The sequence below is a fragment of the Rutilus rutilus genome (assembly GCF_951802725.1).
Source record: "Rutilus rutilus genome assembly, chromosome: 18".
Taxonomy (NCBI): domain Eukaryota; kingdom Metazoa; phylum Chordata; class Actinopteri; order Cypriniformes; family Leuciscidae; genus Rutilus; species Rutilus rutilus.
The window spans coordinates 28,415,524-28,559,702 of record NC_140231.1 but is presented as its reverse complement, the minus strand read 5'-3'; the positions used below and the strand labels follow the sequence as shown (position 1 = coordinate 28,559,702).

At 37.4% G+C, this 144,179-nt stretch overlaps 5 protein-coding genes across 11 annotated transcripts; 3 read left to right on the top strand and 2 right to left on the bottom strand.

Moving 5' to 3' along the window:
- Positions 1–4,450: 4,450 nt before the first annotated feature.
- On the top strand, positions 4,451–9,121 carry otpa (orthopedia homeobox a; the record flags this gene model as incomplete). 2 transcript variants are annotated; one of them, XM_084387751.1, is made up of 3 exons in its annotated part: positions 4,451–4,487; positions 4,943–5,349; positions 7,880–9,121. In XM_084387751.1, the coding sequence occupies 3 exons, from the start codon at positions 4,451–4,453 to the stop codon at positions 8,402–8,404; spliced, it is 969 nt and encodes a 322-aa protein (XP_084243877.1). In that variant the 3' UTR covers positions 8,405–9,121. The 2 variants fall into 2 exon arrangements, with proteins under 2 accessions (XP_084243877.1, XP_084243876.1); XM_084387750.1 differs by having other exon boundaries at positions 4,451–4,526.
- Positions 9,122–15,683: 6,562 nt separating this feature from the next.
- On the top strand, positions 15,684–26,541 carry wdr41 (WD repeat domain 41). The gene is made up of 13 exons (XM_084387567.1): positions 15,684–16,208; positions 17,895–18,010; positions 18,863–18,911; positions 19,845–19,973; positions 20,056–20,118; positions 20,250–20,361; positions 21,057–21,119; positions 21,235–21,336; positions 21,450–21,634; positions 21,722–21,843; positions 21,921–22,006; positions 22,813–22,949; positions 25,053–26,541. The coding sequence occupies exons 1-13, from the start codon at positions 16,161–16,163 to the stop codon at positions 25,191–25,193; spliced, it is 1,353 nt and encodes a 450-aa protein (XP_084243693.1). The 5' UTR covers positions 15,684–16,160; the 3' UTR covers positions 25,194–26,541.
- A 3,288-nt stretch (positions 26,542–29,829) lies between these two features.
- On the bottom strand, positions 29,830–88,261 carry pde8b (phosphodiesterase 8B). Of its 4 annotated transcripts, none has more exons than XM_084387629.1 (23): positions 87,464–88,261; positions 67,790–67,846; positions 60,840–61,030; positions 59,680–59,739; positions 59,514–59,571; positions 54,850–54,938; positions 54,688–54,766; positions 53,900–54,040; positions 53,664–53,752; positions 53,175–53,229; positions 49,381–49,432; positions 48,451–48,474; positions 47,983–48,060; positions 47,548–47,624; positions 45,841–46,005; positions 40,981–41,038; positions 38,773–38,902; positions 38,463–38,661; positions 35,234–35,451; positions 35,013–35,151; positions 34,763–34,930; positions 33,814–33,943; positions 29,830–31,416 (listed from the first exon to the last, which is right to left on the bottom strand). In XM_084387629.1, exons 1-23 carry the CDS (start codon positions 87,743–87,745, stop codon positions 31,307–31,309), a joined length of 2,649 nt encoding a protein of 882 aa, XP_084243755.1. In that variant the 5' UTR covers positions 87,746–88,261; the 3' UTR covers positions 29,830–31,306. The 4 variants fall into 4 exon arrangements, with proteins under 4 accessions (XP_084243755.1, XP_084243757.1, XP_084243756.1 ...); XM_084387631.1 differs by lacking the exon at positions 87,464–88,261 and adding an exon at positions 67,931–68,382; XM_084387630.1 differs by lacking the exon at positions 48,451–48,474 and having other exon boundaries at positions 87,464–88,188.
- A 4,365-nt stretch (positions 88,262–92,626) lies between these two features.
- On the bottom strand, positions 92,627–106,404 carry aggf1 (angiogenic factor with G patch and FHA domains 1). Of its 3 annotated transcripts, none has more exons than XM_084387635.1 (16): positions 106,308–106,404; positions 106,165–106,221; positions 105,408–105,628; positions 105,149–105,248; positions 102,472–102,659; positions 100,513–100,650; positions 100,208–100,408; positions 99,805–99,871; positions 97,766–97,868; positions 97,637–97,688; positions 96,305–96,406; positions 96,046–96,211; positions 95,843–95,922; positions 93,353–93,480; positions 93,114–93,213; positions 92,627–93,019 (listed from the first exon to the last, which is right to left on the bottom strand). In XM_084387635.1, exons 3-16 carry the CDS (start codon positions 105,609–105,611, stop codon positions 92,813–92,815), a joined length of 1,836 nt encoding a protein of 611 aa, XP_084243761.1. In that variant the 5' UTR covers positions 105,612–105,628; positions 106,165–106,221; positions 106,308–106,404; the 3' UTR covers positions 92,627–92,812. The 3 variants fall into 3 exon arrangements, with proteins under 3 accessions (XP_084243761.1, XP_084243759.1, XP_084243760.1); XM_084387633.1 differs by lacking the exon at positions 99,805–99,871 and adding an exon at positions 98,047–98,557; XM_084387634.1 differs by lacking the exon at positions 99,805–99,871 and adding an exon at positions 98,047–98,557 and having other exon boundaries at positions 106,165–106,393.
- Positions 106,405–126,340: 19,936 nt separating this feature from the next.
- crhbp (corticotropin releasing hormone binding protein) lies at positions 126,341–129,768 on the top strand. The gene is made up of 7 exons (XM_084387320.1): positions 126,341–126,592; positions 127,270–127,363; positions 127,573–127,730; positions 128,560–128,770; positions 128,937–129,079; positions 129,196–129,313; positions 129,413–129,768. The coding sequence occupies exons 1-7, from the start codon at positions 126,506–126,508 to the stop codon at positions 129,565–129,567; spliced, it is 966 nt and encodes a 321-aa protein (XP_084243446.1). The 5' UTR covers positions 126,341–126,505; the 3' UTR covers positions 129,568–129,768.
- The last annotated feature ends 14,411 nt before the right edge of the window (positions 129,769–144,179 follow it).

Genomic DNA, 144,179 nt, shown 5'->3' with positions numbered 1-144,179 from the left:
TATTGGTGCACATAACAACTTTTCTTCACGCACCACTTAATTTTTAACGCGACAAGTTGACTGTGAATTGGGTGATTTTATATTTTATCATAAACAAAGTTGGCCTAAATCATTCCTTTATTATAATTTAATCATTCTTAGTTATAATGTGTTTTAATATCATTCTTTTTTTATTATAAAATTGTTTGCTTATGGTCGAGTAATTGATTATTAATCTGTAATTTTGTCCTCAAATTGACACCTAACGAGTTTCTTTGTGTTGGTGTAGAAGGAAAATGATGTGTGGAAATGTGTAAGGCATGTCAGTGGACCTTGTGGGACAGATGTGATGGTGGATATGAAGGCCATATAAGATGGTGACAGTCTAACAAAAGCCTAGTTGAAAATCACTCCACAATGAGGAGTGAGGGAGCACAATCCTCTCAGCTCCAGACCGCGTTCAGAATTACATTTGTTTTTCTTGTGATTTTATTAAAAGTCACTCCTCATCTCCAGAGCGCGTGAAAATGTCTACTTTCCACTCAGATGCGCCGCATTAACTTGCGGGGCGCGAGTTTGTTTGTTTGTCTATTTTTATTTATATGCAGTGTAAGATTGATGCGAGCTTGTTAACGCTATCTGGTGGGAGAGAGAGATGCAACTCAGCTTTGCTTCTGAATCACCTCCCAAATTACCCTCTCTCTCTCTCTCTCTCTCTCTCTCTCTCTCCTCTCTCTCTCCAACCCCCCCCCCCCCCCCCACACACACACACACACACACACAGACAATATCATCCATGCATAACTTTTGTAATCCCTGTGAGCAAAGGACTAATAAAGTAGTTTATAATATGAATAAATATACATTTATTATTATTATAAATATATATTTTATAATAATGTATTGTTTTAAAGTTATAAAAATGATTGCTGTTGTAACCGTTAAATGTGTTTGTTTTAAGTTTACACTGATTTATCAATCCCAACATGTGCCAACTGTTTTGTGAGTCTTTGAATTTATTATAAAATGTTATAGTTTTTAATGCATCAAATCAGATTTGAAGGGGACACACAATTTGTACACACAACACTCCAATTTGTATTTTGTTGGTTTAACTTAAAGTAACATGATTGCCTTAAAATGTTGAGTTCATTGAATTTTTTAGTTAATACAATAAAGGAGATTGGTTTAATCAACAGAAACTCAAAATATTTTGTTATCTGAACCACATAAATTATTGATTTGATTTGACAAAAGAAAGAATGTTGTGATAAATCATGAATATATATATATATATTTTACAGTGTGGAATTACTTGGCGAAAAAAAAAAAAAAACAACTATAAGGAGCTCTGTCTGTTGGCCTTATTTTTGATTAATGCAATTATTAATATTATTAGTGGTGGTGGTTTTATATTACATATTTACATTATTTTTAGTGTTTTGTGTGCATACAAATCATAATAACAATGTAAATGTATATTATTAGTGTACACATAATAAATATAAAATAGTATTAATATAGATTATATCAGTGTGCTCGTCTGCTATAGCTTATGGCTTTTTGTTCGATAGGTTTTTATAGTGTTGATTCTTGAACTTTAGTTGTAATCGCCACCTTTAGCTGTAGCTCAGAGGACCTAGAGACTTTTTTTTTTTTTTTTTTTCATTACTGGTGAGGTCAGGAAACAGTTGTGTATCCCCCTCAAATGCATTTAATAAAATGTTTTGCTTCGCTTCGCGTTTCACAAATAAAGCTTGAAATCCCCTTGCTGGCTGCAGGCCGGGTATTGGTGTACAGAAATTCAATCTGTACATTTTACGAGGTAAACAGACGGAATGAATTGCATTAGAGCAAGCCAAGGTGTTTTCAGCCAGACAGTTTTCAGCCCTTGCTCTGTTTGTGTGCAACAATCTAAAACTTATTTATTAGGGAAAAAACACTTGATCCGAGGCTCAAAACCCCTCTTACAGCCGAATAAAGACAAAACCAAGCAATGTGGGAATTTTAATTGAGGGTCTCAGCCTGCACACTATACGTGTGTTTATATTTCATGAAGTTCAGGCAGCCCTTCATTCACTCATAAGCATCGTTAGGCGTCTGTCGCACTTTTAGTCGGTTAAATATGACCGTGCTTCTCCAGAAGAGTGATTCACTTCTGTTTGTACAGCTATAAAAGGATCGAGCCATTGAAAAGTCGTAAAATGAAGCGCGCTATCAATCACGCGGCAACTGTGTTTCGGGCCAAACAATGTAATGATTTCAAATGATCGTTATTGTTGAGGTAATGCATTTGTTTGGTTTTGTCTTGCTATGATACGCGAGGAAAAATACACATGTGAGCAGCGATGACAAAAGTGTTAGTTCATGCATGCGCATCATTTTAGATATCTTAAACATACTCTTAAAAATAAAGGTTCCACTTAGAACCAGAAATGATCCGTAAACGAATAATTTGATCTTGACGTTTTTTATCCATATATAAACAACTCAAGCTGGCACTTGAAAATAAGATGGTTCTTTGAATAGAAGAAATGAGGAACCTTTATTTTTTAAGGGTGTAGTAGAATGAAAATTAGTACAACTCCAACAGGATTAAATAACAAGAACCGTGTTCTATTTATATTTACGTCTCTGGTATAAAGCCATATCCACATCCCAATTAAAAAAAAAGAAATAGAAAGAAGCCCCGTACAAAGAACAGTCTATTTCCTGGACAAAAGGAAAGTGTGAGATGAACACAAACCCGAGATCTTCCATTACTCGCCCGGTGCCTCGTTCGCCTTCTCTGACATTTCGGATATCAAAACGCAGCGCAAGAACAATTGTTTCCAAATTGAATCCGCACTCTCTTCCTTTCCTCATTTTCAGCGAGGCATATACATTTCCCCGGCGAGTCAAGAGTCGCGTCTGACCCGGCGACTGGAGGCGCGCACTCTTGTTCTTAACACCAGATTGGTGGCTTGTCAAAAAAAAAAAAAAAAAAAGAGTCGAAAGTTTCTCGCTCGGACGCGTCCTTTGTGCGCAGTGAAAAGACACCATTCACTCTTGCAAATAAAAGAGTAGCCTTCTTCAAACCATCCCACTGACATCTGCTTAGAGCCCGTTTGCACTGGTTGTCCGATATTTTTCATCGGTTCCATGTGTGACAAAAGCTATTGTGTTAATTGGAGTAAATGCATGTTCGTTTATTGGTTAAACGGGCTGCTCTGGCAGTTGAGTGTTCTTTGCATGAAATAAATCAAGTTAATTTGGGGCAATTGGATGAAAAATCAATGCAACGAATACAATTTGTCAGCGTAGAGTGTTTAAAGTCTAAATGTATCTATTTTGGTGCGAAAGTCCTCGCACTCCCCACCCCCCCCTTTCTCTTCGCGGGGGTATCCCTGTTTCTGGAAGCACATTTCTGACTTTGACTTTCCACCGAATTATGCACCTAATTTGCTCACATATCATTTACTCCAAGTTCCTCCCGCCGTGACAGTCGGGCCTAAACACTACTAAATCAGCCCTAATTTATACTGATCCCGCTAATAATCGTAATAAAAAGCTTATAGATTTGGCACTAATTACATAAAAGCCTAATGATGTTGAAAATTACCCTGGTTTGAGATATATGGCTAATCTAAACTTTGTTGTTGGCTGCCCCGGGCTACTAGAAACATTAGAAGAGGTTCACTTCGTCTCCAAAAGGCGCGAGTTGGACATGCCACGACACGAAGGCCTTTTTTTTTTTTTTTTTTTTTACGAGGAAACGTGAAATTATCATTTACGATTAAGTGACAAAAGTGTAAAATCTCAGGACTGCAAAATTAAGAATAACCTTATAATTAAAACGCGACGGGGTCATTTGGAAACCTGCTCGGTTTTTTATATATATATATATATTTTTTTTTTTATCTAATATAAGCGCATAAAAACCAAGCAAATGAGTTCATATAATAAAGAGAGCATGGTTTAATCGTTTAGTCCAGTAATAAACTTTGGGAAGCCATTACTAAACCATATGGATTTGATAAGGATGACACGTTTATATAACAATAGTTTAATTCGATGTTTCTCCTCAAATAATCAGGGGCCCCTCAATGATTCTGGCATCACGCTCAATTAAACCAATTCTGAGGGAATGAGGGAGTTTCTCGAAGAGCTTTCTGAAAGAGGTCATTTTAAAGGTTATCATTTGGGAGTCGGGATCAAAAACGAGGAGAGATGAACTTGGGAGGGCAGCGAGAGAGGCTTCGCGCATCTGACACTGCAGGCTTCAACGCTGATTGGCTCTTATTTGAAGGAGCTCATGGGTTCATTCAACTATTAAGCGCCTCCCAGTTCCTCTAAAGGACATTATAATGCAAGGAACCTCCTTTTTAACCACAAACCGAATTTGCTTTCATTTAGGCCATATATATTTTTTAAATAGTTTAAAGTCATAGAGATTTTTTTGGGAAAGCATTTCGCCCTGGAGCGGTGCGCGATGCTTTCGCACGCCGACCTGCTGGATGCTCGCCTCGGTGAGTTATCAACGCCAAACTCCGGTCTGCAACTCTACTGTAAGCTGGAGGACTCTTTTCATCTAAATCAAGCAGTGAAAATTGACAATTTGTCTCTTATTTTATCTTAATTCGATTTAAGCGAGCTAATTCATTGGAGAAGTAATCATTATTATTATATTACGCAGTAATTTGATTTAGTCGTTTTCCAAGATATTGAGGAGATTTAAATGGAATTAGTTATTTTAAAAGATGTCATTCTGCTGTGTTGTTGCTCTGAGCTAGTCTTAAAATGTTTTTACCATTATTTGCACGTTATGTATGTAATGCTAGTTTCAATTGCTAGATGCATAAGAATAATGCTTGCCTGTGACTGTCAAGAAAAATGATATTCTGCACTAACACTCCTTTCTTTTTCAGCAATGTTTGGTGTTAGTTTTGAGCTCACTCGGTTTTGTCCAATTTCTCTGTTTCAGGGATGAAGGATGCCGCGGCCGAGCTTCTGGGTCACAGGGAGGCATTGAAATGCAGGCTGGGCGGCGGCGGGACTGACTCGGGACACCCCGGAGAACTTGCCCCGGTCTCCGATGCAGTGGAAGGGGCCACCCTTCTTCCCGGAGACGATATCAACAGTGCTGGATCCAATCCGTCGGGTGTAGCGGTGAACAGTAAGGAACAGGAGAAGCAACAGCAGCAGCAACAGAACCCCAGCCAGTCCGGCGGGCAGCAGAGTCAGAGTCAGAAACAGAAACGGCACCGGACTCGCTTTACTCCGGCTCAGCTTAACGAGCTGGAACGCAGCTTCGCCAAAACCCACTATCCGGACATCTTCATGCGGGAGGAGCTCGCGCTCCGGATCGGCTTGACGGAATCACGCGTGCAGGTGAGTGGAGACGGATCATCGCAGGTTTCGGATTGTTGTATTCATATGATTGTCGTTGTTGAATCGACAGTAACATTGTATTAACTCAGATATTTCAATACAACAGAGAAGGTGTTATTGTAAGCTACCTGCAATTATTATGTTTGAAATGAAAAAAAAAGACAAATCTAAAGCAAGATATTCGAGAGAGAAAAAAAAAAGTGATTTTGGTCGAGTTTTTATTTTTTAAACTATTTTAGTCTGATTATATTTATTATAAATGGCATATACCAAGTATTGTCTATCGTGGACATTATAATGCATGCTAAATATTTATCATATATGTTATTCAAATACCAATCTTATATTCTTAAAAATACGAAGGCTAAAACAGCAGGAAATGATAACGCGTTGTAACTTATTTCCAAAAATGCAGCCTTTTTGTAAATTTGATTTTTTTTAAATATAATTTCTCTATATTAAATTTTAAATATAGAGTAATGAGAATTTGCATTTCTGTTTGTCTACTCTACACGATGAGCCGAGATTTAAAGTTTGTCGACAGAACTTGCAAAAACAATTAGCTTACATGAAAATTGTTATAAAACACCCTTCAAATCTCCGAATGAGCTTTATCATCAAGATGAATGCATGAAAAAAATCTAAAATAATTAAAAAGGAACTGTCGTAACTGTTAAATTCATATTAAGCGTAAATATCTTTTTTTAAATGCGACAGTAGTAGCCTATGTCCTATTTATTTATTTTGCTTATCAATAGCATATTTTCTCTTTTTATTTTATATTTTAAAATAAACATTATTTTAAACAAAATAATAACACAAACATTATTTTAATCCCATTCACACGAGTATCCAATTATGATTATGAATCGTGTTTATCACCTCCACAGCCCAAAATACCACCATCATAAAGGTTTAAATTATTGTTGTTTTTGTATTATAAAAATTAATATTGCTGTTACATATTTAGTAGGCCTATTTGTATTTGATTCAGATTACGTTTCCATATCAACATTTCCTTGGCTTTTGAATGTGAACCCATTTAAAACATGCGGCGATTCTCATTATTTTGTCGTTCGGGTCGTTTTCCTTTTACAATACCATTATTGTTATCGCAGCCATCGGAGCAGACCGATATCTTAATCACTTTGATAAGATTATGACTCGTGCTGCTCCTGTGATTGGTGGTCAGTCGCAAATGCAGCGGTAAATGAACCCGCGAGATAAATGTAAGAATCAACGAGCGCGCGCGGCATTCCAGCGCGCTCTCTCTGATGTACAGAGGCTCATTATATATGTATAGCTTTTCAAGTTGATAGTGCAATAAAATCAAGACCATTATTATCAACCAATTTCAGAATTATTTATAACTTAACAGGCATATTAAGCTCAATGCGTAAGACTGTTCTGCGTAAAATAATAATCATCATAATTAGCAGGCCTGAGCTCGGATGCAACTATTTTACTTGCATAAAAAATAAATGAGTGCCACTATGACCGCGCGGTGATCTTCCGTAAGCACATCTGAAACAGCACACTAGGTTTGTTTTGCGGTCTCGTGAAATAGGTCTGTCAGCGTGCACGTCTTAATGGCCTGCGCGCGGATGCTGCTCTGTCTTTTTTTAATGGTATGAGAAATTGCATTTTCTTTTATCCTCTGAAGTGTAATGCATTTGAGTCCGGATTTCACGGCTGGCTGCGTGGAGTGGGATTCGGGGGATCTAATATGAACCCCTTCACATTTTTTTTCTTCCCCTTTCGTTGGGTCAGAATCTGCTCGTTAATCATTGTGAGCGCGCATGAGATCTCTATAAACCCGAAGGACCTCGGGAAATAAACACCGTGTGAGCCATTTACCGTGGGCCTTTTTACGCACTGGTGTTTTAAAATCGAGCACATAATAATGGAGTGTCTAAATATTATGATTCCTTATCGTTTCGGTCAGCGTTTATAGCGCAATTGTGTGATGTCGAGACGTTTATCAAGCAGAGAAGCAAAAGACAAACAAACAAACAAAAATGTCATTTTTGGCTATATTTTTTTCTTCATTTTGATATTACTAATAACATACAAACAAATAAACTATTGCATAAGTGCCATAAGAATGCAAAATAATCATATTTTTTGGGTGTGTAAAGTGTAGATAGGCTAATTGTTTTGCGCATTTTTTAAAAAACAATTCGTTTTATTTTATGCGTTTTATTCTCTATATTTTTAAGAACTCAAAAGCTATTGCTATTAAGTAATCTACAATGCGACATTATAACGACTTTTGGTTCTTGTTTTAAACACACACAATATCTTGTGTTTTAAGATGTAGGCCTGTTGTCTTCTTATTTTATAGTGAACATAAGGATGAATTTGTCTTTTTGTTACTGTATATTCTTGTCACAGTCACAAAATTTCTCACTGGGAGATCTTGGAGGCCATGTTAAACGAATGTTTTGTTAAACTTGCTTATTAAATGCATTTCTAATGGAATGTAAGCAGCGTTTTGAGAGCTCTTTTTTTTTGTTCCCTCTTCCTGCAGGTTTGGTTTCAGAACAGACGCGCCAAATGGAAGAAGCGCAAGAAGACCACGAACGTGTTCCGCGCTCCGGGCACTTTGCTGCCCAATCACCACCACGGCCTACCGCAGTTCCCCTCCGCCGCGGCGGCCGCGGCAGCCATGGGCGACAGCCTGTGCTCTTTTCACGCTAATGACACGCGCTGGGCGGCGGCTGGGATGCCGGGAGTCTCACAGCTGCAGTTACCAACTTCCCTAGGCCGACAACAAGCCATGGCACAGTCTCTATCCCAGTGCAGCCTTGGCGCGGGACCGCCGCACAACTCCATGAGCCTGTCCAACATGTCCTCCAATGGTTCCGGTCTCCAGTCCCACCTCTACCAACCCACCTTCCCCGGTATGGTGCCCGCGTCGCTCTCTAGCCCCAACAATGTGACCGGCTCGCCTCAGCTGTGTAGCTCCCCGGACTCTGACGTCTGGAGAGGAACGAGCATCGCGTCCCTGCGCCGCAAAGCGCTCGAGCACACAGTGTCCATGAGTTTCACCTAATATTTTGACGTGCTGTTCACCCCCTGTTTCTCGTCCACCCTTCATTTCTGGCTAAGTGACGCACAAGGAAGTGTACGGATACGACTGTCCTCTAGTAAACACACCACACATGAACTGTGCGCTCCTGATGGAAATAAAACCTAAAGCGTCATAGGCAAAAAAAAAAAAAAAAGCATATTTATTTATTTATTTATTTATTTATTTATTTATTTATTTAATTTATTTTTATTAGCACTTTCTTTTTGCAAATGTAACTGTGCGCAAATGTCTTCTCCCTGGACAGAAAACAATCTGCACTTTTGCAATGTATTTATTTGCATTTGATCTCAGAGAAACAAGCCGAGCGACGGTGCACTCGTTTTTAGTATTATTCTTATTATCATCCTTATTATTGTTATTATGGGAGAACTCGTTTAAATTTTAAGACGGTGGATGAAAGAAAGGAAAATATCTCCAAAAGAATTAAGAAACTTGACTGCATGTGTCGACCAAGGTAAACAACATCAACAACAAAAACAACAACAACAACAACAACAACAATGGGGAAATGTCATTTAAAAGAAAAGTATGACTTTGTTATATGCTGTTATATAGGATGTTTTGTGTAGATAAAGCATTCTTAACCTGTTCCCATTCGGTCAGTTTGTGATATGTTCTAAGTTAATGTATGTGCTTATACCAATATAAATTTCTTAAATGTTTGATCTTCTTCTTAACGGCTGTTTTGTTTCCTGAACATGTTTATAACGATTGAATGTAAATTAACGAATAAAATCATTTTCAATATGTCATTATTGACAGCTCGCATCTTCTGTTGTTCTTGGGGACACTGTGGGGGAAAACACTGTGTTTGTTTGTTTAGGATTGGGTAAAACTTCATACACCTTTAAAGTAGTAATATTGTATCAGCTACCCGACCTATGCCTAATGCACGTTCAAATTAGTTAGAAATGTCGCAAACCTTTATGTTAATATTTACAATAATATTTGAATGAATTAACTATTGATCTGCATTATATAACGTCAGCTAATGGCTTATTATTGAAAGTTATTAAGTGTTTCAAATCGAGTCATTATCTATCCCAACACTACGTTTTCCTCTATTTGGCGACGTTGCAGGGGTTGACATTAACTCGTCCTCTGATTGGCTGTTGGGCTCTCGGCATTATGACCTCATAGATGAGAAATCAGGACTCAGCCAAATACAATATCAAGAGCGCGCCATCACTGTCTGTCTAACAGAGCAATGCGATAACAATAGGCTACAATCATGTATATGGCGCAAAATGACTGCTGTACGAGAGCTCCTGAAATAATTCATACATCCAGACCAGAACGCCAAAATAAGAAATTTTACGTATAGGCCGATATTCTCACGTGAATATATTTAGGCTGATGCTGAAATGATCAGCATGAAATTAATTAAATTTGCATACATTTATAGCTATGACACAATTGTCAAATCTTCAGTTATAGCCATAGCCTACATTGTGGCCCGCGTGAGGTTAAAAGCAATTATAGCCTTTGTGATGAGAGCTTCGAAATCAACCAACCTGCAGTGGAACTGGTCATGTTAGTGTTTGAAAATCAGGAATCATGTTGATAAAATATAAGAGGTTCTCCTGCATGTTTGAACGCGTTATAGTGAGGAGGCAGGTTGTATTTATGACCGCGTGCATGCGTCTAAAAGAGAGATCAGGTGATACGGATGTGCTCCTTGCAAACAGATGCGAGATGATATTACATAAATATTATAATTTGTTTCAGTACCCGCCGGGTTAATTAGTTTGTGGAAATGCGAAGGCCGTTCCTCGTTAGCTAATTTGTCACACGCTGACGAGAGAGGCGAACACTGACCCGCCACAATGCATTGCGCGAGAGAGCCGAGCGCAGAATGTGGCCTGCTTACCTCCAATCCATCTCTGGTAAATAAATGAAATCAGTCAATAAAGCATCGGAGGGTGAATATAGCTTTCTCTGTCTGGGTTATGAATGAAAACTCATTAATTTTCCAGGCCTTAAGAGTGTGTGTGTCAGTGTCTGCGCGCGCGCATGTGGACGTATGTGAGAGACTACAGGCATGCAGTTAAGAGAGAGAGAGAGAGAACATAAAGCTGAGGTTACAAGGTTACATGCTGTAAAATTACTTTAAGGCATAATTAAAAAAAACATACAGTTTTTTCAGCGCAATTTTACATAACTTGGGGAATGAATGTAGGTGTACACATAGACCTATAAGTCAGCAAACATTCGGTAAAACAGGATTAGGCCTACATATGCATACAGTAAATACACTAAATAAATTATTAAGTACAGTCAACTTGAATATTTTAATCATGATAAAGTTAAAGCAATGTAAATACATGTTGTCATACTTATTGATCATATAATTTTTTTTGATGCAACGCTGTCAACTTGAATTAGGCTGCGTCTGAAATTGCATACTGACTTGAGTAGGTAGGCTACTTATTTAGTAATCAGGCCTACTTCACGACCACTAAAAAAGTATGTTCTATATAGTAAGAGTGTGTGTGGGATGAATGTAACCTGGATGTACTAGATTCGCCATGTTGTCATTATCATGTGACCTACCAGCATCAGTTATGTTGCTTCACTGTCATTCATAAATCATCTCCCGTGGCCTCATGGGATAGTAAAGTGTCCATCGTATGCATACTTCAGAATCTCATCGGAAGTAGTAGGTCAACCGGGTACTTTTTGCCTACTCTTTAAAGGGGTGGTATAAATAATGCCCTTTTCACAAGATGTAAAATAAGTCTCTGATGTCCCCAGAGTGTGTATGTGAAGTTTCAGCTCAAAATACCCCACAGATATTTTTATATAGCATGTTAAAGTTGTCACTTTTTGAGGGTGAGCAAAAACGCACGGTTTCGTGTCTGTTCCTTTAAATGCAAATGAGCTGCTTCAAGAGCACTCACATGGACATGCACTGAAAATTTCAAACACTTTTAGCCTTTTATGTTCAAACCGGAGTCAGACAAAGATGAAGAGACTCAAGAAGAAGTGACAACATGTAGATCGCAACAGGACATTTCGGAAGAATGTATGTAGCTTATGTGTAGTTATCTTCTAGTCATTGATTAGCATATTCTGTCATGATAATCTATAAATCGCGTTCCCCGGGGGCGGGGTTTATGTAAATGTTAGGGTTCGTGATGTCACTGGGAGGAAGCTTGTGTAGTCCCTACCAGTCGTTTGTTGTAGTCCTTAAAAAGCGATTTCTGTAAAAGAAAAGATCTCCCTTTGCTTTGAACTTTGAGCGTAGTAACTTTGCAGATGTTGTTTATGCTCAAACAGCAACATTACACACTAACTAAAGTTAGAAAAGTGAAATCATAATCAACCACCCCTTTAATGAGGACTGTGAATTCAGACATACTTCTTTTGTCACATACTTTTGCCTATAGGGAAGTAGGCCTATGTGATTTCGATGCAACCAAATCACCTTTTTCCAGGATGATGAATTAATCTGATGTAATACAGCCTAATTGATTGCTGCCATGATGAGAAGCAACAAAAATACAGTTGTTTTACAACAACAGTCATAAAAGGAATCTTCCTGACATGTTTAATTGCAGGCGGCATGTTTGATTTAGTATCTAAGACAAAATTATTAGTGCTGTCAAATCAATTAATTGCAATTTATCGCACCTAACATAAAAGTTTAGATATATATATAGTTGCTAAGGGATTGCTTGGTGCTTTCAGGAAGTTAATATATACACACACACACACACACACACACATACTCGCACACCTTATATATTTAAAAAAACTAATAATTAGCCGATTTGACAGCACAAAAAATATCACTTTGATGTTTCAGAAGGCATAAAAACAAAATTGTACAACCCTGATTTTGACCTTTTCTGAAGATTTGTCATCATCATGATGCTAGAATGTTGTGGGTGGTTGCCCAGGCGTTGCTATGTGTTTGCTATTTTGTTCATGGTTGCTAGGGGACTGCTTGGTGCTTTCAGGAAGTTAAACTGATTCTGATTCTTTTCAAAAATGCATGTGCAATAGTGATTTACTGGCTATATTTCCACCTGTATTTGCTTGGTAGGCGAAAAACATACACACTACACACAGATCCCCCAAAGTGTTGCTGTTGTTTGTATGTGTGTGTGTGTGTGTAAAGCAGAATTTAGTGTGTGGGTAATACAGGAGGACAGGGTTGTGTGTTGCTCATAAACGAGTTCGTCTTCTCTACTCCGTCTCTGTATGGGAAAGCCTTATTGAACATCACACGCATTCCCCCTACAGTTTATAGCTGAAATCAGCACCTTTTAGAATATCCATCTATTCTGCTCTCGCTGGATGGACAGACCCAGAGAGAGGAGAGGAGAAGGCATGAGAGTGAGAGAGAGAGAGAGAGAGAGTAGGATCTTCCTTATTTTCTGTTATCTATCTGAACTGAGAACAGTAAATTGATTGAGTCTGACATGATACTGCTACTGCTATAGTGACCAGGTGTTAATATAGGCCTATTTTGAGCACAAAATTACATTTTCAAAGCACTCAATTGAAATTGCTTTTTTAAATGATTATTTACCCTACATTTTTCTGCAATTCATTCTGCCTATCCAAATGCATGTTTTGTAGATGAAAACACATTTTTTGAGATAAAAATTTGAACATTTCAAATTTAAAACAAAAAAAATCTGACAGACAGTGCGATGCCATTGTCATATTTGCATATTTAATTAAGGCTCACACACCAATAACGAAAACTATAACGATAACTATAGGGTCCACACCATAGACTGTGGTCCACACCAGTGGACAATATTGTTCTGTTTATTCTAAGCGCATGCTTGTCTGTTGCTTTAAATGCACGAGCTCGTTACAGCAGGATGAATTCTGATTGGCTGTTAACGTTTTTATCTGACCAGTATCAACTGGATAAAATCGTTCTGAAAGTGATTCTAACCATATCTTTTCTCTGTGCCGTTATCGTTATAGCTGTGATGTGAACTCTGCTATTCTTTAATATTCAGAATGTTTTTTTTAGAACATTTATCGTTATCTTTTTAGTTATCGTCCATGGTGTGAACCCGTTTATAAAGGCTACTGTCTATGTGTGAATCGACCTTTGTCGGGTGGATTCTGATTGGCTGTCAGTGTTTTTATCGTTCATCAGCTGGAAAAATCGTTCTGAAAGTGATTCCAACGATATTGTTGCTCTATTGTCGTTGTAACTTTGGCGTAGACCTTAAAGTCCCGTTCAATGACGATAACTAGCCTACTATAGGCTAGTAAGTTTTAAATGTAAATTTAAAAAAATAGCAGAGTCCACACCACAACTATGATAATGGTATGGCACATACAGAGGAACGACAATCCTTAAAATCCCTTTTTGTGTGATTTTTTTTTTCAGCTGATGAACTATAAAAATATTGACAGCCAACCAGAATCCTCCAGACTTTACTTTACAGAGCTAGAGCATTTAAAGTGGCCGATTAAAATAAACAGAACGTCATATTGCCTTGTTATGGACACTAATATAGTTTATTACTAATATAGTTTATTAGGACAAGTAGGCTACTGCTTGGTGTGGATGGGCCTCAAGAGCGATAACTATAAAGAAAACTATATTAGGGTCCACAAGGCTGTCAATGTTTAATGGTTCATAGAAAAAAATCTACAGAAAGTGATTCCAAGTTTCCAACGATGTCCTTCCCGTGTCGTTATCGTTATAACAGTTGTTTGGGCTTCCCTGTTAGCACAGAATAAGAACAATTATTAAACCTCAAAGTTATAGTTATGGTCCTCCTTGGCATAGGCGGATTAACCATTCGCAATTGGGCAAGTGCCCAGGGGCACCACGTCCAGGTGGGAACCACGCAAATATTTCCCAATATTTAGAACAAAGGGTCCTTGGTGTAACCGGCTACAGTTGATCTCTCTCTTACATGTGTGGAATGGATTCTATATATTTGCGCATATAGGCCTTATGCATTTTTATTGCTTTCTTTTTCAGGAAATGTAGCCTAAACGAACTTTTAATTGCCAACATTTCTTTCCATCCCTACTTTAATTTCTTGTGCATTTTGACATTCCTGTATTTTCGTGGCCCTTGTTCAGATAACCAACACAGTTACATCTCCCTCCATCTCCTCCCCTCCCCTAGCTCTCTCTCTGCCCTTGAGTTTTTCTATTACCTTGTGGAAAGCACCTCGCCTGGCATGACAAGCGCAGCGGATTGACACTAAATCAGAAATCAACGCTAGAGCTCAGCATGAAGGTCACACTCGCTCACACACTCGTCTCTATCTGAGAACACATGCGATTCGCTCATCTGTAAGTGTGTGGGCCTGTATTCTCTCTCTCTCTCTCTCTCTCGAAGGGTCACACGAGCCCTGTGGGATTTTGAGAGGGGCCACATCTCTGTAAGGTGAGGTGATGGTAATCCTCAAATAATTACTCAGCATACACACAGAGTCCATCACTCTCACTCGTTTGAAGACCTGAGGCAGAATGTCGCGAGAGAAAGGCTTAGGCCTACTTTAATCAATTTACTTGATCATTCAGTAGGTGCGATACTGTAGCCAAATGCCATACTGTTGCCTTTATGCGTGTGAATAATACATTTGGGAAGAGATCATAGACATTTATGCTAGAATATACTGAATTTAATCCCTGAAGCTGTGGATAACCTCGTTAGATTCTCAGTTCACAGGCGTGTACGGCCTCCACAACAGGGTTTTCGAGTTGGTTGGTTCATACTGCCATCTAGCGGTTCCGTGATGAACCACAAGAACAGCTATATTTAAAATAATAAACATAATAATACAGGGCTAAAACATATTTAGGTTCAATTACCTGCAGCAATTTTCTTACAGAAAAACATACACATAATATTGCAGATAATGTTTTGCTTTGTATAAGCCAGTAATAGCCTACATTTTAAAATACTACTACTACTACTACTACTAATAACAATAATAATATCGTTTACATAAAATGTTCTGTTTTTGTAATAAACCATAATACCAGCAATGCAATTCAAAATAATGATGATGATTATTATGATGATGATAAAAATACAATAAATAATAATTTAAAGCCTAATAAATGATCTACAAAAGTTTAGTTAGCAGGAAAAAAAAATACATAAACACAATATCACAGATTGCTGCTTAATTTGTTTTAGATTGAGACTGTTTCATCAAGAAACTAACTGGCAGCGTATGATCAAATGTGGACCTTTGGTGTTTTTCACTTCGAAAACACTGTGGGTCACGTGTGTCCCCTTGAAGCTTCCGTAGTTAGTCACATGAGTTCGCAGATTGTTTATAGTCAGACAGCAGCTGATATGTCGCTGTCATAGATCAGAGACTAATCTGGTCGAAAATGCTCTCAGAGTGATAAAAGATGATTTTATATGAACGTTTCCGAACATCGACAGTGATTTGACTCCTTTATCCGGTGTAACTGAAGTGTTTTTTTGGATCGAAAGCAGAACCGGAGCAGAACTAACACACTGTATCAGACGCGTCCTGTCAATCAAAAATCGCTACAGTGTTTCGATGTGTCACAGTTGTAAATACATTCCAGTAGAGATTCAGTTAACGCGACTGATTTTATGTTTTAATAAAGAGTATCAACTCGGAGCGCGCGTCTCCGCCAGGCGGTTTCGCAACATGCAGAGACACTGATTTGTCTTATTATTTATTTTCATTCAAAATCCGTTAGTTTGCATGTATAATCAGTTGGCTTTTTAAAGGCCAGCATGCTGCGATGGATTCTGGGGGGTCGAGAGGCGCAGGGGACAGTGGAGGTGAGTAAGAACACACCATAAACCACAGATACAGTGGATAGATGGGTCATTCTGTGAAACTGCTGTCTGTTTCATTTCTCTTTAAGATTATATTACATAATGCCATTAAGTGTTTATAAAGTGCATTGTACCATCTATCAATATATGTAGAGAAACAACTATGCCAGGATTGACAGTTCAGACTTGCTAGTTACTTGCATACATAAAGTCCATAAAGTCATGCAAGATGTTTATTGAAAAAAAAAAAAAAAAAAAATAATAATAATATATATATATATATATATATATATATATATATATATATATATATGAAGACTTCAGATGCAAAAGCCTCTAAGTGCCATCTGAAATTTTCTTCTAAAATGATAATTTTTATCAAGTTTTTATGTTTATGTTCAGTTATTTCACTTTAATGGCAATGAAAAATACCTATTAATTGTCATTAAAGTGAAATTACTGAACTTAAATATTGCATCTGAACTCTTCATATATACACAAACACACACACACACACACACATACATATATATATATATATATATATATATATATATATATATATATATATATATATACACACACACACATACACATACATACATATATATATTTATATTTGTGTATATATATATATATATATATATATATATATATATATATAAAATACATATACAGTACCGGTCAAAAGTTTGGAAACATTAAGTCTCTTAATCTCCCCAAGGCTGAATTTATTTGATAAAAAATACAGTAAAAACAGTAATATTGTGAAATATTATTGCAATTTAAATGAACTGGTTCCTGTTTTAATCCTGTGATCAAAGCTGAATTTTCAGTGTCACATGATCCTTCAGAAATCACTCTAATATGATGATGTGATGCTCAAGAAACATTTATTATTATTATCAATGTTGAAATCAGTTGTGCTGCTTAATATTTTGGTGGAAACTGTGATTTTTTTTTCTGCCTCTTTAATGAATGGAAAGTTCAAAAGAACAACATTTATTATAAATATAACTGTTTATAATATATATTCATTTCATAAATTTCTTTACTGTCTTTTTAAATCAATTTAATGTGCCTTTGCTAAATAAAAGTATAAATTTCTTTTATTTTATAAATAAAATCTTACTTACCCCAAACTTATTTATGTCTGTGTACAGTGATTTAAAAAAAAGCAGCTAAAACTGTTTTCAACATTGATAATAATAAGAAATGCTCTTAGAATGAATTCTGAAGGATCATGTGACACTGAGACTAAAATAATGGCTTTTGAAAGTTCAGCTTTGATATTTTAAAATATATTACAACAGAAACCAGTTATTAAAATTTGAATAATATTTCACAATCATACTGCTTTTACTGTAGACTACTTTCAAAAACATGAATGTTTCCAAACTTTTGACCAAAATGTGTTTTATTTAATAAGACAGCACAGAAAAGTTAGGCTGGAGTAAAGGTAAAAAAAAAAAAGGCTGTTCTAAAAGTCACAAAAACTCCAGTTTAGCATAACCCATGCCCATTTTGTTGTCATTATTTACCAATAAGCAGAAGATAAGAAGCAAGTTTCAGTGTCCAGTTCTCTTAAAGACAGGCCGACGCAGTCCAGCAAACAGCAGTCATTTCAGCACATTCTGTGCTAGATTGAAGCAATGATTCGTTTGTCTATTATATTCTCTCCGTGGGCAGAAGAGCGCGGCGCTGTTCATTGGGGAGGAACAGCCCAAAAACTGTTTCACGGAGATGCAGGTGCTGAAAGGACACTTTGACATTGTTCGATTTCTGGTGCAGATTGATGACTTAAGGTGAGCAATCCTCTTCTTCTGCCCCTGACCAGTGATTGACAGCTAAGACCGAGTCAGATAATCTCCAAAAGCAAACTTACAGAGCGTGACAAGAGCTTAATCATCACAGCTTCAGGGAGTTTGGCGTGTGTGCACTTCAACACACACTTGATGGTGTCCATCGGCTCCGGGCCCGTCCGCATTAACCGCTTTTAAAAAGCTCATGTATATACAAACACACGGCGCAGGGCAGGGGTTATTGTTCTTGAAGAGTGTGTGTGTGTGTGTGTGTGTTCCGGCTGGCTGCTCCTGGTGATCTGGGTTCAGTATAGGAGTGTTTCAGGTGAGGGCAGTGTGCAGAACGTCACTGATTGCTTTTAGAGTCCCGAGTCCTGTTTCTCTTCTCCAAAGCCTTTCATACTTCCTCTGTCTCATCCCTTTATCATAGTTTCATTCTCCTGTTCTTCCTGCAGACCATTCGTTTCTGAGCTCGAGAGGTCAAAGGTGACCGCAGCATTTGTTAAGATCCAATCAGAAGAGAGGAACTGTCCTAGTGCATGCTTTTTATTTCAAGCAGGCGATGTTGGTTGCACTTTATTTTACAGTACTGTTTCACATGTACTTATTGTAGTAGTGACACTTACTGAGTAATAACTAGGTTCTAACCCTGAACCTAACCTTAACCCATGTAGTTCGTTACCTTACATTATTCAGTACTTTGGTAGGATAGTACATCGAAAGTGCGTGTACTGTAAAATAAAGTGCTACCGTGATGTTTGATATATTTTGTGCTTTGCGGTTTGCTTTATTTAACCACTCAACTAGTTAATGCAGATAAAGTAGCATGGCCTCTGTGTGTTTTGTGGTTGTCAGGTTTGCCTCTGCCGGAGACGATGGTCTGGTGCTGATCTGGAATGTTGAGGTGAGCAGAACTGAACTTCTGGAATATGCTAATCGTATGTAAATGATATGTTAATGATATGGTAAATACATGAAATAGGTTAGAAGTCAGCCTGGTGCTGGCTGATTGTATTTTGGCATAAATAGTATTAAAAAAATAATATTAATAATAATATTGCCAATAATAAAACTATTTAATATTAGTACTAATAATAATTAGGGCTGTCAAATTGATTCATTGCTATTAATCACCTCTAACAAAGTTTTTATTTACATTAGTATATATGTGTGTGTGTGTATATATATTTATATATGTCTGTGTGCGTGTCACAGACATATATATATATATATATAAATATATATATACACAATAATAATATATATTATAGTAATATAATATATACACACACACATATAATGTAAATAAAAACTTTTTTGTTAGATGCGATTAATCATGATTAATCGATTTGACAGCCTTAATAATTTATTGTTATTAAAAAAGCCTAATTTTAAGACCTTTGCATTGTGACACCACAGTTCTAAAAAGCCTTCTGTAATGAAAATTATTTTATTTTAAATAAATATATATTATTTTATTTCATTTCATATATATATATGTGTGTGTGTGTATGTATGTTAGATGCTATTAATCGCATATAATCGATTTGACAGCACTCATTTATATATATTTTTTTATTTATATTTATATATATCTTTTCACAATATTGACAATATTGAGCTTGATGTATTCATATTTTGCAACAGTTTGTTGAGGGTGTTTTTCTTTGTTCACGCTTTTATAAAATAAATAAAAATTTAAGTTTTAATTGTCCACGGTCATATTACTATATTACATTTACTCTCTGACCTCAAGCTCAATATAAGTGAAAAACCAGCAGAATTTGTTTGTGTGTGTGTGTGTGTGTGTGTGTGTGTGTGTGTGTGTGTGTTTCAGACTGGTGATTGTTTGTTGGAGTTGCGCGGCCATACGCAGCAGATCACTGCGATGACATCATACACCATCATCAGAGGTGGAAACACACACACAGCGCTCATTACAGCATCATCAGACCGAACACTCAGTGTATCCTTTTACACACACACGTTCTGCTGAAGTGAGTGTGAGTGTGTGTGTTTGTTGATGGTTGTCCTTAATTCTACAGCAGTTATGGGATCCAGATTCAGGAAACCGAGTGCAGAATATATCTGATCTCCAGTCCTCTGTGAAGGTACACGTGAACTGTGTGTGTGGCCAACTTCCTGTTTCAGTGTGCAGATGGTTTGGATTGTGTGTTCCTCTTTCAGTGTGTGTAGGTGGACTCTGTGTGTTTACACACTGATTGATGTGTGTGTTTTTCAGTGTTTGCTGGTGTTGGATCGCTTGGACGTCTGGCTCTCGGGTGGAAATGAACTGTGTGTTTGGAACAGAGACTTTGAGCTGCAGTGTAAAACAGTTCATCACAGTGATGAAGGTACACACACACACACACACACACACACACACACACACACACACACACACACACACACACACACAGATAAATAAATGTATGAATAAAGTTCCTGAAGAGCAAATTCTACACAGGAACTTCTGCCAAAGATCAGAAACTGTCTATAAAACACAATAGAATTGCCAAAATAATTGTTTTCAAACTACTTTCAAATGTCTCTTATGCTCACCAAGGCTACATTTTTTAAATCTAAAATACAGTAAAAAAGTCTATTTTATTATATTTTAAAATGTAATTTATTCCTGTGATCAAAGCTGAATTTTCAGCATCATTACTCCAGTCTTCAGTGTTACATGATCCTTCAGAAATCATTCAAATATGATGATTTGCTGCTCAAGAAACATTTCTTATTGTTGAAAAGAGCTATGCTGCTTAATATTGGTAGAAATATTTTATAAATAAATATATATATTTTTTTAAAACAATGAGAGATTCAGATTTTCAGGATTCTTTGATGAATAGAAAGATCTTTTGAATAGAAATATGAATAGAAATAGAATAGAATTATTTTGTAGCACTATGTCTTTAATGTCATCCTTGCTGATGCTTTAATTTCTTTAAAAAAAAAAATCTTACTGGCCCCAAACTTTTGAACAGTATATGTACAGTGTATTTAAATAAAATTATTTTAATACATTTTCTGCTTCATTCTGAAGGAATCTCAGCTATGCTGGAGCTACCGAAGAACTTCATTGCAGCTGCCATGGATAAAGAGATTGGTAACTGAAAAATAATTTTTCAAGATGTTGAATACCTAAAAAAAATGAATAGTGCTTGTAGTGCTTCTTTGCTTGTAGTTAAATGAATGATTTGAAGTGATTTCTGATGTTTCAGTGATTTTTAAGTTGAACCTGTCCGGCTCAGACATTGTGGTCATGGCCATGCGTCATCTAGCTGACCATCGGGACACCATCCATTCTCTCATCACCATCAACGGTGAGACGTTTAATGGAAATCAATCCTATATTCATTCCCCATACACACATTAAGATAGTTTTGTATCTACTACCAGCTTGTGTTGAGTATTGTTGCGTTTTTGTTCATCTCAGACGGCTTGTTTGCGAGTGGCTCTCATATCGGTGAGCTCATCATCTGGGATTCAGTGGATTGGACGATCCAGGCTTATGAGCACATTGTGTGGGAGGAGCCAGCAGTAGACAGCCAATCAGAGGTCAGACTGACTCAACAGAAACCGATCGAGAAGTCCATTCGACACATGAGCTCAGACGGAGAGGTAAAGGAGCGTAGAAGCTGAAATTCCATTATAAATAGAGAAAATGCATTTATGTATGATAATTGCATCATGTGAATGTTGCCTCAGTTTATAGTGGCGGCTGTAGGCAGTGGTCTGTATGTTTATAATGTGCCGATGAAGAGCGTGGTGGCGTACAGGAAGATCGCCCATGACTCCAATGTCTTGCACACCATGCTGCAGAAGGACGGGTATGAAAGGCATCCGTATCTACGTTCTCCGAAACATCTTTTGTGAAGCATTTGACTAAAGCAAAGTGTGTTTTTAGGCAGTTGATGTCGTGCTCTGAGGACGGCAGTGTGAGGATGTGGGAGTTACAGGACCTCCCCCTTCCCGCTGAACCCGCCTCCTCAGGTGAGCAGGACACGCCCCCTTTCACAGCTCAGGCATCCATCCGTTTGATCTTTTAAATGCCCTCTCACCCCTTTCCTCTTTCCATCACAACCCACATCCTTCCTTCCCTTTTTCTGAAATTGATCCAGATGTTCTCATGTCATCATTCATCTGGCCATCCTGTGCAGAGTGGTTCAGTCCAGCTGCTGTAAAATGATAAACCGAGAGACGTCCTGAACGACCACCAATATTTAAATCGAACAGCTTTGATGTTCTTCAATTAATTTGCTATTAATAATAAACTATGATAATAAATGTTATTATAATAACATAAGAAAAGATAGTATATAATGTTATCCTATTTATAATTATTACTCAGGGATACTTGATTCTGATTGGCCTATTGCAGCAATTGTAATTTTGGGATAATGTCTAGATGACTATATCCCTCGCTTGTATAACTTAAATACATCTTTAATATCATAATTATTTAGTTATAATGGTAACAATTTACAATAAGATTAGTTAACACGAACTAACAATGAGCAATACGTCTACAGCATTTATTCATTTTAGTTCAACATAATATTTTTTTTTAAAGCAAAAGTTGTGAAGTTGTGAACTAACATGAACATGAATGTATTTATTAAATAACGTTAACAAAGTTTAATAAATGTTGCAAATTTTTTTCTAACAAATATGACTGAAAGCAGAAGCTTATAGGTTTCTTTTAAAGTCTAAATGAATCATAATGATTTTACATTATCATGAGTGCAGTGTATTTTTCGAGTGGTTTGGCCAAATGAGATGTTTGCTCTCTCTTTCAGGGTTTTTTGGCATGTTTGGCACTTTTGGCCGGTCCAGTAAGCAGTCATGCCCTCCTGTCATGAAACTCCCAGAAGTCCCTGGTCTGCGCTCGCTGGAACTGAACGGTGATCTGATTGGTCACTCTGGAGCTGTGCAGGTACAGTATACATGTGGGTAATGTGGCACGGGTGATTTTTCTAGTGATCGACCTAGTTTCACGAACTAGTTTTAGATGAAAGCTTTTGATTATGAGTGTAGAAACAGTGTCTTATTAGGAGTCATTGATCCTGGATGGAGCAGAGAATCGTTTTGACCTGCAGTTTAATTAAACTTTCTGACAGAGTGAAGGATGCGATCTACATACAAGTCAACTTTCGCATTGATCACCTGACATGTAGTCTGTTTCACCAGCACACCCATCACATTAGCATTATGTTATCGAGTCATATTGCATGTTTCAATAAACTTCAGCAAGTTTGACTATTTGCTTGTCTTAAAGTGATTTAGGCATGCATATAAAACAAGAGGGATGAGTAATTGATGACTGTTCTTTTAAGGTATGTTCAATGTCTTATTACACTATCTGAGCTTGGCAGGATTTTTTTTTTAAAACTTTAAATATACATATATATATTTTAAACCCGTCTCTGACTATGAAAATGTTAGTTTGGCCAAGGCAGTGGAGGCTAACAGGAGCGGATTTGACTTACAGTAGCATTTTTAACCCTGAAACAGAAACGTCAGAAGAGGATGAGAGGGGTGGAGGACAGGAAAAGAGGCGAATTGAGACTTCATCTAATGACCTACACTTCTATTATTAGTTCTGTGTATAAAGTTTAAGAATGTTCTAGTTCCTGTAGCTGCTAGAGATTTGGCTCCAGCAACGCCAAGGTCACGGGTTCGACTCCCAGGGAACTCGCATAAAATGTTAAAAACCGATAAAATGTTTGCCTTGAATCTACTACGGCATCATATGAATGCAGACACTTTTAGTTACGTAAGCTGGATTTCATGCACGTTGGGTAATTTTTTTGTCATGTTATTTTGTCTTTAGATTAAAATATCCTTTATTTTATTGTCATTTGTTTTAGTTCGGGTTAAGGATTTCTTACTCAGTATTTTTGTCTTGCTTTCCAGTACAAATTAACTTTCTTAAATAAAGATATATTTACTTGAGAAGCAAAATGACTGAAAAATGGATCAAGATTAAGTGAGTTTATACTTAAAACAAGAGCAAATATCTGCCAAGAGGGTCCGAAAAATAATCTTGTTTTTCCTTAGAAGTACCTTTTTTTTGTTGTTGTAGATATTTGTTCTTGTTTAATCATTAACTCACTTCATTTTAATCAATTTGACAAAGTCATTTTGCTTCTCAAGTAAATTTCTTCATTTCGAATTTTTAGAAAGATTTCGAAAGATAATTTATCAACAAAAACATTTTAGTTGTCGTGAAATGTCAAACCAAATATTCAAACGTGCCAATTCTTTCTGCTTTAGTTATGCTCACTGTAATTATGTGAAAACATAAGTATTTTACGAAGTGACGATTTTGTATGAATTACGGCGTGATTTGTGTGGATTTTTAGAAAGCACATAAGCATGAAGGTCCAGCCCTAAACCTAACCATCAGTGGGAATATTCAAATCATATTGAATTCACCAATTAGCCACTAAAACATAAAATAGTGTGTTGGACAGAACTTATACAACATGATGAATTTTTGTACCTTTAACCCAAAATATGTCACTCAGTTTATGGCTTATCTTAATGGCATTTGACTTACGAATAACAAAAACGTATTTATCCACCTACTTTTTTTCCAACGCGGAAGCTATCTGTGAATGTGTGCAAGCCAGTGTTTATAACTATGACAATACATTCAGGTAATATGGTAAGAAATACAAGTTTGCAATATCAAGCAGCATAACACAAGCTGTTTTGTAGGCTATTGCTAAAAATAACTGAAAGCGGAAGCCAGGCGGTCACTGTGATTTTGCCAAGACATGTTCCTGGATCAACAAACTTTGTTGAGCTGGAACAACTTTCCTGTCATAAAATTTAGTCCTAACCCTATCCCTACCCATAAGTCATCCCGAACACTGATGTAGAAGCACCTAACCCTGCTTTTAAGCCTAAACTTGACAAAATTGTAAACCTGTCCCTCAAATCTGATTGGTTGATTGGAATGTTGATCCAGGAACTTACGTTAAAAGTGACGTGGATACGTTATGTGACTAAAGGAATGTGGCTTGTGTTCCAGATGTTCCTGAGTTTTAAGGAGAAGGGTCTGGTCACCTGCTCCACGGATCACCTGCTCATCGTGTGGAAGGATGGAGAGATGCAGTCTCAACTCCGCAGTCTCGCCGTCTTCCAGAAACTGGAGGAAAACCAGGAACTGTGACCTAACCTGCAAACATTTCCCCCCATCATCTTCAGGTCGTGTTTTAAATATGAACACCTTTCTTTGCCTTACTAACATCTGCATCACATCAGTGTTTTAACTTCAAATTGTTTCAGTATGATACAATGCTTACAATGTTGTGATTTTTAATTTGTTGGTTTTATGAGTGGGTTTTAAATAAGTGTCTTATAGTAAACTTCTGTTGATTTGTATATATTGTGTGATTGATGCGAGTGTAATTTTAAAACTGATTTTTTAAAAGTGCAATGGTAACACTTTACAATAGTTTATAGGCTGCATTAGCTAATATGAACTAAGAATGAGCATGATCATTTTGTTACAGCATGTATTAACCTTTGTTAATGTTACTTTATACAGTTGTTCATGTTAGTTCACAGTGATGCACACAACTTTTGATTTGAATGTATTAGTATATGTTGAAATGACCAATATATATGTAGAAGTATTGCTCATTTCTGGCTGACCTGATCTGGTTAAATGAAACCAAAATAGTGATTTTGAATACCTCTTGAATGTATGCTTCTGTATTTCTGACGAAAGTGCAGTTGATTAAAGCTTGGTGTGTCCATGTAAAATCAGATCACAAACACGTTATTGCAAATTTTTATTTTTGTGTGTGTGTCACAAACACAATGGTTTCAGAGTTGGAGTGAAATCTCGAAACGACAGCAGATGTAGAGACAGAATCAAACAGAAACAAAGCAAACAGACGTTTTATGCATTTCTTTTGTACAACTGACAATACAACAACAAAAAAAAAATCCTTCGACAAAGCAACCTGTTGAATGACATGTGACCACTTTTACTTTTAGTGATCGATTTGTTCAGTAAAAAATAGTTAATATACATTTGCGCAAGAAAAATGCTAGTGTGCATTCCCAGTACTTCAAAAATACAGTAATTGGCACAGAATCTGCACCCATCGATCGATACAGTTCACGCTCGCTAATCGACCAGGCTGCGTCTCATCCGGTTCTCAGAGCAAGACCCGCCCCTGGCTATGATGTCACTGTGAGGTCATAATGGTGTGCCAATAAGAGAGCCCTTTGATTGTGAGGGTGAAGTGTGACGGATGAGACTTTGAAAAGATTCACGACAACGTTCAATACATGACCGTGGACTAATCCGTCATGAATTATTTCACCTTTTTTTTAATACTTTAGGTAGTTAGGTAAAGTTAGTAAGGTAGTAAAGTATGCTGTACTGACAGTAGCTATGTTTCCATCCAGTTGTAAATTTAACATGCCCAAAATTGGAATATCGCATAAAACATCTGCGAATAAAGCACCGTTTCCATCCCACGTGTTCAAGAGAACAAAATTGTAAATTGGCGAAAAAAAAAAAAAAGTAAGGTGTTACAATCGGGGAAGCCACTGTGGCATAAATTAACGCAATAAACGCTGTCATGATATCTTTCGTTCATTTGCTGGTTTTTGGGAACGCAATCATGTGAGATCCTTCTGAGAGGGAATTAAACCAAATCATTCGGACGACAGGATGGCGTTTCAGAACGACCGAACCAACATTTGAGCTGCTGTGCGATGCAATTGGTCCACTGGTTATTTCAGTTATCCAATCACATCATCTGTTGAAGCAAAGTCACGTGAGTTTGTTGTTGCACATCGAAGGATTTATTTGGTAAATCTCTTTCCATCATAGTCTTCTTATTGGATAAAAATGTACCCACCTCAATTGGGTATTTTATGCACATTTTCAGAATTTTTATGCATAAAAATAGGTGGATGGAAACACAGCTAGTTAGTGATAATGGACGGAGCATGAGGGCTTCCCATGAGCCTGAGCGTTGAGATTCTCTGAATCTGAAATAAGACGCAGCTAAAATTAAAAATGAGCCTTTTGGGTGAACCTATAACATAACAGTAACCATCTCTAATTAAAGAAATATTTAGGCTCAAGTTGTCAACAGCACTGATGTCATAATATTGACCTCAAAGCTAAAATAATTGTGACTCTTGAAAATAAAGGAAGGATCGTTAAATTATGCACAAGGAGTCCAGAAATCAACCGCAGAAATGACATCAGTAATGCTTAAATAGAAGTTCATCCACCTTAGAAATGAGTTCCAGCTTTAAAATCATGACTTTAATATTACAACAATAATATTATAAATTATAATAAATGTATTTTTTCATAAATATGAGCTTTATGTCTCTGATTTTAAACCCTCTGGAACTTTTAAGTACACTACTGTAACTGCGACATTTGCTTTGCTTTTTAAAAAATAAAAGAAGATAAAAAAAAAAATGTACAGAGGGATGAGTCAAAATGATTTTCTATTGTGTTCGAAATTATGCCCCCAAATATTGATAAATCTTGTACTGAATCCAGACTGTTTCTTTACGCACACCATCACTAAACATTCAACAACAAAGCCACCAGTAACTAAATGATCCAACAACCTCCGGAACAACTAATAATCCTCATGTTTATATCACATAAACTCCTGAAAAGAAACAATCACATGGTCACGTCATATTTTAAATCTGCTGTAGAATCTCATCATCAGTGTTGCGTGAATGAGGACCGGTTTAACCCACCACGTGTCTATAACGGAGATTAAGGCATCAGCTTCAGTTTGCTCTCTACACTCTACATATTCATATTAATATCTTTAAAAGAGTCCATATAAATTCATAGTCAAAACACCTGACTTTCCCTGGTTACGTTTTGTACTTCAAATTACCTATAAAGCCTGAGTGTGACAATGCAATGAAATGTTTTGCCACTGAGCAGGATAATGCAGGTCTACAGAAGACAGGAAGAGAGAGGATGAGCGGGGTGGAGGACAGGAAAAGAGGGAATAGACACATCATCTTCTGACCTACACTTCCATTATTAGTTCTAGTGTGTTCTATGGCTTATCTCTGTCGGCTCCAAGGCTCAAGGCTCGTCTGAGAATCTCCACTGGAATTTGTTCCATCGTGCAAATTTCATTTTGACCATGTCATTTGATTGTCGTTTGATAACGGATCAAATTCACCATCACGCAATAAATGAGAGCACGTCCTGTCCGTAAATTGGGCACATTTGTGTACTCGACCAGTCAAAAGTTAGGACACACCTACTTATTCTTAATTTGTACAATTTAAAAGAATGTTTTTCAAGTGTGTCCAAGCGTTTGACTGGTAGAAACTTTGTTTGTTGTACTTTCCTTGATTACTGATCATAAGGACTTTAGGTAACATGATTAAACAGCTATAAAAAAATGAACAAAACATTTTTTTTCCTAAGAAATAAACAAACACAAGCTCATTGATACTTGTTAATTCATATTTATGTGAAATGCAACTACGTAACACCATCAATAGAGTTAAAATTATAGTCCAAGTTGTTCCCTATTTGAATTGCTTTCTTCTGCTGAACACAAAATATATTTTGAAGAATGTGTGTAACGAACAGTTGATAGTCCCCATTGACTTCCATAGAATGGAAAAAATATATATAATATGGAAGTGAATGGGGTCCATCAACTGTTCTGGTTACACACATTTTGCAAAATATATTTTGTGTTCAGCAGAAGAAGGAAATTCATACAGGTTTGGAACAGGTTTTTTGGTGGTGAACTATCCCTTTATAATGCATATAGTTCTTTAGATTTACCACTAGATGGTGACAAGAGCATCCGCCATAATTTGTACTGCAGCATTTGTATCTGTAGAGCTCAAAAAAAAATATATATATTGGCATGCTTATATAGTATATTATAAAATAATTCTTAATGCATTTATATAATAAATCAGTTCTTGTACAAAATTGTGACCACAGTTATAGCTTTAAAAAACACAATACCTTTAAAATTCATAAATCATTACCAAATTTCATGTGTTAAATCATAGTGTATACCAGTGGTTACACTGAAACACTTTACACATACAAATTTTATTTTTTTTTAATTGGAAAAAATAATCCCTGACATCATCTGGTAAAAAATATTGTCTGAATCAAAAGTAATGATTTAAAAATGTTAATATTGGCCAAAACCCACTGATATAGCATGCATTAAGAATTATACTTTATATAATACTTTATATAACACATTACATATAGAGGCTTCAAAAGTGCACTGTTCTACCCTTATGACCACATTAAAGCAACAAGAAAAAAGGGAGGGAAACAGATAGAATCAGGAAGGATGAGAGAACAGGAAAGAGGAAAATCAAAACCCTGCGAGCTGCTGAATGTGCACCACATGCCTTTAACTGCACAATGCTTAAAAACACAGTCGCTGAGATGCACTGCCAACCGAAGAACAACAAAAACAGCTGCTGCCATCTTACAAGGGCATTGTAGAATCAGACCCGTTTACGTCATTATGATGTCATCGCGCTCGCGGTGGTGTCGTGCTGGTGAGTTCGAGAACGGTCGCTGTGAAGTCATCGTAAAGATGAAGCTCCTTTCCAATCGCGTCCACACAATGTATTAATAGTAAAAGGCTGAACGTCAACCGAGTTATAAACATTTAACAAATTCTTACTCAGCCTGTCTTGCGAGCCAATGCAATTCAGCTACGCGTCCAACTGTAATCCGGAAAGTGCCCAAATAACAAATGACACTAACAGCTACACTTAAAAAAAAAACGATTAGGTTTTTTTTTCGTAAAAACTTCTCACCAATCGGTCAGCGTGACAGATTTCAAGAAATCTAAATTTGTTCTTTTTTTTCAGTCGCAACGGCTTCAGCCAAACATCTGTTTAAAACTCATCATCGTGTTTGATTATAAACGTACTTTGGCACTGGATGCTTTTTGGCCTACAAAAGGTGAACGTTTGAAGCTTGTCGGCGATGTGTGTCTATGGTAAAAGCAGAACCGAGATTACGAACGCGATATACAGCTGAGCTCATTTTGTAAATAAATAATACTTAAAAATGGTGTAACACTAATAATACGTGCGAGTTCTCCAGTCAGCATGAGCAAATGTCAATGTGTCAGTGGTCTCGTTATGGGGCTGTGCTGGAGTTCAGGTTTACACACAGATTAGGGAATGTTGCATCCGTACGGACCATTGCGTGAAGTAGGAATGTTGACCGCCATGTGAAAAATGTTCTCATATGCTTCATATTTATCACTAAGCACATCATAACATACACTCGTTCTCTCGCTCACACACACGCATCATCAAGCTTCACGTTATTACAGTATGTGTCTGGATATACAGTGTTTCTGAGAAATATATTCTTTGTTATTATTGGCTATTTATATCAAAATTATTGATTATTACACACCAGTCCTTGGAGTCTGAGAAAGGCTTGAGTCGTTCTGATACAGAAAATGCTGGAATAATGATAGCCCGCAGCAGGCTGATCCGTTGCAGTTTTTACATTCTCACACACTGAATCGTGTTCAGTGCTGATCAATACCAAATTCATCGTCCGAATACAAGCAAGTCTTCAGTTCTTCCGGTTTGGCAACTTGACATTTGCTTCTTCTCGACAATATTCTGTCAAAATATTCCATCTGCATTGAATTTGATCAAATTAATAAGGGGGAACATGTGGTAGGACTGAAGGGAGTGCCCCATGGCTCTCTACTGGGTCCTTTGTGGTTTCCAAAGTAGTTTAGTCCCACTGACACAGTTTTCCTCCTTATAACTGCTTCAGAGTCCAAATAAAGCCCTTTTGGCGTCTGGATCTATGACCCCACATACCTGTAAATATTATATGTGCATGTGTATAGTTACAGACCTCTCTGAGCATACACATTTCAGTCCCAGTGTACATCCCATAGTTTAGCGCATATAGTATATACAGTCCTCTGCTGCACTAAGATCAGTCTTTATCTTCTTGCGTCAGACATTAAAAAATATCATTAAAAATAGCTGAAAGAACACAGAGGATAAAAAAAAGAGAAGTGAAGAAAGTAAAAAGATGCTGGAAGAGGACTGTATGCTGATAAAGTGCATTCATTTTGTCGTTTGTTTGTGTTTTACCCTTGTTACCGGGCGATTGTCGCTAGGGGTGGAGCGTTGTAGGGAAAACAGGGCTGTTGCAGTGGGTGGAATCTTTGAGGCCCGGCAGAGATGCTACATTCAACCTCTGACCTTTGACCTCGAGTGTAAGGGAGTCATGAGGGTTCACGGAGGAGGTGGAGGCCGCAGGCTTTTACATTTCATCTCATCCAAGTTCTTCCAGTATTTGTAGTTCTCCGCCAAATGCTCCATCAGACCTGGCAAACTGGCAAATGCTTGAGAGAGAGAGAGAGAGAGAGAGAGAGAGAGAGAGAGAGATAGAGAATTAGGTCTGGCCAGTTAACAATAGTTGACAGCCTGATAACTGTAATTACCTTTTATTCAACTTGAAAAAGTGAAAGTAATGAAAGTAAAGACATGGTACAGAATATTTATATTTCAAATAAATGCTGTTCTTTTGAACTTTCCATTCTTTAAAGAATCCTGAAAAAATTAAGGTTTTCACAATTTTTTTTATTCAAAACTGAATAAAATTCATATATGGTTTTAACATTGATAATAATAAGAAATGTTTCTTGAGCATCAATTCAGCATATTAGTATGATTTCTGAAGGATCACGTGATACTGAAGACTGGAGGAATGATGCTGAAAATTCAGCTTTACATCAAAGGAATAAATTACATTTTAAAAATATTAAAATAGAAAAGAGTTGTTTTAAATTATAATAATATTCCACATCATTACTGTTTTTACTGTATTTTTTATCACATAAATGTAGCCCTGGTGAGGATAAGAGTCTTTTTTCATAACAGTAAGCAAACGTTGTTGATTCTAATGTTTTTCTTTTTCCTCATATTACCATCTGTTCGGTTGCATTGGTTTCTGGCAGACGGACTACAGACGGTAGACTGTGCATGTTTTTGTTTGCATGAGTGTAAATATGGCAATTTGTATGTTCACACATATGGATGCACTTTCAGATCCTCCTCAGTATGTTTTCAGTGCCCCCCCCGCTGAATCTGTCAAACACACACACACACACACACACACACACACACACACACACACACACACACACACACACACACACACACACACACACACACACACAGCTCTATGATAAATTGACCTGATCGTGACCTTGGGAACTAAATCTGCGGAGAGCTCAAGAGATTCTGCTTCACTGCATCCTGACCCCAGACTACGGAAATCAAAGAAACACACACAGATGCACATTCTTTCTCTCTCTCTCTCTTTCTCACACACATACACACACACACACACACACACACACACACACACACACACACACACACACACACACACACACACACACACACACAGTCACCCCTGTCCCTCTCCACGATTTTTAAAGTTTCCGTGACATCACGGCTGTTGCGTGTTGACAGTACGCAGGTTTATTCTCTGGAGTTCAGCTCAGTGGGAAACACTGAACCTAAAGTTTCCAAAGCTCACCACCACAATCATCTCAACCTCTGGATAACATTATCACAACCTTTCAGCAACCATCTAATAGACCCTCGTGCTTCACCCCTCCGGTCCAACATCTTCTGCTGCTAATGGACCATTTCATCTCTTTTAGGAGAACCAGATGAGTCAAAAGATGCCTGGGAAAGCATTCTCTCACTCTCTCTCTCTCTCTCTCTCTCTCTCTTACTCTCACACAAACATACTGTACATAATGCTTCCACAATATTTTGTACCAGAATGATAATTTTCAACTCAATATATGGTGAATTTTCTCCATATTTGTAGAGCCTGGATTTTTTTTCATAGAGCTGAGTGAAATATTTATGTTATATGGACAAAGGAAATATAAAATTCATCACAAACAGTTCAAATCATCACAGTGATCTTAAGGCAAGATCTATTACACCAGTTCAAGATCATTTTTTTAGTCACAAAAAAAAACAAAAAAACCCCTGAGTGGGATTTTACCAGTCTTGTGTAAACTATACAGTATGAAGATAAACATTGATGTTTATTTAAGTCTGTGTACATATGAATAAAAATGACTATTTTCTTTCTTTTGTTCAGAATTCTGTAATTTTTGTTGTTGTTGCTTTTTTACTGTATTTTAGTTTGACAACATTTCTAATCTTTCAATCTTGGCAACTGTGGCTGTGAGGAAGGTTTATTATAGTTAACTAAAACTAAAACCATAAAAAAATAAACATTTAATAAAACAAACATAAAAAAAAATAATAAAAAAATCCTGTAAGGTATATTATTTCAGCTAGTTGCCAAGGAAACATTTTTTCTTTTCATTTAGTTTACCTTGATATATTAAAACAACTAAAACTAAAACTGAAATGAAAATTGATAAAAACAATATAGTCATAAAAAAAACAACACCAACGAATAAAAATGACAAAAACACAGCAAAATTATTAAAACTTAAACTAAAGTGAAAATGAAAGTGAAAAAATAAAAAAAACAATTCAAAATATTAATAAAAACCATAAGAGTATCTCTGTGATACTAAAATAACACTACTATGAGGCTGAAAGCAAATTTCAAAGCAAAATACATACATTTTGAGATAAATATCAAAATACTGTAAAAATGATGATCTATGTGGCACAACCCTAATTGCTAGAATGGGCAGAAATCACCAATGTATTGCATATGTGAGTATGTGTATATTTACCATCCCAGGCATCAAACATGTCCGAGATGAAATAGTCGATAAATGAGATCTGGGATTTAGGAATGCTGCAGGTATTCCGGTCAAACACTGGCATGACAACCGGCAAACCTTGTCTTTTCTCCTCATCGGTCTAGGGACAGAGGGAGAGTCCAAACACAGAAAGCAAATGATTAGAGAGTGGAGACATGCTATTGTAAAAAAAACAAAAACAAACATGGTATTGTACAAATACTTCAACATAATTTAATATATACTGTATATATATACACACACTACTGTTCAAAAAAGTTTTTTTTTTTTAAATGTAAAAAGAGATTTAAATGTTTTTTTTCAAAATGTGCTCACCAAGGCTGCATTGATTTGATCAAAAATAGAGTAAAAACAGTAACGTTATTACAATGTAACAGTAATATTATTACATTTAAAACAACTGTTTTCTATATTCATACATTTATTCCCGTAATGCAAAACTTTTCATTTATCAAAGAATCCTGAAAAGAAAAAAACATATCACAGTTTCCAAAAAAATATTATGCAGCACAAATGTTTTCAACATTGATAATAATTTCTTAAGCAGCAAATCAGCATATTAGAATAATTTCTGAAGGATCATGTGACACTGAAGACTAAGAGTAATAATGCTGTTAAAAAATTCAGTAAAAAAAAAAAAAAATTTATTCGAAACAGAAACAAAGCAAACGAAGAAATATAGTGACAAACGTCTGAAAGATATTGTATAAATATATATTTTTTCACCTTAATTTTTCATTAAAATGCAGTAACATCTTAACACTTCTCATGGTCCAATCAAATCCCGATGAATAAAAGCAAGTCTTGCCCTACATTATTTACTACTGAATACTCGGATGTTACCGTTTCAATCGGATATACATTGTGTTATGAAAGTTAAATGACAACATAAATTCGACATGTGACTGACTGTGTTTACCTGAGCAAAGTACTCCTCTGAAATGCGACCAGCCCATTCGATGCAGTTCTCCAGAGGTCTGCAGGGATTGGCCACATCGGCACATTTAATCAGCATCCGTTTAATTAACAGACGATTCTCAGGAGAGTTGCGAATACTGGCCTGTCCCTCACAATCACTGCCTTCACTCTGTTTCACATGCAGATCAGCAGCGGTTAGATTTCACTCTTACATAATGTACAGTATGGAAACACAGTAACACGTGTCTTACATTGGAGCTCGTCTCCTCAATGGCACTCATGGGTTTGTTGATGCTGTTTACGAACTTATTGACGTGTTCAAAGTGTCGAGTCATTTCTGTTGCCAACACCATGTCAATTATGGCTTGCCGTAGGGTCCGAAACTGAGTCCTGAATATTGAGAGGTTGAGAGAGTTTAGTACTGGACCAATGTGAGTCATGTAAAATGTATGATTAAAGCAGACACTGATACCTTTCCATGTTTTTGAAGATGTTGCACTTGCTGTCTCGTACAGTAAGCTGGAATGCGAGAGCGGCGTGGTGACTCTCCAGGACGGCTGTGTCGTTGTACAGAATCGCCAGCTCACTCCCCGCATTGCACAGGAATGAGTTGGTACGGCCCGGGTGATCAACATCATGGACCGTGGCAGCCAATAGCGCTGCAACTTCATCTAACTGGTCAAGACTGCCCTGCAAACACAGCAGAGACACCGTTGGTGTAGGCAAGGTCTAAAAGTAACCCCACATTTTTTAGGTTGACTGACTGATTAAACACTCTGATATTAACAGCATCAGTCAATAACTGTGGAAACGTAACTTGCTTCGTCAATTAATAATGCACAATTTCGGTTTCAAATGTTTTAGAGTGAATTTGGAATAACTATTAAGATTTAATTAAAAAGAAATATTAAAAATGAATGTTAAATATTAATATTTAAATTATTATTTAAATGTTTAGCACTTGTATTCGAATAATCAATGAATATTATTTTTTGTATGTTATATAAAATATAAAATACTAATATAATATAACAAAATATAATATAGTATAATATATTTATAATATTTAATAAAATAATATTGCAATTTTGATAAAATTCTGATTCAATCCAGTTTACATTTTGATTTTACTTGACAACTGTAACAGTTAATTGAACATTTATTTATATAAATTGTATTTTATATTAATTTCATATTATTTTAATACTTAATATAATTTACAAAAAAAAAGAAAAGAAATGTAAACAATGTATTTGTGTATCTGAATAATCAATCAATACATATTTTTTATAATATAATATAAAAATTATGTTTACATTATTTAGAAAAAATATGATGATTAGTTATTGAGAAATATAAGTCAACCACTATTTGACATAATTCAAGTCTGGATAATTTTGATAAAATTCAGATTCAATCCAGTTATTATTTAGATTTTATTTGGCAACTTAACAGTATGGCACAACTTTATTTTTATATTTAATTTGTAGAATTATATATTTATTTATTTATAAATAATTATTTACAAATATTTTTGTACTTTTTATAATAAAAAAAAACATTTATGTATTTATTTAGAAATTTATAGCAATCTGCAATATACTCATAAATAATTTATCAAACCCAATGCTGCGATTAAACAAAAAAAAGCCTTGCTAAATCGCCAGTTAACCCTTTCGCACGTACGATCACACCGGCGTGATCAGTCTAGGCTGGTCCCTGGGGCGTACGATCACACCGGCGTGATCAGTCTTGGCTGGTCCCTGGGGCGTACGATCACACCGGCGTGATCAGTCTAGGCTGGTCCCTGGGGCGTACGATCACACCGGCGTGATCAGTCTTGGCTGGTCCCTGGGGCGTACGATCACACCGGCGTGATCAGTCTAGGCTGGTCCCTGGGGCGTACGATCACACCGGCGTGATCAGTCTAGGCTGGTCCCTGGGGCGTACGATCACACCGGTGTGATCAGTCTAGGCTGGTCCCTGGGGCGTACGATCACACCGGCGTGATCAGTCTTGGCTGGTCCCTGGGGCGTACGATCACACCGGCGTGATCAGTCTTGGCTGGTCCCTGGGGCGTACGATCACACCGGCGTGATCAGTCTTGGCTGGTCCCTGGGGCGTACGATCACACAGGTGTGATTAGAGAAGTCAGTGCATCACGTGATCAACTGCTAAATTCAAACGTGCTTTCGCTGAGCTAGAGACGGACGCGCTCAGCGCTGTCATATATCACAACTATTCAGTGTTTTGAACCACATAATGTATGTGTTTGAATTTGAGTTTGTAAAATACACACTGATATCTATGAAAGCGGAATAATAATCCTTTCCATTATAAGTAGACGACATGTTTTATTCATATCAGATACACATTGTGTAAGTAGCTTTAAAGTTTACTCTATTCTTCTCCCAGTTCACCAGCCACTTACTTTCATGTATTTCGGGAGAAGTGGATGAATTGACGTTTTTGTAAATCCAACAGATCTGATTCTCTACATCGCGCATACAGCACAACTAACGCGATCGTTATAAAGGTGTTTAAACAACAAAACACATCCACTTGCACATATATGACAATCGGAATATCAGATATTTCATGCTACAGCTAATACATTTGTGAATATTTTTAATAAAAAAGGAAAAATGACATAAAAGCAGATCATCATTCATTCAGTGCTGGGGCACGTTCAAGTTCAAAACGGTGCGCAACGTTTTGCTACGGTTTCCGGGTTGAACGCCATGTTTCCTGGAAACGGCGTGCACCGGTGTGCACCGGGGTTTGAGATACGTTTTCTCTTGTTTGGTGGGTTTGTCAGAACTGCAGTCCAATCAGCAGCAACATGTATATAAAGCACGCGGTATTAAAGTGAACTCGCACAATGGGTTCAAGGAAAGTAATTTACAAATGTGTTCGATGCAGCTCGGTATACGCAACAACTGAGGATATTAGAAGACATGTTTGTCGTAAGTTTTATTGTAAAAATATAGGATATCAACATAATGATGTAGTTGTTTATATTTTTAGCTTCATTGCAAGTGTATTGGTATAGAAATAAACAATGGTTATTAAGTGCTTTTCCTAAAAATGAGAAAGAAAATACAGGGTATTAAAACAGTATGAACTACAAATAAAGTCAGTATGTGAGGCTAAATAGATGTGTTTTAGTCTGAATTAGGTAAGATGTGTGCTTCCATTTCAGTTTCAGCAATCCCTTCACTCGATTGGGATGTTCTCTTTTGTTCTGGGCGGCATGTGCAGTAACTGTAACATCGAGCATATTTTGTAGTATTAAACACATATTTATACCGACTTCATCAGGCTCAGAAAATTCTTCACAAAGAACACAAAGAATGGCCTTCTCAGCTGCCATAGTTGCAACTCTTTGCGTCATCAGAACAGTGTGTTCAACGCATCACCGTTTCTGTTTAAAAAACGGTGTGCAACGTTTTGTCGGGGCTGAATGCAGCCCTGTTGTGGTTACGGTGTGTCACGTGACAAGCAATGACGCGTCACCATGGAAACAATAAAGTGACAGGTTCTAAATAACGGTCACCTTGAAAAACTCACGCTGGGGGGGTCAGCCAGAATATTTTAAACTTACGTGTGAAAAGGCTAAGGCACTTCTTTGACCTTACCTTTAACCAAAGTATAAATTGAGACATTTCTGTTTCTGTATTCTGATTGGTTGTCAGGGTTACCTTGACTCGGTCCTTGCGCAGGAAGTAGGCTGTGGCGTGCAGAACGTCTGCGGCGTGTGTAGAATTGTGGTAGGAGTTGGAGGCGTGGTAATTAGCCTCGATCACCTGCAGCCACGAACGCAATGTGGCCTCTGTGCAGTTCAGGAACTCACACACACCAAAAGCAGAGAAGATCTTCAGACCCAGGTATGAGAGCGGCCTGTGTACACACACACACACACACACACACTATAGCACTCAGAACTTTTCCCAACAAAAATAAAGTTTTATACCACGAAGTGAACAGAATAATGATCTAAATTTATGGTACCTTTTGTGTGTAGCTGCTTCCAGCTCCAGGATATTGAATTCCCAGCATTCCTCCTCATTGAGCAGCTCTGCGATGGATGGCGGGATGTCGTTTAACGGCACAGGTACTGCCAGCTGACTCTGACTCATATCTGAGGGGGTCAAAGGTTCAGGGTCAAGATGGAATATGGCAGAAAGAAACAAAAACATAATTCAGACACCCAAATTATCATCAATCAAAAATGTACAACAAACACCCTGAGTGGAATTGTACATGTCTTGAGTAAAACAGACATTTAACATTAATTTGTAATACTTAATAGTAATACCTTAATATACAGTAAAAATATTTTTGAGTATATTTTGAATAAATTACTATTAAATAATACGCATTATATTTTAAATTTCAACACTATTATGTATTTTAAAATATATATTTTTTGTATATCAAATAATATAAGCTTTCCATTTTCTTTGTTCGACATTTCCTAGCCATTTTCTGCATAATCTAATTGTAATTAATAATGTTTAAGTGAATACTATGATATAATCATGGTATGATCCTGTATTGTTTGATATCATTTGAAATGTCTCAGTGCGGCTGGTACAAAAGTCCCATTCCCACAGAAGTAAACCAAAAGCTAAAAAATGCTTTAAGAGTTTAGAGATATTTAACTTACTGTGGTGGGTGTGCTCTAAAGCAAATTTCCTTCTGTCCCTCAGTAAGGTGTAAACTACCCCGGTCTGGAGACTTGAGTAATGCAAATTCCCATTGTTATCTCATGTTTCCATTTGAAAGAGGTTTCTGTCTTGGTCTGAGTATTTAAAGAGATGTTGCCGGAGGCTCAAGGCGAGATTTGTAGTCAGATCAACCCGTAAAGCTGAATGTCCTCAGACACTCAGCATTCTGTATTTTTTTCTAATGTCAGGTATGCATCTAACACCACAAATCTATGCTCAGGTTAGTAACGGACTAAAATACAGCTTAGGTGGAGCATTGTGGCATGCCGACTGACATTTTAGAGCTCAGACTAACACATTGGCATTAGTCAATGTATACTTAAACTGCAGAGGCTAATAATGGGTTTTCCGTTTAGAGCAATAGAGTGTTGTTAGACCAATCTAAATAGGGTGAACCTCAACCTCTGATTATTGTAATACTATTCTAACTAAGTGTACGTGGGAAAGGGAAACCACGGCATGATTATACAAAGTTACCATTAGAAGAAGATAAGTTGGTCAGCTTGGTTCTATGGTAATAATGGTCATGACCTCTGGTTAGATATAATCTTGCCTTACAGTTTTTCTCCGTCGCTTTGGTGCATTTCTCAGATCAGAACTACTTGTTCAACCTCCACATCATCTAGTCACTAGTGCACATCATAAAAGCAGTTTCTCATTCTTTTAAACAAGTTGCGATTGCTTTGGTACATTCATGCAATCGATTATATACAATTGTCTGCGGTTTCCTACATTATCAGTTGCTAATACCATGTTGCTCAAAATGTATTAAATAGTTCTCTGTGCAATAGTCTTACCCCTCAAAACATCTAGTCATTAGTTCATCGTATAAGTGGTTGATATAGTTGTCATAAACTGTCAAGCGTATTTTCTACACATTTCTATTAGACTTTTTGTAAATGTGCCATAAATTGATGAATAGTGCAGGTGAATCTTGACTTTCACTGGAGAAATGCACCAAAGCGACTGAGAAAAACTGTAATTAAGTGTGTTCAGATCTATTTCCACATTCTAGAATGAGCAAGTAGAGTACGGCCATATCGAATATTAGTCAATCACCTTTGTCTAATGACCAAGACTGACGAGTTCGTGATTATAAGATCGTATACTCTTGCCAGTGCGAGACTCGAAGTGTTATACTGTAGGAATCTGGATGAACAAGTGCAATTTCAATAAAGAGTTAAATAGAATAATCAAATGCGTAAAAATAAAATATATACTATTGACAAATAACCAATTGGCATTCAACCTAACTTCGAATGGAGTCAGATAAAAGTTTAATTGGAATTAAATTACTTTACCGAATTCAGAAACCTTCACTTGCTTATAGGAAACTGTCGTTGGGTTGGGCCTTACAATCCAAGAAGGTAAATAGGGCAAATGTTTTATTCATTCTGTCTTTATTAACAGTTTATTCAAAGCTAGTTTACAACATCCAACTTTTCATCCAACCTGTATTATAATAATAATTTTCAGGGCGAGAACTTACTTTGTAATGCACTTTTGGAGAAGACGTACTCGTTCCCAGAGAGCCTTCTGAGTCCATCCTGAATTGAAGAAAAATACACATCAATATATCTGACTGAAATAAAAGAAAAAGACTTGAGGAAGCCAAAATATCGTTTCCAGCCAACATAATCATAACAACACACTTAAGCACAGCACTACCACGCAACCCATAACTCACTCGCGCTTGCACGCTCTCATGAGAAAAGCCATTTATCAGGCCTGGAGGATATTAAACACACAGAAAACAGATCCAGATTCAAATAGACTCATCCAGCACTTAAAACAAACTCTGTCTGAGATGTTGCAGGCGTAGGATAATAGAACTCTACATGCATAAATATGACACACACACATCCCGTCTGTAATGATCACAGGCTTCCAGCTGCACTATCTCAACCCGGATATTTCGCTGTGTAATTGACCTCTGACCTCTCCCTCAAAAGGTCACCCACCAAAAAGGTCATTAAAACTCTTGGGATTTGTGCATCGCATCCGCTTGACCTTCATGTAACAGAAAAAAAGTGACAATTATGAAAGGAAGCGACCTGAATCTGGCTTGTAGTTATTTAGCATTTTTAGGATTCAGAGCTACACTACCGTTTCAAAGTTTGGGGTCAGTAAGATATTTAAATGTTTTTCAAAAAAAGTCTCTTAGGCATTTATTTGCTCAAAAATACAGAAAAAATAGTAATATTCAGCTATAGACACACAACTGTTCTGTATATTCAGCTAAAGACACAAATACACTAATGAAAAAACATATTTTTCGTTAATTTCTTCAATGAGGAGTTTTGTTTTATACGTTTTTCCGTCCCAAGCGAACGCTCCACTCGTGTACCGCTGCTAAACCGGTGTTCGCTAAAATCCAGCTCTGACATGAAATTTCCCTGTCCTATACGTCTTTCTGTTTGTAATAAATTTCTTCAGTAAATGTCTCAAATTACAGTAGGCCTGTAATAGTCATGATATTTGTGGCTTTACAGTTTTTTTTAAATTGCTTACACACAATTTCTGAAACTATAGCTCCATTTCTCAAAACCACAAAATACACACACAAGATGTTTTGCAAAAGCAAACACTTCGTTCAAAACTATTTTAACTCTTCTAAAAAATGTGTTTTTGCATAGTAACTCTACGCACAAACCATTAAATGATAAGCCACACAAACACAAAACTAAAATGTAAAACACTACTCTATTGTGTCTTTTGCTTGTTCAGTGTACAGGAGCTTGTCACACATACATGTATGAGCATAAATACACTGTATATACAGTCTGTATGCACAATTGATAAACTTTACATTTATTGAACTGAACTGAACTGACTCGATCTGAATAATGACACTATTGCTTTACAGCAGAATTTGAATTTGTTTCTATTGTGAAGCTGCTTTGAAACAATCTGTATTGTGTAAAGCGCTATAGAAATAAAGGTGACTTGACTTGTTGCATATTCAGTATATATTTATTATTTACAAAATAAACAGAAATGCAAGGGGGAAAAATTATTTATTTCTTTCTGAAAAATTGAGTTTTGATTTTTAAGTGATCAATTTATGTATAAGTGTTTTCACACGAGCGTTTGATGTAGGTAATCGGAAAATAAATGTGTCATTTAAATGGCAGTGTTTTATGAATGAAACACAAGAGCTGTTAGTTTTGAATGATGTGTCTAATGTAAATAATAAGTAAAAAAGTATGTTTTACAAATGCAAACTAAGAGTGTGAAGCATATAATGTGCTTGCAGTTTTGCAGACTTGATCTGAGGATTAGATATATGAGTGAATGGTTTCACTGAGTGAGCCTCAAGTAACACTTTTAGTGTCTAAGCATTTTTTAAAAACTGTTAAGCAATATTGTAAAGTGGTATAAATAAACGTGACGTGACTTGATTGGATAGTGCTGAATTGCAGAGCTGGTCTAAATCTAAATCGCTATGATCAGATGTTTTCTCACCGCTGTTATTTTTCTTGTATGTTTATTTTGTTATTGAGAGGAAAGTGCGCAGCACTTACAAATTCACTTAAACGGCGCTCTCATCAGTGTGAACGGTGTTGGGATGTTACCACAGCAAAAGGTATTTAAAACTTCCTTTTACCTCTAAGCAAAGAATGCCATAGTAACACTTTGGATCTGGTTTCTGGTTTCTCTCAAGAAGAGGCCATGATTTATTACATGGTCAATTAGGGTGACTCCCATTTCATTTGAAAGTCTATACCTTCTGTGTCTCTTCACTCCTCTTTCATCCTGCTATTCTCTTCCTTTCTGTTCATGTCTTCTTTCAATTTCTCCTCTTATACTTTCCACTATCTGCTCCCTCTCCTTTTCCCTATTCTACTCTTCCTATCCACCGTATTCCTGACGACCTTGCTGTGTTTTGAATTATGGGTGGCACTTCCGGTTTGGGGAACTTCCATTCAAAAAGGCTGAAACGAATAATTTCAAATCATATGGTTGCCCTACAAATAAAGCTGATCTGTCAGTTTGACTGGATAAGCTGTCAATTTGGGGGTTTTGGGGTTATTTGGTCTGTTGAAATTACCTTGTTGATGCTTTTACACTTTTAAGTTTCCTTTTAATGTTCGATGGTTGAAGGATGAGTAGATTAATGTCATCTCATTGTGACACTTTTTTAATGTATTGCGTTCATAGAGCGAGCCTTTTCACTGATTGTTTACAGCTTAACGGAAGTTACACCCATAATTTGCGCAAAGCGTTATGGAGCGTAGGAATAAGGTGGATACCCTCTCCTTTCTTAAAGGAGATGTTTCACTTTTTCGACTTTAGTTAGTGTGTAATGTTGCTGTTTGAGCATGAAAAATATCTGCGAGATTACAAAGCTCAAAGTCCACTCCAAAGGGAGATATTTTATTTAACAGAATCCACTTTTTAAGAACTACAACGAACAGCTTGTTTGGACTACAACGCACTTTTTCCAGATCTTATGAAGTCAAAATGTTCCTCATTTAAATAATCCCCGCCCACGGAATAAGCAAAAATGTTGGCGAGGCCAGGTTGAGCTTATTCTTATTCATATTTTTTTATTTGTATAACAATATTTGTTACTTTTGAAAATAGTTTTTAGGTAACACTTTATTTTAAGGTGAAGTAGTTACACGTTACTACATGTACTTACTATAGTAATAACAGTAAATTATGCATAATTACAAGTAACTAACCCTAAACCAAACCCTAACCCTAACCGTAACTCTACAGTAATGTAGTTAATTAATATTACTTAGTACTTATTTGAGCAAGTACAATGTAACTACGTCACCTTAAAATAAAGTGTAACCAGTTTTTATAGTTAGTTTTTATATCGATAGCTGTGCAAACCATTTTAAAAATGGCATTTCCTGTGAACTGAAATAATTTAATGTGCAATTGAGAATGTGACAAATGATAGTTTTGTTTGTTGTGTTTGGAAATTTTGTATAAATGTTTGTGATTTTTGTAAAATCAATAAAAAGAGCTGTAAGTGTTTTTTCCTGATATTTAAAAATATCGTTTGGCTGTGTCAGCTATTATAAAAACTACTGTCAGGACTTACTAAAGACACGCAGTGAAAAATTAGCACTTCAAAGGCGTGAACAGTTATTTTTTGCAGCAGCTGACCTTATTGCATATGCATTTGTAGGAGTTTCTCTTTCAGATGCAAAATTTATGGAGGCGAGTACTTAAATGAATCATGCAAGGTGATTTACTAAGGTTTGCGCTCGTCAATTGACTGGCTTTTGCGCTCTCGTGCTATTTTGCCCTGTCTAGTAAATCTGGTCCTAACAATTAAGCAGTTTTAAAAGTATAAACAAAAATGAATTTTTTAAAAGTACATATATTCAATGTCATAATTTTAGAAAGAAATATTTCGAAATATTTTAAATTCAAATGCTAATGAAATGTTTTATAACTGAGTATAATTAGAAATTTCAATAACCTTTGTCCTGGCCTGATATTACCAAGCTTTCAAGGACCGTGGGAACCCTGCCAACTAACAATCTTCCAACTCGTGTCTGCAGCCAAAAAGTAAACCGTTAAAACTCCTTAGTATTTGTATCCAGCTATATCAGGAAGCTGATAATTTGAGCTTCACTGTTAATCACTGCATCACTGTGCATTGACATGATGTTCAACTAGTATCATGCTTCCTGAAATCACCACCTCTCAAATCAGTGACTTCTGTGCTGCGTGTCCCTGCAAACCTCTGTCTATGTGAAGACTCCTTCAGTCTAACAACTCTTGGTAAAGTGGAATACTTTCAAAGCGGGAGACATGGGGATGTCATACAGATAGACTAATGTGTAAACAAGCGCGGCACTGTCATCACAGACTGCTGGCTAACTGTGAAACACCCTGTGCCAATGTATCTGTGCCACAAAAATAAGAGCATTCACATCTACTGACTGCCATTGACATACAGTCACACACTCTAAGAACTTTTTCCTGGCAGAGCAAGTCTGAATATCTCCCGTAAGGATGATTCTCTGCTAAAAAAATCTGCTCTAGTTTTTATTTGCGTAGATGAAATCAGTCTGTGGAATTTCTCGGCTGTCTAATATTGATCTGTACTGTTTATGATGTTTTTGTACTGTATGTGTTTGAAGAGGATTTTAAGGCTATTTCTGTGTATCATGTGGTTTGAGATGACTTGTAGTCTGTTGTGTCATTTAGTTCCAAACAAGAGTCATATGATGGAAACAAGATTGATCTTGCTCTTTTGAAATAAAGATATAAAATAATAAATAGGTTAGTAATAAAATATAATAGCTTTAAGAATAAAAGGTGAATGCTTGTAATAGAGTCAGTATTAGACATGCTAGATGACCCATGAACCTCCACTTACACTCATGAGCCCTCCCACCAGGTCATTGGTGTGGGGGTCGTCTTCTTTTGAGGCCAGTTGGGGTGAGTAGAGTTCGGTGGTCCGCAAAATCTCCAGAACACGATCCAGAGCTTCCGCTACTGTCACGGGACTGCTCTCCTGTGCTGCGTTAATGATATTTATCACCTATAAAGGCAACAAAACACAGGCAGACTGAAGACAGAGGGTGAGAGACAACTACAAACCACTTATCAAAGGTTTAGATCCATAAATATCTCTGTAAAGAATTTCCCCTTTTGACACTTCCATTGCTTCCATTGTCACAAACAAATCCTGAGTCATGTTCAAGTAATCGTAAATATACCACAGCAGACAAAGGTGTTCAGCGCGTGTCTCCGGGTTTTGTGTCAGCTGAACTGAATTAGAATTGAAGTGACAGAGAGGATTCAAAGTTAGCATTTAAATTTGAATGGATGGATATAAAATGTAAAATGAATTAAAATTCAAATAAATCCACATTACTGCTATTTTTTTGCTAGAAAAATCTAAGTTTGTAAAGACTGAGTTTTAGCTTGACAAAGGCTTGTTGGAAAGTTTGAAAAGTTTAAAAAGCCTTGAAACGATATATAGATGATAGATAGATAGATAGATAGATAGATAGATAGATAGATAGATAGATAGATAGATAGATAGATAGATAGATAGATAGATAGATAGATAGATAGATAGATAGATAGATAGATAGATAGATAGATAGATAGATAGATAGATAGATGGATAGATGGACAGACAGATAGACAGATCGATACACCGACAGACAGATATATATATATAGACAGATAGACAGAACGACAGATAGTTAAATAGACAGACAAATGGACAGAATGATATATATATAGATAGATAGATAGACAGACAGACAGACAGATAAGAGAGATAGAGAGAGACACAGACAGATAGATAGACAGAGATAGATACTGTAGATAGATAGATAGATAGATAGATAGATAGATAGATAGATAGATAGATAGATAGATAGATGGACAGATAGACAGATCGATACACCGACAGACAGATAGAAAGAGATAGATACTGTAGATAGATAGGTACTATAGATAGATAGATAGATAGATAGATAGATAGATAGATAGATAGATAGATAGATAGATAGATAGATAGATAGATAGATAGATAGATAGATAGACAGATCGATACACCGACAGACAGATATATATATATAGACAGATAGACAGAACGACAGATAGTTAGATAGACAGACAAATGGACAGAATGATATATATATATAGATAGATAGATAGATAGATAGATAGATAGATAGATAGATATATAGATAGACAGACAGACAGATAGAGAGAGAGAGAGACAGACAGACAGATAGAGAGAGAGAGACAGACAGATAGATAGACACATAATTTTCCAGAATTTCTGTGAATTGCAATTCAGTAAATTCCTCTTCCTGTCATCCAGAGTCAAATTTAACAGCTTATTGTTTACTATAGATTTTGATGTACTACTTCTTGTCAGATGATTATGTATTGATGCAGGTAGTTATAATGGTCTTTAAAGGTCTGAGTGTAGAAGTGGTTGTAGTTCTCTTTAGTGATGTGTGTGTGTGTGTGTGTGTGTGGGTGTGTAGGTGGGTGGGTGGGGGGGTTATAAAGGTTTATGGCTTTTTGTATTTAGGTGTGTATAATAATGCAGGTGTACCTTAGTGATCGGAGCCTCAATAGTCATGGAGTGGATTCGGGCCATAGAAGAATATCTGCGATTCTGTAGACTGGGAGCTGAAAGAGAGAAAGAGAGAGAGAGAGAGAAGAAAAGAGCTCTTTAAATAGCTCCATCTGCGTCAGAGTGCACTGAGACTGTGGGTGTGCTGATGTCATCAAACTACGTCACAAAAAGCCCCTCTTAGCCAGAGCTAACACACACACACACACACACACACACATGCACACCCTGACTCATAAAACAGAAATACATTAAACACACATGTGCACAGTCTGCACACATAAGCACAAATCTCTCGTTTTCCCTTGCTTTTTTTTCCCGTTTCTCTTCATAATTACTTCAAAACTGTTAAAGGGATTTGCTTTCCCTTATTTATGGCGTATTCTGATGAAACGCATCCTCTCTTTCTCTTACCATCGCTGCTGTGAGAGCTGATAGATCTGATGTCCACAGACTCTTTCCTCCGGTCCTTGTGACGTAAGGAATTGCACTCTGGATAAACACAAAAGAGGAATGAGTGCACACGTACACAAAGAAGCAACTACATTAATCATCTCTTACACAGCCAACCAGCATCACTATTTTTTACCTTCATCATCATCATCATCATTACTATGATCAACATCATCACAAGCACAGCAGTGATTTCATGAAGTAACTGACACTAAAAACGACTAGATGCTCAAATTTGTTTAATGAAAAAGCTGCTGATGCATGTATTGGGTGGCTACCAGGGCAATGCTACGCAGTTGCTAAGGTCTATTAGGTGATTGTTTGGGTTTTATTGCATTGCTATACAGTTGATAAGGTCTTCTAGAAGGCTGCAGGGTGTCACCAAGTGGTTGCTATGGTGCTCTGGGTGGTTGCTAGGTAATTGCTTACTCTGATATTTTGGTATGTTGAAATCTGCAAAACAAAAATTGTAAGTCTGATTGCTTAGAAAAGTGATAACACACCTTTCCTCAAAAAGTTGCTAGGTTTGAGGTATAATTCATATCACATCAACTAGTTAAACACCACAATTAAATATTAAAGGGTTAGTGGTTGCTCAAACCATTACTATATTATTATAATAATAATTATTATTATTATTAATGCATTACAGCCTTATAAGACTTTAAAAATAAAAAGTATTAATAAAAATGTATATATATATATATATATATAGAGAGAGAGAGAGAGAGAGAGAGAGAGAGAGAAAGAGAGAGAAAGAGAGAGAGAGATTTATATACATTTATATAAATACTTTTTACAGTTAATTTATACAGTTAATTTTTATTTGAATTAAATTACTTAAATGAACCCATTAGTATAAGGACCACTCTGTAAGAAAATAGGACCACTCTTTAATAAAAAAAATTCTCTTTTTCATTTTACACCATTTTTTTATTTATTTATTGTAGTATAAACAATAATAACAGTGATTCTTGCCCTAGAAAACAGCACAAATGATGTGAAATGGTAACCGTTGTTACTTTTATTGTGTCATGTAACATATGCACATGCATGCAAATATATTGGCAGGCAAATTATTATGGCTAATTTTACCAGTCTGACAGTCCCAGGGTGCACTGCAGCCATCTGTCTATTCTGCACCATGACCTATCTCTCTATCTTTTCTCTCTACTTCTCAATGCAGCATTGATCTGTGCATTTTCAATCATGCTTTTGTTTGCTTCACAGCATGTCACACAAACCAAATCTATAAAGACCTGTTATGGGTTCCAGTGTGCTAATTAAGCAATCGTGCATGAGGGATTCAAACACAAATAATAAACAAATACAATAAAGTGAGACGGTCTGGTATTGTACCTGATTGTGAGTTTTCACCACAGCTTTTGTCTTCTTTGTTCAACTTATGAACCTGCAAAAACAGATCTCTAATCAGCTCTCTCTCTCTCACACACACACACACACACACACACACACGCACACACACACAATATGCCATGTGGTTGTCACACTACCAACATTTTAGTAGCCCATACCAATCCCAGTCTTGATACTAATTTCAATACCATCGCAAAAATAGAAATGCTTTTGAACTCTTTTATTTAAAAAGTGAAATATTAACATAAATATGAATACATTAAATATGATTAAATATAATATTAAATATAAACATTGTTAAGTTTAATTAAATATAAATACCATTAAAAAGTTTTAAGTCAGTACGATTTTTTTATTAATACTTTTATTAAGCAAAGATGCCTTAAATTGACTAAAAGTGACAGTAACGACATTTATACTGTTAACAATTAATTCTATTCATCAAAGAATCCTGAAAAATTTTTTTGTCCCAGTTTCCACAAAAATATGAAGCAGCACAACTCTTTCCAGCATTCATAATAATGTTTTTTGAGCATCAAATCATCATATTAGAATGATTTCTGAAGGATCATGTGACACTAAAGACTGCTGAAAATTCAGCTGTCATTGCAATAATAAATAATTTTAACTTGCAATTCATGTTTAATCACACATTGTGACTGAAAACCAAGCATCTAACAAAATGTCTTGTTGCCCGTCGTTTGTTGTGGCTAGTTAAGATAGACATTTAGATAAACATTGAACAGAGGATTTATCACAATGTCTGGTTTGTGCCTGATCAGAACTTGGGTTAAGCAATTGTTGAGTTCACCTAGGTGGAAATCCTGCCCGCTGCAATCCATTTAATCCTTTTAACATGATCAACTTTTGAATGAAAGAAACAGGATTTTCAGTCTTAGGTTAGAGATTAGAGAGCACTGCCAAAAATGAATCTATGCAGTGTGACGGTTGCGCTTTAGTAAAAGTTACATGCTACTGGCAGGAATAGAACATGGCTGTATTACATATACTTTCACACTCATATACGTGCACAAACACACACTCAAAAATAGATGCCATGTAGGTAAGAGGATTAAAGAGCCTAGTTACATCGTCCTGAAGGATGAGGTCACACAATCTGATAAACCGAGACCACAGGTTACACGACAAACACCCTCACTGCACCACAGGAGAAGATTTACTACATGCCCTCTGCTCTGATAATTACTGCATTACTTTCATCTCGGTTAATCCAGAGGAACTTTGTAATGCGCATTTAATTTCATACATTTCTTAATATCTCTGTCATGTTTTCCAGTTAAATTATCTAAGAAAAATATCGGAGAAAACTTGCAGATATTAAAAATCAAGCGTAGCGTCAGTTCTGGCAGGTCACGTTAGTCAAGCTCGCATCAGCTGACTCTCAGCTGATCCACGTCTACTTATAGGAATACGACGCCTATCACTGTATTCATATATAAGCTCCTTCAGTATTATCAGCAGCTATCGTGTTTCTCAGGATCTAATTACCCTCCTCCATTCCCAGCTCCTCCTCTCGCCCAGTCAGGATTTGGCATTCTGATTCCCCTTGAAATTCTCGAATTATGTTGTAAAATATATTTGGTTTATATTTGCATACATTCATTGGTGCTCTCCCTGCTCTTATCCATGCTAGGCTGCAGGGATGCACAGGGAGTTCTAGCCCTTAACAGAACCATACCGCCAGTCCTAACTGTATGCTAATTGTCAGTCGTATTTGACGATAGTGGTCCTGACAGAACTTGTTTTCTGAGAATACCATTAAAAAATGTGGTGTCAGTAAGATTTTTTATATTTTTTATATTTTTGAAAGAAGTCTCTTATGCTCACCGAAGACGCATTTATTTGATTAAAAATACAGTAATAGTGTTACCTGTTTTCTATTTGAATATATTTAAAAATGTAATATATTCCTATGATGTTAAGGTGAATTTTCAGCATCATTACTCCAGTCTTCAGTGTCACATGATCTTTCAGAAATCGTTTTAATATGCTGATTTGCTGCTTAAAAAAAAGCATTTCTTATTATTATTAATGTTGAAAACAGTTATGTACTGTTGTACTGTAACAATGTACTGACCCCAAACTTTTGAACGGTGGTGTAGATATTGTTTTTCCTTGTTTTAAATATCCTTTTAACAAAATTGTGTGGGGTTTATGCTTACGATAAGAAAAAAAGTATTTGCTAATAAGGTAAGAAAAATAAATTCTAATTATATTCTCTGAAGACAAGCCATATTATTTTTGCTTTTTAAATAAATGTATCTTGTGTTAAGGAAGTTACGGTATTTTTGTTGAATAACAAGACAAAAACACTTGCTAAATGCCTCATGAAAGCTACTTAACAAAAGCTTCCACTGACCCAGTTGGACGGCAATAAAGATTTGATTCTAGTCTAGTCTACTATCCACTGCATTCTGACAGAAACTAGGGTTAGTTACCATGGTAGATTTTTGTAAGGCTTGTAACAGACACAGATGCGAGTGAGTGTGTGAATGGTAATACTAACACCAGTGAGTAAAGCTACAGCTATTTCACACACGCGTCAGTGTGTCTGTTTCTCACGGGCCTTTCTGATCAGCAGCTCCACCTAATGCTAGAACTAACAGCAGGGTTTAGACTTGAGCCTGTGGAGGGTTATTAATAACTCTGACGCCCGTCTGGCTCTCTGACACTGGTCTGTCAGGATGGATGGTTTAGCGTAGCTAACATTTCTGCCCACTGCCGTTCCCATGAGCCTTGCACACTTAGGGCCCTATCTTGCACCCAGCGCAATTGACTTTGTACACCGACGCATGTATCATTCCTATTTTGCACCCGCGCAAAGCGGACTTTTCCCTCCACAGAAGCACGTCGGTTAACTAAGAAATACACTTGCGCTCCCCGGGGCGGTTCAGCGCAAAGAGGAGGCGTGTTCCGATGCAAACGTTCCCTCATGCTATTTTACAGGTTTAGAAAACAATTCCGGCACTGACCGAAAAAAAAAAACAGTTTAAAGTCAGTGGCGCGTTGCGCATGTTATTCATGTGCTATTTTAAGGGCGCATGCTTGGCCTTAATCAATGTAGCCTGTGCACAACGCGCATACTTTGATTCTCTCATCTACACACAGATGCAGCAGTTATTTTTGCAAATCATACATTATTACGATAGATAGATAGATAGATAGATAGATAGATAGATAGATAGATAGATAGATAGATAGATAGATAGACATTTTATTATAAAAGCATACGTCTAGCTTACACATTTACCCAAATTATCATACGCCTGTTTAACCAAAGTTAATTTGGGTGTGTTTCTCCATCCCCAACGTCCCTGACGAGAACGTCGGTCTCCTCGGCCTTGAACCGCTCCTGTCGTGTGCCTGGCAAATCCGCCGTTATAATAGGAATCCGCTTTAGAACAAGCGCGCCTGCTCTTAAAGGGAATGTGAGATGTCGCTCTGATTGGTTTATTTCACGTTACGCCCAAACCACACCTATGAATAATGAAGCTTCTTCCGACCAACCCCTTTTAGATTTGCGCCAGGCGCAAGAGTCATTTATCCCGCCGAGAAAATAGCAACAGTGCCAAGACCCGCCCACAAAGTTACTTGCGCTTTGACACTTGCGTTTCAGATCGTTAAAATAGGACCCTTAAAGTTTTGATGCTAATTTGGGAGCTCAATTAATAGCTTGGTCAATATTAATTGGATACTCACTGATTAATAGGAATCTTAATGAAAATATCACATGGGAAAGTAGATAAGAAATGTACCTGTCTGTGGTTGTCACTGTAAGGCCTCTTGATGGACACAAAATGGCGAATTTTTCTAGAAGATAAGGAAACAATTGACTTATTTATTGTAATTGATTTGTACATACCTTTATTGCTGCCATCTACCATTTATTTAGAATATAAAAATAATATATAATTTATAATATTACATATTTAATTTATAAAAACAAAAACTAAAATATTTAAATAATTTCATTAATAAATACTAAATAATTGATTTAATATATATATATATATATATATATATATATATATATATATATATATATATATATATATACATACAGTATATATTCTTTTACTATCATTATTTTGTTAAATAAAAATATTTTTTATATTCATTTATTACCAAATATAAATTTTCAATTAAATTACAAAATATAACATTTCATTTTTTATGATTTAATTTAATTTAATTTAATTTAATTTAATTTAATTTATTGACTTTTTTATGATCATGTGACTTACCCTCCCTGGCCAATCACAGGAGTGATTCTGACATATTGCTGAATACTGTCCCCTGACTTCCTCCGTGAGAAATAGATCCCCTGCCATTCCTAAGCAAACAAACACAAACATACTTAAAAAAAACAGCTAATAATTGAATAAATGATAAGTATTGTAAGGGTTATAAAAAGTTGCTAAAGTCAAATATGATCTAATATTATGACCCTCAAAAAATCAATGTGCTATGGCCGGCTGACCTTTCCTTTCTTGATGCAGGTGTTGATGGTGTCCAGCAGGTCGGCGCTGTTCTTGTCACTCTTAGGTAGTTCAGTCAACTCTTTACCAATCACTTCACCTCTGTGATAGCCCATCATCTTTTCAAACGCTGGATTTACATACTAAAAATACACAGAACAATAAAAAAAACCTGCATATCAACAAGTACACATTAGAGAAAGGGGAAAACATTATGTGTATTATATTGTATTCTTATTTTAGAAAATATTATACTTTAGACTATACTTTTACTATTTATACTTCAGACTATACTTAGACTAGAAATACTTAAGATGCTTTAATATTTATAATATTAATATTCATTTATTTTACCCTGTTAATATTTGTTTGTTTACAAAAGAAAATAATATATTTGAATTATGTTTCAAAGTTGAATAAAAGTCTTCTTCTTAAGGTAAAAGTGTATTAATCTGGCACTGTAAGTGACATAAACAACAAATACAAATTATTATTAATTCTGTTAATTAATAAATGTTATGACAATAAATCAGAAGCAACATTTTATGATTGTTTACAACCTTACACTAAATCATTTTGGATTTACAAAACATCAAAATCAAATACATGAAAATCTTGCTGTCAAAAATGACGCGGGTTCACTTTAGTTTTAGGCCATTCACTGTTCTCTCACTCTACTGGATTTGCTCTAGAGGGCGGTCCTTGTAAGGATGTTGATTTTAAAAAAAAAGGGCCTGCTTAAATGTGACCAAAGCCCTGTGGGAAGATCTGTTTGGATACCAAAACTCACTTGAATGACATGATCTTCACTGCTGATCTCCACGGCTTCCTGACACTGTTCTAACGCGGTAAACACAGAGTTACAAGCCCTGCAAGAACAGAAACACAAACAAATATTATATATATTTTACACCAGCTTCTTTAGTTCTGGAAGCTCATGCTTGAGACTTACCTCAGTTTGAACTGAGCTCGAACCTCTCCATGTTCTAACTGGATTAACTCATTATAACAGGCCGACACACTGCTGTTCTCCAGGTACCTCTGAAAGAGAGAGGCATATAGTTCATAGTCTCATACAGCACTGCAGTATGCATGCTGTCCTATTTTCTACTGCCTGATAAAGCTGAGTCAAGTTTTTCCGGCTGGGATCAGTAAACAAACTTATCTGTTCTGGGTATTTATATTGAGGAACATCTGGGAAGTCTATGGGACACGACATTGAACTGAGATGAGTGTTGAAATGCATTGCTACTTGTGAGTGTAGTGTAATAGAATCACTTAAAGTTCACCCAATAATAAAAAGTCTGTCATTAATTACTCACCCTCATGACGTTCCAAACCGTAAGACTTCCGTTCATCTTCAGAACACAAATGAAGATCTTTTTGATTAAATCTGAGAGATTTCAGTCTCTCCATTGACAGCTACACAACTACCAATTTGACCACTTCAAAAAGTTCATAAAGAGATCGTAAAAAACTAATCCATATGAATTTAGCGGTTTTGTCCAAATTTTCTGAAGAGACTTGATCGCTTTATACAATGAACAGATTGAATTTAGGCATTTATTCACATATAGACATTGATCAGTGAACATAAACAGAAGCTCAACTGAATCTGCTTGACGCACGAGAACAAATCTCTTGCTGAAGCTCAAACGTGCTGCGTAACACAAGAATGAACCTCATTGGTTCTTGCTGAAGCTCAAACGTGCTGCGTAACACAAGAATGAACCTCATTGGTTCTTGCTGAAGCTCAAAGTGTTGCGTAACACGAGAATGAACCTCATTGGTTCTTGCTGAAGCTCAACATGTTGCGTAACACGAGAATTAACCTCATTGGTTCTTGCTGAAGCTCAAACGTGCTGCGTAACACGAGAATGAACCTCATTGGTTCTTGCTGAAGCTCAAACGTGCTGCGTAACACGAGAAGAACCTTATTGGTTCTTGCTGAAGCTCAAACGTGCTGCGTAACACGAGAAGAACCTCATTGGTTCTTGCTGAAGTTCAAACGTGTTGCGTAACACGAGAATGAACCTCATTGGTTCTTGCTGAAGCTCAAACGTGCTGCGTAACACGAGAATGAACCTCATTGGTTCTTGCTGAAGCTCAAACGTGCTGCGTAACACGAGAATGAACCTCATTGGTTCTTGCTGAAGCTCAAACGTGCTGCGTAACACGAGAATGAACCTCACTGGTTCTTGCTGAAGCTCAAACGTGCTGCGTAACACGAGAATGAACCTCATTGGTTCTTGCTGAAGCTCAAACGTGCTGCGTAACACGAGAATGAACCTCATTGGTTCTTGCTGAAGCTCAAACGTGCTGCGTAACACGAGAATGAACCTCATTGTTTCTTGCTGAAGCTCAAACGTGTTGCGTAACACGAGAATGAACCTCAATGGTTCTTGCTGAAGCTCAAACGTTTTGCGTAACACGAGAATGAACCTCAATGGTTCTTGCTGAAGTTCAAACGTGTTGCGTAACACGAGAATGAACCTCAATGGTTCTTGCTGAAGCTCAAACGTGTTGCGTAACACGAGAATGAACCTCACTGGTTCTTGCTGAAGCTCAAACGTGCTGCGTAACACGAGAATGAACCTCATTGGTTCTTGCTGAAGCTCAAACGTGCTGCGTAACACGAGAATGAACCTCATTGGTTCTTGCTGAAGCTCAAACGTGTTGCGTAACACGAGAATGAACCTCAATGGTTCTTGCTGAAGCTCAAACGTGCTGCGTAACACGAGAATGAACCTCATTGGTTCTTGCTGAAGCTCAAACGTGCTGCGTAACACGAGAATGAACCTCATTGGTTCTTGCTGAAGCTCAAACGTGCTGCGTAACACGAGAATGAACCTCATTGGTTCTTGCTGAAGCTCAAACGTGCTGCGTAACACGAGAATGAACCTCACTGGTTCTTGCTGAAGCTCAAACGTGCTGCGTAACACGAGAATGAACCTCATTGGTTCTTGCTGAAGCTCAAACGTGCTGCGTAACACGAGAATGAACCTCATTGGTTCTTGCTGGAGCTCAAACGTGCTGCGTAACACGAGAATGAACCTCATTGGTTCTTGCTGAAGCTCAAACGTGCTGCGTAACACGAGAATGAACCTCATTGGTTCTTGCTGAAGCTCAAACCTGCAGCGTAACACGAGAATGAACCTCATTGGTTCTTGCTGAAGCTCAAACGTGTTGCGTAACACGAGAATGATCCTCATTGGTTCTTGCTGAAGCTCAAACGTGCTGCGTAACACGAGAATGATCCTCATTGGTTCTTACAGAAACTCAAACGTGCTGCGTAACACGAGAATGATCCTCATTGGTTCTTGCTGAAGCTCAAACATGTTGCGTAACACAAGAATGAACCTCATTGGTTCTTGCTGAAGCTCAAACGTGCTGCGTAACACGAGAATTAACCTCATTGGTTCTTGCTGAAGTTCAAACGTGTTGCGTAACACGAGAATGAACCTCATTGGTTCTTGCTGAAGCTCAAACGTGCTGCATAACACGAGAATTAACCTCATTGGTTCTTGCTGAAGCTCAAACGTGCTGTGTAACACGAGAATGATCCTCATTGGTTCTTGCTGAAGCTCAAACATGTTGCGTAACACAAGAATGATCCTCATTGGTTCTTGCTGAAGCTCAAACATGTTGCGTAACACAAGAATGAACCTCATTGGTTCTTGCTGAAGCTCAAACGTGCTGCATAACACGAGAATTAACCTCATTGGTTCTTGCTGAAGCTCAAACGTGTTGCGTAACACGAGAATGATCCTCATTGGTTCTTGCTGAAGCTCAAACGTGTTGCGTAACACGAGAATGATCCTCATTGGTTCTTGCTGAAGCTCAAAGTGTTGCGTAACACGAGAATGAACCTCATTGGTTCTTGCTGAAGCTCAAACGTGTTGCGTAACACGAGAATGAACCTCATTGGTTCTTGCTGAAGCTCAAAGTGTTGCGTAACACGAGAACGATCCTCATTGGTTCTTGCTGAAGCTCAAACGTGTTGCGTAACACGAGAATGAACCTCATTGGTTCTTGCTGAAGCTCAAACGTGTTGCGTAACACGAGAACGATCCTCATTGGTTCTTGCTGAAGCTCAAACGTGTTGCGTAACACGAGAATGATCCTCATTGGTTCTTGCTGAAGCTCAAACATGCAGCGTAACACGAGAATGATCCTCATTGGTTCTTGCTGAAGCTCAAACCTGCAGCGTAACAGAAGAATGAACCTCATTGGTTCGCGCACGCCGAGCAACATGCTTGAGCTTCCGTTTACCACACCTGATGTGTGTTGATGAATGTTTATATGTGATTAAAAGTTAAATCTGTATATAAATTAAATCTGTTCATCATATGAAGTGATTGTGTCTCTTCAGAAAATTTGGATTAAACCACTAAATTCATATGGATTAGTTTTACGATCTCTTTATGAACTTTATGAAGCATCAAAGTGGTAGTTGAATAGCTTTCAATGGAGGGACAGAAATCTCTTAGATTCCATCAGAAAGATCTTCATCTGTGTTCCAAAGATGAACGAAAGTCTTACGGGTTTGGAACGACATGATGGTGAGTAATTAATGACAGAATTTTATTTCTTTTGGTGAACTATCCCTTTAATAACTTTGTCTGAGCAAAATTATATCTAAATTATGACCATGAGCAAGGATATACAAGAAAGGAATGTTATGTACATGGAGCAAACTACAATTACAATTACTAAAATGTTTACAGTTCAATTAATTAATTTTAATATAAAACAAAACAAAACAAAAAACCCTGTGGTAATCAACAGTAAAAATGCTGCCGATAAAATGTAACTGATATTAAAGGGATACTCCACTTTTTTTGGAAATAGGCTCATTTTACAACTCCCCCAGAGTTAAACAGTTGAGTTTTACCGTTTTCGAATCCATTCAGCCGATCTCCGGGTCTGGTGGTACCACATTTAGCATAGCTTAGCATAGATCATTGAATCGGACAAGACCATTAGCATCTCTCTCAAAAAAATTACCAAAGAGTTTCGATATTTTTCCTATTTAAAACTTGACTCTTCTGTAGTTACATCGTGTACTAAGACAGACGGAAAATGTAAAGTTGCGATTTTCTAGGCTGATATGGCTAGGAACTATACTCTCATTCCTGCGTAATAATCAAGAAACTTTGAGTACCATGAGTGCAGCAGGCATAATGATATGACGCAGCGCCTGAAAATAGGTCTAATAGGTTAGATAAACTTAGTCCCGGTCACGTTGGGAGTTACCGAGGTGGGGACTATTTTCAGGCGCTGCGTCATACCATATCAAACTCAACTGTTTAACTCTGGGGGAGTTGTAAAATGAGCCTAATATTTCCAAAAAAAGTGGAGTATCCCTTTAAAACTCATGACAGTACTTTAAGACCATATTAGCCTGAACAGGACATACCCGAGTCATGAATGTTCATGCGCAATTTCGAACAAAATTAAGTTAGTTTCGAGAGTTCAAAACAGCTTGCCAAAGTGAACTTTCCGTAAAAGTTTGCTCCAGCCAGTTAACACCTTTGAAATAACATTTGTCCATGGCGATTATGTAATAGGTAGATGTGCTCTGAGGCTCCACCTTCTTTAGAGTAAAATACTCACTCTGGAGAAGCCAGCAGAGAGAAGAGGAAGGACAGATGGTTCCTCCTGATCTGAGGGACTGTGTGAGAGAGAGAGAGAGAGAGAGAGAAAGATCAGTAGGAGGAACATGATGGACATCTGTAACACATGGATAATAGATCCAAAAGTGTTCTGAGGTAAACCTTACATTTGTGGCATCACTGCCAAAATAACAGTGTGTTCAGAATGCTTAGCCGCTCGGATCATCCTGTTTAAAAACACACACAATAATAAAAAAAGTAGGTTTTTATATTTTCTGATTCCATCATGACTAATACAACAGTGAAATCAAGCATCTTGTACATATTTCCCTCTCTCTTGCACACACACAACTCCAAAAGACTCCCTCACACACTCAGACGTCCACTGGGAAAAAAAGTGATCTGGCAACAACTAGATTTGGTAGAGAGTTGCCAGCTTTGAATACGTGAGTGTGTGCGTGCAGATGCATTTAAACCTCTGTGCAGGAATTAACAGCCGCCACCAATCAAATTCAGACCATTTCCTTGCCTTATTTACCTGCCAGACACTGTGGTGGGCAACCTTTAACTGGTCTTAAAGAGTTCTTAAAGATTCACAAATAATTAAATCGAATAAACAGATTTTTTGCAGCCCAATTTTTTCACACACAACGGTTAAAAAATGTGGGGCCTGTAAGATTTTTTATGAAAGACGTTTATTTATGCTTATCAAGGCTGCATTTATTTGATCAAAAATACAGTAAAAACAGTAATATTGTGAAATATTATTACAATTGAAAAGAGCTATTTTCTATTTAAATATATTTTAAAATGCCATTTATTCCCGTGATGGAAAAGCTGAATTTTCAGCATCATTACTCCAGTCTTCAGAGTCACATGATCCTTCAGAAATCATTCTAATATGATGATTTGCTGCTCAATACATTTTTATCAATGTTGTTTATTATTATCAATAATTATTATAAAAATATTTTTAAAAAAAATCATCAACAGTTGTGCTGCTTAATATTTTTGTGGCAACAAGGATACATTGTTTCAGCATTATTTGATGGACAGAAAGTTCAAAATAACAGCATTTGAAATAAATCTTTTCTAACATTATAAATGTCTTTACTGTAACTTTTGATCAATTCAATGCAATCTTGCTGAATAAAAGTATTAATTTCTTTGAAAAAAAAATCATATTGACCCAAACTTTTGAACAGGCAAAATGTACATTGTAACTGAAATATACTCAAATTAATCATAATCAATGTCCATGCAAACGTGTAAAAGATATGAACAGAACTGAGCGAGAGACAGATGATGGATGGTTTGTTGGACCCACCTGCAGACGGCATCAGCCTCAAAGTACCGTGAGTGCCGCCCATCAATGATGACGATCTCGTGGTGTTTATCCAAGAAACACTCCACCGCAGACTCAGGTGTTCGTGCGATGTTACACCTGAACCCCGCACGCTCACACGCCCAGCAGAAAGCATCGCTCTGACTGTCCTCTTTAGCGAAGACCAGTAACACCTGAGCGAGAGAGAGACGGAGAGAAAGAGAGAGAGAGAGGTGCTGTTGTTGGTTGCATGTGAAAGGTCAACAGTCTTTCATCCTGTTGAGCGTTGTGTAACCATGGAGCTGCGATGTGAAATTCCACATGGCCCAGGTCGTTCAGGACGCCTCTGTCGCCGCTACCTCACTCTGGAGGCCCACCGTGCAGCGGCGCATGTGCACCTACAGGGGGCGAACTGACCTCACCCGCTCACACACACTATTGCCGCGTCCCAATTCACCTACTTATGCTCTGCTCTAAAAGTATGTACTCTTATTGAGAAGAAAAAGTGTGTAGTAAAAGAATAGCCAAGCTTTGGGACATATTACCATGTCAAAAAATTGCATTCTGTCACAATGTTTACATGCTTTCTGTCACCATAAATTGGCCTGTCAATCAACCTGTCACAGTTAAAAATCTAAATTCTGTCATCATTTACTCATCCTTATGTCGTTCCAAACCTGCATGAGTTTCTTTGTTCTGCTGAACACAAAAGAAGATATTTTAGAGAATGCTGGTAATCAAAGTTGACTATTGACTTCCATAGTATTTTTTGTTTCCTACTATGGAAGTCAATGGTTATAGTCAACTGTTTGATTACCAGCATTCTCTAAAATATCTTCTTTTGTGTTCAGCAGAACAAAGAAACTCATGCAGGTTTGGAACGACATAAGGATGAGTAAATGATGACAGAATTTTCATTTTTGGGTGAATTATCCCATTCTATTACATTCGTTTCGGTTATTTACGACAGTAACAACCACACTCTATATCCAAACTCACACCCATACATTTTCAGGACTCTCAACCGCATTCTCGGATAACCCGCGCTGTGTGAACAGAACCGGACTGGACAACTAGTTGTCTGTCACGTGACCATGTGTCTACCGTGTGTTGTGGGTTTTCGTGTGTGGCTTCGCTTTCGGTAACTTACAGCGATGTGTCATCTGAAGGTTTTAGATCCAGTCACTGTTGTCCACAAGAGCTGCTTCTACCAGTTTTGTGTTCAACGCACGACTGAAATGCTCAGTCTCTACGCACATATAACATATATAAGCTGCTGACGTTTAATGAAGATTTGACGAATGAACTGGCGGCTCGATTAGACTATAGACCTTTATCAGAGTCATCGTGTCGTCACATCCTGCTCCGACTAGCATTATTGTCAATAGAAGGATGCCAGTTTTGAGAAGAAAATTAAACAAATTTAGTTCAACTTAACAATAAACGTTTATCTGAGAGATGCGATTGTCAGCGCTGCCGGTGTTGCTAGACATGAGATTAACGCAGCTCAAGTTACTGACAGAGGAATCACTGGACTGATTTAATGACTGACCCATTATTGTCTACAGTAGAATGCTATCCAAACATTGGAAATATTCCTTTATTTAAACAACTTCAATTTGATCTAATTATTGATGATTGCATCGTAAAGTAAGTGCATGAAAAAATTATTGTTTAACACATTAAGTTTCCCCCAAAACTTTTAATTGAACCCCCCCAAAACAGACTTCAGTTGTAAGTAGATTTGTCTAATTCTAATGCTCATTAATGTGATGTGTTGTTTGTACTGTATTCTTGCAGTTCTGCAATAAAATAAGGTGATCAGACTGAAGTATTGCGCATACACGTACAGTATGGCTTGCGCGCTCCCCTTTAAATCACGAAATATGTACTCTGAATATTATGACAACTTTTTTAGAAGAAGTATCTTGCTGAATTTTAAATAAATAAATCACAACAATGTGCTATTTTTTACGCTCCTAATTGAAGCTTACACTTTTCGAACGTGGAAGTGTGATAAAGGCCTATTGCCGTGCCATAAGTGATAAGACTTTTCAGTTTTATGGATGTCGCCATCTTTTATGTTACTTTGGTCACTGTCGCTTTGAATACGTGCTTGACTCCTGTTGCACGTTCATACAGACAGTACTCGAGATGCTACTTTAAGTTGCTGTTTGAACGGGACATTTTAAGACTCACACCTGTAAGTAAATGCCGTTGTCAATCCCTAAAGCACAGTGTGAACGTAGCCATATACACACTCCACATTTTAATAAAATTTACACTACTCAAATAATTGTATTAGACAAAAAATGTATCCAGCCATGGGTCTTGGATGAGGAGAATTTGCTTTGCAATGTATTTAATAACTCAAACCTCTTTCAGTGCATCTCTACTTAACCGTCGGTCTCACGAACACCATGTTTGCCATATGCTCTTTTCCAATGCCGGGGACACACTTAACAACTAGCTGAAACATTCTAAGACTGAACTGAACACACTTACAGACTGTTTCCAATGACTGGAGCAGATTTTAAACACCGACTGTGAACACCGACCGAACGCAACTCTCTCTGGTCCAGAGGTGTCAAGTAACGAAGTACAAATACTTCGTTACCTTACTTAAGTAGAAATTTGGGGTATCTATACTTTACTGGAGTAATTAATTTTCTGACGACTTTTTACTTCTACTCCTTACATTTTCACGCAATTATCTGTACTTTCTACTCCTTACATTTTAAAAGTAGCCTCGTTACTCCTATTTAATTTTGGCTTGTTTTCATTCCGGCTTGTCGTCGTTAAAAAAATAAAATAAAAAATTGGCCAATTACACAAACGGTTTAGATCTGAGTCCCGCCTCCTGAATACACATCGCTAAACTGATTGGCGTTGTGGTGTCTTTCTAACTTGTGAGAGGCTGTAGTCACATTTGGTTGTTTGCCAAAACTCCTCAGAAGGAAACCTAGATGCGGTAAGCGAGGGAGAAATCGGGGCAAATCGCGTCAAATCATTCAGAGAGAGAGAGAGAGAGAGAGAGAGAGAGAGAGAGAGAGAGAGAGAGAGAGAGAGAGAGAGAGAGAGAGAGAGAGAGAGAGAGAGAGAGAGAGAGAGATTTTTTTTTCTTACATTACTTTTACTTTTATACTTTAAGTAGTTTTGAAACAAGTACTTTTATACTTTAACTTGAGTAAAAAGCTTGAGTTGATACTTCAACTTCTACAGAAGTCTTTTTAAACCCTAGTATCTATACTTCTACCGGAGTAATGAATGTGAATACTTTTGACACCTCTGCTCTGGTCAGAAGTATCAAATTACATTCATAATCGGCCTTACAGTTGTTAAGTGTGTCCCCGGCTTAAATAACGCATCTTATCTTATCTTTTCTGTTTTGTTTGGTTTCTAATTTGTTTTTATATAATCAACATTTAAATACAATTTTACTTCTTTGTTACTTATACGGCCTCTCAGACCCCTGACTTACACGAGATCTTACACCAAATCTAGGTAATACATTTCTGTAACCTGTAACGTCGGATTTGGTAAATCTTCTGTATATGTGCAACTGTTCAAATCAAATGAAAATGCTATTTGATGTATGAAATAGAGCAGATTAAGCGTCACTAGAAATAGTGAAATAATGAAATAGAGTGTTACACTGCCTTGGTGACCCTGCTGTATATCTGCACATGTTCACATCAGAGAGAGAGAATATAAACATCACTAGAGTGAATTTGAGGGGCATTACAGATAGCTTGTCAAATAATAATAATAATAATAATAATTATAATGTAAAAAATTTTGTTACTTGAAACAAAATAAATGTTAACTGGGAAATATATATATATATATTTTTAATTTCAGGTTGTTGCCAAAGCAACATTTCTCATTTTCATTTAGTTTAACTTGAAGAACTAAAATAACTGAAACTAAATTAAGCAAAACTAATGGATAAAATTTATACAATTTATATATAGCCATATTTAAAAATAAATAAATAAAATAAAATTGACAAAATCACTCAACAAAATGACTAATATTTAACTAAAAACAGAAAATATAAAAATAAAATTCTAATTATTAACAAAAACTATAATAGTAGGCCTATATCAACGATACTAAAATAACACTGGAACTTCGAACTGGATTCGTTTTTAAAGTCAATTTAATTTCAAAAGACCCTAAAAAAAAAAGAATGACAGGTGATCCATTTGTAAAATCAATCTTGATTGATTTCCATAGTTACATCAGCTGAATATGACTTTACATAAACAACTTACATAAACAGCCTCAATTTATTAGGTCATTAGGTTAACACATTACATACAATTTCTCTTTTTAGTTCCACTTTTATAACCATAATTCCCACTAATACTACACACCAATACATACACACACACATATGCGCGCACACACACGCACGCACACACACACGCACGCACACACACACACACACACACACACACACACACACACACACACACACACACACACACACACACACACACACACACACACACACACACACACACACACACACACACACACACACACACACACACACACACACACAAACACCCAGGATAATCTCTCTGTCAATCCTCTGAGACATCTCAAGATTATCCCAGAGGTCATGAGCCCATGTTAAGAGCATAGCACGAAATTGCTATGATTAACGCCGTGGTAACCATATTAGCAATGCTATGATGTCTTGCATCTTTGGTATCCACTATTTTTGACCAAAGGGTAGAGTTAAGGCATAACTCGTTATGTTCTGCAATTTTACAACTACTGCTGATACAGGTGTTTTTGGGCTTGTTATGGAGTTTTTTAAGTGGGCAGGAAGGGCTCGCAATATTTTGGTAGCCTATTATTTTCAATATGATACATTTGGACTTATTTCGGTTTAGTATGGGCTTGTTTTTGTTTGCTGGGTTTTTTTCTAGCAAGACCTGGCAATACGAATGAGTCAAGGCTTGCACCTCTTTCCCTGTGATTTCTTGCACTGTGCATACAAAAGGGAGAAATATCTCTGATGCACGTTTAAATATGTCATTAGCAACTAGTTGTTCAGGTCAGTTCCTTAAACACTGCGTAGAGTTTTTGTAAATGCGGCTGTCACAACCTGCATTTTTCAGGAGTTAATCCAGTTGTAGAATGCAGTTGTCCCTTCCATAAATTACTGAACTTTGTGTGTACAGAACAGGATTAAGCACAAAAAGGTGAATTGACAATCAAATTTAGCTGCAGTGTGTGCAATGCATTTCTACATGGTTCCACAGTGACCTGCAATTATGCTTTTTAATCCTATAAACTCGAAAATAAAGTGCGGAATGCACTGCAAAACTATGCTAACCTGGAATAATGAAAAATTGCTAGAAACTGTGTATATTATAGTGGTTGTCTAATTTGTTTGTGTTTTAATGGGTAGTGCAGACATTTAGAGAGTGCTAACAAATTGCTGAAATCAAAAATTATTTTACTCAATATACAATATTCACATTTTAAAAATGTTTTTATCCACTGACAAGGCCGACAGATTTTGCCTCGAAACAAGGAGGATATAACACTTCTGATGCTCGCCAAGCTGACAAGATTATCGGCCAATGCCGAATTTCAAATTGGTCAAAATTTGGTGGTTAATTTAAATAAAGTCAAAGCACATCCTTTTCATTTAAAGAATTTGATCATTCACTTAAAGCAACCTGAGGTTTAGTAACCCCCACATGGATTCAGTCTCAGCAATTAACCAATTAAACATGCACCTTTTGTTACCCATCCCAGATCATTAACCAGATCAAAGCCAGGAGTTGGGGGCAGGGATCCCCTCATAATTATTAAAGTGATTGTACAGTTTGTACTCTCGTAATCATAAAGCATGCCTAATCAATTCAAACTAAACAGCATATACAATTTATCAACAATTTATTAAAAGTTTACCAAAAATGACATGTTTAAGGTCATATGGAATTTAAATTGAACTTAATTTAATTAAAATTAATTTAATTTTAATAATCAAGAAGCATGTCTAATCAATTGAATTCATATAGCTTGAACAACTTTTTTTTTTTTTTTTATGTTTACAATAATAGGGTCCTATGAAATGTTGAATTTTTTGTTTTAATACAAATTTATCAGCAAAAAAGGCAGTAATGCAATTAAGGCTAATCTTTTAAAATGCAATCAAATGAAAATGTAACAATTCCTTTTATTTATTTTCTTAGCAAAGGGTTGCACAACAGAGGTTTCCTGTTAAAACTAAAACATGGAAGAAATGTTTTGATTATTCCTTAAAAAAAAATGAAGATTACTATTATTATTAAGGTGAGAAGTACATTCTACTGTACAATACTATATTTCTGTTATAATTTCTTCAAGTTGAACCAAACTTCAATGGGTCGCAAACCCCACATCTAGACTTAAAAAAAGGCAATAAATATCCTTCCATTCAAAAGTTTGGGCTGAGTAAGTTTTTAATACTTTTATTTAGCAAGGACACATTAAACTGATCAAAAGTGACAGTAAAGACATTCATAAAGTTACAAAAGATTTCACTGTTGTGAAATTTCTATTCATCAAAGAATCCTGAAAAAAGTGTCATGGTTTCCACAACAAATATTAATGAGCACAACCGGTTTCAACAATGATACTATTAGAATATTAGAATGATTTCTGAAGGATCATGTTATGCTGAAGACTGGAGTAATGATGCTGAAAATTCAACTTTGCATCACAGGAATACATTTTAAAATATATTATATTAGAAAATAGCTCTTTTAAATTATAATAATATCTATATATTACTGTAACATTACTGTTTTTACTCTATTTCTGATCACATAAATGCCAGCCTTAATGAGCATTACTTCTTTCAAAAACGTACTGACTCCAAACTTTTGAATGCACAGGCATTAATTTTCCAGCAAACACACAATGATTAAACATTAGGACTCTACCTGAATGGGCTCCTGGGTCAGTCGCATCGGCCCTAAACGCTCTTCTGCAGCAGACACCTGGGAGAGAGTGAGAAAAACAGGTACGTTTTGTTGAAATGAGGTTACAAAAGGCAACGAATTGAAGAATGTATCCGGTTTTACCATCTCAGAGCCCTGAAGCAACATTCTGGCATTGATAGCCTGTTTTTAATCACGCATTGTTTGCACACGTGCTTAAATGTCCACCAGTACAACCATTTTACGCAAACTAGATAAGACAAACAATGTCAGTCCACCGAAGAAATAATGTTTCACAGGTTGAATTGACAGATGTAGCCATCCTGATCGGCATGAACTCCAATCCAACTGTGTTATCCAGCACGTTTTTTAACCAGAGCTCCTAACACTTCTAACAGCCGTCGACGGATATGATGTAGATTGTCAAAAAAGTAAAAGGTTGTTTTTTATATAGCGTTGTCCAAATGGTAAGGCAGCATTGTTGCAATGACAGAGAGCAGGTGGCTCAAAGCTTCCTGCGTCATCCACTTTAACACTACACATAAGCCTCTCAGCAGGAATCACACACACTCACACACACACTCACACACAAACACACATGTACAAAAAGCCTTCATAGGCTAAATACAGATCAAAATCACTACACTCTAAAAAATGCTGGGTGGTTTCAACCCATGATTGGGGTGAAATATATACTAACCCAACCGTTGGGTAATTAAAACATTTCAACCCATGGTTGGGTTTGAACATATTTGACCCAACCATGGGTTGAAACAACCCATAATTTTTTTGAGTTTATAAATGCTACCCTATGTAACGCACATTTCATGTTGCAAGAAGAATGAAGAAATGAGTATTAATATTTAGATACACTGCAACACTGAATTCCTTGTTTTGATTGTAAAAATAAAATCGATTTACTTGAGAAAACGGCTTCTCTCTTTCACTCTTTTGTAAATGGGAGAGCATAAATTAGCTTTTGTCATCTGCCTGTTTTATGTTAATTTATGTCAAGAGCTTCTATTCCTGTGACTAAACACACACTGGTCTTCCTATCATTATGAGGACAGTCCATAGACATAATGATTTTTATACTGTATAACTGAATATTCTATCTCCTTTCACGAACCCTACCCCTAAACCTATACCATCACAGAAAACTTTTTACATTTTTTAAAAAACATCACTTAGTATGATTTATAAGCTGCTTTTCTCATGGTTATTAATACAATTTCTGGTATATCCTTGTGGGGATATTTGGTCCCCATAACGTAGGGTTTACCAGGCACACACACAAACACAGCAGCTAAAGCCTGAGAATTAAGTCCACAAAAATCCTATACAATTAGCTAAATCTACGACGCAGAATTTACTGTCACTCTTCACACCTTACCTAACAGCTGGCTTCAGATTGAATATTAAAGATGATGTGTGTAAGTTCTGCACCAATAACTGCAAATAAGGAATTGCGAAAATGTGAGTGCAAAACTCACTGTGATGGTTGCCAGGACATTGATAGGTGGTTTTATGATCTGCCAGACAAAAATAGGTATGTGTAATAGCACACATCTCCTACGGACTAATAACATGTTTCCCAAACACCCCTTTCAGGCATAGACTGTAAAAAGTACAGACTACTGCAGAACAACTCATAATGTCAGTGTGAAATAAACAGTTATGGAAATGTAGAAATTAAAGATAAAGCTCCCGTCTCCTCCCGAAAATCCCGTTAGTGTCTCACTGACTACTTCGCTTAGTGAAGCTGTCAGTCACAGCTGTAAATCATTACGTCACACTCCCGTTTTTATAGCATCAAATAACTAACTAAAAAAACAAACTTATATGTATATATATATATTAAAAAAAACAACCCGAACACTTAAACTTACATCAGCGTGATAAAACTACCTAAAGTGACAGAAACTATCTTTGGAAAAACTGTATTTGAAGTGTAATTTAATTGTTTATTTTGTCTCATGTCCCATTAGATTACATGGAGAGGGTGGGGTTTATGACCTATACGTTATATATTTTTCAGGACTTGTGTGGCACACTTGCTTTCAGGTCATCCTGTCCCAAACTCACATCATAGGTCAAACCAGCAGTTGACCGCAGTGTTTTAATGTCGCCATGACTCTGTGATTGAAGTCGTCTTTTCTTCCCTATCCTACACACACACCTGACATACAAGAAAAAAATATATATATCATGGCTACGAATTAAGAATTTGTTCTCTTGTATTAGTAAATTGTGGCCCTCATTTTAAATAATTCAATGCGCACAATATAATAATTCTTTCCATTGTTGTACTAAATCGTGCGCACAATATAATTTGTTCCCTTGATTTAGTAAATAATGGCCACGTTGTACTAATTAGTTCCTTCGTTTTAATTTAACTACAACAAGGAAACTAATTATTACAATGTGGCCGCGATTTAGTAAAATGAGGGAACAAATTATTATATCGTGCACACATTTACTTATAAACGAATTAATATATTTTTCCCCGCATGTCACGTGCAGGACTTTGTACAATGGAGACGTATATTGCGAGTGAAACGGCTTCTCGAATGAGAAAAAATGTAGGGCGGGACTTGATTTTGTCTGTCAGGAATTGATTGGATGGTTGTGGTTTGCTATTGGTCGATCTCATTTGAGTGACAGATTGTCTTGTGCCAGTAAACACATCATCAGAAAAGAGAAGAGATGTCGCTGCAAGAGGGAGGGGAAGTTATTTTGATTAAACATTGCAACACAATGGGCACGGATGATCATTTATAATAAATACTGCAATATTCCATTTTTACCATAAAAAATGACATAGTACACCTTTAAGGAATGACGAGTGCAGTAAAATTATGTGATGGTCAGTGGTGATACAGAGATCATAAAGTGTTTGATGGCTGTGTCAATAAACAAACCAAGCATTTTACTTCTTCAAATTTCTCTTAATTATCTTTAAGTGACTCCATACGCTTCATTTCAGTCTCTCTCTTGTCGTGTGCTCTTCAAAGAGCCTTCAGCTCTTCTCATGCTGCAGATCTCTCCAGGATAAAAGATCTGTGCTACTCTCCTAGATTTCACACACACACACACACACACACACACACACACACACACACACACACACACACACACACACACACACACACACACACACACACACACACACACACACACACACACACACACACACATACGCTGAAACAGAAGCGCTGAATGAATTCTGGGCTCATCTGAGGTTTTAGAAACTAGTCTTTGAAGTATCTGACTGTATCTGACCTCCAACCTGATTCTATGATATCTGCCAAATTTACCTCAGTTATAATTGCAAAACCATGATAAATTAATAGAGCACTCCTTCATGAATTTTTTTTACTTATTTTATTAAGGACATTGGTGGCAAAAACTAGGATTTTATTGGAGTACAAACTAATGGAGGGAGTAACTGGTACTTTGGTGGAATCTATGGTTGCCATGATAAATATCTGTAAGGGCTTCATGTTTCTCCTAGAGATGTGACTTTGTATAAAATATTTAATTTTATAGGCCAATGTAGCGCAAATCTGGGCACTGAATCTCTATCAGATGTCGACCGATATAGTCTGTTTTAATGGCTGATGACAATATCAGTATCTACAGAGGAAAGTTGCAATATTAATAATATAAAGAATTACTATAAGTATATATTATAATGATATTAAAGTATTCAAAGTACTGTTCAAAAGTTTGGGCTCAGTAATATTTTTTAATAAAGAAGTCTCTTATGCTCACCAAGGCTGCATTTGACCCAAAATACAGTAAAAACAGTAATGTTGTGAAATATTATTAAACAGTATTAAAAAACAGTATTTATTTAAAATAGAACTCTTTTGTAATGTCTTTACTGTATACCTTTGATGAATTTAATGCATCCTTGTTGAATAAAAGTATTAATTTCTTTCAAAATGTCTTTGACCCCAAACTTTTTGTGTAGTCTAGGATATAAATTAAAATAATAAAAGTATAAATATAAAATAATATAAAATACGATTGACAGAGAGCTATTCAACATTACTGACTATAATTAACACTTATTTTACACAAAATGTACTAAATATAGCTGAACATTTTACCATTTTTTTTGGATAACTGTTATAAAATAGCATTTAAAAATGCAATCCAAACAAACAGGTCCTCCACAGATTTACATTAGAAAACAGCAATGCTTGTCTGAGGATATAAAGGACAGATGCTTTGCAAAATTACATAACTGCATTTATAAATATGATTAAGTTACTTTCGTCATCTTAGTCTTATCTTAAACTCTTTCATCTCCTCTATTTTCAAGCATCCCTCTCTCTCTTTCTCTCGTGGTGTGTTCCTCTTCCCAGGACATTGTGTGTGTTTTGACTCAGTCATGTGCTTTTATTGAGGACAAAACACACACACACACATACAGAACAAAGGCACTCCTTCACAGAGTATGGGGTCACGATAAAATATGATCCCCGCTATATTTAGAACCCCCCAGATGACAGAAGGCAAGCAGCAGCGCTACGGCTTTATTGATTTAGATTTGCTTATCACATGTTACATAAGATATCACCTAGATAGTGTTTCTGTCCCGTTGTCTCAGAGGAACCACACGGTAGAATGGCTTGAAGATGGTAGAATACATCACATTATTCATTGGTGCAAACTTGAGGCAGACAAGTTTTTTTTATTTAAGAAAAATCATTAATAATTATTTAAAAAATATATTATTTATAGCAATGGCGCTTTAACGTGCTTAGCTTTAGCTTTGGACATTTTGAACAGTAAAAACCATGAAAAAGTCGTCTCATCTTGTAACAAGCATCCTAATATTTAATAATGTTATGTATTTTAAGGTATGTTGTCTTAAAAATACATCAATTAATACATTTAAAATTATATATAACATTACACAAGAAAAGTTATAAACGGCCGATCTAAAAATATGTTCTGTGTTTTCAGTTAGTTTGTGTTTAGCTTGTTTGCATATGACGTCATGTCACTGCGTTGCCATGGCGCGAAATGCAGATGGAGGGCAGGAAGTGATTTGTTACATTTAGGAAGCACTATAACAAACTCAAAACGCCGATGTTTTGCGTCGTTTATGGTTGCTCAAATCGATCAAACCACGAGGAGTTTTTATCGTGTACCAAAAGTTGTTGTTCATAAGGGGGACAAATGCAAGAAATTGACCGGGAAAAATGGCTTGCAAACCTACGTCTGCGGTCGGGAGGAGCCGAATCGGAAAATGCCCGTGTGTGCAGTGATCATTTCGTCAAAGGTGAGTTAATACAACTTATGTGGATGTTTGTGTAACGTACCATTTTCCGAACTTTGTAAAGTTAAAGTAATTGTTTCTTCTTTTCTTTGAGTTTGTAAGTTACCCCTGTAAGTTAGCTGAAGACAAGCGTAACGTTACAGGTAAATCTTTCAATTCAGTTGAAAAATCGCTCCTCTTCATAACGTAAGGATCACGTCCAAGTCCAACATATTTTACATTTTTTGTTATATTCTTCTCTTGTAATAGCGTCTAAAGTTCGGACTTTACTCCATCTCGTCCATTCCGCTCTTCACTTCCTGCCCTCCATCTGAATTTCGCGCGTCATCACAATCACGTGACTGCAAACCATGCAATTTAGGTATCTAAATGGGTGAATGTTAGAGACTTTTATTTTATAAAGCTCATCATATACTACTCAGTAACATACACAGACTCATTGGCCACTTTATTAGGTACACCTGTTCAACTGCTCGTTAACACAAACATCTAATCATCCAATAAGATGGTCAAGATGAACTGCTTAAGTTCAAATTGCGCATCAGAAGAATAGGGAAGAAATGTGATTTAAGTGACTTTGAATGCAGGCTGGTCTGAGTATTTCAGAAACTGCTGATCTACTGGGATTTTCACACACAACCATCTCTAGATTTTACAGAGAACGGTCAGAAAAATCTATCCAGTGAACAGCAGTTCTGTGGGTGAAAATGCCTTGTTGATTGCCAGAGGTCAGAGGAGAATGACCAGACTGGTTCGAGCCGTTAGACAGGCAATAGAAGATTGGAAAAACATTGGTCTGTAACATTGGAGTGCAATAATATTCAGATGGTAGGGTCAGAATTTTGAGTAAACAACATGAAATCATGGATTCAAATCATGGATTCATCCTGCCTTGTCTCAACAGCAATTGTATGATGCTATCATGTCAATATGGACCCAAATCTCTGAGAAATGTTTTGTATCACCTTGTTGAATCTATGCCACTGAAGAATTAAGGCAGTTCTGAAGGCAAAAGGGGTTCCAACCCGGTACTAGCAAGGTATACATAATAGTGTGTGTGTGTGTGTGTGTGTGTGTGTGTGTGGTAAAAAAAACCCACTAAAATCATTAAAAAAAATTGTGCAACTCTTGTTTATTTTAATTACTTTTAGTAGTTAATAAGTTTTAAATTGTCATTTCAAATTCATTTGATAAATCAATAGGATAAACAGTAAATTAAGCTTAGTTTACTAAAATCCAATGTTTTTTTTACTGTGTGTGTGTGTGTGTGTGTGTGTGTGTGTGTGTGTGTGTGTGTGTGTGTGTGTGTCTGTGTGTATATATCCAAAGGTCAGGGTTTTTTTTTTTTTTTTTAGCTTACTTCTCTGGAAAAATTTGTCTACATAGTGTAGCTAAGTAAACACACACACCATGTATGCACAAAAATGTATGACTGCGATCTTAAGACCGCGGTGTGATCCAGTGTGCTGCTTTTATCAGTGGTCTCCATCAGTACAGAGTCGTTAAGTAATCATTCAAAGATCCCTTTTAAGTCTTTAGTTACTGACACCAACAAAAAGGTCAAATGCATTTGTGTGTAGCCAACACAACAAGCACATCTCTTACAAAAAGTTACTTTAATTCTTACATCGTGACCACAGGTAACTCCTCATTACCAAGGTAAGATGCTTTTGAAGATTATTCGTTATGAAATATTTGTTATGAAAAATAATACACTTCACTGTTAAAGGCTGTTCCAGTTAAACAAATTAAATGTGAAATTCTGAAGTATTTACTAGTTAAAGGGGCTATATATACGAATTTTCATGTGAACGGCTTGTAACGAAACCTTATTCGACTTCCGAGCCCGAGAGCCTCTCTTCTATTCCATGACACATGAAACGACCATACAACGTCCGGGAAAATGCAGAAATGGCCATTCTGTAGTGCCAATGCGTTATGCACAGAAACAGGATTAATTCAAACTAGTCTCACATAGTCAGATCTATATAGTCTATAGTGTCAAATATACTTTACAATCAAACTACCATAACAGTGTCATTTAAAATGATTTCATCTGTCGACATGATGACGGTGAATCGCAGAATTGGAGCAAACATATCCACATCACTACGATCTCCTGCTTTCTCACCACTGTCATTATTGTTGTGTGTTTATTTTGTTATTGAGAGCAAAGTGCACAGCACATACAGGTGAAACTCGAAAAATTTGAATATCGTGCAGAAGTTCATTTATTTCAGTAATTCAACTTAAAAGGTGAAACTAATATATTCTATTGACTCATTACATGCAAAGTGATTTATTTCAAGCCTTTATTTGTTATAATTTTGCAGCTTACAGCTTATGAAAACCTTTTCACAATATTCTAATTTTGAATTTGGGGTTTTCATAAGCTGTAAGGTTTCCTTATAAAGGAAAAAAACATTAACAATGTATACCGAATCTAACCGAAAACCGTGACCGCAGAGCCGTGATACAAACCGAACCGAGGATTTTGTGAACCGTTCCAGCCGAATCAGTGTAAGATAATTTATAGAGTGACACCTATGCAGTACTGAGGTAAATTACAGGATATGCGAGCCCCAAAAAATGCTAATTATTCATTTTTCAGTATTTCAACAAGATACATGCTCTCTGAAGGACAAATTGAGGACTGTGAATAACTATGAATCATTTTGGGCTAAAAATCACATCATGCTGGAATGTGTATCAATGTCTACTTTCAAAATTACTTTCAAAATGTTACTTCAAATTCCCCTAATCATGACCAGTGGTTACATTTTTTCCCCCTGAGACAATCATGCTGACTTTTTCATTGTAAATGCATGAAATGTTCACAGAAACGAGACCGCAAACAAAGCGGTTTATGAACTGAAAATTCTGATAAGAGCTTCCCGATACAGATATAATTCAAAGTGTCAATACTGGTGTAAACGATATGAAGTTTTCTCTCAAGAGTTCCTCTAAACTGGGCTATAAATAACCTCATAAAACAGAGTGTCATCTATTAATATACAGCTTACCAGCTGAGTGATTAGTCAGTTCATCTTCCTAAAGTTGTAACTCAACATGCACAGCTAGGCAACCAGAAGAGGTCAAGATATACACAAATTCAGTTCAAGCCATATAAACTGAAAGTAAACAACTAAATCTATAAATCTTCACAAAGGTATCCAAGAATATGTCTAATCTATATGTTGTAAATCTATAAATCATACAAATTAGATCAAGTTCATGCCTTCTTAGTGACCGTTTCATGACTTTCCAGTAGACAAGATTTTTAAAAATCATTTATAATTACTGTACTAACAAAGAGCATTTTCTAATACAGTTACTATGTGTCCATTTAAAATTGGAATAACACATAAAACATTTGAAAATAAAACAGCGTTTCCATCCCCTGTGTTCAAGAGAACGAAACTGTCACTTTCTGGGAATTTGGCGCAAAATATCTGTACTAAAAATGCATTGCTGCAATTGGGGAAGCCACTGTGGCTCTTTTTTCCTACATCATAAAGGACTTGCATCTCAAAGCGTGCAGAAGAATGGAATAAACGTTGTCATGTTATCATGCGTTCGGATTAGATGCCTAGTGTTTGGGTGGGAACGCAATCATGTGAGAATCCCCTGGGAGGGAGTTAAACCAAATCATTCTGATGACAGACATTGGCTCAGGCGTTTCAGAATGACCAAACCAACATTTGAGATGCTGTGCGATGGGATTGGTCTGTTGGCTTGTCCAGTTATCCGATCACATCATATCTGTTGAGGCGAAGTCACGTGAATTTGTTGTTGCACATGGAGATTTATTCGGTAAATGGTGTTTCAATCGTATTTTATGCGCATGACTTCTTATCAGATAAAAAATGTATCTGCCTCAATTGAGGGCATACGGTTTTTATGTGCATTTTTCTAATTCATGCGCATCTTGCCCTTTCCATCCAGGATTTATTATGTGATATCCCAAAGGCCCTGTTTATGTCACAGTCTGTTCTGTTCTATTTCAGTTATCACGGACATTCAGTTTATTTTCATGTCACATGCCTTCCTTTGTTTGCATTCCCGCCATTTCTTAGTTACCATGATCACCTCATTATGTGTTAATTCTGTTCAGCTGTGTTTCTCGTTACCTAGTTTGTGTTCTTCCTTTTCAGTCACTCCTTGTCTGTTCTCTGTTCACCATCTTGGTTAGTGTGTGTTGCTACCTGATTGTCTGTTTGCCAGAATTACCATTAAACCTGTCATTTTGGATTTCTTATCTTCGTCTGTGTTTGCCTTCCCGCAACCACTGTGACAGATGAACAGACCAGCCCAAATGGATGATAGGGCTAAATTTATCGTCATGGCTCAGCAGAGCCCTGATTATTTTTTATTTATTACGAATTTTTGTTTTTTGGCCAGCAACTGCCCTCTGGAGGACGAAACCCTCAAGACCCTGTTCTGGATCGGGGCTAACTTCCACAACACCATCCACCTCCCAGACACCACCAGTCTGACTTGGAGGGAAGCCGTCGTGAGGTGTCTGGAGTGCATCTGGCCCCGATCCAGAACCCAGCCAGAGCCCAGCCCGTCACCACCCCGTTCGATGACGCCTAAGCCCCCCGCAGACTGGAAGCTTCCATACCGTCGCCCCGGAGCCAAAGCACCATGTTGAGTCCGACCAGGGTGTGAGCTGACGTCGCCGTCCATCGCAGTGGGAGTCCTCGTGGAGTTCAAGGGCATGGAAGTGAGCCCACGCATCCTCCCTCTCCTGTCACCTCTACTAACTGCCATCAAGGACACTCTATTTTTTGGGGATTTTTGTGCCACTCTTCATTTCCAGAACTCTGCCAAGCCTGTCACCCTGCCATCATTGTCTCCCATCAGTCCCGCTGTGTTATCTCATCCTCCTCTCAGTGGCGAGGTAACACCGTGGACCTGCTGATATGAGCCCGTGGTTCCGCCTCCAGCCTCGTCGCATTCTGTCCCGCCTCTACCCATCAACCTGGCTCCTGCACCTATGCTCCTTCCTCCCTCGACTCCAGCGTTGACCATCGAGCATTCGGCCTCGCCGGACTCCCTTGGACCATCGGCTCCACCTGGGTAGGATATCGCCAAGCCTCAGCTAGGGACTTGCAGTCTGTCCTTTGCTTGCCAGCCCTCCACCCCTTTGGCTTTGGCAAGCTCCACCTTCCCTCAGGCTCTATCTCCACCCTCGGTCGCACCAGCTCATCCTCTGCTCTCTGGATCTCCACCTCCGCCTCGGGGGGTCGTCGATGTGGCTCCTTTGCGGCCGGCCAGGTCATCAGCGCACCATCACTGCCTCGGACTTCCGTCTGCGTGGTGAGCTCCACCTCCCAAAGCTCTGTCGCTGACAATCCTCGCCCTGAATCCATCACCATCAAGACTCCTACTGTCGTTGCCTCCGCCTTGAGCATTTGGCATGGCTGAGCTCTGGGTCATTTCCACCTGGCCACTCCTACCCACGTCACCACAATGGATGCTACCTCCTTCTGTCCCGCCCTGGTCGTCATCCTCCGTCTGTCTGCCCCTTCTAGTTTGTGTTCCTATCTAAGTTCGTCCTTTTCAGTCACTCCTTGTCTGTTCACCGTCTTGGTTAGTGTGTGTTGCTACCTGATCTGTTTGCCAGAATTACCATTAAACCTGTCATTTGGATTTCTTATCTTCGTCTGTGTTTGCCTTCCAGCAACCACCGTGACAGTTTACACCAGGTATTAAGATGCATTTTGGTCGATCGGATCACAAGTGGACGATGCTAAATACAGGTGTAAATCGGTCTAAAACCTATTGTCCACTTTCAACCACTTCCAGAGCTAGTCAAAAACTCATTCGACCGGATTGCTTTCGTAGTGTAAACGCTCATGTGGTCGAACAGCCACAAAAGACTGTGTACTCTCCACCTACTGACTGATTATGGGAAGCGCACTAGCCAGATTTAAACTTTGGATTTAAACTTTGTCAGAAGTGGTTGAAAGTGGACAAAAGAGACGGATTAAAACACAAGGTGTAAACGAGGATTTTTCTCCGTCGTCTACTTGTGATCCGATCGACCAAAAATCATCTATACCAGGTATAAACAGGGCCAAAATGAGCATAAAAATAGGTGGGTGGAAACACAACTAATGACATGCATACATCTATAGATCTACATCTATTTCATATTATAGAAATTAAATGTCCATGATTTTTCTCGACCTGGAATTATTATTATTTTTTTATTTTTTTCGGTTCACCATGACTAACTGTTTACACCTGGTCACTTCATGCGTTTTCTCTGATCGAATAGCTATCTGATCGTGAACAGACCAGGTGTACAGTAAATGCCCTCCGAAACGCTTTTGAGATGGATTTAAATCTGATCGCTCAAACCATTTCAGGAGGGGGTCTGAGACGCATTTCTGCGAAACTGGACAAGTCTAAATACATCTGGTTGTTGAAACCACATAATGTAGATTTTACTCCTCCCTAAATGTAAAAAAAATAAATGTGTGAGAGCGTGTTATAGGCTATATGACATGTTATAGCCAGATATGATGGCGCTATGGCAAGACGCATCACCACAGATGAATTGCAGTCTCTCTTCAGCAAACTGCCGCAAATGAAGGGTGCTTTCACAGTTTAGTTCGGAACGGGCACGGTTTGCATGAAACATCGCGGCAGACGCTCAAAACACAATCATCTTCGTTAAAAAAGTAGTGAGACTAAATGATCTTCCTACTGCTGATGTTGCTCTCTCTCGCTAAACACAGGCAGGCAAAAGTTAAAAACACAGTTGTCATCTTTTGCACTCGAAGGCTCAAAACTGTTCACACTTATTTGTAATTACGTGATCAAACCAACTGTACAAAATAAGCCAGCTCAAAGTGCACAGGTGTCAACAATAGATGGAAACAATCTGAAAAGGAGAGGAGGAAGAGGAGGAGGTTGAGGAGGAAGAGGAAGAGGACAAGAAAGAGCAAGGTGTGGACAATGCTGTCAAGGCTGGATCCGGAACACTAGAGGGTTTTTCCCTTTGCCTGGCAAGAGACGACACTCAGTACTACACTGTAAAAAATGATCGTGATTTTAACAGACTGTAAAAATGCTACAGTGAAAAACTGTTAATTGGTTAACAAAGTTTCCTTACTATATACGGTAAATAACTGTGATAGATCTAACGGTACATTTAATGTAATCTTACTGTAAAATAACGTTAAATTACAGTTTTTGGAAGTAAAAACGAACAAGTCATTGTATAATTTACAGTGAAAAAACATAAATTGACATTCCCACAATTCCCTGCGTGACACTTCACATTTGATGTATTTTTGTTGAAATAACTATGTTTCGTCATAGTTTTCTTAGATTTTTATAATCAGTTATGTACATTAGGGTTTTATGTTACATTTAATGTTGTTAAATTAATGTTTTTTTTTAAATTTCATGTGTGTTACCATGATGGTGTTTAATGTTTGTGTGAATGACACTGTGCACCTTCTATATATTAATATTAACTTTCTTGTGGAAGAACTACTTGTGATTAGCTTTGATTAATCATGTGACTCTCATTACGGCTGTGATTGTTGGTTTGTCAGAGTAATACTATGGTACAAAACAGATATTAATACTTCAACAGAATGTTGAATTCACATGTTTAAAATGTTAAATTTACATGTTACTCCGTAAGTATGTTTACGGTTTGATGTGATTTTTACAGTATTGTTCTGGTAACCACAGCTGCCAGTTTTTTTCCGTAAAAACAACGGGATTTTTTTTACAGTGTGTACAGCACTATACTTCCAGTGCATACAGTATAAAATGTATTCACCTTACTACTGAAAGTTGCGATTACTATACTTACTATAATTACCATAATAACCTAATTGCAAAATTTGTTTACTGTGTTACAATATACTTTATTCTGTAACTACATGCTTTGGATGCAGTGTTCTCCATTTTTTTGATGTAGTGTCAAATGAATGATCTGCAGTGTTTATATTATTGACTCATGTGTGTATGATCTGAAAGCATTATTTGATTTGGAGCACAGATTAAATGGTTTTGAGGCAATTGTTTGATTTTGCCAGAAGAGATGTTCTCTGAATGTAGTTTGAAGATTTGGTTTTGAGAAAGTGCGTGATGGTTTTAAGAAATGTGTTTTTGCAATTCAGAAAAACTGTAATAAAGCTACTACGCCTAACTTTAATTTTTAAGTATAAAGCAGTAATTTTACCTAAATGACTTTCCATTTTTCACTGTCACATTTTTTTCACTTTCCTATCTTCACTTGGTGGTGCATTTGATTAATTACGGGTAAAACTGCACACAGGTTCCAGGGATGGAGTCTATTCAATGGATATTAATAACAGCCAGAGAGAATGTGAGAGAGAGGAGGAGGAGGAGGAGGAAGAGAGAGAGAGAGAGAGAAAGATATGCTGGTTGAGGGGAAACAGATGGTCATTAGTAGATAAACAGGCACAATAAGATGTCTGATGATGACACAGACAGAGTAATAAATTAGGAGTGGGAAAAATGAGAGGTTTGTGATTCTCTAGCTGTGGGTAGCAGTTATGACTTGTGTTAACACCAACATACATCAAAACCAATATCCCAGTCGACAAGAGACAACAGGGTCACCTCAGTCTCACAAATCAAATACATCATCATAACTGTGATTGGGAGAAGTGTTATTGGGTCAGTGACGTGCCGCACTGATTTGCACTTCCAGGAGCAATAAATATTATATATTTATATAAAATAGGTTTAAAATTGAAAACAGATCACCTATTACATTCTTGGTTGTATTTAACCGTGTCATGAATATCAAATTTAATTTATTTCTAAAAATCACTTTGTTTTACTGTATGACATTTTCAAAGACTGCATACAAAGAAACACATTCAAATGTCATATATTGTTATTTTTTATAAAGGGCACTAATAAAAACAAAAAATGCTATATTTAATTTGTCTTTTCATTTTTATTTTTTTACTGTTTTGAAATTATAAAACGTCACTGACCCTATTGTTAACACACAAAAATTTCAGTAATTAAAATAAAGCTGAAATAAAATAAAAAAGTTTAACTTAAAAAATGTAAATGTAAATTAGTTGAAATAAAGTGACTGACTGAAATAAGTTTGAGTTGAGATACTAAAATTAAAATAAATTAAAGCTGAATAGAGATATTAAAAACAAAAACAAATAAAAAATGACAAAGGCACATGACCAAATAACTCTAAAATTAAACTGAAAATATATATATATAAAAAAAACGAATTAAAAATATTATAATATAATAGTATATAAATAATACTAAAATAATACTGATTGGGAGCAAATTAACTAAAAGCTGTGACAAGTACTAAAATTACTAAGTTAGAAGAAAATATATACATATAGATAGATATACACATACATGTATATCATAATATTTACTTTTTACTTAAAAAAAAAAAAAAAAGTAGCTTGACTGTAGTTTAATGAGTAGCTTGTTACTTGGGAAAGTAAAGTTTCAGACTATATTGCATCCTAATAAAATGAATAAACTCAATCGCTCTTGCTGTTAGCAGAGCTGCTCTTGGTGCGTCCAGCTTGTAAACCGGAATGTTTCACATTTAAACATATTTCAAACAATCTGTTCCCATCCTGTAAGATCCTACATACTCCCACGATCCTTTCAAGTGTTTACAAAAAAACTCCTAGATGATAAACAACGTTACTAATGCAATGCCACCATCATGGACTACTTTGGAGTTCTGTTGCTCTGGCTGACTGAGAGAACACAGTCTATAACACAACTTCACACACACACACACACACACACACACACACACACACACACACACACACACACACACACACACACACACACACACACACACACACACACACACACACACACACACACACACACACACACACACACACAGAGAGAGAAATGAAAGGAAAGCACATGAACAAACAGAGAAAAAAAAGTCTAATTTTAGTTTCCTGTCTTAACTTGAAAAACACACTATCTGGCACCAGTTAGTAATTTTCATTACTACACTATTCATTATTACACACATGTAGCAGATGTAACATAATCATGCTAGTCAATGCTCGGATCACATCTACAAATCAGTCACGATATCTGAATCTGAATCTGAGGTCGCAACCTATCATGAAAGGATAATGATCTTGTGTATCATGCTAACCTTGTTTACGTTTCTTACGATTGGTTCTGACAATGAAAGCCATCACGAAGCAATCTTTGAATCTCAATGAACCAGTTTTATCTACACACAGCCTTATTTTAATCTATGTATCATTTGAACTGTACAAATATTATGTGCATTTTCTTTTCTGAAAAAAATCTAATTATATTATGTATACTAGGCCTACTATTCAAAAGTTTGGGGTGGGTAAAAAAAAAAAAATACTTAAAAGTAGAATCTTGTTCAAAAATACAGTAAAAACAGTAATATTGTGAAATATTATTACAATTTAAAATGTTTTCCATTTGAATATATTTTAAAATGTAATTATTACTGTGATGGCAAAGCTGAATCTTCAGTGTCACATGATCCTTCAGAAATCATGCTAATATGCTGATTTGCTAATACATTATTTGTGATAATGTTTTTTCAGGATTTCATGCTGAACAGAAAAAAACAGCAGAACAGCATTTATTTAAAATAGAAATTGTTTGTAACATTATAAATGTATTTACTGTCACTTTTGATCAATTGAATGCATCCTTGCTGAATAAAAGCAAGTGTTAATGTTGATATATAGTGTATAATATGCATTATATGCATGTAGAAAATAAATTAAAATATTTAAAATATTTTTACAAAATGGTGTAGTAATTGTCAATTACTTTTATTATTATTATTATTAATTTCTTTAGGCTTCAGATTTCTAAAAGATCTTTAAACCCTGGGTTTAAAGGTGCTCATATACTGAAAACCTTCTGAGGTTTAAACCTACAACCTTTGGGTTGCTATAGTCCAGATCTTAAACCACAAATCAAGACCACCCCATGCAACTGCTCGGATAATTATAATTAACAAAAAGTTCGAGAGGACAGAGCATCTTCAAATAGACTGGAGAATAACATCACTGCATCGCTACCATGGAGGTAAATAAAAACCGGCCAACGAAGGGAGAGATTAATATCTTCCGAGTTTATTTAAATATGGCCTAATGTGTCCCATGTTATCAAAAGCAAAGTAATCTGCGAACTACATGATGCAAACTCATGGGACAGAAGCTGTAGGACGGCACTAATCATCAAGGAGTGATTTCATTCTGTTATCTAAATGTTCCTGACCTCCTGAGGGAAGACGCGGTCAATCAGATTGTACTTTGCGTTAGGCTATACATTGTGAAAGTGATTTGTCCCTATGTAAAGTTGAGACCGCTGATGCCCCGCTACATGTCTCAGGGCACCTCTTCCCGCAATGCCTCGCTCTAACCATGTGTGTGTATCTGGTTTGAGATTCATCAGCCTTTTTGCATGTGATAGTTCACACCCTGCAGAGCTCACAGCCAGAGGGGTAAACAAACTCGGTGGCCTGAACACACACAAATGCATATAACGAAACACAGAATCGCTCTTTCTTTAACACAGGGCCTCTATCTTTTGCAAAGACGTTGAGATGCACGGGCACAGAGAAGCAAGCAGGATCGCTCTCTCACACGCACATTCAATTCAAAATGGAAATTGGCTCTGTTGCTGTGAACACAATGAGAATGTGTGTGAGTGATAGAGAGCCATAGAGAGTTACACACACTTCAATGGCATCATTGAGTTCCTCGCCAGTCTTGGAGGGCGCAAGCATAGCCGAGTGTACCAAAATTGCTACGTCTCCTTTCATACTGACAGATGACCAACATACAGCTGGCCACACACAAAGAGTCCTCTAAAAGCCATTACATAAATCTATACACAGATCTATAAACTGTCCTTATAGGATTTTAAAATTACATTAGTAATTGATTTGTGTTGCGTAAGACAAATACCATAGATTTGGATGGTTTTAAAATCTCATTGATTTGGCAGGTTTTACTTGGCTGAATTAGTCCAAATAAACCCCTGACCGTGATTTTATCATTCTCTGACAGAAAAAATGTAATTATTCTTCGACAAAACTAACAAAAAAGTGTGTTTATGACAGGTCTAAGAGAGTGTGCTCACCTGCAGTGTGAGACTTTTTCTAATCTGAATTCTACACGCGATCTGACTGTAAACACTTTAACTCAGATAAGGCCGATATTCATTCTAAACATGGCAGGATTTACGGCGTTCCGGTCAACAGCCTTCCAACATCATCTCCAGAATGTAAGCAAACTGTAAAGGAAAGATATCCCAGAAAGTGGATTACATTTTTCAACAATAAATCTCAATGCTACATTCAAGCACTCTGAAATGGATGGTAAAAAGTGTAGCCTTGCAAAAAACACTATAGAGTTACCATGGTTGGGTAAGGTATACTTCAAAGGTGATGTTCAAAAAACATGGAATAAAACTGAAACAGTCACTGAAGTGAATTATAGTTTATTAAAAATATTTTCTATGGAAGTTTCCACACAGCAGAGTTTTGCGATTTAACCTTTAACAAGCAAAGCTCAAATGTACATCACTCATTCAATAAAATATTAAGATAAAAGACATTATGGAATACGGATACAGTGGATTTTTAAGTGTACTTTAAGTTTTTGGGTTCATGTACTTATACAGTATCCTCTGTTTTCACAGACAAGCCTAGTCCCGGACTTAAGTGCATGTTTGAGCTGTCTTGACTGAAAGCAACTTGCTCTGACATAGTTTAAAATTAAACGTTTTTGCCATTTCAGTGCAAGATGCACACCAGTCTAAGGCACATTTATAAAAGTTACTAAGGTCTAATCCTGGCTTAATCTAAGTCCTGTCTGTGAAACCAGTCCCATAGTTTCTCAACTGGTTTTGCATCATGACCCAGATTTTACTTTAATCAAGTGGTGACCCAAATCAGTAGCAAAATTGTTTATCATGTAAAACGTCAATAAAAATGTCCTTAAAATCAAATGTGAAACAATATGCCAAATTATTAGTGTTAGCATGCACAGGTCCTGTTCGGTAAGTCCGATCTGACTAGTTTAATACAAAGGCCGCACCCACATTCAAATAAATCTACAACATAAGGTACAGAAAAACTGATATAAGGGAGGGAGTTTCGCAGTGTGGAAATGTAATGTGTCATAATCACAGACACGGGCCATTTAATACGTTTGAAAAGTGTATAAAAGTGCATAAATAAAATAATATAACCAATGAACATTATTTAAAATTTAAAAAATACAGTGCAGTATTTTCGTACCAAAAATCTGTTTGATTTGCCTGTTTCAGTTTTGCCTTTGGTGTAAAACTAAATGTGTTTTCTCTGCTCTAAAAATGTGAAAATCTACCATGAGTTAATATTTCACTATCACAAAATGATGTTGTTTTCTTCTATGATGACCATTACCATATGCCTTTTACAGAGCATGATGCTAGCAACGCCAAGGCCATGGGTTTCATTCCCAGGGAATGCATGAACTGATAAAATGTATGCCTTGAATGCAATGTATGTTGCTTTGAATAAAAGCGTCTGCCAAATGCATAAATGTAAATGTGACTATATATCAAAACAAACCTGAAGCCTTCTGGTTGTGACCCACCAGTTCAACATACCTGCTATTAAGGACCATCATGGTGGCTCATATGCAAACTATGTTCACACACATCAGCTCCCACCAGGGTCTGAAAATAACCAGGGCTCAGGGCACAAATGCTCCACATACTTTCCTCCTTTTTTTTTTTTTTTCTGTTATCTAACATTTTATATATTTCATAATTTTCAAAACCTACACAGTGATGGGTTTAGTGCCTCCATAGAGATATTATCATCCATCTATAGATCAAAATCTGCTCTGACAGCTGGTGAGAGATCAGCCAGTCATGTAAACAGCAGCATAAGATTGCAAGATCTAGAACAACAGTCAAATTGTTCATCGTAATACACTGATTCAATTGAAATATTTGACATGATGCGGTTTTTACCTCATAAAGGTAAATAATGGCCATTAAAATCACTTTCACAGGGCAAATATTGGCCATTACTGGCTCCCACCTGTTTGAATTTGAGAAAGAACAAAACTCATTCACTTAGAATTTTTTTTTTTTTTTAACCATTTGTACAGTGTAGGAAGTGTAATGCATAATAAACAGTAAACATATGGCAGCAATAAGCATCCAGCTGATGATTCACAACAACACACGTAACATGCAGGAATGACCCTAAAACGCTGAATGAATGACAAGATGGTGGAAATAATGCGAGATAAAGATCTAAAAACTGATTCCCACCATATCGCCATTCATTCATTCATTCTTCATACCTTGACGCTGGTGCAGCTGGTTTGAGTCTCGGCCTCTGTGCGCATGTGTTCGCCGCTGTTCTCTTTCCGCTCCCGCTGAGAGCTGGTCCGTGTGTGCCTGGTCTGGTACGCGATCACGGAGGGGATGGTATCCGCCGCGTCGGTCTTGATGAAGAGGCCGTGCAGGGTGGTCGCCGTGCCCTGCGAGATGGTGGTGGTCTGGTGCGGAGAGTTGGACTCGTCCGAGTCGCGGCAGTAGATCACCCCGCTCTGCGAGACGTGGATGCTGGGAGCGCAGCCCATCGTTCCCCGCGCCTCGTTGCGTAAAACCCGGAGGAACGAATGTGAAGACCGCCGCTGTCACGCCGCCGCTGCCGCTCCCGGGCCGCTGTCACGCCGCCGTCCCCCCGGTACATTGGCCGGTGTTCGCGCTGCTCAGTTCCGCCTGCCTGCCCTCCCGCGCGCGTCAAGGAAAAACGTAGAGGAGATCCATCTCACCGCGTTATTTATCAGTGATCATATCAGATCAGATCAATGACACCTCGGCTGTCCAACCGTGAGACCGATGCGCTTGTGCCATGTCACATATTTGGACAAATTACACCCTCATTTCACCTCGGCGTATAGATACTACAGGTTCAGGCTGCTCGATAAGATGCATTTTCTCGCGGCATTGAAAATCTGTATTTCATCACGACGTCGGAGCTCTTAAATAACAGGCGCAAAGCATTAGACACTGAGAGTATGTCTCAAACTTACACTCATGGTCCTTTAAGACACACGAGCGTCATTAGTGACAGACACGCACATCAATGACTCCCTCTTCCCATGAACACACACACACACACACACACACACACACACACACACACACACACACTGTATTTATTCATTCTGGAATAATGCTGGATTCATCTTCTGCTGTTTGCAGAGTTTAAAGATGAACTTGAGCAGAGAGACACTGATATTCATGACTAATCCCATTTAATGCATAAACAAGACTGACTGACTCAACAACCGATGCCGATAGGGTTTACCATAAATGCAGATAAAATTTAATGACAGCAATTGAATCTTACAACTTATAAGTGTTAAAAATATAGGGTCCAAAAATGGATTTTCACAGCAATGTCATAGAAGGGTCTTTCAGTGAACAGCTCTTAAAATATCAATTTTTTTCTTGGTAAAGAATATTTTAATAATCTAAAGAACCTTTTGTGCATTTGAAAGGTTCCATGGATGTTAAAGGTTCTTCATAGAACCATCAATGCCAATAAATAACCTTTATTTTTAAGAGTGTATACTTCAGACTATCTTTATTTATAATTCCCTCAAAAAGAAAAAGAAAATATGTGTTATACATCCACACTGCTGGAGGAACTACAACTCGAGTGGGCACGCTTATCAGCCGATGATCTAAAAAAAGTCCTAACACATTTTAGGTCTATCACTAAACAAGGCCAAGCAATTGACCTTAGCCTGATGCATCACAAATGCTTTGAACATTTTGAATGTTCATAAACAATGACTTCAAAAGCTCTTCAAGCATTAGGATGGTATAGAGAATGGCCAAGGGTTCAAATTCAGTGCGTGAACCGATAAAATATGAATGCAATAAGTCACTTAAAGCGACTGCCAAATGCATACAATGTACAGTGCAAGATTGTAGGATCAGTGATAGCACATCTGGGTTTCCAAATGTTTGCATATTACAGATCCAAGCTGTAAAATGTTCCAAACATCTGTAAATGACTGATAAACCCAGACATGACTGACCTTTTATTATGCTGGAGTTTATTTAACAGATTCTTGCACGGGTGGGAAAAAATGTTTTTGGCCCAACTTTTGCAAGTCACTCTGCACATGTGCCACTGGGTGCATGTGTATGCAAAATGTTCAATTTTGACATTGCATGTTCAGGAAATGCCAAAAATGTTGCTCTATTCTGATGCTCTATTCTGATAAACTAAACACACAGCCTTCCACAGATAAAAATCTACCCACACTCATGTCTCTCGAAACTTCATGTGACTTTTTCCCCATGAAACACAAAATTAGTTATTATAAAAATGTCCATTCAAAGAAAAGAGTGTAGGGAGTAGGAGAGAGTAGGATTAAAAGAGTGATATTGCATTGCAAAAAAGTATGTTATTATTATGTAGCTATGTTATTATGTTTTCTGGACAAAATACCATATACTGTTCAATACAGTAAAGCGGACACCATGTAAATGCCATGTTATATAAATATCATCCAGTACCACAGTACAATAAATCAAAAATACAAAGGCAGTAATAAACCATGCAGTTGTTAAACATTTATATCACCAGTGGGAAATCTTCAGGTTGTCAACTCAGGCTCACAGTCGACACCGGTTAGAGCAATTAAAAGAGTTTTTTTTTTTAGGTTGCAATGCAACATTTTTATTTTATTTTTTACACCTCTCCGGTGTTAGAAATGTACAGAAGCTCAAAGCAGATTCATTATGCATGAACTGTCAATGTGATTTGTTAAGTATGCTTTAATCGCCCATTCTTAATGGAATTGCACAGTGCAATTACAAAATTAAAAATGTGGATTATATTAGCTGTGAAAATGATCCCTCAGGATATCTTATAAGTGTTTAGGGTTGTAGCTGAGAACATTTGGCACTTTGCTGGAAGCTTCGACCGAGGTATTTGTTGTAATCTTTGCTTTAAACAAAACACCTAATCTCTCCATCAGACAGTGGACTTCAACAGATTACAACATCTCATCTTCATCTCAGAAATGAAACTTTCCACTGTCCACAGCACGTTACATTGACAGTTCACTTGACCTTCTGCTCTAATACACACACCACCCATGACCGCCCTCTGCTGGAGAGCTTCAATACTGTCCAGGTGAAACGAAGGCAATTGTTGTCTACCAACACTTGATGCACAATGTGACAGAAAGAACGGGAATGCGCAGTGTTACAGTGTAACATACGCGTACACCGATACAAGCTTAAATTACTAATAATGACAGCAATGACTCAAAGGAAACCATAAGTGAAAAAAACAAAAACATCTACTTTAAAAAACAAATGGTGGGCAAAAAGATTAGTGCTCATCGTTAAGCCATTATTACTTTGCACGTATACACTTAAAGGGAGAGTGGGGTAAAATGTGATACCGCCTTAATCTAGGAAACTGCACAATGATATTTAGACAGAGCCAATCAAAGCAACCTGTGATTAAATAGGCTGACATACACTTTTTTTGTTTCTATTTATAATACATTTATTTTATTTTAATTTACATTACATTAATCATGTCAAAACAAATGTATTCGTCTATATATATATATTTCTTATATTATGCTGGTTATTCACCACTGTATAACAGTTTGTGTACATTAACCACAACCAGATATTCAGATGCACATTTCTCAAGTATTCCCCAATGACTCAACTTACCCCAAGTCAAGTTCATTTTTTGGCAGAGTCATATTTTTTTTAGGGCCCTATATAGATACTTTCTTCTCGTTTCAAGTCAAGTCATATTGTATTGCCTTTATTTCAGTAGATAACAGCTATGCTCAAATATATCTGGGCATATTAGCGTTATTTCTTTTCGCCTAAAGGACAACTTAAATAGTGGCACAACTTACCCCACTCTCCCATACTGTGAGAACTGAAAGCTGTCATGAAGAGCATTGACTAACGGATTAAGCAGAACAGGTCAAGTCAACCAGCGTTATTCAACCATTTAAACTTCTTATTAACTGATTCATTTCACTTACAGTAGAGGAAGAACAGAACAGAACACAAGAGTAACTTAGTGTTATTCTTTCAAAAATGTCACATAAACAACTTAATCTAATTTAACTCCTCTTTAACGCCAAACACCTAACTTAGTTATGAAACGACCTTCGACGGCCAGAAAAAAGGCCACGCCGTGTTTTGTAAGAACCCTTTAAACGTGGGATCCTCCGGGTTGTGAAGCGATCAAAGTGAATCTCACCTCTCTCCGTGGTCCGTTGGACAGCAGCTGTGTGCTCGCGCTCATCTCTGTCCGTCCCCGGTCCCGACTGCCCTCAGCGGCTCGGTTACATGAAATCCCGCCTATTTAAACGTAAAACCTCGCGGAAAGCACATTTTGACAGCATTCTCTCCACTACATCGCATCTATAGACATGGCTGTCTGGGAACTTTTTGAGGTTTTAGGTAGGCGACGTTTCTCTGAACTTATTCACCCACACGAACAGATCGGACAACTGAGCGCGCGGTCCTAGCGCCGCCGGTTCAGCGCGCGCGCACTACTTCGAGACAAGGGGAATCTCGCGCTCACATTTCTCCTCAAATTAATAATAATTTGATTAATGATTCTTTTTTACATTTATGACAACTACCAATTATTATCCGAGTTGTTGATTAAAACTAAAACAAAAACTATATAGACATATTTAAAAAAAAAAAAAACGTAAAAGAAAACGAAACCTTTTAAACAGAAAATATAAAAATACAATTAACACTAATACTAAAATAACACTGTTACAGACATTTTGCTTGGTTTTAATTCAGTATAAGGGCATTCAGTATTACCATATTATATAAAAGCATATTCATAAGTATCTTAATTCTAACGCTAATAATAATAATTAATATTATAAACAATGTCAGGTGATCTGATGAGATTCACCACTGAGGAGGAGAATTACAAATAATACCAACAGTAAAACATTAAGGAACTGTGTTATTGAGAATTTGGGAAAATAGTCTCCTAATGCAGCAAACTTAAAGGCAAAACCATACATATATATATTTTTTTTTCTTTTGATTTTAAGCAGAGATCTGACCCAGACATGAGGTTGATACAATAAAGACAAATAAGCTGGCCACAACAGCTTTGTGTGTAGTCTTCACAATCAACACATGGGTTTTTGTTTCCTATAACATAATTATTTGTTGTCCATAAACAATCAGCAGTAAGACAACTAAAAGACTATAATGGAGTTGCACAACTACAGTAGTTCCTTTCTGATCGGACAGGTTTTAACTGCAGCCGAAATGCTGCAACATGATCCACAAAACGTGCCTTCGTAGGTATTGTATGGCTACAAGCGTGGAACCTTTTGCACACATGCATCCTTTAGCAAGCATCTTACACAGTATAATGCAACACTTAATATAAATTTGTATATAAATAACTGGAAAGCATGATTGTTTATTATTGTTTATTTGTCCAAGATATTCTTTGCTATTGAATTTCACCGTAAACAAAGACTTTCTCAGACCATCGATCTTTAAAATGAACTGACATCTATTTACAAAAGGTCTTCCACTGAAATGATGAAAAAACTTAACCTAAATAATGCCCGGCATCAGACCAAATTATCACTAAGAAGTCACTCTGTATCCTGACTTTTGACCCAGGCTTGAGGTGATTGGCTCGTTTCAGGATGGGCGGAGTCAGCCTGGCAGGCGTCAGAGAACCGTTCCCGTGCACGTTCCCAGTTCCTCTGGGTTTTGTTTCTGGCAAGTGTGGCGTCTTCTACAGACACGGCAGCTCCAGAACCAAGACCAGACTGAGCCTTGCGCATATGCAGCTGAATCTACAACACACACACACACAAAGGGAAGTGAGTGTAAATCTCATGCACTTATGTACATGACACTGCGTAAACAAATGAGGAGAAACTATATTACCGGATCCTTCATTCCAGCTCCATCCTTGCCGAGGCCTTCTCCTCGTTTCCAGCCCATCTTCTCCAGCATCCGTCTACCCTTATTCTCATCCCCGATTTCACTATATACACACACACACACAGTGAGAAAAGGCACAAGTCTGCGAAAACATCTTTAACCTTGATACTGTTACGCAAGAAATCTACTGTAGTGCAGATCTGTTTTACAGGGGTAAATGTTTGACTGAATAGGTTACGTACACATGAACAGAAGCAGGAGCATCGTCTCTCTGGAATGTTCCCTCGCTTCCGACTGTCTGCCGGCGGTTTTCTGCTCTGTCTTTATACCTGCTGTTCTTCAGGGCCTTCTGCTCTTCATAATCACTGCTCTGAAACACACACACACACACACACACACACACACACACACACGTAAGTCTTTATGTAAAACAAGAATAGTAAATTGATAGAAGACACAACCAGCAGACCAATAGCAGTGCTTTAACATTATGAACATATGAATATGAGAGGGGCCTTTCATATAATCGGATTTTTCATATTGTGTTGGACACAGGGTTATTATCGTTAACTAAAACAAACACATTTTCATTACTTGAAATAAAATAAACATTAACTGAAAAAAAAAAAAAAAAAAAAAAAAAAAATTATATTTATATATATATATATATATATATATATATACACTCACCTAAAGGATTATTAGGAACACCATACTAATACTGTGTTTGACCCCCTTTCGCCTTCAGAACTGCCTTAATTCTACGTGGCATTGATTCAACAAGGTGCTGAAAGCATTCTTTAGAAATGTTGGCCCATATTGATAGGATAGCCGTTCCACCACATCCCAAAGATGCTCTATTGGGTTGAGATCTGGTGACTGTGGGGGCCATTTTAGTACAGTGAACTCATTGTCATGTTCAAGAAACCAATTTGAAATGATTCAAGCTTTGTGACATGGTGCATTATCCTGCTGGAAGTAGCCATCAGAGGATGGGTACATGGTGGTCATAAAGGGATGGACATGGTCAGAAACAATGCTCAGGTAGGCCGTGGCATTTAAACGATGCCCAATTGGCACTAAGGGGCCTAAAGTGTGCCAAGAAAACATCCCCCACACCATTACACCACCACCACCAGCCTGCACAGTGGTAACAAGGCATGATGGATCCATGTTCTCATTCTGTTTACGCCAAATTCTGACTCTACCATCTGAATGTCTCAACAGAAATCGAGACTCATCAGACCAGGCAACATTTTTCCAGTCTTCAACTGTCCAATTTTGGTGAGCTCGTGCAAATTGTAGCCTCTTTTTCCTATTTGTAGTGGAGATGAGTGGTACCCGGTGGGGTCTTCTGCTGTTGTAGCCCATCCGCCTCAAGGTTGTGCGTGTTGTGGCTTCACAAATGCTTTGCTGCATACTTCGGTTGTAACGAGTGGTTATTTCAGTCAAAGTTGCTCTTCTATCAGCTTGAATCAGTCGGCCCATTCTCCTCTGACCTCTAGCATAAACAAGGCATTTTCGCCCACAGGACTGCCGCATACTGGATGGTTTTCCCTTTTCACACCATTCTTTGTAAACCCTAGAAATGGTTGTGCGTGAAAATCCCAGTAACTGAGCAGATTGTGAAATACTCAGACCGGCCCGTCTGGCACCAACAACCATGCCACTCTCAAAATATGCTTAAATCACCTTTCTTTCCCATTCTGACATTCAGTTTGGAGTTCAGGAGATTGTCTTGACCAGGACCACACCCCTAAATGCATTGAAGCAACTACCATGTGATTGGTTGATTAGATAATTGCATTAATGAGAAATTGAACAGGTGTTCCTAATAATCCTTTAGGTGAGTGTATATTTATATATATATATATATATATATATATATATATATATAAAACTAGTGCTGTCAATTAACTAATTAATTGTACATTTTTCTTTAGTCACAATACAGATTTAAGTTCCTTTTTTGCAACTTTTTGTGCTTAAATGGTTTAATAGCACTTAATAGCGCAGTCAAGATGACAAAAAAAAGTGGATGCTGCGTTAAATATTTAACGCATTAAACTGAAAAAAAAATAAAAATAAAAATAAATAAATAAAATCGCATGCGTTAACGCGTTAATTTTGACAGCCCCCCCAAAAAAATTCAACTAGATGCCAAAGCAACATCTCATTTTTGTAAACTAAATAACGAAAATAAACTAAAACATAAAAACTATACAGAAAAAAACGAACAAAACTAATTCAAATGACAAATCTAAAACACTAAAACAGAAAATAGAAATATAATCTAATTCAAAATATTAACAATAACTACAATAGCAAGCCAGTGATACAAAAAAACAAACACTGGTTGGACAACTTCAAGTTAAAAAGGTTGAGAAGCACAGAGTGGCACAATCATTGCGCAATCACAGTTATGCGCCAAAGTTGAATAATTGGCGTTAATGATTTACAACAAACCCTCGGACAAAGCATGGACAATATTAATAGTGATGCTTACCATAGCATGATATCTTGGATGACAGAACCATTGTTTTAGCGGTTTAATATTTGACCTGTTGAAGCTTGCAAGTTGCAACACCCAGGAATAGTGTGATCGTCTACTTGCTGACCAAAAGAGGGCAGCACTGACCACACACAGTTAACAAGCCAATTTAACACACCTGACTTGCGCTCTAAAACACATTTCACTAGCAAAAGAGCCTGTACAGGACATAAAAACTTACTTTAAGACCATATTTAACCTTCATCATCTTCAGTTCCTTCTGTCTTTGTACCTCCTTGTCTTCTTTACTGAGAACAGTTCCTGAAACATACGTGCATTGCAAAAGAACATAAGCTGCAATTGATTCATAGTAAAGCAGTTTAGAGATGTGTGTAAGATAGCAGAAGTATTGACTAATTTTTTTGTCAATGTGTGCATGCATACCAGAGGTCTCATCTCTCTTATGGCGGCTCAGGTGTGCTATGATCTGTCCTGGTTCACAGCCGTCACATGTGTCCGTTCCTGTGTGGATGTGGAAGGACAACACCGTATCTCCCATCTTCACTTCATCCCCGTGGGTCAGAGGGCAAGGGTCGCAGCAAACTTTAGGCTGTAGGGACACAGACATTTACAATTCTGATAAACATCCTCATATTGAGATGTGTTCAAAAGGATTCTGGGATACAACAGCTGTTTGTGTTACCTGTAGTATTCTGTTCCCATTGAGGACAGTGCCATTCTGACTGCCCTGATCTATCAGCATATAACACTGCTGCTCCTGGTCAAAATAAACTTCTGCATGGGACTATACACACACACAAAAAGAGGAGAGGGAGGGAGGGAGAGGGAGAGAGAGCATATGTAAATATGAGAGAGTAAATATGCTGTTAAAATGAATTGACCCCATTTACTTTTTAAAACACATTATCCTAATTCACACAGAAATACACTACTGTTCAAAAGTTTGGGGTCAGTAAGATTTTTTTTTAAATAAATTATTACTTTTATTCAGCAAGGATGCATTAAATGTATCAAAAATTACAGTAAAGACTAAAAAAAAAAATCAGTTTTCATCATTGATAAATATAATAAATGTTTATTGAGCAGCAAATCGGAATATTAGAATGATTTCTGAAGGATCATGTGACTCTGAAGACTGGAGTAATGATGCTGAAAACTCAGCTTTGCATCACAGGAATAAATTACTTTAAGATATTAAAATAATATGTATATAAAAATAAAAATTAATTTATTAATTTATTATTTATTAAAAAAAATTAACTAAAACATAAAAAAAAAGTTACTTGAAATAAAATAAATGTTAACTGAAATAAATTAAATATATAAAAAAGAAACTTATTTTTATTTCAGGTAGTAGTGAGTGAGTGAGTGAGTGAGTGAGTGAGTGAGTGAGTGGAGACGAGACTAATTTGCATATTCATATAACCGCACATTCATATAATCAGGTATACTAAATGATGCAAAGGTGTAGAGTTACATTCAAGCTATTTTAAGGCATGAATAATTTTTTTCAAGGAAAAAAAAAGTTTAAATGTGTAACTTTGGTGACCAAAGATGAGTTTTAAGGGATTTAATTATTGATTACAGGGGGACTTTAAGGTAACATTTCCATTTAGTTTAACTGGATGTACTAAAAAAAACCTAAAACTGAAATAAATTAATAAAAACTATATATACATATTTTACCAAACCAAAACCTAAGAAAAATTACAAACACACAACTAAATGACTGAAACTGAAAATAAACATAACACAAACATGAAATCTAATTCAAAATATTAATAAAATTTATCTTGAGCACCAGGTGCAATTACTCCTGGGATTTAGAGAATATGTTTCAGAGTACTGAACAGACCTTCTATTAATGCATGACTATTAACTGAAGCCCATCACCAATAAGACATTAGGCCACAAAAACGCATTACTTTAGATTGTTTAATGTCATAGTAAAAGTGCTTTTGGTCAAGAATGTTTGTCTGTAGTTTGATTTGAGTGTTTTCGTATAGTGTTTTACCTTACTGACTCCCATCTCAGGGATTCTGATGGCATGATTCATGTCCTTCTCTCTGCAAACAGATACACAAAAACATGTTAAAGAACACAAAGGATGGACAGAACCACACACACACAGAACTATACCGACCGGCCGATAGTGGCGACTGTGTCAGCCGTGAGGATGAAGAGCGTTCCGGTCTGCAGAACAGGAGAGCGAACCACAGTTACCCGAACACATGGCGGCCAGGCTTCTGAAATTTGAAAATCACAAACATTACGGTTACGGATAGACAAAAATGAAATCCTACTGTAGTGCGCGCATTCACCTGATGCACGTTCAATTTAACACTGCATCTACAAACGGCCAATACCAAACAAACAGCCACCAGGGGGCGCAGTGTTCACTTCCGTCTGAATGTGCCTCCTCACCTTCCTCCTGTATCTGCATTTCCAGTTCTCTTTCAGGACTGTCATGTGCTGGCTGGACGGGAGATGCAGCCGAGGATGATGAAGAAGGTTCGTTCCCTCCATCTGACTCTGTGATCTCGCCTTCCTCCGGCTCGCTCTCACCGCTCATGTTATCAGAGCGTGACTTCCGGTCTCTGCGAGTCTCAGAACGTGACCTCTTCTTCTCTTTCCTCTTCTTCCTCTTCCTGCTGTGGGTGTCATCTGAATTGGACCCGTTCTCTCTCCGCCTCCTGCTGTGCGAGTCATCAGACGGCGACTCGCTCCGCCTCCGGGTTTTCTTTCTGTTCGTAGAGCGCTCTTTGCTTCTGTCACGGCTCTTGGTCCGCCTGGATCGTTCTGTACCGCTGGGTCGCTGGGGGCTTCGGGAGCGAGACTTTCGTCCTTTTTTAAATGACGACGCATCATCCTTCTTACTTCTGTGGTGGTGGTTTTCAGACTGTCTGTCAATCTCAGACCCCGCCTCTTTATGGTCCTGTCAGTGAGCAAACACTTAGCCAATCAGGACGTCACCGATAGTGACATCACATTGGTTTGATGTGACAATATAAGATTTGTTTTGGCTTTCAAGTTTCATTTGAGTCTCAGTTTTGAGTCAGTTCAAGAAAATCTAATATATGATGCAAAACCACCATCTAAATAATCAACATCCAAACAGCGCTTTCCAATCTAGCTCAAGCCTTACATCATAGTTTGATGTCGGTTTCACCACTTTAGGCAGAGAAGAGTTCGGCATGGGATAAAGAAATCCAGATTTGAAGAAACAAGCGTAAACAGCAAATGTGTGCAAACTGCTTGGCCACAGCTCTGACACCACATGATGTCTTGGCCCAGTCAAAACACAACCAGAAATGTTAAAAAAAAACAAAAACAAAAAAAAAAACACCAAGACCAGGTTAAAAAGATAAAAACTAAACCACGCTGACAGGAGGTATATACAAAAGATTCCAGAATATAACAATATAACAGATTCAAAAGGTAAGTAAGACTTTTATTAATGTTATATTAAAGTCTCTTATGCTCACTTAATAAAAATGGAGTACAAACAGAAATAGTATGAAAAATTACAATTTAAAGGTATAGTGGAGGATCTTTCCGAATTTTAGATAAGACCCGCCCTCTCCACTTTTTGAATAAGTTTGATTGATTCACCAGAATGATTGACAATTAGGAGGACCAATAGTATAGGTGATCCACCCGGAAGTAAAAAATCCTCCATTATACCTTTAAAACAACTGTTTTCTATTTGAATACATTTTAAAATATAATTCATTCCTGTGATGCAAAGCTGAATTTTCAGCATCATTCCTCCAGTCTTCAGTGTCACATGATCCTTCAGAAATCATTCTAATATGCTGATTTGCCGCTCAAGAAACCTTTCTTATTATACTTATTTTATTTACCGTCATATATTTTTTCAGGACTCTTTGATGAATAGAAAGTTCAAAGGAACAGCAATCATTTAAAATAGATGTTTTCTGTAACAATATTATAAATCTCTTTACTGGTAAACTGAATTTAATGCATCCTTGCTGAATAAAAGTATTAGGATCTTTAAAAAAATAGTACTGAGCTGACCCCAAACATTTGAATAGTAAGGTTAATAAAACCAAAATTAAAAAGAAAAACTAAGATGCACTGAATGACTTTAGCTTGTTACGACCATTTAGGGGAAAAATTCTAAAACTCTATATAAGTTTAAAGCTATAAACAAGTGCGTACCTCTCACTCCAACCAGTCTCAAACGTTCTATCTTCAACTGAGCCATTGAGCAAGTCAAATCCTGAACCTACAGCGAAAGAAGAGCACACGGTCAGCTCCATCAGGCATTACATTTTCAGAATTGCTCGATGGACCCTCTTCTGAGACCAGACTTTTCTACGGACCCTCACAATCATCAACCGCTATTCAATGAGAACCAGAACCTGAAGCCAAAAAAGCTGTCTGTGATTGAAACAATACTGAAAACTGAGACTCAAAATGGTGGGAAACTCGATTGAGAAACTCAACTTGAACTTGAAATGGGAAATCAAGTTGAGGAAGGTAAGGGGGATTGAGAGTCAACCACTAAATCTCCGTGATTACAGAACTATGTAAAGACAATGTGTGTCTGTGTGCATCTCACCCCTCCGTCAGGACAGGAAGCTCTATCTGTGTTCTTCACCGACTTCCTGTTTTTCCAATCTTTGGTCTTCCTCTGTGGCGTCTGCTCCACTTCGGGCTGTGCTGTAGGCACCTCTATCCTAGAGTGGAATTGGTATTTCCCGCTTTCTGGGTCGTAGTAATAGTACATTCCAGTGTTAGCATCATAGTACAGCTGACTGGACTGGTGGAAAAGAGGAAAAAACACATTAACACAGGCGATTAAGATTACACATGTCGATTACACAAATAACAGCAGTCAAACGCCCCCAGAGAAGAACAACTTACAGAGTCGTAGTAAAATCCAGTGCTGTGGTCGTAATACATGCCGGAACTTTCATCAAACACAAAGTTGGTCTGGTTCAACGCTTCCTCTGCTGTTGCTCTCAGCATGTCTGCTATAGAGCCACCTTCACCAGAGGCCTCCTGAGAACAAATACAGGGTTTACACAGCGAAGAAACTGGCTAATAATTATTCACATTACAAGCTGTCAATTGCTTATATTGCTATATATAATATATACATATATAAATAAAAATAGGAATACATATATTTAAAATTGCCATATTTCACACTTTTTGTGATGCTACATTATTTTAGCCATAATATAGATTGTTTCATTTTTACTATATTTCAGATTATATTGGTTATGTTTTAGACATTCTGCATTATGTTGGATTAATTTGGCCTTAAGGCCCGTTCACACCAAGGACGATAACTAAAAAGATAATGATGAAGATATAGTTCTAAAAAATCGTTCTCAATATTAAAGAATAGCAGAGTTCACATCACAGCTATAACGATAACGGCACAGAGAAATGATTTGGTTAGAATCTCTTTCAGAACGATTTTATCCAGCTGATGAACGATAAAACATTGACAGCCAATCAGAATCCATCCTGCTGTAACGAGCTCGAGCATTTAAAGTGGCAGAGAACCGTGCTTAGAATAAACAGAACGATATTGTCCGCTGGTGTGGACGCTAATATAGTTATCGTTCTAGGTGTAAACGGGTTCATTAGAATTACATTTTGCAAAGGGCTGGATTATTTTGGCCATATTTTTGGCTGATTTGGATATATGATGGATTGTTTTGTAAAATTCAATTGTTTTGGCTACATTTTAGCCATGTTTTGATGCTTTGTGAAATGTTATATGATCTTACCAATTATATAAATAGCTTTGCCAATATTTCAGATTATATTGACCATATTTTAGACATTTGTTGATATGTTGGATTAATCTGGCTTTGATTTAGACTGGCAAGTTATATTTTACACACTGCTGGATTATTTTAGGCATACGTTTTGGCTAGAAGTTGGAGTTTGACTGTTGTAATAATCAACATAAGCCACGCGTTCCTTCCAGGAACTTTCCCCCAGGAACTAGGGACATTGGGGTGATACTCTGTGTGTTTCCACTGCAGGAACCAGAGTCTAAATTTACATTTACATTTATTCATTTAGCTGACGCTTTTATCCAAAGCGACTTACAATTGCTATATATGTCAGAGGTCGCACGCCTCTGGAGCAACTAGGGGTTAAGTGTCTTGCTCAGGGACACATTGGTGTCTCACAGTGGATTCGAACCCGGGTCTCTCACACCAAAGGCATGTGTCTTATCCATTGCGCCACCCCCCCCCTTTTAATAGTGTTAAATGAAGTTCCAGGTAAAAATCTCCCCCTCAGAAAGTCACTGCTTGCGAGGTAGTACTTTTTCAAAGTTCAGAACTTGCGGGGGTGGGACTTGGGCCCTGAACATGCTGATTGGTTCATGCCGCATTTTGATTGGTTGATTCCAAGCATTTTATTTCAATCGCCATTTTAAAAAAATCTGTTGCGGTGCGTGCAGTAAGAGTTGTTTGCTATTCAAATCAAAATGAAGTTTAAAAAATGCGACCGATGGACCGACGACAAGGTTCAGGCCTAATTTGCCTAATCTTCACGTTACTTTAGACCGCGATGGAAACACAGACAGCAACAGGACTGGGGGGAAAGTTCCTGTAATTTCGGTGGAAATGCGGCTATAGAGAAGACATCATTCACATTTTATTTTACCACAATATTAACTTAAAACACTCTTTTTAGAAACTTTCTGAATGACGTACAACAGGATTTTGTAGAATTCACCTGAATATGCAACACGCAAACCATGTCAATACCAACATTAATAAATGCCTAGATCTGTTATCAGAATTAAATAACACTTAAATAAGTAGTAGCCTAAATAAGTAACACTTCTCATACCTCTGTTTGTGGAAAGTCACTTGATTCATTTGGTTGCTCAGGATTGGCTGGTGCCATCTCAGCTGTTATGGGATGGTCCTCAGTGTGTTCACAACACTCTTGTGTTTCCATGACAACATTCTCCTGTGTTTCTGCTGTTGTCTCCGTTCCTGACTGGTAGTATCCACCATAGTAATAATTATAATAATCTGTTTCAGGAAGAAAATAACATTTAAAACTCACATATACGGTATAGATGATTTGAATATTCCAGGGATAGTTCACCCAAAAATGATCATCATTTACTCACTCATGTCGTTCCAAATCCATAATACTTTAGTTCATCTTCAGAACACAAAGTTAGAATTTTTTTTATGAAATCTTAGAGATTTCTGTCCCTCTATTGAAAGTCTATTTACCCAAAACCCTGACACTTCAAAACTTTCATAAACAGATGGTAAAATAAATCCTTGTGAACACAGAATGAATTCAGGCTTTTATTCACATATTAACATTGATCAGTGAACAATGTTGACAGCATTCAGGTTTGGTAAACAGAAGTGAAAGCATGCTCGCTTGATGTGAGAGAACCAGCGAAGGTCATTCTCGCGAGTTACGCAGCAAGTTCTGCAAGAACTAATGAGGTTTGTTCTCACGCGTCAAGCAAGTGCAGTTGAGCTCCTGTTAATGTTCACTGATCAATGTTTATATGTGACCCTAGACCACAAAACCAGTCACATGGGTCAATTTTTGGAACTTGAGATTTATACATCACCTGAAAGCTGAATAAATAAGCTTTCCATTTATGTATGGTTTGTTAGGATAGGATATTATTAGGACAATATTTGGCCGATATACAACTATTTGAAGATCTGGAATCTGAGGGTGCAAAAAAAGTCGAAACATTGAGAAAATCGCCTTTAAAGTTGTCCATTTAAGCTGGCATAAAAGAAAAATCGATAATTTTGACCATACAATCTATTGTTGGCTATTGCCAAAAAATACACCCGTGCTACTTGTGACTGGTTTTGTGATCCAGGGTCAACTATGTGAATAAAAGCCTAAATTCAATCTGTTCATCATATAAAATGATCGTGTCTCCTCAGAAGACTTGGATTAAACTGCTTGATTCATAAGAATTTATTTTACGATCAGTTTATGAACGTTTTGAAGTGTCACATCGTGCTTCTACGAGGGGATCATTTTTGTCTTTTAGACTGCAGTGGGATTATATAATAGAAATATGAAACTCACTGACAGAAGGCTATTTTCAATTTCAAATACTCACGCGCACTTTATGAAGAGTGCTCGTGCATGTGGCTGTGTGCAACTCTGTGAAAATGGTTAAATGTATTTGCATCTCATGCTTGTATGATGCTAAATTAATGTAAACAGTCAGTTATGACTTAAGGGATTAGACTAGACAAAAACGTATATTTTATAAGAGATCTGTGCATTAGTGTGAATGCGTCTTATTAGATCTCTTGCTGTCTATGTCGTCATCATTAATAATCAAACAACAGTAAAGCTGAGAAAGAGAAAAATCACTCACAGCTCTTAAATGGAAAATGTTCAGATACTCTTAAATACTGAAAGCATTCTTTGTTTATTGACTGTAACATGTTTCTTTGTTCTTTTTTATTGTTTAGGCTACAACTCGCTTTTATGTTTTGAAGCGATATTAGTTTATATAAAACTCTTAAAGGTTTAGTTCACCCAAAAATGAACATTCTGTCAGTAATTACTCACCCTCATGTTGTTCCAACCCCGTAAGACTTTCGTTCATCTTCGGAACACAAATGAAGATATTTTTGATTAAATCTGAGAGCTGTCTCACTCCTCCACAGGCTTATGGACACTATAACTTGCTGGCCCAGAAAATGTATTAAAGACATCGTTAATATAGTCCAAGTGACTCCAGTGGCTACGTAGTGTTTTAGCGCAGCGCGTCTGTGTTGCACGTCACCACGTAGGCTCACTATTGGGCGATGCTGGTCGTGTGTGTGTGTGTGATACGTGGTGACGTGCAACACAGACGCGCTTGCGCTAAAACACTACGTAAACTAACTCGAGGCACAGAGAGAGAATGAAATGAATAGTGGAATAAAGTCGTTATTTTTGTTTGTTTTTGCGCACAAAAAGTATTCTCGTCGCTTTATAAACTTAAGATTGAGCCACTGGAGTCACTTGGACTATATTAACGATGTCTTTAATACATTTTCTGGGCCAGCAAGTTATAGTGTCCATAAGCCTGTGGAGGAGTGAGACAGCTCTCAGATTTAATCAAAAATATCTTAATTTGTGTTCCGAAGATGAACGAAAGTCTTACGGGGTTGGAACAACTTGAGGGTGAGTAATTACTGACAGAATTTTGACAGAAAAAGTAGATCAAGAAACGTTTTGGAATCGGATCGTGACTACCAGGGTTGGATGGGATCGTGAGGTGCCTAAAGACTCCCATTCCTTGTGTGGACAGGTTCTAGCTGTTGTGGTGCGACGCGGCAACAGTTGCGTCCGGTGTAGACACGCGTGAAGAGACTTTCAGTGGAGGGACAGAAATGTTTAAGATTTCATTAAAAATCTTAATTTGTGCTCTGAAATTTAACTAAAGTCTGGAACGGCATGAGGGTGAGTAAATGATGACAGTTTTCACTTTTGCATAAGCCATCTTTTGTACAATGAAATAAAAGAGACTCACCTGTCTCTGTCCAGGTATACTCCTCTGTCTGAGTCTCAGAATCAACTTTCTCCCTCTCTCTTTTCTTTCGCTCATGGATTTCTTCACTCAGTTTATCAACCTAAATCACATAGATCAAAAGCAACATTATGTTATCAACAATGTTCTTGTGTTGGCATGTTTTTGGGAGTACACTAATCATAAAAATGGCCTATAACTGTAACAGTCTTGTTTCCACAAAAAAACAACTGCCCCTGTTCTCCATGAGCACCTGGCTCACCTGCTGTCTGAGATCTTCATTGTAGCTTTCTGTGGTCTTCTGAAGCCGTTCGCTTTGGCTGAGCTGTTTCTGTAACTTCTGAAGTTCATCCTTACATGCCTTCAGATCCTGTCGCAGCGCCTCCGCTTGTGATCTCAAAGAAACGAGCTCTGCTTGCAAACCCCGATCACTGGGTTCAGGGTCTGGTTTTCCTTCTGCAGCCATTGCTGAGGATGTTCTACCTAAAATGTAGTTTAGAATAAGAAAGCATAGTTGACAAAAATTATTAATCTTTAGATTCAAATCACCATGTAACACATTAAATATAGTCATTATAAAATGATACACTGCAAGTTATTATTAATTTACTTTATGTGTTCTTTTAAAACAAGTCATCTCATTTGAGTGTCAATCTAAGACAAAAATCTATTTACCCTCACATAACAATCAATTCTTAAAAATAGGTCTTTAAAAGTGCAATTATAGAGCTGCATTTATATTTTTTAGTAAGTGAGTTCCTAGCAAACATCATATTTGGGGGTTCCTTGTATCAAAAAGATTGAAAACTACCGTTACTAGATAAGTTAGGATACCGAAAGTATGAATAAACTGAAAACCGAAAATAATCTGAGCACAAATTCACAACAACCCACCAAACGACTCCTCTAATTGTAAATACAGTTTAAAAACATATAATAAGAGTATGTTAATAAATAGAAAAGTTGTGTTATGAATTTGAATTAGGGCACATTTGATTTTTATTGCACATTATCCTCACCGACTTAAACCACCCGGTTTCTCTGCGCGTTCCCAGATTTCCTGCGCGCGCGTCAATCTGCAAATCAAAGATAAACATCATATGACCAGCGTGCATTGGACACATATTCGTGTAGAAGTTTGTGTTATCGTAAAGTGCGTTACAGGGAACAAACGCGATGAACTTTAGTCCCACTTCAACGGACGCTGCCATACTTTTTACTTTGTGATGTCATGGCTTACTTACCCCTGCATCACTTCCGTTTTTTCCATAACGCCACACCGCCCCTAATGTAAAACTCTGCCAACTGCACTGTCACTGACAAGAAAAGATATTTGAAATTTGAAATTTGAAATGACATGACATATAGGACTTTAATTCTTTTTTTTTAAGATATCCTGGGAATTTTCATGTAGCCTATACCAAAATGTTTGGACGTTTGGCTAAGACAACATCTTTCCCTCTTTCAATATGCAAATAAACCAGACTGGGGATACTTACAGTAGCCCATGATTTACAAACAAAATGTATAATAAATCAGAAAGTAGGCCTATGTATAATATAAACAAAACCATCCTGTGATATAACATGGTTGAGAAACGAATGTGCAAAGTTTGGTTCATGTATGCTCAGGAAGTTGCAGGCACTGCTAGTACAAATACAACAGATTCAAATAATTAATAAAGATCTGTTTCAGACTTTTATCAGTTACAAAGGACATCAAATAAGAAAATTAGCCTGAAACCTAAATAACTGCAGAGGCCCAATACGATAAAATATTAGGAAAATATAAATAAATGCACTTTTTTTTCCCCTCATGTGACCCCTATAAATTAGCCCCCTGTGTTGTTTTTAATAAAGTATCTACTTTATACCGAAGAAGCTCATGAGTGACAATTTGATTTTGGGCAGCAGAGGGCAGTACAGGCCCTTAGTTTCAAAGAGATGTTTAAAAATCTTCTGAACAAACTGATTTCTCTGTGTTGAATGTCACCACCACCTTCCTGTCTAAAACGCTCTGAGTTTGGAAGCCAAACTGTCTGTGACGTCCCTCATGAAGCAATTTTATTCAGGATACAAGACTAAATCAAATTAAAACTGTGTTTATTCTAACACCTGTGTCAGGCAGCATGGTAAAGAAGATGAGACCACAGGTGCATTTATTATGAGAGAAGCTTAGAGTGCTGTAATAGACAGGAAATAACAGACTAACAGCCTGAGGAAATCAAGGGCGAGAGATTTGCTTTTCTTTCCCACCGCTTATGTCACCTCGAGCGTTAGCTAATTGACATTTGCATCAAGAGCATAAGAAGGCCCAATGGAAGTACATCCCTTATTAAAAACAAAACGGCAAACAAGATATCTGTGAGGCAGAAACTTAAAAATTTACAAAAGCAGGATGTTCATCACATGAAGGAAGGGTTTATTTAATTAGCCTACTCCACTACAGTCAGAGTTGAAACTTCATTAAACTGACAGGTTGAGAACTTGTCATGAGTGACACACAGATAAGCACATACACACTCATTCAGCGGACACACTAACAGCTAACACTAATGACAGAAAGTGTGAGTGTCATGACCCACAAGTAAACCCTTCCCGTGAACAGTACATTACAGTAAACGTTCCATATCCATTGACTTATGCAATATATGCACATCGTTTTACTTTGTAGCATTAGCTATGAGCATATAAATGTAATTAGTGGTATTCGTTAAGTCAAGCATCACTACTACTTAGGGTTACTGATTTAAAGTCTGATTTAAAGATAGTATTTTCTTCTCTGTTGTGATGTATATCCAAGTAAAATGGCTTCTTGAATGAAAGAAAATGTAGAGCGAGGCTGCATCCGAAATCATTGATTAAATGATTCCTATTAAAATGACCGGATTTTGCCTGCGAAAATTCGCCGAACACTGGTAAATGTTACTCTGTGCGATATAAAATATTATATAGACATGGAGGTGGGATATTTTGACTTAGGTCAGTAAGCAACCAACACCTTAGCAACCAGATAGCAATGCCCTAGCAACCACCTACAACATTTGTGCAGGCAAAAACCACTCAGATACAATGCTTGTTACATCATGTGACGAAACTTTTACCACATGTACGTGATTGCAACCGTGAAACAAGTGGACACAATAGAAAGCTGGTTATGATTGCATAAACTATTTCGATGTCACCAGCCATTTGAAAAGTAGAAAAGAAAGTAAAGATTTTTGTGTCATTGAGGTGCTTGCATTCAGGATTAACCCTGCAGTGTTTGTGTGACCTCACTCAACTATCAATCATCTTAGATAAATCTCAGCAATGGATAACGGATTAATATATAATTTTTTCAAGATTGGGCTATCAAATAAACACTTACAAAAAGGAATAAAATGGATGCCGCAGGGATAAACATAGACACTGAGATTGTTTCTTTTCTTGATCAGATATGATCCGCCTCGTTCTCATATTCCGCGCACCAAGAATTCAATCAGCGTTTGTTTGTGCATGGAATTGCTGCTTGTTATAGTGTCATAAATGACAAAAGATTCCTGTTGTGCGCTTGGATTTTAAAATGCAAATGCCCTTTCTGATGAGCTCAGCGCGTCAGGGCTGTTGCACCGTTTTGCAGAGAAGAGATTAGCCTGTGTGTGTGTTTGTGAGGAAGAGTGTGAATGGGTTTGTCGGTGCAAGGCATGTGTATGTGTTTAGGGAGAGTATGTTTATTCTGCTCTGTCCTGGAGCCAAACATATCATGCCTCTGTGAATGTGTGCGTGTGAGAGAAGTATCATACACACAAGGGAAGGCTCTGCAGGACTTGCATTATGATGACATGGAGTTGTGCGTAACAACAACGTCATCCTGGCGAGGAACAGCTCTCCAAAAAACACAAAGCGCAGAGATAATATCACACCAAACAGCTCATATCCCCCACTATCAGAACTTACATCAGTTTGTCCTCTGTAATATTTGGAAGAGAACTGTAGGGTTATTATAGGTAACTAAAGCTAAAACCATTAAAAAAAAGCATTTTTGTTAATAAAATACATTTTACCTGAGAAGCAATGTGAATGAAGTGATTGAAGTGAATGTATATATAAACTACAATGTCTGAAACACTAGAGGGAGTCGTTTACACAACACCTTTTTCAACTAAAAAGGTAAAACTTTTTATGCGCTTTGGCCGTTCATTTATACGACAACAGCGTTTTGGGGGCCTGAAAATGCAAACTTTTGAAAATGAGTTTCAAGGTTTTGAAAACTATAACGTTATCATCTCCGAGTAAACTACAAAAACGCAAAATTGTGAAAACGGTGATGTCATGCACATGCGTTTTACATGTTCAGTCTATGGGCGCGTAGTGTTTCTTAACAAAGTGGCATCGCCAACTACTGGCCTGGGATGAATAAGACACCATTTTTTAACGTTTTCGCAGGTCCGTGTGAACGAGGATCATTTTGACAACGTTGTTGTCTGTATGCAAAAAATGCAATGGAAAGACTTTTCCGTTTTTATCATTGTCATGTAAACGTACCCTAAAAATGGAAAAAAAATTATGCGTTTTGGCCGTTCACTTACATGAAAAGAACGAGGTTTTAGGAACCTGAAACCAGAACTTTTGAAAACGGGTTTCAAAGTGCACGTTTTTGAAAACGATACTGTTATCGTCTCTGTGTAAACTACAAAAATGCTAATTTGTGAAAACAGTGGCGTCATGGGCATGCGTATTACTTGTTCAGGCTATAGACCTTATATGCACCAGAGAAACAAGGGCACAGCCATCTTTAGAATATTGTCTTTGAACTTCCGTTTTTGCAGTCGCTCTGTAGCCTATATCTCTATGGCATTGCTGTCCAGGAGTAATTAGCTTTTGAAGTGGATTTACTTAATATAAAGTTAACTAAAGTTATCATGAGGATTATAATGTTTAAAGCAGATGTCTTAACAAACGTCAGTAGACCAGGAAGATTTTAAAACGAGCCGTTCATTCATAAATATGCAAGATCACTGTGAAAATACAGACCGGAAGACAAAAGACAACGCGCGCAGAGCGCAGTGATGAAAAAGGGGCGGGGCTACATAAGGTCTAGGCGTGTAGTGTTTCTTCACAAAGTAACATCGCCAACTACTGGCTTGGCATGAATAATACATCATTTTTATTCCTTTTTCGAGGATCCATGTAAACAAGGAATCATTTTGACAACATTGTCATGATCTGTATGCAGAACTTTTCAAAAACGTAAAGGAAAAACTTTTCCGCCTTTGAGTCCATCATTGTCGGGTCAACATACTCTAAGGAGACAAAACCCATGGGACTTTTGCGTGCACACAGGAAATCTTGAACAAGAAATTTTCCCGCGTGCTCACCCGATACCGTTTCCAGTGCACAGTATGTTTTTCCGTGCTCATACAGTTTCTCGAATATATATATATATATATATATATATATATATATATATATATTGTGTGCACGCACAAGTTCTCTTACGAGAGGTTCTCTCGTATTGCGTAAGTTGCTTACGCTACGGGTAAAGTCATCTTTTCTCGAGATATGAAGCCAAAAAATTATCCTTAATTTTGTATTTATTGTCAACGCGTTGCAGCAGCTAGCAGACCTAGAGCGGGCTAACTAGCGCGCTCATTGGCTGCTCTGAGGCAACTGCAGCAGCCTACCACTGAGCCCTGCGTGACGTCACGCCCAATGAAGGCGTTTTGCGCCCTCACATGTCACAGCCCAGAATGGGGGTGGCTTAGCGTATAAAAGGACGGGCTCGGGGGCTGCTTACCTGATTTTCATCTCTTCAGCGAAGCCCTACGCATCGCTGGATCTTTGAGAGAAGCCGCCGCCGTCGAAACAAGCGACTAGCAAGCAGAGGACAGCGTCTGAGGAAGCCGCTCGTTTCTCGCCGCCTTCAGCCATCCGTGCCTGCCGTCGCTATCCGCCGACAATATCCTTTTTTGCTTCTGCTGCGTGTGTCCGCCTCTGCGACACACGCCTTTGATCTAAAAGAGTGTGAGGCGTATGTTGCAAAATGCCTCGCAACTCCTGTGGCTCTAGAAGAGCCCCGCTCAGTGACGGAGACCGCCACGTGATCTGCGCTCTCTGCCTGGGTCGAGAACACGCAGCCCTCGCTCTGTCTTCGGGAGGCTGCATCCATTGCGAAGAACTGACAATGTCGACCCTGCGGGCTCGACTTGACTTGTTCGACGCCGAAGCTGTAACTCCGCCTGTCTCTGCTGGGCCGCGCAAGAAGAAGCGCCGCTCCCAGAGACCATCGGAGCCCGATATGGCCTTGAAGTGCTCGCCGGAACCTTCCCCTCGAGCCTCGCTATCTCCCTCTCCGCTCTCCCTCCCGGACGTGCCACCTGAACGACGGCCCAGACAGACTGTCCAGGGACAACGTTCCCCCGGGAGAATGGTCCCTGCATCCTCAGACAGTCCAGCGGCTGTGGCGCCTTTTCGGCAAAGCGGAAGTCGACCTATTTGCGTCAAAAGAGAATGCTCATTGCCCAAGGTTCTTTTCGAAGAACAAGGACACACTGGCCCAGCCAGCTGTACGCTTTCCCTCCGGTCTCACTGTTACCACAGGTAATCAGGAGAATCAGGGAAGCACGCCACTCGGTGCTCCTCATAGCCCCGCGATGGGAGAACCAGATTTGGTTCCCAGAGCTGATGCGGCTGTCAGACTTAGCCCCATGGCCGATTCCGGTGAGAAGGGATCTCCTCTCTCGGCTCGATTTGGCATCCTCATCCAGAGTGCTGGTCTCTGCATGTATGGATAATCAACGGATACCCATTGCCTTGCCAGAAGGGGTTGTGAACACGATCACGCAGTCTAGAGCTCCCTCTACGAGACGGCTCTACGCGTCTAAATGGTCTGTGTTTGCTAAATGGTGCGCCGACAAAAAACTAGACCCACAAACTTGTGGGGTCTCGTGGGTGCTTTGCTTCCTTCAAGAGCTGCTGGACATGGGCAGGTCCCCCTCCACGCTCAAAGTATATGTTGCGGCTATTGCAGCGTTCGCAGAGTCGACGCGCAGCCAGTCAATAGGAAGGAACGAGCTCATCATCCGCTTCCTTAGAGGAGCCAGGAGGATGAATCCCCCGCGGCCCCCGCCGGTTCCTATTTGGGATCTTTCCTTGGTCCTGGAGGCCCTGAAAGCGCATCCCTTTGAACCCATACAGACTGTGGATCTGAAATACCTTTCGCTCAAAACCTTTTTTCTGATAGCTCTATCATCAGTCAAACGCGTAGGTGACTTACACGCATTATCTGTTAACGTCGCGTGTCTCGAGTTCGGACCTAATGACTCTAAAGTCATTCTCAAACCGAGACATGGTTATGTCCCCAAGGTGATTGGCACTCCCTTCAGAGCGCAGGTCATTTCTTAATCGGCTTTACCGGCATCCGGTAGCGAGGTCGATGGTAATCTCCTCTGCCCTGTCAGGGCATTGAGGGTTTACGTCACGCGCTCCGCCGCCTTCAGGCGCTCGGAGCAGCTCTTTGTTTCGTTTGGCGGGCGCACCAAGGGTCTCGCCGCCTCGAAACACAGTCTGTCCAGATGGATAGTGGACGCTATCGCGGCAGCTTATGCGTCTAAAGACCTGCAGTGCCCCTCTGGGCGTCAGGGCTCATTCCACCAGAGGCATGGCCTCATCGTGGGCTTGGTCCAGCGGGATTTCTATTCACGACATTTGTATGGCGGCAGGTTGGGCCTCCCCCTCTACATTTGTTAGGTTTTTTAACCTGGAAGTTCCCGCCTTGCAGGCTAGACTTTTGTCATTCTAAGTGGTGTGTATGTTCTGCCCAGATTGTTCGTGTGCAGGCTACTCTCACTTGACTTTAGCTCTCCTGGTTGAGCTGCACTATGTGGGTTGATATTCTTCAGTATGGACCGGCTGCGCCGCTCTGTATCCCCTACGGTGTGCTTATGTCAAATGTGCTGGCACACTTTGTTGGCCGCCTGATTCCCACTTATATGTGTCCCCCGGGCGTTCCCCTGGGACTTATGTGGTGGATGCTTGGCGCGCACGGCGTTGACAAGGGGTTCCCGTAGCGTAAGCAACTTACGCAATACGAGAGAACCTCTCGTAAGAGAACGTACTCGGTTTCCTAATGTAACCTCAGTTCTCTCTAAAAGAGGGAATGAGTATTGCGTAACCTGCCGTGCTCGCGCCACGAGCTGATCTCGCTTCAGTCGATGAAAACCAGGTAAGCAGCCCCCGAGCCCGTCCTTTTATACGCTAAGCCACCCCCATTCTGGCGGGCTGTGACGCGTGAGGGCGTGACGTCACGCAGGGCTCAGTTGTAGGCTGCTGCAGTTGCCTCAGAGCAGCCAATGAGCGTGCTAGTTAGCCCGCTCTAGGTCTGCTAGCTGCTGCAACGCATTGACAATAAATACAAAATTAAGGATAAGTTTTTGGCTTCATATCTTGAGAAAAGATGACTTTACCCGTAGTGTAAGCAACTTACGCAATACTCGTTCCCTCTTCTAGAGAGAACCGAGGTTACGTTAGGTAACCGAGTACATTTTAGGGGCTCTGGATTTGGCATGTGACGCGAGTATCATTGGTGGTATTGGTATTTTTCTTATGAGAAACAGCTTAGAAGAAAGCTGAAAGAGAAATAATTGAGATACTAAAATATACCTTTATCTTTGTAAACTGATTTTTATTGATAGTTTATTGATAATAAAAAAAATCCCATCAGCACATTTTCCCTCAGAAAACATGGAAATGAGAAGCTCAGATATAGGACTTCTCATGTGTTTACTGGAGGAAGAATAAAATTATTTCAGCTCCATCCATGCAAAGAGCTTAATGCAGCAAATTTGAATTAAACAAATATAACACGTAACACAAATCTAAATAAAGTGAATACAAAGTTGAATGACGATACTGACTTGAGGAAGAATCCTGGATCTCATTCATCAGACGCTCTGAACGCTCAGGCTGATGGACACAGCAGATGAAGAGCCAGAGGGCAGAGAGGCTACATGCAGCCAGAATCAGACCTGAAAATCATGAAGGATCTATATTTAGAGATCCCATTAGAGCCTTTTTAGACGCACGGAGAAGACATGCACCAAACACACACACATCAAAACTCACCGACGCCTCTGTGAGTGTGTGTTTCTGAAGATACGTTATGCATCACAACAACCTGTCATTGTCCTTTGGCTTATTTCCTGTCTGGCCTCGTTTTTTTCTCTCGTACTTTTTTTTTTTTTTTTTTTTGTGTTTCTTCTTTTTCTCCCTTTGGCTGTTTATGTTGTTGGGTTTTATGTTGGTAAGGTGCCAAACCTGTGTCAGACTGAATGAAGAGTCTCGCTGTAGGGAAGCTCGGGGCTGATCATGATGGCCTGTTTGATGAATGCGCTGTGGTGTTACTATCGCTGATGTTACTAACGCCAGATTCAAGTCAATCACTGAGGTGTTTCTTCTCCTCTTTTCAACCGGGGGTCTGTGAAAGTCCTGCAGGGGGACAGTGAACAGATACACCTCTCAAAATATTGTGTGTTTGGAAAGAAGTCTCTTAAGCTCACCAAGGCTGCATTTATTTGATCAAAAACAGCTATATTGTGAACTTTTACAATTTAAAATAACTGTTTTCTATTTTAATATTTGTTGAAATGTAATTAATTCTTGTGACGCAAAGCTGAATTTTTAGCATCATTACAGTCTTTAGTGTCAATGATCACAGAAATCATTATGCTGATTTGCTGCTCAAGAAATTATCAATGTTGAAAACACTTATGCTGCTTAATATTTTTATGGAAATTGTGATGCAGTTTTTTCAGGACTCTTTGATGAATAAAAAGTCAAAAAAGTACAACATTTATTTGAAATAGACATCTTTTATAAGAGTATTACTGTCACTTTTGATCAATTTAATGCATCCTTGCTGAATAAAAGTGTTAATTTCTTAAAAATGAAATTTTACTTTTTACACATTTTACTTTTAACATTTTACCCCAGACTTTTGAACAGTGGTTTATATAAAACATATCATTTCTTTGAAATTCTATTTAAAAATTCTACATACATTTATATACATTTGTTTCTTTTTGTAACATTATAGGGGTTCCCCAGTATAAAAAAAAAAAAATCTATAAATAGTCTAGGGTTACTCTGTGCATTTATTATTATTATTTCTCATGTTATTGCTCTTTTATTGCTCAGAAACTTTCTGATTCATTTGAGTCCTTTTGTAAATCTCAATCCTCAATCTCAAAGAATACAAAAATCCTCATTGTATATGTATTCTTTTTGTAGAAAAATGTTTAGTTAAATTCTACTATTCTTCACTGTTTTCAAAATAGGGTGCTTAATATTTATATTTATTGTAAATCCATCCCAAGTTCGATTCTGGCAAAAATAAAATAAATTAATTTAATAGTTGAATATTTAAAAAGATAATGCCACTTTTTTTTTTTTTTTTTGTATCTCCAAACTGTTTTAGGGTGGCTTGACAATATTTAGAGTCGACATGAAACGGAAGTTGTGATAGTTTTTTCTTCTCTATTGTGACGTGAATCTTCTTTTTACATAAGAAAAAAAATGTAGGGCGGGACTTGATTTTGTCCATTGGGAATTGATTGGATGGTTGTGGTTTGCTATTGGTGGATTTCATGTGAGTGACAGGTTGCCCCTCCCTCCCAAGTAAACACGTCATCAAAAAAGAGAAGAAATGCTGCAAGAGGGAGGGGAAGTTATTTTGATATACTGTAGCTAGCCAGATTGATTGAAGAACTTGGTGACAAATGGTACTTCATTCATGAACAGCAGGTTTAAGTCAGTAATTCTATCTCAGAACCACCTAAAGAGAAAGAACTGAAACTGTAAGACACCACATGCCATGCAGAAAAACAATGAACTAAGTCTGTTTGCAGAATCTCTACAATACCCGCCTCAGGTGAAGCATATGAAGTCTTCATTTGTTCTGAATGACTCTCAGATGAGCATCCGCTTTGGGCCATGTCGATGTTTCACGCAAGCTCTGATTGGTGAATACACGTGTTTGACATGCTCACAGATTCAGAGCATTGATCAAATCTCCTCCAAGATGAGATGGACACCAACAGACAGAAAAGCGGGTAAACTGCAGTGATTTGTTCACGATTGCATTGATTTCTCATCAATCGATCTTGACAGCATGGTGCATGTTTGCGACTCGCTGGGCGCTACTATGGAGTGATCACTGAAGAGTGTCAGTGAATCTGTTCTTTGCATGAACAGCAGCACAGAAGAGCTCAACAGATGAACGGTTTGATGTGTGTTTTATTGACGGTTGTGTGATTCAGTATGGCTCCAAATATGCTTGACATCTGAGACCAGAAAACTTCTCCTTTGAGCACTGCCATATCGACGAAATCAATAATTAGGACGTTGCATAAGCATGAGCGGTTTATCTGGGTGGTTTTCAGACAAATATAAGAGTGCATGCACTGTTGACTCCTCACGTTCCTAAATATCTGAAATCTCTGAGGGCCGTGTGGATCACTTCCTCATGAGACGCTCCATTAAACACATTACAGCTACGTGCAGCGCTCAGCATTATTTATGCATCTCTTCTTTTATAGGAGTACAGAGCTTCAAGAAAGACAACATTTTGTCTGATGAATTATGTGGGTATATGGCAAAGTTGGCAATTTGGAAAACTAGGGAAAACAAGGATGGATGCTGTGAGATTTGATAGCTTTGTGAGAAAAACTTTTGTTTTTTGTAAAAAAAATAAAAATTTATACAAATATTTGGGTGAGTACAATTTCTGTTTGAAAGAAATCAATACTTTTATTGAATTAGGATGCATTCAATTGTTCAAATGTGACAGTAAAGGCATTTATAAAGTTACAAAAAATTCCTATTTCAAATAAATGGTGTTCTGTGAACTTTCTATTCATCAAAGAGTCCATGAAATGGAGAAATATTAAGCAGAAAAGCTGTTTTCAACATTAATAATATCAGCTTATTAGTATGTTTTCTGAAGGATCATGTGACACTAACGACTGGAGAAATGATGCTGAAATTTCAGCATTGGTGAGCATAAGAAACAAAAACTTTTTTTAAAAATATTACTGACCAAAAAAAACTTTTGAACGGTGGTGTGTATAAGAAAATAAAAATAAATAAAACAAAATAAAACTTTATTATAAATAAGAGCCTAACTGTGTGAAAGAGACTGATGTAGGATACAGCTGTTTAAATGAAGATGATTAAACATCTCTTCTCTGCTGTGTGTGTGTGTGTGTGTGTGTGTGTGTGTGTGTGTGTGTGTGTGTGTGTGTGTGTGTGTGTGTGTGTGTGTACCTCAGGCACTTTGACTACACACACAAACACGATTACGCAGGGAGATGTAGATCTGATTTAGTTGCATCTGTTATGAGAACAGAAGCTTCAGCGTCACATTACGTTATTATTAAGCTAATATTATATTAGCATTACATCAGTATTTCTAGAGTAATTTAGTGCTGGAGGCTTTCAGAACACTGAATACATGTTTATAATACATAACATCTCAACCGACAGCCTCTTTATAAAGGCGAATGGGTCTCTGTGTCCCATTATTGACCCTGAAACACTGAACCATTAAAATGTGTAATTCCACGTCTGTCGGTTATGAAAAGCCATCTACCCCTCATTTACCAAAGGGCACTGCTTTATTTACTTCTGCATGCAGATACTGGCCTCTATTTACACAACTTTTCCCCCTCTCTTTCAGTCACCTCTCTCTGGCTGAAGTGTTCAAAAGAGCCTCTTTTACAAATCCTCTCTTTCCGTTGTCACAGATGTACACGCACATCATTCTGAGTGTGTGTAGGCCTCCAAAAGAGAAATCACTCATGGTCGTCATTACATGAAGAGTCAGTGTGTGTGACCTCGTCCAGCAGGCCCTCATCAAACGCTCCACTTTATGTGTCAGGATGAGCGTTTTAAAGAGAGCTGAGCACAAACCCCGTCACATGGAGCATCTGAGCCTTTTTACGGTTCCCGGACATATTGTGATGAAATGCTTTATGGAATCAATGACATTTTACAATTATAGAAATCATTTGCCCTTTTTTTTGTGAGAAAAAGACTGACATTTAAGTCATTGCTTGCTGAAAATAACATTGAAAATTTACATTTGGTCACTTTTGTTTAATTTTAAAGTATGGTTAGTATTTTCTTTTTTTAAATGTAATAATTTTTAATAAGGTAGGATGCATTCAATTGTTCACAAGTGATAGTAAAGACATTAAAGGGGTGATGAACTGAGAAATCAAAGTTTCCTTGAGCTTTTGACATATAAGAGATCATCATACTATAATAATATCCTGTAAGTTTCAGAACTGAAAACTACCTTGTTAGTCCAATAAAAGCTTTTATAGACATCAGGCTCAGCAAACGACTCGTTTTTCAAAGTGGGGAACTATGACGTCAAAGAGGATAAAACACCGCCTCCTCAAAAGAAGATCAACGCCTACTTCAACACGGCCTCTTTAGCCCCGCCCACCGATTCGCCCAAACATGCTAAATAACATAGGACGACATGATAATTGCTACCGGATCGAGCTACTTACAAGCAATAAACATGCTGTTTACTAAATATTGTGCGTGCCTGTTTGTGGAAGAAGACAGTCATAAGCTTCCTTCGGATTCCAGCATGGTTAAACTTTATTAAATCAGTCAATCACAATTTCCCGACACGGATCTGCCAACAACATGTAAGTAGCCATGTGTATTCTAATGCCTGATCTGCGATCAGTGATTTCGGTGTAATTATTTAAGTTCAGATATTTCTCTTAAAATCGTTCAATACTGTTTATGCATCAGTGACTAAACGATCAACTTCACATAATTTCTCGTAGTATTATGAAAATAATCTTTTTTTAAACTGTTATTAAATTATATAGCCTACAGAAAGCGATCAAAGAACGATCCCTTTCGCCCAAGCTGTCAATCAAACAGCACAGCGCGAGCCGCGAGATCTTATCTGGACACTTACCAAACTCGTGATGACATAATGACACTGTTACACTACACAACGAGGCTCTTACTGTGTACTCACATCGTGTTTGCATTGTGATTTGGTGTAAGCATTTGTGAGAGTGCAAAAATTGCGTTGCAATGATAAGATCTTTATTCACGCGATCAACAGACTGTCTGTCATCTGCTCAGTCAGTGCTCATCATGCTGCAACCTTTCATGTGATGGAATAGATTTAAATATAATGCTTTAAACGATACTTTTCACGATTTGTTAATCTCGATAGCTGTAATAGTAAAAACGTAGTAAAAGTTTTCGAGAGAGTTCATGTAATACTAGCTATTTCATTGCAAGCATGTCAGCCAATCACAGCAGTGGGCGTTTACACTGCAGTCTCACAGCAGACACGCCCCTTAAAACGGAGCGTTCAAATCTGAGGCAGAAATCAGGCTTGGAAAAATGGCTTTTATTTATAAATTATGACAATTTTTTATGTAAAAATCATACTAACATTATAAGGGCACCCCAGGGAACATTATAAAATAATAAAACAATCCAGTTCATGACCCCTTTAATAATTACAAATGGATCACAATTGCAACTGTTTTCAACATTGATAATACTAAGAAATATTTCTTGAGCAGCAAATCAGCATATTAGAATGATTTCTGAAGGATCATGTGACTGAAGACTGGAGTAATGATGCTGAAAATTCAGCTTTGCATCACAGGAATAAATTAAAATTTAAAATGTATGACAACAAAATTCTGTAACGCTACGGTGGTTCACAGAAATTGCACGACAAAGGAGTTCCACAATTAAAGCCTTTAATTAGAATATAATAGCTAAAGGGGAGAAAACGTAAACCACGTTATCTGAAGAGAGAGCTGACAAAGCAATGGACAAACAAGGAACATGGCTTAACAAGGAAACATGTGAACGAAATCAGTAATCAAGGCTACAAACAAGGCGAACTTGTTAACTAAACTAAAACTGCACAGGAACATGAACAAAATCATAATTAAACAACACAACTCTGACAAGTATAGTTATTTAAAATTATAATAACTGGTTTTACTGCATTTTTTATCAAATGCACACAGCCTTTGTGAGCTTAAAGGGATATTCCACTTTTTTTGGAAATAGGCTCATTTTACAACTCCCCCAGAGTTAAACAGTTGAGTCTTACCGTTTTCAAATCCATTCAGCCGATCTCCGGGTCTGGGGGTCCCACTTTTAGCATAGCTTAGCATAGATCATTGAATCGGACAGGACCATTAGCATCTCTCTCAAAAAAATGACCAAAGAGTTTTGATATTTTTCCTATTTAAAACTTGACTCTTCTGTAGTTACATCGTGTACTAAGACCGACGGAAAATGTAAAGTTGCGATTTTCTAGGCTGATATGGCTAGGAACTATACTCTCATTCTTGCGTAATAATCAAGAAACTTTGCTGCCGTACCATGAGTCCAGCAGGTGTAATGATATGACGCAGCGCCTGAAAATAGTCCCCAGCTCGCTAACTTCCAACGTGACTGGGACTAAGTTTGTCTAACATATTAGACCTATTTTCAGGCGCTGCGTCATATCATTACGCCTGCTGCACTCATGGTACGGCAGCAAAGTTTCTTGATTATTACGCAAGAATGAGAGTATAGTTCCTAGCCATACCAGCCTAGAAAATCGCAACTTTACATTTTCTGTCGGTCTTAGTACACGATGTAACTACAGAAGAGTCAAGTTTTAAATAGGAAAAATATCAAAACTCTTTGGTCATTTTTTGGAGAGAGATGCTAATGGTCTTGTCCGATTCAATGATCTATGCTAAGCTATGCTAAAAGTGGGACCCCCAGACCCGGAGATCGGCTGAATGGATTCGAAAACGGTAAAACTCAACTGTTTAACTCTGGGGGAGTTGTAAAATGAGCCTATTTCCCAAAAAAGTGGAGTATCCCTTTAAGACTACTTTCAAAACATTAAAAATGTTACCGACAAACCGTTGACCAGTTGTTTATTTTAGAGTAAATACAATAAATGTCTTTGAGTTGTAGCATATCTCTCCAAACTGTCATAAGTTCTCATAATGAACACATGGTTATATTTTTCTGCCATCATAAAACCGTTCAAGAACATCTCATAAACACATCCATCATATTTATCCTAACAAAGAGGATGCTGGAGCCAAATGCTCCATGTGTTGTACACACGTTCGCCTCCCTCACAGCTGAATGATAGCCTGATCTGATGATCCTTTTCTCCTTCTTTCTGTTTGTCTATACGGATGCTGTGTATTCCAGTGTGTGTGTATATATATATATACACATACACACATGTTGAGTCTGTCGACAACAGGACAAATGGAAGAGTAAATGGTGGAAGTGAGAGGCTGTACTTTTTGAACACTGATATTTGATAAATGTGAATTTTGTCATTGTTTTGTTGCAAACTAGCAAACATAAGGCTAACATTTTCACACTTACAGCCAAAAAACTTCAATTTTGATTTCATGGGGACTTTAAGTGCTTGAGCTCTGTAAAGTCTGGTGGATTCTGATTGGCTATCAATGTTTTTATTGTTCACCAGCTGGAAAAAAAATAAGTTCTGAAAGTGATTCCAACAATATAGTTTTAGTGGAGGAATTAATCACCCTCTTTCGAATAAAAAAATAAATAAAAGCTGCACATTTCTGCCTTTAAACTGTCGTTCCCCATGCAGACTTTCATTGGGCGTGCTTTGCTATATACACAATTTTTGTTTTTGCAAACCAAGAAACAAGTCAAAATTATTTTCTGTGGTCAGCGACAGCATGTCACAGATGCTGTCGATAGAGCTTAACTCGTATTGAACCTGAAAAATTCCTTTAATCCCTATAAAATCTCAAGAAGTCATTCTTGAAACACAAAGAGGCCACAGAAACACACACACAAGAGATCTCCAGTCGCTTATACCGTGGCGATTTCAACATCTCGATCTGTGCACACTGGTTAGAGGGCCAACGGAAATACATTCCTGTTCAGACAAGTCAATACGTCTGTGTGCGAATGATATCCTCGGAGAAATGGAAGATTAATGCTACAACAGTGGCCTCCTATCTGCCAAAGTGCGTCATTCTTTCTTCTCTCCCGCTGTACTCTCCACTGCATGGATGCAGGAATGAAATAAACGAAGCAGGGGGGACGCCACACAGTTAGCTGGGATCAGTCAGAAATTTGGGTCGGATTCCAATAAATACACATCACACAGCTTATAGTAGGTTGTAAAATAACGAGCAAACACATGGCACATATTAGGTTTCATAGACCTCTACAGGTTGAGTTCAAGTGAACAAACATTCAAACACACAGGTGCATATATTATATATATAATTAAATATTACACCACAATTGGTAACAGGTAAATCGTTTTCCCCAGACATAATATTTTTGGTGGGATCTTACATTAGTGTTTTGTACTTTGCACACTGTCTAAACCAGCCTGACACAGCCACACTGGCTCAACCAATGGCACGAGTTGGGGGGCGGGGCTTGACCAATGGAGTGCAACAGTCGGGTTCTGGAAGTAAAAACTCTGTTCATTTTCTCCATAGGAAAATAGATTTTTAACCATAACTAGTAAACCTTAAAAGGTTTAATTCACTCTTCCTCTTTTTCTGAATCAGTTTCTGGTTCAAACATATATGGCTGAATTAAACCAATATTTCCACTAGCTATTGTGTAGCATTTACTACAGTAAAGTTGACAGAGTGGGTGGAGGCGGGGCTAATTTGCATATTCACTGTTCCATGTATATTAAATGAAGCAAGGGTGTACAGTTACATTCAAGCTATTTTAAGGCATGAATAAAAAAAAATTCACAGGAAAAGACATTTAAAGGGATACTCCACTTTTTTCGGAAATATGCTCATTTTACAACTCCCCCAGAGTTAAACAGTTGAGTTTTACCGTTTTAGAATCCATTCAGCCGAACTCCGGGTCTGACGGTACCACTTTTAGCATAGCTTAGCATATCGTAGATTCAGGCGAGTCCAGTAGCATTTCTTTCAAAATGACCAAAGAGTTTCAATATTTTTCCTATTTAAAACTTGACTCTTCTGTAGTTAAACCGTGTACTAAGATCGACGGAAAATGAAAAGTTGCGATTTTCTAAGCCTATATGGCTAGGAACTACTCTCATTCCGGCGTAATAATCAAGGAACTGTGCGGCCGTACCATGGGTGCAGCAGGCGTAGTGATATGACGCACCGCCTGAAAATAGGTCTAATAGGTTAGACAAACTTAGTCCCGGTCACTTTGGAAGAAGTTACCGAGCTGGGGACTATTTTTAGGAGCTGCGTCATATCACTACGCCTGCTGCACCCATGGTACGGCCGCACAGTTCCTTGATTATTACGCAGGAATGAGAGTATAGTTCCTAGCCATATAGGCTTAGAAAATCGCAACTTTTCATTTTCCGTCGATCTTAGTACACGGTTTAACTACAGAAGAGTCAAGTTTTAAATAGGAAAAATATTGAAACTCTTTGGTCATTTTGAAAGAAATGCTACTGGACTCGTCTGAATCAATGATCTATGCTAAGCTATGCTAAAAGTGGTACCGTCAGACCCGGAGTTCGGCTGAATGGATTCTAAAACGGTAAAACTCATCTGTTTAACTCTGGGGGAGTTGTAAAATGAGCATATTTCTGAAAAAAGTGGAGTATCTCTTTAAATATGTCATTTTGGTTATCAAAGATGAGTTTTAAGTTAAGATAAAATGATTGACTACAGGGGGACTTTAAAGACAGCCCTTCTGTGAGCCAGAAGGTTAATCGATAGTTATGTAACCCCCAAGTCCTGGCCACGGTGAGCGCTGTTGCACTCTATAAAGTGTTCAAGAAACCTGTTTGGTGTCCACCAGAAGTAAATGTCAAATAAATAATTTTCTGTAAATGTCCTTAATTTGTGGCAGTCTGATGAGTCAAGACAGGGATATTACTTCACAAAACACACAAAAAATGGAATGTCAAGTGCATACAGATTTAAATGCAACATGCTCAGGTTGTATACTGAACATTGTGAAAATATTTAGGTCATTCAACACACACAAACAACATCTCATACTGCGCACATACATATGCATACTGCACAAAAACCATTGCCATTCTGAATATACCCATTCACAATCTGCCAGAAGTCAGAAAGGTGTACCGGTCCTTATAGTTCACAAGAGGCAAATGTCCCCTGATTCCAGAGAAGGAGTGTGAGAAAGACAGCTGACCTTTCAGTTCACCCGGGGCAGGTAAGACTCTGATAGAAGCGGACACCCGAGCAAGAGCCGGCTTTCAAATATCAGAACAGGGTGTTTGATGGGTAGGAACGTCTGCAGCTCCCTGAAGATGGTAGTACACACTGGGTGAGGACAAACACAAACAGCTAGAGGTTGGTTTCACTGCAGTATATTAGAAAGCCCTTCAAAAACCTCAGTACACATTCAAGGCACGTTTTACATTATGCAACAACAACAAAAAGTCAAGTGAAAAATATTACTAAAAAGAACTGAATGAACATCATTTTTAAGGGTCAGATCATGAGATAATAGAGCTAAATTTACTATAAAAGCACACTGCAACTCTTCCTCTTAATCTTAAATCTTCCTCCTTTGTCCAACAAGAGCATTTACTGAACTACAGCAAAAATGACTCATTTATACTTTTCCACAATTATCTGATGTCACACAGATAAATGCATGGTGCTGTATGAGAACCAAACTCAAGCACAGCGATCAGTGCTATTACTCATTTTTATACACAAAGGGGGCGTTTCTTAAACAGAGCGCTTAGAGAGAGGGTGAAAAATGGTCACGACACTAAACAGCTAAATGCATGATATGAATGCATTAAATCTTTATATTGTGGTTGGAACCTTCAGCTGACTTCTGTTGTCCTTAAATTGAGCTAACAGCCCTTTACAGATATCTTCTGAGACATTATTTAGTTTTTTTTATGAAGCTGTGTTCAAGGAACCCTCATACACACACACACATTCTGATTGGGTTTTCACCCGAGGTGACTTTTAGTGACTAATTCTCAAAGACCTTTAAGCTGAGAGCAATTAGGTTTAAGAGCAGTAAACATCTGATTTACTGCGGTGAAACACTGTTATTCAGCTCACCTGACACTGTTGTTTCACTGTAGGTGTGAGAAAATAACACCAGTCTGAGACAATTAGTGGGTCGTAGTATTAATTTGCTAGTGAAAAGTTCACCTGCCTCATTATATTATAATGAATAAATGTTAAAAGGTTAGTTTACCCAAAAGTAAAAAAAAAAAAAAAAAAATCTGTTATTATTTACTCACATTCATGTTGTTCATGTTGCGACTGTATAACACGAAAAGAAACATGTTAAAACCCCTTCACATTGCGTTTCTTTTGCACAGAGGATGGCAAATCATACAAGTATGAAACGACATGATGGTGAGTGACAGAATTTTCTTTTTTAGATGAACAATTCTTTTAAAGCACCCAATCATACCTCACTGACTCACTGTTTGTGACATTCATTACTTCAATCAGTCCACCTTTACCATCCTCCCACTAGGCTTCTAGATTTTTTCAATTTTTCACTATAGATGAAGATAAGAAGTAATTCTCAAAGAAAAAACACACACATGGGTTTGTTTAGGTGCAGATGTGCACAGGAGTCTTTTATGGTGTTTTAAGCTGCAAGGATATTTTAACGTGAATGTATATTTAAATATATTATATAATGTAGCCTATATGTTTAAAATAATAATAAAAAAAACGTAGATGTTTTGTTAATAGTACTTATTTTTAAATATTATTCATATATATATATATATATATACACACACACACACACACACACACACACACACACACGTATAATTCTTCCACAAAAATGGTAAAACACCTCTATTTTTATGTCTCTCTTTTTAATTGTTATTCACTAGATATCCTACTAGTATGTATTCTAATAGTGACTAGAAAACAGTTAATAATCACAGCATATTCTATATATTCTTAGGCTACTTATTAGAGGAAATTGTAAAAATCACAATTTTTACATTTCTTAGCTACAGTTTTTTTTTATATATATATATATATATATTTTTTGCCTACAATTAAAAAAATATATAGTTTCTTAAGTCTTTGTACTAGTCCATTCAATTAGTACAGGGGAAACTAGAATAAACACTAGGCGTCTGTCATGCTCTCTCTCCCTCACTCACTCACTCACTCACACACACACTCACTCGAGCTCGCGGACTCACATCAATTGATCCATACAGGCAGCCCCCCCTCTTCTATTTGTGTGAGGGGGTATAAAAGGAACAGTCTGCTCGGGAGCTCTCGGAATTGTTCTCTTTTTGCTCGAATCCACGCGGACAGACGGCACGGAGATGTCGGGCACTTCGCGCGCACAGCTGTGTTTCCTCCTGTTGAGCGTCACGGCTCTCCGGGGACACGCGCGCTTTCTGGACATACAGGTGAGATATTGACACCTGCTCACTTCTCTCTCTCTCTCTCTCACACACACACACACACACATACACACACAGACACAATCATTAGAGTAGGTTTCTACAACTTTTCATGTGTATGTCCTGTACTTTGTCCTCAGTATGTGTGTTTATTATTAATACTTTGGCCTTCAACAATCATTATAACGTGTCTATATTATAATAATAGTCTAGGCTAAGATATGTAAATAAAGATGTGTATGTGCAACTTTTATTATACCATTCATTGTGAGTAGCCTATATGCACTGTAAAATATTTTTGTCAGGTAACAAAACATTTCTTTAATGTGGTAACATCTAAATTGAGAGGTTTGATTCAATGCAAAAATATTGTTTAAAGTGACTAACACAAGCTGATTACATTGGGTGACACCAGTGAAAGTAATTTTAAGGGTCGGATCAAGCAGAAATAGATCCTCAGTGTCCTTTTCTACTGTACACATATGTTTTGGCATTAAATATTTATGTATATTATTATATTTTCATAATGTGCAGAGCCTTTTATGAAACTTCCGAACTCTTTCCAACCCTTTTGGTAAAATCCTCAAATTGTTATTGCCTTGAGCACATCTGATTGAAATGCAATCCTAATGTATTAATATTGCTTATTTTTTACCTTGTCCTGTTTCTTGTTGTTTTATCAGGATAATGAGATCAGCCCAGAAGGATTATTATCTTTGCTGAGCTCTGAACTAAAGCGAGAGTTACCAGAGGAGTTTGTGTACCGTAGAGCGCTGAGTGAGTGACAAAAAAACACGTCTCATGATCTTGACTTCATATTTGTTTTAATAAATACATTTTTAACTGCTGAATTGATGTGGTATAGCACATTATGGCATTCCTCAATATTTAAAGAGTGGTTATTCATCACAAATACTAAGTATATATTTTCATATGGTTCAGCCCTTTCACCTTTTCTTGTCTTTATCTTCCTCCGTGTCTCTCAGGATGTCTGGATATGGTGGCCATAGAGGGCCAGTTTACATTTACAGCAGAACGTCCACAGTTAAACTGCGCTGTGTTTTTCATCGGCGAGCCTAGTGACATCATTAGCATTGAGTATGATTCGGTCAACATCGACTGCAGAGGAGGAGATTTCATAAAGGTGAAATGTTCACACATGCACATACACAATTCATCACCCATACACCTTACATCCATGTTGTTTTGTAGTCTTGAGCACAAAAAGGAATGTAATAGTAGTGCAGACACTTGCTTTATTATACAGAACAGCAGGTGTGTTTATGTGGATATCTGTACCGTGTTTAAGCTGTGAATCGTACACTATAAGCCAGGTTAAGTCAGGGCGCCAAAAGATCACGTGATGTCATTTTAAGCCAAACCGTACACCAACAACCTTGATTACATTCTACTCTAAAAAAAAAAATATCATTAAAAATCCAATTGAGCAAAACTGCATAAGTAATTCCAAACTAATTGCATCATAGATTCTGAGTACAGCTGAACAAGTTCAGCTTTCATAGACTGAGCAAGGTTTATGCCAATTAAATGCAGTTTAATAGGACTGAAAAACGCAAATGGGATATTGTTAAAGATAATGTACTGAATTAATTACTGTTCAATGAAATGGAGTGGAAATGTATTATAATTTATTAGCACTCAACTGACCTGAAGCAAATGCAGTCGGGTTGAACTTAAGAGAATTATGTAAACTTCCCCTGACCTAAACTAAAATGATTTCAACACAGTTAACTTGAACGGAAAAAAGGTGTAGGATTTACTTTGAAACGATTTTCACTCACTTTAAATGTAACAAATTATTACTAAGAAATGGTAATTATTTTGAAGTAGAAAGACTAAAATTTTATTTTCTGTGTTTTTATTTTTGCAATATTTTTTACAGTGCACTGAATGCAGTAGATGAGATGAACAGAATCCTGTTAAATACAAACTTTTTTTTTTTTATCTTGAAGGTATTTGATGGCTGGGTTATGAAGGGCGAGAAGTTTCCCAGCTCACAGGACCATCCTCTCCCTCTGTACGAGCGTTATTCTGATTACTGCGAAACCGGAGTGTCTCGACCAATCACACGGTCGTCTCAGAATGTCGCCATGCTGTTCTTCAGACTCCACCAATCAGGAAGCAGCTTCACAGTAACATTCCGCAAGCTCATCAACCCGTTCCGTAAGTGCACATGCACAGAAATACACACACGTGTGCCATTTTGCAGTAATAATGTACTTGAAAAACGTGAGTTTTGGTTTTATCTCAAAGATGCAGAAACCCTGCTCAAAGCTTAACATGTAAGATATTGATGGTTAACCATCTGTCTCTCTCTCTCTTTTTGTAGCTTGTAATGTTGTTTCTCAGACCCCAGAGGGCAGTTTCACCATGATCATTCCACAGCAGCACAGGAACTGCAGTTTCTCCATTATCTATCCAGTGGAGATCCAGATTGGAGAGCTCAATCTCGGCCAACACAATGATCTCAAGGTGAGCAAACATCTGATTTCTGGTCAAGAAACACAGCATTTACACAAACCAGTGTCTTCATATCAACTATTAGAAAAAAAAAAAAAGAGTTTGAGACTTCTGGTTTATCTATGTAGCGGTCCATTCTCGGCTGCGCTGGCTCTGGAGACTTTGTCGAGCTTCTGGGTGGAAACGGCATGGACACTTCCAAGATGTTCCCTATGGCAGATCTCTGCTACTCCTTTAATGGACCAGGTGAGAATTCTCTCTTTATCTCGTGTGCACCATCATTCATTCGTGCTGTGCAATTTAGAGTGCAAAGAATCTTATAACCCTCTCCTTATCTCTCTTCAGCTCAAATGAAGGTCGGCTGCGATAACACTGTGGTCAGAATGGTGTCGAGCGGGAAGTTTGTAAATCGAGTTAGTTTCCAATATCGGCTACTGGGCCACCACGAGCTTCAGCAGATGAAGGGCAACAGCGTTGAAGATGTGTGTTTAAGAGCATAAGACTCTCTCTCTGTTCCCTGCTCTTGCCAAACTAACTTCAGTTTGAGCCTTTGGGCCCTTATTGTATATTTTCCTTATTAAAAAATTATTTATTTTTTGCCTCATCTTTTCATTCGACTCTTCTGTTCTTTTTAATATAATGAACTTGTAAGATCTGTGGCTGATGTTAAATAAAAGATGTACTTGTGTTGGTGCACATCACTGTTTTGTTCAGCATGTTTCATTTTGAAGTGCCCAAATAAACACTGGAATCTAGCGAGCAGTACTGCGCAAGTATTAAAATACAGTATGTACGAAAAATGTAATTGTCTTTATTTATTTATCTGTATTAAAAAACTTTTGTAATAAAATCAGTCGACATGAGCAAAGCAAACTCTGGTTACAGTAATTTCTAATTTTACACCAGAAAACACTCACATTTACTCATTTTGTAAGGTGAAGCAAATTATCTGAACTAGTTATGTCACAAATTACTTAGTGACCTGCCATTAAGACAGAACGTACTCTGCACAAAGTGAATGTAAACACATTGCTTTTGCTTTATATTTAATGGAATTGCAATGCTAAGTGTTTTTTTGAAGTGCCATTAAAACAGTGAAATCGTTACCCAATGTCAGCGGTCATCATGTGCTAAAAGCAATGATTGCTTGAGAATATCAATGCTGATTTATGAACGCAAAGGACTCTAGGATACATCATGTGAATTACGAGCCGTTTTATCAAATTTAATCACACCTAAAACTCATCTAAACTGTACATGCCAAGACAAGATACACGATACACCTTTTAATGAGCTCAAGTCAGTCGGGTCTCTTCATGAAAATTGCTGCCCTGAATTCAATGGACTGCAATTAATCACTACTGTTAAATCAACAGATCGTTTCAAGTTTTACCAATACACTCTTGTACTGCGGATGCTCGTCATTATCGCTGACAAACTGCTCACATCACGACTGCAGAGGAGTTCAGCTTTGCCTTATCCTGTCAAATCTGTCCTATGATGGAGGACACGTCTTTCTTGTATATGCGCCAGGCGTCTTCAAGGTCTCCTCAACGTCTTTACTGTCCCCCAACATGACGCAGACACTAAAAGAAGTGGTGGTACTTAAAGGAATAGCTCACCCAAAGTTATAATTAAATACTCATGCTATTTAAAAATAGGTTTTAGGTGCAGTTATATAAACTATCCCTGCTAAAAAATTTTTTTTTTTTTTAATGGTTGGCTGGTCCTAGCTGGTCTAAGCTGGTTTCCCAGCCTGGCCAAGCTGGTGTTTAGCTGGTTTTAGCTGGTTGGTCAGCTGTTTTCTCAACCTGACCAGCTAAGACCAGTCTGAACATCTAAAGAAGTGGCCAAAAACCCTCTAAAACCAGCCTGTTAGGCCCTGTTTTCACCTAGTATGAAGATACGTTTTGGTTGGACGATGCTTCTACTTCAAGAGTCGAAAACGCATTTGACCGGATTGCTTTCATAGTGTAAACGCTCATGTGGTTTGAAAGCCACAAAAGACCACTTACTCTCCACCTACTGAGCTAATGCGTAAACATTATGGGAAGCCAGAAGAGATTTAAACTTTGTCGGCTGAAGACCCAAGTTTGTTTTGAAGATGAAAAACGTACCAAGCACAATTTTCTCTTACCATTCCTGATGTCTAACACTGGTTGTGGCTTTCAGAGCAGAAACTAAAGCTGATGCTCTCCTTATGTTTTTCCGTATGTTCATCTCCAGGCGCGTTCATATGTAAATATGTAAAAACACATACATTTACCATCTCATAGACCCTCCCCTTGAAGAAATCAGGACAGAAGTGGTTGAAAGTGGACAAAAGAGACTGATTGAAACACCAGGTTTAAACGAGTACGTGTCTCCCTCGTCCTCTTGTGATCCGATCGACCAAAACGCACCATAATATCCTTCGCATGGTGTGCACACACACATATTATATATATTAATGAATGCAACATTCACACACAATTGAAAACTGCACACTCCTATCTCAGTGTTGTTAAGCTATTTTCAACAGTTTGCTTCATACAAGTCCTTCACTTATAGGGCACAACCTAAAACATGGTGCTGCACTCCTGACAGAAGGTGAGAGAAAATAAGTACCCATAATGCACTGCAACATGAACAGCCAATAAGAACTATATAGACTGTGATGCTACAGTATTCAACACGAAAAAAAGAGAAAATCCCGAAATATACTGACAAGAGTCAGCATGTGGGTGACGCCATAGATATCATATAAAGGCTAGATGTCTCGTCCGCGCTGCTGGCCAATGGAGCTCGACATCCGCACACGGCGGCCATCTTAAGACAGGATGCTCGTTCACTCATAACATGGTGCATGTACTTTTAAATAACCATAACTTGCTCAATTTTATACCGATTTTCAAACGGTTTGGTTTGTTATAAACGTCAGAGATGTAGCTATTATACTGCATACATATGAATAATTATGTTCAAAATGTTTAAGCATTCAGAATTATAGCCACGTTAATAACGTTTGTAAGAAACCAAACCGTTTGTAAATCCGTCCAGATTTCAGCGAGATAAGAGGATTTGAGTGCGTGCTGCTCACTCACCTTAATTCACAGAGTCCTGTCCTAAGATGGCCGCCGGTGATGCCGGAAGTGACTCCGCCTTAAGACATCTAGCCTTTATATGATATCTATGGGTGACGCCACCAGAATAGTTTGCCTGATTTTTGTAACCGTGCATATTTTGTACACGAAGGTCGCACATGGCCATTGAATTTGTTTCGCACTAATCAGTTGTTCCATAAGGTGGCAACACTGGTCTGCATGGGCTGTTGTTTCACAGTAGAGACAAAATTAAAGATACGGAACAACAACAAATAACCAGAGACTGCAACAACAACAGACGCCCGCATTGACAATCACTTGTGTGAGGGGGTTTTGAGATACAGTCTGCAGCTTCAGTTTAAAAGAATACAAAGACATTTTTATCAGTCATAACTTCTGGAGAAAAATAGCGCAGACACTAAGATAAAACTTTCTAGAGCGCATGTGTCGACATGTGATATTATGTAGATCTAGATCTAGTAGCCTAAAAAAACCAAACCAAAAAAATCACTTCACAACAACAACTAAAAAGTTTAGGCTATTTAATATGTTGTGTGAAACATTTATACAGAATGTTTTATGAATGAAATATGTGTGTGTGCGTGCGTGCGTGTGTGTGTGTGTGTGTGTGAAACTACAACTCTACAACTCTGTGGGATTTGATGAGACGGGTTGCCTCACGCTTGATTAAAGGTTGGCGTTCACATTATCCTGGTCGGAACCATGAGCTCCAGAGAGAGTTTAGCAGAATAATTGATAAGGAACTGAGAATCCCAGCAGGACGTGCAAAGAGGTAAGCACAGCTGCGCTAGTCCCCTACTGAGCACATCAGCGCAGAAATCAGCCAACAGTGGAAATTACACCACCACTGCCACACGTGGGACTGTTAGTGTGAATAAGCAAGAGAGAAAGACAAAAAAGAGAGATGTTTAAGCACAGCCTAGCTGAGTTTCACAATAGCACACTCATAAAGTATAGCCTTTTGCAAAACATGTCAAAGTGATCAAATCAAGCTGTAAAATGACAACTGATTTTGAGAGTTTTATAATCTGGGGTTGTAACTGAAAGCTTGCGACTTTAAACCAGTTTCCAGACCTGTTTAACTTTCTTTTCTAAAGATAATTTTTTTTTCATGTAACCATAATGAATGGCTTTTCAGCTTTAAAAAGAATAAAAAGACACCATACAAATAATCCATACAACTTGCATTCTATATTTAAAAATGTGCGCATGAAATTAAAATAAATGCATGTTATAGATCTTAAAGTAAACAATTAATTTGTGCACGTTTCTTTTTTCTTTTCTTTCAGTTCACACTTACATGTGATTGAATAGATTAAAGGGTATGTGTATTTGGCGTGCAGTCCACAGGGAGGGCTATGTGGCTTGACCCAGAGTACTACTTCTGTTGCCGGTACAGACTGCATAGTTTCAGCTTATGGGGATGTGACATGACAAAAGAAAGAACGACTCAGACCGGAAGGTCCTGAAGGGTCCTGAAGACCCAGCTAAGCAATGAATGAATCATTTCCTTTTCTCATAATTTGGCCTTGGCTGCATTATAGTTTTTTTCATATTCTAAATGTGATCAACGTTTGCGTAAGTTGATGTGTTGGGGGAATTTGGCTATTAACATGTAACATTTCAATTATATTCTGCTGAAATGAACGAAATGAAAAAGATTAGTTCATTTTGCTGAACGAGGCTCAAAGATCCGAGTCAGTAAAATGATCCGAACTTCCCATCACTATGCTTTAAAACATCTGAATGAAAATGTTCTTAACATAATGTTACTATGAAAGTAAACTCAAACAATTGAAAAGTCCCAGTTGAGTTGAATGACATCTGTAAAAAAAAAAAAAATGTCATACCCAATGTTTGTCTCTAATGTTGTTATTCCTGTTCACAAGCTCCACTCTTCACCACAATGGTAACCACCAAAACTACACCACAGCAGAAACTCTTCCTAAACACTACATCCCCCCCACCCCCTTTTTTTTTCTTATCTTTTCTTAAAAACATTTCATTTTAACATCAAGTGTGCTTCTCATGTCTTAATTGTGCATTCTCACTTCCTTCCCTCTCTTTCTAACTCCACCCCCTCGCCCCATGCGAAGGGAAAAAAAGGATGCAAGGAAAAAAATGAAGAGAGAGGAATTAAAGGAAAGCTTATCTGTACAGTACATTGGAATATTCTTGATCACTCAAGCGTCACTTCACAGCATCATCACCTGTGCTCAAGGGATCTGCCCTTATATGTTGTTAATGACACTCTCTGTCTGGGGATGAGTCTGTTAAAGCCGGCATGAAACGGAAGTTGTGATAGACTGTGATAGATCCGATTGAAATTGCTTCTCAAACAAGAATAAATGTAGTGCGGGTCTAGATTTTGCTTATCAGGAATTGATTGGATTGCTGGATGGTTGTGGTTTGCTATTGGTGGATCTCATGTGATTGACAGGTTGTCCCGCCCTCGCGCCAGTAAACACATCATCAGAGAAGAGAAGACATGCTAGTTATTTTGATTCAAAATTACAAGGACACATGAACTTAAAAAAATCATGCTGTGCATGGATAAATCATTTATAATAAACACTGAAATATTACATAGAAAAAGTTGGTTCCCATGCTGATTGTTCCCTCCATCAGCTTCTTCATGCTCTGTTTAAGCAACAACGAACATACGTAACTAAGATGGGAATCAAATGAACATTGAGGAATCTGATTAGAGAGGTTTTTATAGGCTATAGAATATTTGATTATGTCATTTACGTCAGCGGACAGATACACAGGCACAATAATAATCAGATGTTCCACCACCTGACCGCATCTCACAAGCTTCTGCAAATTCATCGTGTATGTTCTTAGAAATCATTCAGTCCCAGAGATCAGAGAGACATCTGATACAACAGTACTTATGAATGTACCAAACTTGGTCCTCAGGTTTGCTTTATAAAAGACTTCATTTCAAAGAAATCTTGAATCTAAAAGGGCAATTTTATAAAATGGCTGGAATTCAGCATGAGCTCTCAGCCGGCTAATACCACAAAACAGATGCAAGGAGACGCTGCGTGGACGAAGAGAAAGAAGAAAAAAGATGAAAAGAGGTCTTATTTGTGTATGGTTAGGTTAATGACCCGCATCCTGTTTATCAGACTGGAACAATCGACACTAATGTTAACACTGTGACGCTGTCACACAGGGGTTAATGATGTCACGTACACACCGCAATCACGGTTCCCCGTAAGGTATTGTGGGTAGCAGGTCTACCTAATGGATTCAAAACACTGAGATGGGAGACTGAAAAGGGCAATCAGAACATCTTTGTTCTTGACGTAGAGCCTCTTGCACGTGTGCGAGGAAGATATTCACGCTTGGCCGTAATGAGAGACCACTTCTTTTAGAGTGAAACTCACCATTAGAGGTCCCGCCGTCTAATCCACAGAAAAACTGTCAGAGGAGAAGCAGAGAGATGTGGGTGGATCTCACAGGACCTGTCAAGTCAACACATTTAAAAATAAATGTTCCAGATGGGGGGTTTCACAGCAATGCCGTAGAAGAACCATTTCTGGTTCCCCAAAGAACCCTTCATTGAACAGTTCTTAAAATAACCATTTTTTCTTAGTGTGAAGAACATTTGAATGATCTAAAGAACCCTTTTCCACTATGGATTTTCCGTAGATGTTAAAGTTTCTTTATGTTTTATCTTCAATGCCAACAAAGAACCTTTATTTTTAAGAGTGAAGAGCATGTCTGGGTCATATTTCAACTCAATAATAAAAAATAAAGAAATTTTATTTAAAAAAAGGTATAACATTTATAGGCCTATTTTACTTTAAAATAAAGAAACTGTGTTCTACTTAAAAGCAAACCCTTCAACAGTAATTTTGTTACTGCAATATAGGCATACAGTAAAACATTACTATATATTGTGGATAATTTCATGAGAATCACCATTGGGAATAAACATTATAATTATAAATGATTATAATAAATAAATACTATAATACTCTATAAATAATACTAAAATAACACTGCTCATTGAATAGAGAATGGCATGATTACAGAAAATTGTAACAATTCTAAAACCTCACATTATAGAATATTATACACTAAGTATGCTGGAAACTAGCATAAATGACTGTATTTTACATCAAATATGCTGCAAAATATAATTTCTTAATTTTTTCCCTTGTGATATTGGTGTGAACATGTTTTTGTATGACTAAAGATTTTGTATCAGTTAGTTCTTTATCATTTAAAGCCTAATTTTGTAAGCTATTTATGTCCACTATTGAAAGTCTGTGTGCTATCGACTGGATAAATTCACTGCTGCTGGTTTTTTGGGGATGCAGAGCTTGTTTTCTGCAGTATCTGAGGTTATCAGTCTTGGTCGTGCACGCTTCTCTGTTTATATCCCTGTTTGCTGTTCGTATCTCCACCTCCACATATACCCTTACACACACACTCACACACATATAAGCAAACAGTAACACACCGACTCTTTCCTGCCGGTTGAATGAAGGAACATTCATTGTGTTCTTATCGGTGCGGTAAGCTGCATCTTCCTATCTGAGTCACTGGGGGAATAAAGTTTGTGTCTAAACCGCAGTGAGCACACACAAATGCAACACATACGCTCTTAAACATCCACTTTGTCTCAGATGTGTTTGCTAAAAGAAATAAAAACAGAAACAAATGAGAAAATTGCTGCCGTAACACTAAAATGGAATGGATTGCATGTACACCATTAGTTTGGAGTCTGTAATATTTAGTAATATTTTTGAAAGGAGTCACCAAGCCTGGATTTATTTGATTAAACATATAGTAAAAACAGTAATATTGTGAAATATTAATGTAACTGTTTTCTATTTGAATATATGTTAACATGTAATTGATTCCTGTGACGCAAAGCTGATTTTTCCGCATAGATCTTCAGTGTCATGATCTTTCAGAAATCATTCTAATACAGTATGCTGATTTGATGCTCAAGAAACATTTCTGATTATTACCTATGTTGAAAGCTTCATATTTTTGAGGAAACCATTTTTTTTCAGGATTCTTTGATGAATAGAAAGCATTTTGCAACATCATAACCGTCTTTACAGTAATTTTGATCCGTTTAATGCATCCTCGCTTAATTTTAAAGATCAAAATCTTTCAGACCCCAAACTTTTGAAAGGGAGTGTAGATACTTTGAAAAAAAAAGAAGATTTCTCTCTTATTGAGATCTCTGACTTTTGATTGCAGACTTTATGGCAAATCTGAGCACAGTTTGAGACAATATTGATTCTCCTGAAATCTGGTAAGGCAGGAGAGTTACGGTAAGCATTTGAGAAATAATTAGGATTTTAAAGAGATCTGTTTTTGTAACTTTTCCTTCAAATCAAGAATCCCCTTTAATGACACACCACCAAAACACCTCAATGAAGAGGAAGGGTGAAAGTAAATGCTTTTGCTAAACAAATAACAATCTGCTCCTCAGAAATCACTGCAGTTCTTCTGAAAATCCTGCTGAGAAAGCAGCAGACGCTTAAGCCTCAGGTGTGTCTGTGTGTTTTCAAGGATATTTGGTGTGATGTCCGCTCATGTCCAAAGAATGGGATTGTATTGTGTATGAGTATGAGACCCATAAGTGATGCAAAGCCTTTCTGAGTGGTTTAGCTTCAGCATGACAAACTCACAGTCCACCTGCTGTGAAAGTCTATAAAGGTGTGAAAGACACTGGTACTAACTCAGGGTGACGTGACGTTGTTGGCGCTGATAAGCGCTTTCATCTCATGCCACTGGAGGGCAAACCCCACAGAGACGAGCGTCATCCTCTTCGTCACACTCATCATCCTCACGTCACTTGACAAGTTTTCTTTAGAGGACGTTTGAAAGTTGTCAATTGCAGCGCATTCACACACAAATCTTCTGCTTCTTCGGTATAGGCGGATGGAAATACATGGGTTGAGGAGATCTCATCCATAGACTTCACATGATTCAGATTTGTCAGTTTCGGCTCAAATGCTAAGAATCAGATTCATGGGGTTTCTCAAATGAATCAGGAACTTCTGATTCAGAAAAAAACACACAGTCTTATTTCATTTCTTAAAAAAACAAACAATTACAGAATGTAAAACTGGAAGTGAAATTTAGTTTAATGTTTTGGGTAGTTACATGCACTTCTCAGAGACGCGGTTAGGAGATCCAAACGCAGCTTTATTCAGTGTAATCCATAATTGTAATCCATAAAATAGGCATAAGGTCAAAGCCAAAGAGCAAACCATCCAGGGAGACAGGCAGAATATCAAGACCATGACACGAAAACCAGAAGTAACGCTCAGAAATGCAGTATAACACCAACAAGACTTTGCAACGAGTGAATGAACACACAGCGGTTAATTAGGCAAACATAAACGAGATAATTACAAACAAGAGACAGTCATTTTATTTAAATAACAAATTTTTTTTTTGATTATTATTTCTATTTTAGATTAAATAGATACATGGTAATATGTAATATTTAAACATTTTGGTTCCAAATGATTTAATATTTATTGCATAGCGTATATAGTCGAGATTATGTATATACAATATTGATATATGTTAATACTGATATGTAAACAAAAAAAAACATAATTATAAAGTAGCATTTAATGTTATTGAATATTGAAATATTGTAAACAGTTGTGCTGTTTAATATTTTTGTGGAAACAGTGATATATATTTTTTTCAGGAGTTTTTGATGAATAGAAAGTTAAAAAGAACAGCAATTATTTGAAATTGATTTTTTTGTAACATTATAAATGTGTAGACGGTTTACTGTTTGATCAATGTAATGCATCCTTGCTGAATAAACATTTCTTTGAAAAATAATGTTTAAACTTTTTTTTTTTTTTTTTAATCGCTGATGAACCTGAAAATAAACGAATAAAATTTGATTGCCAATTAAAGGATAATTCCGGTATTTAACACTTTGAGTCTATTTTGTAGTTTGTTTTGGATGAACAAGAGTGGTGGACAAAGAAATTTTGACAATGGTTCCTGTCTCGACTTTTTGACTATTTTAGAATTGCCCATGACCGCTTTAGAATGGGATATGGCCATGCACAAACATGTCCTTAAAACAACCCTTAACGTTCGTTTTCAAAACTGTGCAACTCACCGAGTGGTTAGTGGTGTTCGTTGATGTTCCAAAACAAGTAGAGTAGCGAAATACAGTTTCTGTCGTATTTTATTTGCCATTTTGTAAAATCCCATTGATTTCTGTTGGAGGACTCATTGCTCGTTGATATTACTGCGCTACCGGGAACGGAAAAGACGCTTCAGACTCAAATATCGAGCGGAAGTTTATACGCGGTTGTGAGGTATCTGAAAAAAATAGTTCCACTATAGAAAAATAAACGGATTGAAATCATACATTGCGCCGATATATTCAATTTGTTTGTCAATTTGGTATATGTTCAATTCTCCTGTTATATAAACGTTGTATTAACGTTCTTGCTTGGTTATAAGAACGTTGTTCAAACGTTATTGGAACATTCAATTCTTAGGTTATAAGAACATTTCCATAACGTTCCCATTAAGTTATAAAAACTTTATTTCTGAATGTTCTAGGAACGTTCAAAGCGTCCAGTTTTTTGGACGTTGTATTAACATTATTTCTTAGTTATAAGAACGTTATTCAAAACGTTATTAGAATGTTCTATTCTCCTGTTATATAAATGTTGTATTAACGTTCTTGCTTGGTTATAAGAACGTTGTTCAAACGTTATTGGAACATTCAATTCTTAGGTTATAAGAACATTTCCATAACGTTCCCATTAAGTTATAAAAACTTTATTTCTGAATGTTCTAGGAACGTTCAAAGCGTCCAGTTTTTTGGACGTTGTATTAACGTTATTTCTTAGTTATAAGAATGTTATTCAAAACGTTATTAGAACGTTCTATTCTCCTGTTATATAAATGTTGTATTAACGTTCTTGCTTGGTTATAAGAACGTTGTTCAAACGTTATTGGAACATTCAATTCTTAGGTTATAAGAACGTTTCCATAACGTTCCCATTAAGTTATAAAAACGTTATTTCTGAATGTTCTAGGAACGTTCAAAGCGTCCAGTTTTTTGGACGTTGTATTAACGGTATTTCTTAGTTATAAGAACGTTCTTCAAAACGTTATTAGAAAGTTCAATTCTCCTGTTATATAAACGTTGTATTAATGCGCTTGCTTGGTTATAAGAACGTTATTCAAACGTTATTAGAACGTTCAATTCTCCCGTTATATAAACGTTCTCTTAATGTTTTTCTAAGATTATGAAAAACGTTCTTAAAACATTCCATTCACTTGTTTAAACATTCTCAATGTTTTTGCAAATAATGTATATATGACAATCATTTTATAAAAGCACCTTATTAAGAGCTTTCAAATTTAAAAATTAAGACAAAAGATCTAGAAAGATAATTAAAATCAAAAAGACCCATGAATCATGTCTATAATATGTGTAATGTAGTCCACTGAAGGCGAGCTGAAGTGAACCAAAGTGTAGTTTATTTCAAGATACAGATACAATTGAAACCAACTTGGGTTAAATTGAAATATGAAATTAACATGAAAATAAACTTGGACTAAAATAGAACAAACTGATTAAACTTCAAAATAATGAAACATGAAACAAAACTAAAACAACCTCTTTACCTAACCCTAACCTATCAGCAAGCTAAAAAAAACAAAAACATTTTAAATGACATTATCCACAATCACATCAGCTTCAACTTCCGGCACATTGGACTGGACTGGACTGGACCCTGAGAGGATCTCCGGAGATACTGCAGGGAGAAAATAAAACAGTGTTGTATTAAAGTGTGGTGAGATTAGTATAAAAGCACTGGGATGCTGTACTTGCTCATGCACAATATCTAATTAAATTTTCGGACAATTTACAAAAAGTTTAATCTGCTTTGGAATATTGGGAGAACACATGAAGATACGAGACTAGCTCTCTGCTCTTGTCCCTAAGCCCAGAGCCAGATGCTACTAAATTTATATTGCTTTTCATGCTCAAGGACTTTGCATTGTTTCTATTTTAATGCACTCTTAAAGTTTAAATTGCATTAATGAACCGTGCCACATCCCAAAACTGCAATCTAATGATAACTTTGCTTAAATCAAAAATATTTTAAAAGGTCATTAATGCACAAATATTATTAAGCAACAAAAAGATTAAAATATTAAATAATTATTGAACTAAAATATAGTACATTTATTGAATTGATGAAAAGGTACACTTAAGGTGTTTGGTCACTTGAGTGTGACCCAATTATCATATAGGAAAACACGAGGACTTAGGCTCTCTTTTGAGAGCTACATGAACCATGTAACCACAAGATCAAAGTTGTGCGCAACTCTCTTTCAACGGCTCTGCATCACTGCAACGCCAGAGGCGCCGGTTACCATAGAAATTCGCGCCTACAACTGCTGCACCAAGCCAAAAATACTAATTTTAACGCAATTTGAGCAAAAAAAAAAAAAAAAAGCTGCCTGGAGGAATTGAAAATATGGCCTTCCATACACTGTATATTATAAATTAGCACAATTTACAATACTGATGGTTGTTAAAACGCGTAACGTTAATTACAGTCTGTGAAAAGGGTCCATTACTGTTGTCAAGTGCTCGATACAAATATCAAATTTAAGAGGAGCCTGGGGATATCCTTCCTTTTTAAATGTCACATAGGAGCTTGTTATAACCTGTAAAACTGCAAACACTGTGGACAACTTACACGATAAAATTACAAATAAGTTACAGATTTCAGATGACGAACTTGACACATGAAACAGATAACTGGAGGGGGAAATACCTGGGCCATAGCTAAGCTAACTTAATTGACCTTTCGCCGAGCCCCGCCCCCCTTAGTTACTGTTGCTACGTCCGACAAACAAATGGTCAAACACGACCAGCGCGACAGATTGCCATGACGGGAAGAGGTATACCCGTGCGTGTCAGTGACCATTTTTGGAGCAATACCTCCGCGATATCCTCCAGATCGAGGCAAAAGGGGTTACAGTATGCAGTGGAGGGATATATTCAAAATATAGAAATACGCAATGAAGGAGACACGACTACTATCTACGTCTCTATCGAGGCTAATGCTTACCGGTGTTCATACACATAATTTGTGATATGACAAAGAACAAGAAAACAAGCGTTTAAAAGCATTGAAAGACACTCACTGTTGTGTTTTTGTGTGAAAGAAAAAACTCTGTGAAAATAAAAGTGCTGTCAGCAATAATTTCTTATGTGTGTTTTTTTCGCATAACACACTATGACTAAAATTTTAAATGCTGCAAAACACATGGGAGTTATATTCTCGATGCTGTAGTTTATCTGATCAGTCACAGTATATCATTAATCAAGCTTAATTTGACTTTTCAACTACAATTAGGGCAGGGTGAACTGAAAGCTTTTACAATCTTTTAGCTATAACTTATATCATTGACAAAAGTACATGGTGCATTTTCTTCCAAAAATGATTTTTTCTTTCTCAAATTCATGCTTCAAGTTGACAACGCACAATAAACGAAATCAAACAATAACTGTTTAACCAGCATCTAAATAACTTTCATTGCTTGTCTTTCATAATGCACTTACCATAATATTTATTAGGGGGACAACAGATCACAAAACTCGCGGTTGAGACCATAATATTTATTAGTGGGGCAACGGATCATAAAACTCGCGGTTCAGACAATATTATGTTTTTTTCAGTAACAGATAGGATAGTTTTTCAGATCAAAAAAAAAAAAAAACTTTAAGTAGCCATCGACACCACAGCCAGCAGACGTATTTATGCTTCGTAATGTTCGACACATTTAACTGGGAGTGGGGCCGTCCACACTGTTTTATCCATTGTAGGCATCGCTCACGTTGTGTTTTCGGCTTTGGGAATGGAAAGAACTCCTCCAGACAATCTCTCGGGGTATCTAGTGTCCGATTTACAAACGCCGTGGGCGCACGCTTCACCATCTTGCTAATGTTTGTCGGACCTGCTCACATAGTAACGGTTGCTATGATGTGTGATTGGACAATGGCCGTTTTGGGGGAGGGGCCGGCGAAAGGTCAATTGAGCTAACTTTAGCCGATTAACTTGTGAATCTCAAGAACGCGTTCAAATTAAAATCAGTTTAGCTATATTGAAAAGGCGAACAAGGACACTGGAAAAGGTGAATCTAAATAAAGACATCAATGTAATTTCGCGTTTATTCTTCAGTTTTAACTACATATTTGTGTAGTGTTGTTAACTGCTCTGCGGACTGCAGGAGCAGTTTAACGTTACGTTACTCAAGACAGTTCATGCAAACTGTTGATCTAGTTAACTTTATTAAAACAGTAGCAACTGCTGCAAAACTAAGTTAATTAGCACTGATACAAGTATTTGATTCATACAACACGCAAAATTCAACTTACCTAAAGCTGTCGTCTCCTTGTCCGACATCTTGTCCCGCTGACGCTGTGTTTGATTGACGGGTCGTGCCGTGCGCTGCAAAACCACGCCCATCTTAGGTAATAGGTCGTTCGGACGTGGGGAATGATCAGATAAAACAACAGTCTATCATAACACATTCCCTGTTTTCTCTTTGACTGTAATTGCAAAAGTAAAAAAAATTTTTTTAGAGGTAAAACCAAATTTATAATTGACTGTACTTTTTGAATTATTTCCTGTTGAATCGATAATTATTTTATATCTGGGATTTTTTTCTAAATTAATAATAATATTTGAAAAAATATTTTAACCCCCCAAAAAAATTTCAGTGCATTGTGTCACTGTATATACAAATTATGTTTCTGAAGTTGTTTATTTGTTTTAATTTAGTAACGTTTTTAAAACGTTCCACTAACAAGTAAGAATAACGTTTTGATACTAACGTTTTTAGAACGTTTATCAATGACATGTTGGCACAACGTTACTTTGGTAACTTTGAGATAACTTTTATCTAAGTTAATCAGCATTGTGATAAAAGTGTCTAATTCATACAACAAGCAAAAT

Bases quoted from the DNA above. Each gene is read 5' to 3' on its own strand.
- aggf1 (XM_084387633.1), bottom strand. From the start codon at position 105,611: ATGGCTGCAGAAGGAAAACCAGACCCTGAACCCAGTGATCGGGGTTTG. The intron at 100,651-102,471 runs GTATGAGAAGTG...ATTTGTTCTCAG, and splicing joins GTGACTTTCCACAAACAGAG to GAGGCCTCTGGTGAAGGTGG. The intron at 98,558-100,207 runs GTGAGATGCACA...GCTCACTGACAG, and splicing joins CTTCCTGTCCTGACGGAGGG to GACCATAAAGAGGCGGGGTC.
- wdr41 (XM_084387567.1), top strand. From the start codon at position 16,161: ATGCTGCGATGGATTCTGGGGGGTCGAGAGGCGCAGGGGACAGTGGAG. The intron at 19,974-20,055 runs GTATCCTTTTAC...ATTCTACAGCAG, and splicing joins CATCAGACCGAACACTCAGT to TTATGGGATCCAGATTCAGG. The intron at 21,844-21,920 runs GTATGAAAGGCA...GTGTGTTTTTAG, and splicing joins ACCATGCTGCAGAAGGACGG to GCAGTTGATGTCGTGCTCTG.
- crhbp (XM_084387320.1), top strand. From the start codon at position 126,506: ATGTCGGGCACTTCGCGCGCACAGCTGTGTTTCCTCCTGTTGAGCGTC. The intron at 126,593-127,269 runs GTGAGATATTGA...TTGTTTTATCAG, and splicing joins CGCGCTTTCTGGACATACAG to GATAATGAGATCAGCCCAGA. The intron at 127,731-128,559 runs GTGAAATGTTCA...TTTATCTTGAAG, and splicing joins GAGGAGGAGATTTCATAAAG to GTATTTGATGGCTGGGTTAT.
- pde8b (XM_084387629.1), bottom strand. From the start codon at position 87,745: ATGGGCTGCGCTCCCAGCATCCACGTCTCGCAGAGCGGGGTGATCTAC. The intron at 35,152-35,233 runs GTATCAGTGTCT...CTCAATATTCAG, and splicing joins ATCTTCAAAAACATGGAAAG to GACTCAGTTTCGGACCCTAC. The intron at 31,417-33,813 runs GTAAATATACAC...CTCTCTCTCAAG, and splicing joins CATGTTTGATGCCTGGGATG to CATTTGCCAGTTTGCCAGGT.